Source organism: Petromyzon marinus, chromosome 1 (genome assembly GCF_048934315.1).
Source record: "Petromyzon marinus isolate PM22_M1 ecotype Great Lakes invasive population chromosome 1, UKy_Petmar_22M1.pri1.0, whole genome shotgun sequence".
Classification (NCBI taxonomy): Eukaryota; Metazoa; Chordata; class Hyperoartia; order Petromyzontiformes; family Petromyzontidae; genus Petromyzon; species Petromyzon marinus.
This window is the reverse complement of record NC_133667.1, coordinates 37274218-37396583: the sequence shown is the minus strand read 5'-3', so window position 1 is coordinate 37396583 and position 122366 is coordinate 37274218. Positions and strand designations below refer to the sequence as shown.

The 122366-nt window shown below is 53.0% G+C and overlaps 1 protein-coding gene and 1 long non-coding RNA gene across 4 annotated transcripts; one reads left to right on the top strand and one right to left on the bottom strand.

Annotated features, from left to right (window-relative positions):
* Positions 1-11494: 11494 nt before the first annotated feature.
* Positions 11495-29214, bottom strand: OTP (orthopedia homeobox). 2 transcript variants are annotated; one of them, XM_032952144.2, is made up of 3 exons: positions 28863-29214; positions 27878-28347; positions 11495-13075 (listed from the first exon to the last, which is right to left on the bottom strand). In XM_032952144.2, exons 1-3 carry the CDS (start codon positions 28924-28926, stop codon positions 12581-12583), a joined length of 1029 nt encoding a protein of 342 aa, XP_032808035.2. In that variant the 5' UTR covers positions 28927-29214; the 3' UTR covers positions 11495-12580. The 2 variants fall into 2 exon arrangements, with proteins under 2 accessions (XP_032808035.2, XP_032808044.2); XM_032952153.2 differs by having other exon boundaries at positions 27899-28347; positions 28863-29206.
* Positions 29215-29297: 83 nt separating this feature from the next.
* Positions 29298-93140, top strand: LOC142925090 (uncharacterized). Of its 2 annotated transcripts, XR_012942193.1 has the most exons (4): positions 29298-29566; positions 30545-30586; positions 92181-92462; positions 92885-93140. It is a non-coding gene; the product is annotated as an uncharacterized LOC142925090 (long non-coding RNA). The 2 variants fall into 2 exon arrangements; XR_012942192.1 differs by lacking the exons at positions 29298-29566; positions 30545-30586 and having other exon boundaries at positions 91360-92462.
* Positions 93141-122366: the final 29226 nt, after the last annotated feature.

Sequence of the window (122366 nt, the reverse complement as noted above, 5' to 3'; positions counted from 1 at the left end):
ACGGCAATAGGGAATGTGAAGCTGGTAAATGAGCGAAGACCTGAGGTCCAATTTGTTCTTTGCAACAGAGAGGAGATCCAGCAGGTAGTCTGCGGATTTTTTTGTAAGTATATCGTGAATAAATGAGATCTGGTGCACATGTCGTCGAACATTAAGAGATGTTTCAGTTTTTCAGTTTTTTCAGTTTCTTTCTTTTGGTATAGCCCTGTGAGCCATTCGGCTCTTGAATCGGGTGCAACCACAACAAACAAAAAAACACGAACAAGAAAAACATCTTAAAGTGACTATGTGACTGTGCAAACAGAAAATCCATGACAAAACAGCAAAATATTCTAGATTTAAAGCTTCCGTGACTGCAAGGATCCATACTCTTTGGTTCTATTCGGTAAAGTCACGTAGGTAAAAAATAAAACAACAAAAATCACGACGTTTCGGCCACAACACAAGCGGCCTTCATCAGGTGAAGGGAGCAGACTATCTCGAGGACAATGCTGGAGTGAAACACAGCCACGCTCAGACCGCGACATTTAAGCTGTGTGCGAGGAAACAAGGTGCCTTGACAAATGCATTAGCATAAAAATTAGCATTTGATTGGCCGACTTAGCATGATGAACGATGTAGAGGTGGTGTACATGCGGGTGAACATGCCGGTTGGCGAGGGGGGGAGGGGGAGTTTACCTATTGATGGTGTGAAAAGGGATTTTTTTAAGAGCTGCGACAGTTTGGGGTACCACTACTTGAAAAATATACTGTACCATTGAAAATTAGTTTAATGGTTGGTTCGATTTATAACATCTTTCCAATGGTTGCCTAATTTGAAACCATCTTCTTGGTTGAAATTGTGTCTGTGTTTGTAGATCTGAATTGCCTCGTGAACAAATCTCTGATAAAAACCCGTGGGTTTGCAAAGAACCTTGGTATCGGAGAAAATTATATAGTGATCACCCACAGCGTTGTAACAGTGATCAGCTAGGGCAGAAGAATTCGTTCTGCCGTGTATCAAATCTGATTTGTGCTCGCGAATTCGGTCAGAGACATGTCGCTTTGTCTCCCCGATATAGCAATCACCGCAGGTACAACTCAACTTGTAAACCCCGGGGTACTGTAAGTCAGGAATGACATCCTTCACGGATGGGATCAGATCACGAATTTTGTGTACTGTATTGAACCGGACCTGGATCTTGTGTTTGTTTAGAATTTTGGAAATCTTTTTAGTAACGCCTGCTATATATGGTAGTGTGATGGTTGTGACCGGAGTATCAAGTGGTTGTTTCTGTATGGAGGGAGAAACAGCTTGGCGGATGGTACGGTCAGAGTATCCATTCCTTTTGAGGGCCAGGTGTACATGTTTTAATTCACTGGTCAGGTGGTGTTGGTTCGAAATGCAAAGAGCCCTATGGTATAAAGTTTTGATGAGATAATTATTTTGGGCTGGGTGGTGGTGGGAATCAAGTTTCAAGTAGGAATCTGTGTGGGTGGGTTTCCTGTAGACAGAATGCCCCAATGAGCCATCAGGTCTCCTCTCAAACAGAACATCCAAGAATGGTAGCTTGCCATCTTTCTCCACTTCCATGGTGAATTTGATGGTGGGATATCTGGAATTGATGTGGTGTAGGAAAAGGTTCAGAGCTGGGAGGCCATGTGGCCAAATGACGAAAGTGTCATCCACATATCTCTTCCACAGGGAAGGTCTGAGGGTGGAAGTCTGGATGGCGTCTGATTCAAATTTCTCCATGAAAATATTGACTATCACTGGTGACAAGGGGGATCCCATGGGGGTACCCTCATTTTGTTTGTAGAAGGAGCCATTCCAAGTAAAGTAGGTATTGTTGAGGCAGTGCCTAACCAGTGCAGGTGTATCGGGGTCTAGTCCATGTTGGGCCGAATTATCAATTATTTCAATGGTATCAGGTACTGGGACCTTGGTGAACAAAGAGACCACATCGAAGCTGACAAGGATATCGTCAGGGGACAGTACAACGTCTTTGACCATAGAGACCAATTGGGCTGAGTTAAGTACTGCTGAGGCGGTCTTGCCAGTGAAAGGCAGCAAGGTATCTGACAGAAAACGGGCCAGTCTATAGGTAGGGGAGTTGATCGAGGATAAGATAGGTCGTAGTGGGGTGCCTTCTTTATGAATCTTGGGAAGACCATAGAATCTAGGGGGTCTTGCAGCAGAAGGTTTTAGGGAGGTACGTTTAGTTGGGTCGATTAGGGAGGTCGAACTTGTGATGATCTTGTTGGTTTTTTTCACTAGGCTATTGGTAGGGTCATTTTTAATTTTTGAGTAACTTCCATCGTTGAGCAGATTCTGGATTTTGTTGTTGTATGAATCTTTATCCATAATTACAGTAGCGTTGCCTTTATCGGCTGAGAGGATGACTATATCACTTCTGTTTTTTTTTAATTCAGAGCGTGCAAACAGAAAATCCATGAAAAAAAACAGCAAAATATTCCTGAAAAAAGCACCGTACACCAACTCTGTGTGGAAAAAATCCCAGTGGGATGCAAGTCAAACAACAACAAACAACAACCACGAGAAAACTTAGATTAAGGCCATCAGTCTAACTCGGTACTACAACAAAAACAAACATGTCCAAACCAAAAAAGTTTTCGAAATCACCTAAAATTAAAGCCATAATTGCAACGTAACAGTGATCATAGGGACTGTGACCAGATTTTTACAATAAACTACATAAATAACATGTAACACCAAATCCTAAAGCCATAACTGGCTCAGAAGCAATCACGTCATCCGGAGAGCGGCCAGCAGTAATCAGTATCGTGTCATCTGCAAAAAGATTTACCCTGGAATGATCCAGGTCAGTGCCCTTCATACTGAGGCAGTGGTCATGCCCAGTTTTACTTTGAGGTGGGCCCCTGGGCGCCGGTGGCCCAACCTCCTCGCCACTCCCAGCCGTGGAGACGGGGGTCAGGCTGTGTGAAGTTCCCTGACCCCTGCCAAGTCACCGTGTGGCCAGGAGAGGGCAACACAACAAGCGGGAGTAACTTGCTCGTTGCGCCGGTGTATATGCAGATCCTGCATGATGCCCTCTGGGTTGGCAGAGCTGCACAAAAGAACAACAAACCACGCGTTTACCTCTCTGCCCTGAAAAAGGGCCATTGCACGAAGCGTCGGATTTTATGTTTCCCTCTCGGGGCCGCTGTGAATGGTGCCCCCGCTGAGTTCTATTCGCGATTGGTAATCATCGGAGATGTGGCCAGGAGAGGGCAGCAGTGCTACACTTTACACAGCGATGTCACACTCCCATGAGACGCCGGGCGTTATTTGATCTCCATCTGCCATTTACAGCCCCCCGACCCAGCGGTGAATACTCCACATCCCTATGGCGGTAGTTGGTCCATCCATAGGACAATCACTGTTGATCTTCCACCACAATGGGGTAGTAATTTTATCGACGAAACTTTTATTTTACCAGGTAAAGCCCATTGAGCTATTTTCAGAGTCTACCTGCCCCCACGTGATGATAGCTCATCATCGAGTCGGCTGTATCAACACCACACGTGCGAATTTTGGGGAGGGGGAAAAAACCGGAGGACCCGGAGAACAATCCTCGCGACCACCACGGGGAGAGAGAGAAAACGCAGACTCCAAATATACAACAGGCATCGCCAAGGTCTGGAATCGAACCGACTAGGTCCTGCATAGCAGGCGATGGAGACAGCGGCGTCTCGCCACCGAGGCACCCCAAGGACTTAAGCTCGCTTCCTGCCGATTAGAGAGTTCGCCCGCAAATTGGAAGGTCAGCAAAATGTACAGCAAATGGGCCCACTAACCCATTTGTATGGACATTGGAGTGCTTTCTCCCTGATTCCGTGAGCTTCCTCCGGGTTCTCTGCGTTCTAATGTGATGGGCATGATTCTGAATTTTGTCAGATTTATTTTTGCTTCCTTGTAGTGCTCAGTTGTTATGCTACTCCATTGCTTTTAACATTTTTGTGAAACAAGTCCCTCTATAAACTAGATTCCTCAAAGCTACTGTCTTGCGTTATTACAGCTGTTAATAATAATGTTTTTGTGGTAAGATGTCGTAACCCTCCACCACCCGACACAACCAGTAAGGTTTGTCACGTAAACAAAACGTGCCAATTAGTTACGACCCAGGGTGCGTCAAGCGGATTGAGCCTGGATAGCGCTCGCATTGGCGATCCCATCGCTGATTGGTCGCCTCCCATGAGTGGGCGGGGCTTGTGTATCTCCATCGTCCAATGGACACCCGGCTCTGCCCTTGGCCGTAACCTTAACTTCACTCGGTACCGGACCGGGCCAGGACAACGCCTCCATTTATCCGCCAGGTGGCGGTGTCAGACCGAGAAGAAGCCTCAACAACATCACGAGCATCACGGCGACCATCCTCATCCCATCATCACGTCACCACCATCACGACTTTCATCACCATCATATCACTATTAGAGGCCGACCGAAACCAGACCGAAAGTTAAAGTTAAAGATTGACTTTCGGCCGAAACCGAAACTATGCCGAAAGAGGCCATTTGCCAACTTTTGGCGCCGAAACCGAAACCGAATTTCGGTCGGCCTCTAATCACCATCGCCACATCAACCTTATTACAATCACATCATCATCGCCAACGTTACGTCACCATTATCACCAATGTCATATCACCATCCTCACTTTCATCACGTAACCATCATTACATCATCACCACAATCATATCACTATAATCAGCAGCTCTGGTTTCATTGGGCACATATAGCAACATTCATGGTTAATTTTCTGAAAACATCTTAATACATAGAGGGGACCACAGATCTTGGGCAATTGTTAGTAGCGTCGTTCCCTTTCCGCTCGTTTGCAGTTCCTCCTCGGCGATCGTGAGAGATGTGATTTGCATTGAGGATGATGCCGTCGAGACCTCTACGCTCGGATTGTTAACACATTCCTGCGGAGGGAGCTGGTAGGGACGTTGTGTTGCTCGGTCAATGGCCAGGGTCAACGGCGGCACGTGGTGTATTCCGCAAATATGCCCGACTGTAAGGGCGGGCACAAGCCGGCGTGAGTAGGTTAAACGTTGAGTTTTATAAGGGCACCACGGGGTGACCAGCTCCTCCCCACCCAGCCCCACCTCTCCCCCCCACCCAGCCCCACCCTCCCCACCCAGCCCCTCTCCACCCTCCCCACCCAGTCCCTCCCCACCCTCCTCACCCAGCCCCCCCCCCACCCTCCCCTCCCCACCCTCCCCACCCATCCCCACCCTCCCCTCCCCACCCAGCCCCTCCCCACCCAGCCCCTCCCCACCCAGCCCCTCCCCACCCAGCCCCACCCCTCCCATTTTTGAATGCATGACGGACGGACACAATAATCCACTGTGGGCTGGTGGTGTAACTAGAGGTTATCGGTGTACTTTGTTCCCTGCATGCACGTACACACTCACACGACCAACGGATTTTGTAATTCTGACCCTGACTTCATGACCTCATTACCTCGTATCGCCGTGGTAATTGGATCATGTGTCTTGATCCTGAGAACCAGAGAGTGCTTTGTTGTTTCCTGGGTTGAGTGAATGGGTGCTCGCAGACCACGAGGGCTCGCTTTCATGTGTGTGCGCGTCTATGTAAGGCGTATAGTGTGTGGTATAGCGCGCATTGTGAATTCGGTGTGAAGTGTGTTAAATGTGAACAGAGTGGAGGGGTAACGTGCATTGTGTATGTGGTGTGTGTTTGGTGCGGTTGACAAAGAGCTTCATATATCATCGGATTCCTCTCGTGTAAATATTCAGATTCTGTGTAATATGTGTGTGCGGTGTGTGTGTGTGTGCGGTGTGTGTGTCCGGTGTGTGTGTGTGGGGTGTGTGTGTGCGTGTAAAATTGGGCGCGTGTGTGTAGTAGTAGGATCACTAGGCGACAACCGGTAAACCCGTAAGCGTTATTGTTACGGGTTCAAAAAGTGAGAAACCGGTAACCGTTCGCTGTGGATTGCCTAGGAATGATTGCGTCGCCGATTGCGTCGCGCGCGGCGGGCGTCCAAACGGCACGGCGCGTGCGGCTCGGGCTCGAGGCAGCGCAGCCCCCGCACGCCGCTCGCCTCCCCTGGAGAGAGCTCCAGAGGGTTGTAGGCGGGCGTGCCCACACTTTACCCCACCGCGCCATCATCATCATCATCATCCTTCTTCTTCTTCTGCTTGGTGTGAAATAGGCGGGCGGGCGCGGGGTTAAGAAACTCTCCCCATTGCTTCGACTGCCTGGCGGGAGAGCGACTCGAACCACGACCTCTGCATTGCGACTCCGGCGTGCAGCTGACATTCACACACTCCACTCTGGCAGCTCCCTTCGTCTCTCGGTTAATATGATGTGTGTTGCTCTTTACATATTCTTTGGGTATTTCGGTAAAGCCACGTAGATATAAAAAATAAGAAAAATATAATGTATATACGTGTGATAAACCGGTAACCCTTTTGTTTCATTGTGTTATCCGTTATTTAAACAATACGCGTATACTGTTTTAAAAGCCTCGTGTGTGTAGTGTTCTGTGTATTTTTCAGGAACGTGTGTCCGATGTGTGTGTCGAGGGGGCGCCTGTGTGACGTGGTGGTGTATCGCTGAGTGCGCTGCGCTCGGAACCAGGCGACCCGAGTTCGATTCCTGCTTACGACCAGTAAAACCAGTTGCAGTGAACATTTGAACCGGTGCTGGGCTTTCCCTAGGAGATCGACTCAGTCTTACAACGAGGACCTGGTGCACTGGGAGGCTAAGGCAGCCGGGCGTGGTGCTTGCCACCCAGCCCTTCGCCTGCCGTGACGGCCTTAATATATATTTGTCTTGTGCAAGGTGTGTGTGTGTGTAAGGTGTTTATGTAATGTTTGAGAGGTGTAATGCGCATGCGTGTGTTCATCATTATCATCATCATGAGCAGTATCATCTGCTGTCGTTTCTAGGGAGCGTAAGGGGGCGGAGAAGGGAAGGAGGAGGAGATAAAATCGCGGCAATAAAAACAATAAAAACAATGAACATGAAACACGGGGAGGGACCATCTGTCGGGGGCGAGGGAGACGGACGCCCCCACACCCCCACCACTTCCCTCCCTCAACCACCTCCCACCCAAGACCCCCACCACCTCCCACCCAAGACCCCCACCACCTCCCTCCCAATACCCACTCCACCACCTCCCTCCCTCCACCACCTCCCACCCAATATCCCCTCCACCACCTCCCACCAAATACCCCCACTTCCTCCCACCCAAGACCCCCACCACTTCCCACCCAACACCCCCACCACCTCCCACCCAAGACCCCCACCACCTCCCACCCAATACCCCCACCACTTTCCACCCAAGACCCCCACCACCTCCCACCCATTACCCCTACCACCTCCCTCCCTCCACCACCTCCCACCCAAGACCCCCACCACCTCCCACCCAAGACCCCCACCACCTCCCACCCAAGACCCCCACCACCTCCCACCCAATACCCCCACCACTTTCCACCCAAGACCCCTACCACCTCCCTCCCAAAACCCCCACCACCTCCCTCCCAAAACCCCCACCACCTCTCACCCAAGACCCCCACCACCTCCCACCCAAGACCCCCACCACCTCCCACCCAAGACCCCCACCACCTCCCACCCAATACCCCCACCACCTCCCACCCAAGACCCCCACCACCTCCCACCCAAGACCCCCACCACCTCCCACCCAATACCCCCACCACCTCCCACCCAAGACCCCCACCACCTCCCTCCCTCCACCACCTCCCACCCAAGACCCCCACCACCTCCCTCCCTCCCTCCACCACCTCCCACCCAATACCCCCACCACCTCCCACCCAAGACTCCCACCACCTCCCACCCAAGACCCCCACCACCTCCCTCCCTCCCTCCACCACCTCCCACCCAAAACCCCCACCACCTCCCACCCAAAACGCCCACCACCTCCCTCCCTCCCTCCCTCAACCACCTCCTCCCTCCCTCCACCACCTTCTCCCACCCAATACCCCCACCACCACCTTCCTCCCACTCAACAACTCCCCAGGACCCCACCCGCGTGCGTGAACTCGCGCAGCTCCCCCGTGAGTGATGATGCGGAGCCTCCGCGAGATCCTCCTGGCGATGCCCTCCCTATTGGAGGGTGATGCTGAATATGATGATGATTATTTATCTGTTGCATCATTATAATTGATTTATGATGATGATTTATTGCATCATAATTGATTGTATGATGATGATTGTTATTGCATCATAATTGATTGTATGATAATTATTATTTATTGCATCATTATAATTGATTGTATGATGATGATTGCATTATTATAATTCATTGTATGATGATTATTTATCTGTTGTATCATTATAATTGCTTGTATGATGATGATTTATTGCATCATAATTGATTGTATGATGATTATTATTTATTGCATAATTATAATTGATTGTATGCGATTATTATTTATTGCATCAATATAATTGATTAAATGATGATTATTTATTGCATCATTATAATTGCTTGTATGATGATTATTTATTGCATCATTATAATTGTTTGATCATGATGATTATTATTTATTACATCATAATTCATTGTATTATGATGCTTATTTACTGCATCATTATAATTGAATGTATTATGATGCTTATTCATTGAATCGTTATAATTCATTATATGATGACGATTGGCTTTATTGGATGATGATTGGAGAAATGAGGGTCAGGATAACGACCCCGGATCCTGGGAACAATCGAGGCCTCCACTCCCCCTGTAAACCCACGACATTTACACAAATGTGTTACTTAATAGACATAATCGACAATCTGCTTGACGAGCACGGTGATGTGCACAGAAACATACGCATGCACACGACGCACGAACAAACGCACACAACTGCAATACCGTGACAAGACTAGACACAACAGTGAATACACAATAAGCAGACACAACACACAATGAACACAGATTATGCACATAAAACTAGATGAGCACACAACCATGTAAAGAAACACAACTCACAGACATAATTCAGTATTGCACACGATAACATAACACGCACAAATAACAACACATGCCAAATCATAGTTTGGCAACCACATAGACAAAGATCCCCAGACAGCCTTAACAGACTGATATGTAAAGTGCTGTTAGCGAGTATCTATGAAGGCCGGTACGGCACACGAGGGGGTGGGTGGCCAGAATCACGCCCGACCGCCTTTGTCTTCCCAGTGTTGATGTTTACTCATTTGAGGTCGACGTCGGGACCGGCTCAGATAGTCGCCACTGGTGTTGGCCGTAAGCGGGAATCAAACTCGGGTCGCCGGATTCGTAGCGCAGCGCGCTCACCACTACACTGCCGTTCCCCACGTAAATAACCACACACACACTTATAAGCACGACACGTGTGTACATAGATATATAAACGATAATAACCAAAACTGTACGTTTGCACAAACACACGCATACACAATATACTGTACGCACATGTACACAAACACGCTGATAATGATCACTCACATAATCAGGGATATGCGTGCACATGAACCTACCATTAAATATGACAACACAAATTGTAAACACATCACGAAAAAAAGCAATGAGAAATATACACACAATAATAAACACTGTTGTACACAATGATACACACAGTAATATACACAATAATACACATTGCAATATACACAATGATACAGTAACATACACAATAATACACATAGCAATATACACAATGATACACACAGTGATATACACAATAATACACATAGTAATATACACAATGATACACACAGTAGCATACACAATAACACACATGGTAATATACACAATGATGCACACAGTAATATACAAAATAATTTTCAGTAATATACACAATGATACACACAGTAATATACACAATAATACACATGGCAATATACAAAATGATACACACAGTGATATACACAATAATACACATAGCAATATACACAATGATACACACAGTGATATACACAATAATACACATAGTAATATACACAATTATACACACAGTAGCATACACAATAACACACATGGTAATATACACAATGATGCACACAGTAATATACAAAATAATTTTCAGTAATATACACAATGATACACACAGTAATATACACAATAATACACATGGCAATATGCACAATGATACACACAGTGATATACACAATAATACACATAGTAATATACACAATGATACGCACAGTAACATACACAATAATACACATAGCAATATACACAATGATACACACAGTAATATACATAATAATACACATGGCAATATACACAATGATGCACACAGTAATATACAAAATAATTTTCAGTAATATACACAATGATACACACAGTAATATACACAATAATACACATAGCAATATACACAATGATACACACAGTAATATACACAATAATACACATAGCAATATGCACAATGCTGCACACAGTAATATACAAAATAATTTTCAGTAATATATACACAATGATACACACAGTAATATACACAATAATACACATAGCAATATACGCAATGATACACACAGTAACATACACAAGAATACACATGGCAATATACACAATGATGCACACAGTAATATACAAAATAAGTTTCAATAATATACACGATGATACACACAGTATTATGAACAATAATACACATAGCAATATACACAATGATACACACAGTAATATACACAATAATACACATAGCAATATGCACAATGATGCACACAGTAATATACAAAATAATGTTCAGTAACATACACAATGATACACACAGTAATATACACAATGATACACATAGTAATATACACTGATACAAACAGTAATATAGACATTGTATAGTTGTATGTTTTTCGCACACAGTGATAAACACAATAATAAACACAGTAATATACACAATTATAAACACAGTAATACACACAGTGATACGCACAATAACAATGCAGTAATACAATGATAAACACAGTAATGATATATTGATCGGGACACTGATGAGCGCGAAAGGAGTCACGGGTAACGTGTGTTCTGCAGACAAAAGCCATAGTGTGTCACTGTTGATGTGTCACTGTAGGTGTGACACTGTTGGTGTGACACTGTTGGTGTGTCACTGTTGGTGTGTCACTGTAGGTGTGACACTGTTGGTGTGTCACTGTTGGTGTGACACTGTTGGTGTGACACTGTAGGTGTGTCACTGTTGGTGTGTCACTGTTGGTGTGACACTGTAGGTGTGTCACTGTTTGTGTGTCACTGCAGGTGTGACACTGTTGGTGTGACACTGTTGGTGTGACACTGTTTGTGTGTCACTGTTGGTGTGACACTGTTGGTGTGACACTGTAGGTGTGTCACTGTTGGTGTGTCACTGTTTGTGTGACACTGTTGGTGTGACACTGTTGGTGTGTCACTGTTCGTGTGACACTGTTGGTGTGACACTGTAGGTGTGTCACTGTTGGTGTGACGCTGTTGGTGTGACACTATTGGTGTGACACTATTGGTGTGTCGCGGCGCGGAAGGACACAGACACGGACTCGTTCGGTCACTTTAATTCAAAGCGCGGCCCCGCGGCTCCGGGTACAAAACGAACAGCGGAGTCGCTAAATCAATCAACCAATTAACGCGTTCATTAACAAATCCCTTAATTGCCTCCTCGTTAGTAGACTCGCGGGTGGCGGGGGAGGAGGAGCCGTCGCGCGCCAATCGAGAGACCCCGCGTCGCCGCTGCGGGTCGCTCCGTGACCCCGCTCTCCCTCTCTCTCGGGGTCATATAGACTGTATATATATATACTGTAGGCCTATATACTGTAATTTCATACGGTCAAGCACGGGACGGTGAAAGAGCAAAACACGACACGGGATGGATACGGGGTACAGACACTCACGAACACGGGGCGGCGCGCAGCCGCGTATGTACAAAGGACGTTCCCCCGAGACCCCTGTAGACCCCACTGAGACCCCATCGGGACCTCACCGGGACCCCATAAAGACTCCACAGAGACTTCGTCGGGACCCCATAGAGATCTCACAGGGACCCCATAGAGATCTCACAGGGACCCCATAGAGATCTCACAGGGACATCATAGAGAGCCCACCGGGACCCCATCGGGACCCCATAGACACTCCATAGAGATCCCACAGAGACCTCGTCGGGACCCAGAAAAGACTCCACCGGGCCTCGACAGAGGCCCTACAGAGAGCACACCGGGACCCATAAAGACTCCACAGAACCCCCATGAAGACGCCATGGAGACCCATAGAGAAACCATCGAGACCCCACAGAGATCCCTGAAAGACTCCATCCATGGAGACGCCAAAGAGACCCCACATGTGCCAGGATCAGGCGCTCCCCTCGCTCCAGTGGCACGGAACCCACACGGGGTGCCGTCAATTGCGCAACGCGTGGTCCCGACCCGACCGGGCCCGATCAGAGCCGATTGGAGACAATCGGGGCCGAGCCGACCCAACTGGCTCTGAACCGGACGAGGTCGGACTCTTTCCTACCCGGCCCCAACCCGGTCCCCTGGGGTCCAGCACCGATCCCCCAATGCTCCCCCCCCCTCCCCCAGTTTCTTATCCCTTTCACCCCTTACCCCCCGTTCCCTATCTACCCCCCTATGCTAGGCGAAGCTCATGGAGACCGTGTGCTCCAGGGCCTTGCGGCGCAAGGAGGCGATGCTCGTGCCCCGCCACATGTCCCCCACTTCGGGAGACCCGCAGAGTTGCGGGGACCCCGTGGGGACCGTGCTCACTTGCGCGGGGCCCGACAGGGACGTGGACACCATGCCGGGAAACGTGGGCTGGTACAGGTGCGACTGCAGCCCGCCGCCGTTCGACAGCCCCATGTGATTGGGCCCCCCGCCCAGACTGCACTGTGAGAGGGATTGCCCCATTTGGGGCTGGCGGCCCAGAGACGGGGGCAGCGGCAGCGACGAGACCCCGGACATGGCGGCTCCCCAGCGCGCGTCCCCCGCGTGGAAGGAGCACAGCGAGTCGGCCATGGAGGGAGGGAACTGCGGGAGCCCCGCGGGCGGCAGGAGGGCCCCCGGGGTGCGGAACACGTTGGTGGTCTTCTTGCGCTTCTTCCACTTAGCGCGGCGGTTCTGGAACCAGACCTGCCCGGAGGGGGAGGGGAAGACGGGAGAAGGGATCAGCAACCAGTGGAGAGGGAATCACAGCAGGGATGGCATCGGCAGGTGAGGATCGGAGAGAGGGAATCATAGTCGCAGAGACTGGGCCCAGTGAAGAAATGAGAGAGGTAGCAATGAGCGAAGCAGGGAAAGAGGGGATGCCAGGACAGGATGTCCGGCACCAAGGGAAAGGCGACCAAGGGAGAGGGGATGCAGGCAAACAGGAGGAGCGAGCGTCAATCAGGGTGCGCGCGCGCACGCGCGCCCGAGGATCTGCGCGGTGGCGCGCGCATCGTTAATTAACAAAGGCGGGGGGGGCTCATTGACGTCGTGAGCGGCTGCGACGCGAGCCCTGTTAGCGAGCGCCTGTTAACGATGCACGCAGAGACTCGCGAACGCGAGGCATCGCATGCGCACACTCTCTCTCTCACAGGCGCGGAAAAAAATAATAAAGCCAAAGATCCCCCATTATAGACGGAGCGACTGCTATAGCAACTTCTGTTTGGGAATACCTATGAAGGCACGATGTACGAAAGAGTGGTGTGGCCAGAACCACACCCAGTCACCTTTGTCTCCCCAATGCAGATTTGTATACACCTTGTCAACGTAGGGGAGGCTCAGCACCGGTTTACATAGATATTTGCCGCTAATGTTGGTCGTGAGCGGTAATCGAACTCGGGTCTCGGGTTCGTAACGTGGTGTGCGAACCGCTACACTGCCGCTCAGCTTAATTACATATACATGCAAACGCAATTATACACGGGCACACGTACTTTTTACAGATACACACATATACGCACACATATCCCCACGCACAGATAGATTTACACAAACACACCTCGTGCGCCATGCCGGCCTTAATAGGTGCTCGCTAACATAACTGTCCCCAGCAGTCTACACACACGCCTTTTGTCACACACACGAGGAGTATATCCACAGGACAAGCGCCGTTTACTTCCTCCACAAAGTGGTACTCATTTTATCGACACGGAAGGAATGATAATGGGGTGAGTCAACTTTCCACCAGGATCTGAACTCGAAAACTTCCGATTGCGAGCCATCCGGGCCTTCATCATCTCTATCTCTTGGCGAGGGGTGGCGAGACGCGTGTTCATCATTGGAGGGACAGCGCTGGAGCGCCGCAACCAGAGTGCGTGGTGCATCTGAGGCAATTATTGAGGGTGGCCAGGGGGTCAAATTGATGAAATAATAAAGAGGCGCTCAAGAGCTCGGGTGGAGGAGCGCTTTTGCAAAACTGGATTTGATTTGAGAAGCAACATTTCGACCCGTGCTGAGACGCGTAGATCAGAGACGTGGGCTCGTACAGAGCGAAAACTGCACCAAGGCGGGAGAGTGCGCAAAGAGAGCGTAGATTTATACTGAGAGTGAGACAGAGAGAGAGAGAGGAACAGGGGGATCAGAGAACAGGCGCACACGATCGACATCACGTGGACTGTTCGGAGGTAAGCGAACTAAGAATGCCCGCCGTGAGACGGGTGAGACTGGTGAAGGAATGGCAGCCAAAGGAGGGAACGCGGCCCGAGGCCGGCTCAGTGACGACCACGAGCGGACGGTCACCGCTGCGGATATAAACTGAAAACTTTTTTATTTACCAGTTAAGGCCCACTGAGCGATATAGCTGTTTTTTCTGAAGAGACTTGGTCACAAATGATAGCTCAACGAAGTGGCTTATCGCGTGGATTTTTATAGGTGGAGAGAAAACCGGAGGCCCCGGATAAAAATCCACGCGATTGTCACATCGCAGGACCCTGGTGGACGGCGAGAGCATGGGGAGGAGGCCTTCATCCAGTAGTGGATCGATCAAAGTGATGACGACGATGATGATGATGCGCATAAAATGACAAAGATCCAACGAGAGCGGAGTAAGCGCAGCACAAAACGCGGAGTGGATCGTGTCACCCTCGCCGCCTTTTTAATCAGGGCCCGTTGATGTTACCCGTGGCGCAGTGCGCTAACCACTGCACCAGCGCGACCTAGTGCACACACTGACACTCGTACTGCAGCCTTGTGTACACACACAGCACGTGTTTAGAGGACGGCATTCATTTACTGAAGGTCCTTGTACACACACGCACACCTATATATGTATAGTGCAACAGTGCGTCGCGTGTATACTTACGCGTGTACACACTGAAAGACACACACGGCATGCACATCAACTACACATCATGGAATTTGTGAGGGTGCACACACGTGTGTGTGCACCCTCACAAATGCCGTGTGTGTCTTTCAGTGTGTGTGCACCCTCATATCGCCTTAACTGACTATTGGGGCAAGTGATGTTAGCGAGTCGCACCTATGAAGGCCGGCACGGCGCAGGAGGGGGTGGGTGGCCAGCACCACGCCCGGCCGCCTCTCTCTCCCGAGTGGTAATATATACACATTGCACCAGGTACTCATTTGAGGCTGAGTCGACCTAGGGGAGAGGCCCAGGAACGGTTCAGATTTCCGTCACTGGTGTTTGTGGCCGTGAGCGGGAATTGAACACCGGACGCCGGGTTTGTGGTGCACTGCGCAAACCGCTCTTGCCCCCACCACACACCTCAGGTACAGTACACGTATTCACAGACCCTTGCCAGTCAAACCAATCGGACTCTGCGCCATGATTGCTGGGGCCCAGATTCTAAAACAAAGATGTTTTATGCCAATTGTCTCGTTCATGCATACAGTGAACTATCTATTTCCATTAAATACTCATCAATTGACCAATAATATATTCAAATACAGAGGACCGCAGAGCTTCGGCAATTGCAGGTAGCGCCGGCTCCTTGCCGCGTGGCTGCTGCTGCCCTCCGGCTCTGTAGTTCCTCTGCGTCGTCCTCTCTACGAGAATGTCATCTCGCCTAGCGCTTCTAGAACACCTCTATGCTTTACACGAGTCGCGATGCAGGTCTCTGTGCGTATGTGTGAGATGTAAATAGCCTTACACGCGGTTATAAGTACTCACACGGACAGGTCAGACGATGAACACGCGTGCGTGTGTGTGCGCGCGTTTTGTGCGCTAGTGTAGCGGTTAGCGCGCTGCGCTATAAACCCGGCAACCCGAGTTCGATTCCCGCTAACGGCCAACACCAGTGACGATTATCTGAACCGGTCCTGAGCCTCTCCGAGGTCGACTCAAATAAGTACCTGGTGCGGTGTGTAAACATCACCACTGGGGAGACAAAGGCGGTCGGGCGTGGTGCTGGCCACCCACCCCCTCGTGTACCGTTCGGCCTTCATAGGTGCTCGCTAACAGCACTTGCTCCCACAGTCTGTTAAGGCTATACGGGGGATCTTTGTGTGTGTGCACGTGTGTGTGCACGTGTGTGTGCACGTGTGTGTGGCGCAGACGTCAACACATTCGCCGGGATCACCGCCCCGAGCACACGGGGACCACGCGCTGTCTGTGCACCACGGCCAACGCCGTGCGTCGTTCTCCACACAACAACCACCGACGGGAGGCACAGCTCCTCCACACGTGGCCTCCGCTCCAGCAACCAAGGTCTCCAACCACGGCCGCCCGGTCAACTTCCATTCAGTGGGTGGTCACTCCTTCTCTGCTTCTGCCTCTATGGTCAACTCCCTCTCTTTATTCTCGTCCTCGCTGACCCCCCCCCCTTTCCCTCCCCCGCCCAGATCTTCTCTGTCCATGGTTGAGCGCGTCCATCTGTCCTCGCGTTTTGTTATAGAAGTCAGCCCCCCCATCGCCCCCGTCCGCCCCACCCCGCCACTTCCCGTTTATCTGAACAACATAAACATCAAACTTGATTTGACGCTTTCGTGACTGCAGGAATTACTCTTTGTTTTTTTCGGTAATTGTTAAATCTTTGAAATAGCGTAATCAACCAGACCATGCGTTAATTGTGTTTTGACCGACCGTCTGTGTTGCTTTATATGGTTTCCAAATTTTGCTAAACCCTGTTTGATTTAGTGTGCTCCTCCGTCTATATATCTGCGGTTATGTGTTTCCTCTCTCTCTCTCTCTCTCTTAAATTTAGCTCTTCTGTACCTGATGATGATTGCTTGTGTTGCAATCGAAACATCGTACGCTATTATGTAATTTTATTATTTCTTATTTCTACGTGACTTTACCGAAAAAAACAAAGAGTAACATAAACACCAACAATAACATTCCTCCTCGTCTGTGCTCCCCAACCGCTAACAGAATAATATAAACTTGAGTCCCCTGTCTCTCTCCACGTACACGTGTTGCAGGTGTGTTTTGAATGTACGCATCCCATCAGCCACATTGGTTTGAATCAAGCACAACTTTGGACCGGTTTCGACATTCGAGTGTCTCATCAGCAGTCAGGCTCGCTTGCCTGCAGCACTGCTGGTGCACTGCCTTTGCGTGCAAGCGGCAGGTTCGCCTCGTGCGGAGAGCGTGCGGAGCAGAGCGAGCGCTCCACTGCGCTACGAACTCGGCGGCCCGTGTTCGATTCCCGCTCACGACCAATGACGGCGATTATTTTAACTGGTTTTGGTCCTCCTCGAGATCGATCCATCCTTAATAAATGAGTACCTGGTGCGGTGTGTAAACATCGTCACTGGGGAAACAAAGGCGGCCTGGCGTGGTGCTGGTCACACGACGCCCTCGTGTGCCGTGCCAGCCTTCATAGGTGCTATTCGCTAACAGCACTCGCTTCAACAGTCTGTTAAAGGTTACACATTGATATTTGTCTTTATATTACAGTGAGTGTGTGTTGTACAGAGTGTGTGTTGTACAGAGTGTGAGTGTACACGCGCATTCCACGCACCCCCCGGCTACTTGCTACCCCCGGCAGGGGCAGGCGGGTAGGGGAGTGGGGGTCCGTGGTGTGCTGAGTGTCGCGGGTCGCTCCGTGCCCGTGAATTCGCCGGGGTCGTTAATGAATTAATTGACGTGAAGCGCGGGCCGCGCACGCGCGCAGCGATCCGGGGTTCGAGGAGCGCGCGCGCACACGGGACCACAACGACAAAGATCCCCCGTGTAGCGTTTAACAGGTAGATGAGGAAAGTGCTGTTAGCGAGTAGCACCGATGAAGGCTGGCATGCGACACGACGGGGTGATGTGACCAACACCACGACCACCTTTGTCTTTCCAGCGCTGATGTTTACACACCGCTACCAGTGTCTCATTTAAGACCAAAACGACCGAGGGGAGGAGGCCCAGTTCCGGATAAAAAAAATCGCCACTGATTGGTCGTGAGCGAACTCGGCTCGCCAGGTTCGTAACGCAGCGCGCTAGCCTACTGCTACACATGCAAAACAAATACAAATCTCCCCCATATAGTATTAACCGACTAATGGGACAAGTGCTGTTAGCGAGCACCTATACGTGTACATCCCGTATGTACATACTATACATAATATTAATACATATGCACTATGTACGCATGCAGTGCACAGAACATGCCGACTGCGTGTGCGCATTCACGGCGTGTACACACCCACCCCACAGCCCACACGGGTACTCATAGTCACGTGTACTCACGGCCATATACACGTGGCTATTCTGCGTGGTGTGCCAAAGTAGTTTACACAGCACACACGCGCACGCACGTGTGTAATTATTACACGTGTGTAAATTACGCACGTGCCCAGGCGCCGACCATCAACATCATTATTCTCGTGGTGGTGGAGATGATGATTATTATGATGATGGAGGTAGTGGGGGTAATGGGAGTGAAGGGGATAATGATAGTGGTGGAAATTATGGTGGAGATGGTGACAGTGATGTAGATGATGATAAAGATAATGGTGGAGATGACAGTGGTGGGGATGATGGTGGAGATGATGATGGTAGTGGAGATGATGATGCTAGTGGAGATGATGATGATGGTGGTGGATATGATGATGATGGTGTGATGGTGGTGGCGGGGATGATTATGATGGTGGTAGTGAAGATGATGATGATGGTGGAAATGACAGTGGTGGTAGAGATGATGATTATGATGGTGTGATGGTGGTGGAGATGATGATGGTGGTGTGATGGTGGTGTGATGGTGGGGATGATGGTAGAGATGATGATGGTGGTGGAGATGATGATGATGATGGTGTGATGGTGGTGGCGAGGATGATGGTGATGATGGTGGTGGAGATGATGATGGTGGTGGTGGAGATGATGATGGTGGAGATGATGATGGTGGTGGCGGGGATGATTGTGATGGTGGTGGCGGGGATGATTGTGATGGTGGTGGCGGGGATGATTGTGATGATGGTGGTGGAGATGATGATGATGATGATGGTGTGATGGTGGTGGCGGGGATGATAATGATGATGGTGGTGGTGGAGATGATGGTGGTGGTGGAGATGATGATGATGGTACTTTTGTTTACGTTTTAAGGCGTCCGCACAATGACGCGAGATGAGAGCTCAGAGTGGACAGATTGGTGACAAAGCGCGCGTGCAGGGGTTTAATTGGCACATAATTGACAGTATTTCACTACAATAGCACATACTATATAGCGGAATGCACAGTATTAATAAACAAACAATGAAGACAAAGGCCCCCTGTATTGCGCACACGAGCTTTTGGGGAACGTGTTGTGAGCAAGTAGCACCTATGAAGGCCGGCACTACAAACGAGGCAGTGGGTGGCCAGCACCACGCCCCTTCGCTTTTGTCTCCCACAGCGCTGATGTTTACACACCGCACCATGGACTCATTTAACGCTCAGTCGACACAGGGGAGAGACAGCATCGCTTCAGATATTCGTAGCTCCACCACTCCCCAGACACACGTCGACTTGGCTGTATCGCGTGGAGTGATCACGCGATTGCGCAGGGCGCGTGTGTGTCCGTGGGGAGCGGTGGTGCAGCGGTTAGCTCACTGCGCTACGAACCGAGCGACAACCCGAGATCGTTTTCCCGCTAGCGGCCAAATTTAGTGACGAATACCTCAACCGGTCCTGGGCCCTCACCGAGGTCGATTCAGCCTCAACGGAGCACCTGGCGCGGTGTATAAATATCAGAATTAGGAAGACAAAGGCGGCCGAGCGTCGTGATGGCCACCGAGCCTCCTCGTGCGCAGTGTCGGCCTCTACGGCGGCTCCCTTACGGCATTTGTCCCAATAGTCCATAACACACTACACGGGGGATCTTTGCCTTTGTGTAATAGCGCATGCGTCCTTTGTGACGTCGCGACGCGAGCAGTTAACTGCAGTGTGTAAACTCTCCAGTGTGAGTGTGTAAACCCTCTAGTGTGAGTGTGTAAACCCTCCAGTGTGAGTGTGTAAACCCTCTAGTGTGAGTGTGTAAACCCTCTAGTGTGAGTGTGTAAACCCTCCAGTGTGAGTGTGTAAACCATCTCGTGTGAGTGTGTAAACCCTCCAGTGTGAGTGTGTAAACCCTCTCGTGTGAGTGTGTAAACCCTCCACTGTGAGTGTGTAAACCCTCCATTGTGAGTGTGTAAACCCTCTCGTGTGAGTGTGTAAACCCTCCAGTGTGAGTGTGTAACCCCTCTAGTGTGAGTGTGTAAACCCTCTAGTTAGAGTGTGTAAACTTTCCAGTGTGAGTGTGTAAACCCTCCATTGTGAGTGTGTAACCCCTCTAGTGTGAGCGTGTAAACCCTCTAGTGTGAGTGTGTAAACCCTCTAGTGTGAGTGTGTAAACCCTCCAGTGTGAGTGTGTAAACCATCTCGTGTGAGTGTGTAAACCCTCCAGTGTGAGTGTGTAAACCCTCTCGTGTGAGTGTGTAAACCCTCCACTGTGAGTGTGTAAACCCTCCATTGTGAGTGTGTAAACCCTCTCGTGTGAGTGTGTAAACCCTCCAGTGTGAGTGTGTAACCCCTCTAGTGTGAGTGTGTAAACCCTCTAGTTAGAGTGTGTAAACTTTCCAGTGTGAGTGTGTAAACCCTCCATTGTGAGTGTGTAACCCCTCTAGTGTGAGCGTGTAAACCCTCTAGTGTGAGTGTGTAAACCCTCCAGTGTGAGTGTGTAAACCCTCTAGTGTGAGTGTGTAAACCTCCAGTGTGAGTGTGTAAACCCTCCAGTGTGAGCGTGTAAACCCTCTAGTGTGAGTGTGTAAACCCTCCGTTGTGAGTGTGTAAACCCTCTAGTGTGAGTGTGTAAACCCTCTAGTGTGAGTGTGTAAACCCTCCATTGTGAGTGTGTAAACCCTCTAGTGTGAGTGTGTAAACCTCCAGTGTGAGTGTGTAAACCCTCCAGTGTGAGCGTGTAAACCCTCTAGTGTGAGTGTGTAAACCCTCCATTGTGAGTGTGTAAACCCTCTAGTGTGAGTGTGTAAACCTCCAGTGTGAGTGTGTAAACCCTCCAGTGTGAGCGTGTAAACCCTCTAGTGTGAGTGTGTAAACCCTCCATTGTGAGTGTGTAAACCCTCTAGTGTGCGTGTGTAAACCCTCTAGTGTGCGTGTGTAAACCCTCTAGTGTGAGTGTGTAAACCCTCTAGTGTGAGTGTGTAAACCCTCCAGTGTGAGTGTGTAGATCCTCCGTATGTATATAAATGATGACACACGTGTTTACACATATAGGTGAAAACACACGCGCACGTGTGTACGCGTGTGTTCATTGTAATTTAACACACGCGCGCGTACACATGAACACACACACACACACGTATTGTGTTTATATATTCGCACACCGGCACGCGAGTGCACTGGACCCCACACTCGTCACGAGCCGTGCGCCGTCGCGAACCGCGTCGCGCTTTTTTTCCCACGGCGAGGGGCCGAATTTGATTTTTGATCGACTTGGTGAAGATGGTGGTGGTGGTGGTATTGATGGTGGTGGTGTTGATGATATTCGTGATGATGTAGGTGTTGATGATGGTGGTCATGATCTTTGCGCCATCACCTCCATTGCGAGTTCAGAAACCGTGGTCGCGATGCGCGCGAGCTAACACACGAACACACTCGTGCACACGAACACACTCGTGCACAGGAACACACTCGTGCACACCCGTGCACACGAACACACTCGTACACACTCGTGCACACGAACACACCCGTGCACACTCGTGCACACGAACACACCCGTGCACAGGAACACACTCGTGCACACCCGTGCACACGAACACACTCGTGCACACGAACACACTCGTGCACACCCGTGCACACGAACACACTCGTGCACACGAACACACTCGTGCACACTCGTGCACACGAACACACTCGTGCACACCCGTGCACACGAACACACTCGTGCACACGAACACACTCGTGCACACTCGTGCACACGAACACACTCGTACACACTCGTGCACACGAACACACCCGTGCACACTCGTGCACACGAACACACCCGTGCACACGAACACACTCGTGCACACTCGAGCACACTCGTGCACACGAACACACTCGTGCACACTCGTGCACACGAACACCCCCGTCCACACGAACACACCCGTGCACACTCGTGCACACGAACACACTCGTGCACACGAACAACAACAACCGCCATTCGCCACTAAGTGGCGGTGACGTCACTACGACGCTTGTGCCAGGCCATGTGCACCTTGAGGCCACGTGGAGTGTCGAACGCCCGCTGGCAGGATGTCACGGGGCAGACCCAGATGCCACAGGTCGACTGACTGAGACGACTGGCTGATACACCATCTGTACCCCCTACTGCACCAACTTGCTGTGCTTTATCCACCCAGCGCTCCGCTCGTTGTTGTGAGCGTCGCTCCTCCGCCCTCCGTTGTTGTTGGAGGGCGACTGCCTCCAACTGCCCAGTAGCGTCCTTCACGAGCCTCCTCCACAGAGGCCGATCTTGACACCGCTGGTACCAGTCATCGACCAGTCCACTCAGCTCCACGTCCTCCTGTACCACATCACCCCATCTCTTCTCTAGCCCGTGCCGCGCCCGTTTAGCCTCCTCGATCCGGCCGAACAAAAGCTGTTTAGGCTACGAACACACTCATGCACACTCATAAAGACAAATATCCCCATTGTAGCCTTTAACAGAGTGTTGGGGAAAGCGATGTAAGCGCGCGGCACACGAGGGGGTTGGTGGCCAGCACCACACCCGACCGCCTTTGTCTTCCCAGTGACGATGCTTACACAGCGCACGAGGTAATCATATGAGGCTGAGTCAACCTAGGGGAGGCCCAGGACCGTTTCAAATAATCGTCATTCGTGTTGGCTATTAATGGGAATTGAACTCGGGTCGCCGCGTTCGGAGCGCAGGACGTGTGAGTCAACGGCGCTAACTGCTGCGCCTCCACTCCCCACAATACAAACATATATTGACGCGATCTAATCCAAAACAGCTTTATTATGGATAACACATCCTCATACACAAACACACACACAAACATACACACTCACATACACAAACACACTCACATATACACACACAACAAAAGACAAAGATCCCCCATATAGCCTTAACAGACTGTAGGGGCAAGTGCTGTTAGCGAGCACCTATGAAGGCCGGAACGGTACACGAGGGGGTGGGTGGCCAGCACCACGCCCGACCGCCTTTGTCTCCCTAGTGGCAATGTTTACACACCGCACCAGGTACTCATTTGAGGCTGAGTCGACCTAGGGGAGGCCCAGGACCGGTTCAGATAATCGTCACTGGTGTCGGCCGTGAGCGGGAATCGAACCCGCGTCGCCAGGTTCATATCGCAGCGCGCTAACCGCTACACTATCGCTCCCCACTACACACACACACAAACACACACATGCACACTCATATGTTCGTATACGGGTGCGTTCGTAACAAGCGGTTTGTTCGGACACGCGGTGTATTAGTTATCACACTGCGCGACGAACCCGGCAACCCGAGTTCGATTCCCGCTAACGACCAATAACAAAGACAGCGATTATTTTAACTGGTTATGAGCCTTCCAATAATTGCTACTGAGGAGACAAAGGTGGCCGAGTGTGTTGCCGGTCTTCGTTGTTTCTCGCAAATAGTACTTGCCCCAACCGTCTGTTAAGGATGTACGGGGAATATTTTCCTTTGTATTTTAGTAACATCGGAGTGAGCGAGCTATGCTCGCTCTCTTTCGGCTTCAGCGCCACACTCCGCGGGAGGCGAATTACTCGGTTCACCGATGCTGCTGGGCTTGCGTGTGAGATTGTTTAATGCTCAGCGGAGACTCGACAACGTTCGTGCCACGTTTCAGCCGTCTAGGCCATCCAGAACATCATCGCAGTTTTCATCACCCCAACGCACCGTCATCTATATTAACAACACGTGTACCATTATTATACACGAATAGTTTGTAACAGACTGTTGGAGCAAGTGCTGTTAGCGAGTAGCACCTTCAAAGACCGGCACACAACGAAGTTGATGGGTGGCTAGCACCACGCCCATTCGCCTTTGTCTCCCTCGTAGTAAAATCTACACACCGCACCAGGCACGCATTGGAGGCTGGGTCGACCTAGGGGAGGCCCAGGACCGGTTCGGTTAATCGTCACTGGTGTTGGTGCATGTGTAAAATGTTCGAGAAATAGGAGTGTATTTATGAGCGTGTACGTTCTACTACGGTGTATCGCATGGGAATATAACTCTGTATAATATAGAATCATCCGTGTTTGTTTTATGATGTGGTGAATATACATGGCGGCGACCTGGGGGAAGCCTTCATCCAACAGTGGATCGACCATGACTGATGAAAATGCACATATATCATGACTGATGAAAATGCACATCCGAACCTCTAAGGGCGCGTATGTAAGACATGGTAGGCGATGGCATAGGGCGTATACCATCTCATTTGTGTGTACACGATAGCGTGCACGTTATATGATAAGGGTGAGAGCGTGAGGCATCACCACCAGCACACACAGGTCGTGCGGGGCGAGGTACGGCGCATGTACACGCTTAAAAACCCCAAACACACACACTCGCAAACAAAGCACACAGATCCCATGTGGCCGACACAGACTGTTGGGGCAAGCGCTGTGAGCGAGCGCCTATTGATGGCGTGCACGCCGCTTCACGCGCTCAGCACTGAGAGAGACCCCGGGTGCAGAGGAGTCTCGTGCAGAGGCACCGAGCCTAGAGGCACCGAGTCCCGGATGCACGCATCCTCACCCCCTTCCTCGTTAACGCGAACCGGGTGCAAGAGTACATACATCCTGACATACCGGTACACACGTACACACATTCATACCCACATATAGTAATCGCAGTTACATATACATATTACATACATGCACACACATACACAAATATTATATAAAACGACAAAGATCCCCCGTATAGCCTTAACAGACTGTTGGGGCAAGTACTGTTCGCGAGCACCTATGAAGGTCGGTACGACACACGAGGGGGTAGCCACAACTACACATGGCCGATGATGTTGATGTTTACGCATCGCACCAGGTACTAATTTGAGTCTGAGTCGACCTAGGAGAGGCCCGGGACCGGTTCAGATAATCGTCACTGGTGTTGGTGGCCAGTACGATAATCTAACTTGGGTGGCTCCCGCTCCGCTCTACATATATACATACAACGACAAATACGCAAATGCATGCAAAGACAGAAACATGCACATATACACATATACAGTATACACATATATACGTATACTATGAACGTACGCATATGTGCACACATACACCAATACACATCAACTGGTAAACACAATAGGAAAATAAATAAACACTCACGCTCGCATATGTAGTCGTATATGTGTACGTGCGCACGCGCATGCAATCCACTGCTGTGTGAGGCCTCCCCACGCCGTGTTTGGTCATGGGGGTCATTTGACCCCGCACTGACGAGCGTAGTGGTCAGTGCGGGGCAGTAAAGGTGTGGGGCAGTGGTTTTGCGCACTGCGCTTTGAAGTCAGCTACCTCAGTTCCGATCCTGGCCACGGCTCACGTCAGTGGCGAGTGACATCTGAACCGGTTCTGGATCTCCCGATCTGGTCGCGCGCCGCGCCGGCCTTCGCGGGCACTACTCGTGACCAGCACTCATCCCAACAGTCTGTGCAGGCTACCCGGGGGAGCTTTGCCTCCGTGGGAGTGCGCGCGCAAGCGTACGTAGCAGTGGCACGCAACAACATCGACACCGCCAGCAGCGACAACACAGCCAACGGAAAACGACAACGCCGACTCTGAACATCGCGCGACAGCACCGACGACGCCGATGGAAACGGCGATGAGAGATATCGGCGACGCCACGAGACGCGCCCGGGCCCCTGTCGGATGGTCATGACCCACCCTCGTGACAATATCGATGATAATAATCATCACCATAGCATTAATAATTGTACAATGACGAATAAATGTTTATGTGGTGGTCCCCGGCACGCTGCGGGACCCACACCCGAGATGTGGGTCCCGGGTTTCACGCTGCGGGACTCACGCCGACAGTCCGCGGACTGCCGAGCAGCGCTGCGGCGATGATTGCCGCCACGGGGACTCGCTCAGACTTCGTGGACGTGGCGCAACTTTACACCCAACCTAGCATCACCATCAACACTACTATGATAGCCACCACCATCACCACCACTGGCATCATCACTTCCACCGCCATCATCACCACCAATACCACCATAATCACCATCATCACCAACACCACCATAAGCATCACCACCATCAGCATCATCGCTGCCAACCCGCTGTAGTTGTTATTGTTCACGGGATGGCTACTGTAACTGGGCAGCTATTGGGCTACTCTCGCTGTCGGGTTGCTGTGCCGCCGCGTGGTGTGTGACGCTATGTCCGACGTTTCGCTCCACGTGCCGGGAACTTCTGCGGGAATTGACGGTGCGGACGCAGCGGCAAACACCTTCCCGGTAGCGTAGAGTAGCTCTTGTTGTGGCAGCGAACCATTGTCAAATATAAGCAGTTTAACCACTGCCATAGCTAACCAGTTAACAATTGTTACATTTAACTATTATCATACTATTTAACTAATGTAATATCTAACCAGTGAACTATTGTTACAATTAACGATTCGTATCAGTAACTATTGCTATACTAGTTAACTATGGTCAGAGTTGCTATTTTTATGCTTTCGTTCTGATTAGCACTGCCGCTGTTTGTGTTATGAGTTCTGATTGTTCTGCCAGGATCGTCATCCGATGGCCGCTATGAATTAGAGTTACCAAGGCTATTATTATGGCTGTTGTTGTTGTCAACATTCTGATTGTCGCTCGTGTAACTCTCGAGTAGTTGTTGGTGTATTTATCGATCTAGGATCGCGACTTAAGCTGCCCACATTATGGGTCGCGAACGCAGCGCGCCGCGGTCGCGCTGGTGTCGCGCTCGTCTGCGATAAACTCAGAAACAGCGACACTCACCACCACGACAACGACACCCACCACCACAACGACAACAACAACCACAATAGCAATTACCACGATAACAACGACAATAACCACTACGACAACAACCACCACGATGACAGGGACCACGACAACAGGGTCGACAAGACGGTGATGAGTTCACGGTGGCGGAGTGCGACAGCGACGACGACGATGGCAGCAGCAAGGCGGCGCTAATGACAGCGACCGTAGCTCGGTGTCGATGATAATGACGCCGCACACGCGCACGTGTACACGCACGCACACGCGCACGTGAACACGCACGCACACGCGTACACGCACGCACGTGAACACACACGCACATCAGACTTGCACGCACACGTCAACAAACCACGCGCGATCACCCGCGCGTGTATACACCCGCGCGTGTACACGCCCGCGCGTGTACACACCCGCGCGTGTACACACCCGCGCGTGTACACACCCGCGCGTGTACACACCCGCGCGTGTACACACCCGCGCGCAATACGCACGCATCCAGATGACACCCTGCCGCATCTGTACACGCACCCCCGTATCCCCCACCCGCCCCGGCTCGCGCACACGTGCACACACCTGCACGCGCGCGGCACGCACCTGCACGCGCGACTCGGTGAGGCCGATGCGCAGCGCCAGCTCCTCGCGCATGAAGATGTCGGGGTAGTGCGTCTTGGCGAAGCTGCGCTCGAGCTCGTTGAGCTGCGCGGGCGTGAAGCGCGTGCGGTGCCGCTTCTGCTTCTGCGGCGCCACCCCCGCCTGCTTGCTGCTGTCCGGCTCCTTGAGAGCCGACAGCCCCGAGCCGCCTCCTCCTCCACCACCACCACCACCTCCTCCACCTCCTACTCCTCCACCTCCACCACCTCCTCCGCCGCCGCCGCCGCCGGGGCCCTGGTTCTGCATGTCGTCCCCTCCCAGCATCGTGACTCCGTCGGGGCCCCCGCACCCCCCCGAGACGCACGGGTGCTCGTTCCCGCTGCCCCCCACCCCGACCAGGCGACACTTGCTGGCCTCGGCGACTCGCAGCATCTCCGAGTGATCCTTGAGACCTGAACATACGAAAAGAAGGGGGGAGTGATGGGTGGGGGGGTCCGTGAGATGGGGGGGGGGTCTCCATTATTTGAGCCCCTTTTAGAGGGGTCCCTTTTAGCCAGGACGCCTTTACCGGAGTCTCCAATTCCAAGGATGCGCGTCCCAAAATATCTCTCACTCGGGACCCCTGTCTTCGGAGTTCCCCTTACCAGGATACAGACTAGCAGAGGTCCCCTTCCCGGGTCCCCTCGCTAGCGAAGAGACACGTGGTGCTGCTCGCACGCTAGCGCGTGTGAATGTAAACACGCCGCGCTAATGGAGATGAATGGAAACGGGAGTTCCGCTCGCCGCGCGCATCTCCGCGTGTCTCGGTGTCTCCGCGTGTCTCGATGTCTCCGCGTGTCTCAGTATGTCTCAGCGTGTCTCTCTCTAAGTCTCCAAGCGTGACTTGATTAGGTGCGTGTGTCTGCGCATCTCGGCGTTTGGAGGTTTGACTCGGCGTGTCGCTGCGTGTCTGGCCGCGGTGTCTCACCCTCGGCGGAGTACATGTTCCTCTGCACGAGTCGCGAGTCCAGCATGTCTGCGTGCGACAGCATCGCGAGGCTGCTGCCGCGCCGGGCGGCTCCCACCCCCCCTCCTCCTCCGCGCTCTCGCCCCTAATCTCCCCTGATCTCGTTTCACGCTCGTCTCCCGCCGCCCGCTCTGCTCGCTCTCGTCACACTGGTCGATGTCGTCGTTGTTTTTATCGTCGATGTCGTAGCTGTTAAAGTTGATGCCACGCGGCAGTGGCCGCGCGTCGCCGCCGGCCGATGAATATAACGGCGCGACGCCTAATGGGCCGGCCTTATGAGCCACCTAAATCAGGGCCGTCACGCAATCACAGCCAATGAGATCTGACGAGGTGAGGGCTACTGACTCCCCCCCCTCCCCTTGCACCCCTTCTCCCCCTCCTCCTCCCCTCCGAATTAGCGTCGCCTTGCCCCTCCCTCAGCCCCCCCCCCCGCGCCACGAGTGCGAGCGCGCGTTCGCGATGGCAGCGGCACTTAGCACGGGCACGCGCGGGGCCACGCGGGCTCGCTCACTCACTCAGCACCACGGGAGAGCGGGGGGGGGGAGAGGAACAAACATGAGCAGAGATGAGCGGAGATGAGCAGGAGATATAGCTTGTGGTAAAAGGAGATGATAGGTACCGCTTGGAAGATGAACGAAGCTCAACAGGGATGAACCGGGAGTGATGTGAGTGTGTAGCGTGACATGATGATGACGACTATGTTGGGACGTCGGATGATAATGTTGAGGTGTGAGATGATGACCATGATGTTGGTCCGTGACATGATGATGGTGAGATGATGGTAAGTTGTGAGATGATGGTGAAGCGGAGGATGATGGTGGCAGTGCAGCGTCAGATGATGGGTGAAGCTTGAGATGATGATGGTGGTGGCGCAGCGTGCGATGGTGGTGCAGTAACGAGAGATGATGATGATAATGATGGTGACGCAGCGTGCGATGGTGGTGGTGCAGTAGCGAGAGATGATGATGATGGGGATGATGATGGGGGTGATGATGATGATGATGGGGGTGCTGATGAAGCTGGATACGCTGCGCATTTTCGCGGCGCATAAATCGCGGTTAGGGGCTCCCATCTCTCTCCGAGTCCCGGGCCGCGCACACAGATCCGCGCTGCGCTCTCCCTCTGCTCAGTTTCCTCAACAACATCAACCACTCCCCCCCCCTCGAACCCCCCACCGGCCCCCCCAAATCGCACAAAACCAGACGCGAGGCCGGCGGATGAAAGTTCCCCCCCGTGTTTGTGGTGAATTTTGAGCGATGGCCGCTGCCGGTGGCGTAGTCGCGCTCCTCCCCGCGGCTCTGGAAGGTGGAGGCGGCGTTGCGGAGCTGCGTGGCTTCGCCTCTCATTGGATTCATCAGCCGCGAGGGCACCAGAGGGAACAGAGCCGCACGGGAGCGCGGCGTCTCCTCTCGTGTCTCCTCTCCCCGCGTCTCCTCTCCCAACGTCACCTCTCCTCGCTAATGTACCCCGATTCTCTCCGTTCCTCCTCTTCCCTACTCTCCCTGCTCCTCTCCCTGCGTCTTTTCTTTGTTGCCGTTCCTCTGCTCTTCCATCTCATCGCCCCGCGTCTCCCCGCGTGTCTCCGGGCTCCGTCGCGGGTCCACGTCCTGGGGTCTCCGCCTCGCGTCACTCCCCGCGCTCAGCACCCGCCTCGACTCCCCGCGCCTCCCTGCGTCTCCCCAGAGGTAGGGTGCTGCTGTGAAGAAACCCTTTCCAGCACCGCATGCCCCCCCTCCCTGTGCCCCCCTCTTTGTTTCCTTTTCTCTGATTCCCGTTCCTCCCCATCCCGTCCCGGGAGCGGCGCGCGTGCACGCGCGGCCCCGTGGAAGCACGGAGACGCGCGCTTGGCGAGTCTAAGGGACACGGGAGGGGGTCTGCACTCGCGCGAGTGAGTGAGAGTGAGTGAATGTGAGAGTGGGTGAGTGTGAGAGTTAGTGAGTGTGAGTGAGCGAGTGCATGCGTGAGTGTGATAAAGAGTGCGTGAGTGAGAATGAGTGAGTGTGAGAGTGAGTGCGTGCGAGGGTGAGTGTAAGTGCGAGAGTGAGTGTGAGTGCGAGAGTGAGTGAATATGAGAGTGAGTGAGTGTGAGAGTGAGTAAGTGCGAGCGTGAGTGTGAGAGTGAGTGCGAGCGTGAGTGCGAGTTTGAGTGAGTGTGAGAGTGAGTGAGTGTGAGTGCGAGAGTCAGTGAGTGTGAGTGCGTGAGTCAGTGAGTGTGAGTGCGTGAGTGAGTGTGAGAGTGAGTGCGAGGGTGAGTGTGAGAGTGAGTGCGAGAGTGAGTGAGTGTGAGAGTGAGTGAGTGAGTGTGAGTGCGAGAGTCAGTGAGTGTGAGTGCGTGAGTGAGTGTGAGTGAGCGTGAGTGCGAGAGTGTCCCCCAGAGCGCAGTACTGGTCACTCCACTCCCTCGTGCTGCATTCCGGTCTAAATAGGTGCTCGCTAACATTACTTGCCCGAAGTATGTTCGAGACTATATGGGTGGTCTTTAGCAGTGTATTTGTGTGAATGTGCGTGTATGATTGAGTGGTCGATTTGCGCACACGCGCGCGCACACGCATCACCACGATCAGCACTATCACTACTATCACCATCACCACCATTATCAGCACCAACACTACCATCACCACCATTATCATCACCATTATCACCATCAGCAACATCAGCACCAACATCACCATCATCATTATCATCATCGTCAACATCATCGACATCATCACCATCACCAGCATCACCACCATTATCACCATCCGCACCAACACTACCACCACAACCATTATCACCATCAGCGACATCAGCACCAACATCATCATTATCATCATCGTCAACATCATCGACATCACCAGCATCACCACGGCCCCCGCGCGCACCTGACCCGCGCTCCAGGCCTCGACTCACTCGTGCATGTACATATGTATATATGTACACGTGTGTGTGTGTACACACATGTCTACGTGTGTATGTATTAGCATATACATGTATGTGTATATATATACGGTGTACGTAGGTATGTTGAACTTATTTCGCACCGTTCGTAGTAAACTCAACCTCAAATTAGAACTCGGTGCGGTTATTAAATATCGCCGCTGCCCACCCGCCCCTCCGTATGTCCTAGCGGCCCACATGGTGCTCGCACTTGCCCCAACCGTCTTACGGCAAGACGGAGAGTCGTTGTATTTGCGCGCAATATTAAACGTCGATAGTGCAGCAGCATTACCCAGTGGAGGCTGAGAGTGACAGAGGAGGCCAGCGGTGTCGGAGTGACCCGGTTAGGGCCCGGGTGCGAACACGGGGACGGAGAGCGAGCGGGTCTCGCTCGCTTGCAGCTTTCCGTCGGCATTATCGTCACACTCCGCCGGCGGCAAATTACTCGGTTCACCGATGATGATGATGATCGTGTGAGTCAGGAATTTAATTGTACTGTACTCAAAATACTCGACTGCATTTGTGCAAAATGTCACCTCTCTCATTCCTAGAACTTACGTTAATCGTTATCATTCCACACACTACAGATGCGTGCATATGTACACGTGTGCGGTGTTGTACACGTATATTGCGTGTATACGTGTATATATGTTGTATATACGTGTGTTGTGTATACGTGTGATACGTGCAGTGTCTATGTGTGTACGCATGTCCCGTGTGTATCCGGGTGATGTGCGTGTATACACAGACTCTGGTATCGCTGTCACGCGCTCGAGTGATCTTGCACAATGAGTGATATATTGGTGCGAGTGCGCGCGTGTGTGTGGGCTACAGGGCGAGATGGGTGTTTTGTGTACACGTGTTGGTGTGTGCACAGCGTGGAAGGGTGCAATGCGTGTGCGCGTCCGTGTGTAGGAAGACGTGGTGTGTGTGTCGTGTGTGGATATACGTGCATGTATGTGTATGTGTGTGTCGTGTGTGGATATACGTGCATGTATGTGTGTATATCTATGACGTGCGTATATATGGCCCTAATAGGCGCTCGCTAAAAGTATTTATTCCAACAGTCTGTTAAGGGTATTCGAAGTTTATTTGTCTTTTGTCTCTGTGCGTGTGGACACCGGTGACGCAGTGGTTAGCGCATTGCGCTCCTAACCCGGGCCGGACCCGAGTTCGATTCCCTTTTAACAGCCAACATCGGTGGCGGATATCTGCACCGGTCCAGAACCCCTTCCCAAGGCCGACTCAGTCTTAAACGAGTACCTGGGTCGCGGTGTGTAAACAGCAGCATTGGGTAGACAAAGGCGGCCGGGCGTCGTGCTGGCCGCCGACTGAGCCCATGTCCCGTGTCGGCACAACTGTCTGTTAAAGGCTATACGGGGGATCTTTGTCTTTGTTCGATATATATGCGTCTGTGTGTCGGCATAAGTGTGTGTGTGTGCTCGCTCGCTGTGTCTGGGTAATGTGTATTTATGTGTGTGTGTGGTTCGCGGTTATGTGTGTGTGTGTCATGTGTATTTACGCGCCCGGCGCTCGCGTGTCTGTTTATGTTTGTGAGTGCGTGTGAGATGCTCCTGTGTGTGTGAGAGAGTATCGGGTGCATGGTATGTTTATGCCTTTGTGTGTAATGTGTAGTTATGTGTTGCTCTGTGTAAGAGTATTTATGTGTGTATTTACAGCCGCGTTTACACGCGTTATCACCAATGTGCAGTACACACGCACGCTGTGTATAGTCTACACCCACAAACACATTCAGTGGTGTGCATACGCCTATACACGGTGTGTGCATATTCACAACATTTGTATTTAGTATGCACATGCATCATAATTATATATTCGAGTGTATATATACAGCGCTTCACTGCTGCTAGACTTTGCTTAGAGTAGGGGTTATCGGCGTAAGGCACTGCTACTACCGCTAGAATAAACGTTTATGCATATGCCAATAGTAATCCTATAAATTGTCCTATATTTTATATATTCATATAAACATGTTTAAAACACTAAGCGCAAGATGGGCAGATGGAGCCAAGAAACACATTGATCGTTGTGTACAGTGTTTTATAGACATACACTAATCATTATATACATTATAGACGCACTCCACTAATTGTGTACGGTGCATGATACAGACACACAATCATTATGTATGGTGCATTATATAGACACAATATTTAAAATATGTAATGCGTGTGTCCACACAATCGGGCATATCGTGTATATTTAGTTGCGAAATAACAATGTTAATACTCTGCACAAATGATACAAAGATATACTGTCTATCGACACACACGGTTACTCTAGTGCCGTGTAGAGACGCGTAATGTGTGTATCGTGATACCATTGTGACATCACAGATTTACCATCGCGATATCACGTGCGCATTACCATTATTATTACAGGAGTTTAGATAATTAACATTGGTTTCGATATATTTTGCCCAATTGTATATTTAAGATAAAGATCCGCCCTTTAGCCTTTAACAGACTTTTGGGGCACGTGCTGTTAGCGAGTAGCACATACGAAGGCCGGCAAGGCACCACGAGGAAGTGTTTGGGTGGCCAGCACCACGCCCAACCGCCTTTGTCCTCCTCGTGTCGATGTTCACACACCGCACCTGGTACTCATTTTAGGCTGAGTGGACCTAGGGGAGGCCTAGAACCGGTTCAGATAATAATTGTCACTGGTGTTGGCCGTGAGCGGGAATCGAACTCGGGTGGCCGGGTTTGTAGTGGAGCGCGCTAACCACTACGGCACCGCTCCCCATAATTGTATAGACTGTATAGACAGACACACGATAGATGATGGATAGCGAGGGAGGCGCAGTGCTGGCGATGAGTGGGGGCTGAGTGAGTGGCATCACTCAGCCTGCAGTGGTGACGGTGCCGCTCCTCCTCCTCCGTGGTTGCAGGCGACGACGACTCGCGGGGTTCGTTACGGGCGGGTCGCGCCGGTGCCCGACGTCACCGGACGTTACCTCTAGGTGCCCGAGGTTACTCGAGGTTACCCTACGTTGCAGGAGGTACCAAACGTTACCAAACGTTTCTCTAAACTATACGAGGTTGCTCGAGGTTATATGAGGTCACCAATGTTACCTAGGGTTACCCCACATTAACCGATGTTACCCGATAGTTACTCGATGCTACTCGAGGGTTACTGGAGATTATCTGAGGTTACCATAGATGACCCGATGTTACCCCACTCCGCCCCTCGCTCCTCCTTCTCCTCCCCATCTTCACGAATCCCGCTGGAGTCAGCGTGGTGAAGTATGGTTACACATACTCTTTGGTTCTTTCGGTAAAGTCACGTAGTTATAAAATGTGGTTACACAGCCCCACGATAATCGACACTACGTGGGGAGGCCTTCTGCATTGAGCAGTGGATTTACATATGGCTGTAAATTGTTTTTGTTATTATTACTATTTTTGTGGTAAAATACCTTATAATTACCACAACCCTAACAATCACGACTAATACTACAACTAGAACCACAACTAATACAACCACGACTAATACCAAGACTATAACAACCACGACTGTAACAATGACTACAACTATAACAGCCAAGACTAATACCACAACTATAACAACCAAGACTAATGCCACAACTATAACAACCAAGACTAATACCACAACTATAACAGCCAAGACTAATATCACAACAATAACAGCCAAGACTAATACCACAACTATAACAACCAAGACTAATACCACAACTATAACAACCAAGACTAATACCGCAACTATAATAGCCAAGACTAATACCACAACTATAACAACCAAGACTAATACCACAACTATAACAACCAAGACTAATACCACAACTATAATAGCCAAGACTAATACCACAACTATAACAACCAAGACTAATACCACAACTATAACAGCCAAGACTAATACCACAACTATAACAACCAAGACTAATACCGCAACTATAATAGCCAAGACTAATACCACAACTATAACAACCAAGACTAATACCACAACTATAACAACCAAGACTAATACCACGACTATAACAACCAAGACTAATACCACAACTATAACAACCAAGACTAATACCACAACTATAATAGCCATGACTAATACCACAACTATAACAACCAAGACTAATACCACAACTATTACAGCCAAGACTAATACCACAACTATAATAGCCAAGACTAATACCACAACTATAACAGCCAAGACTAATACCACAACTAGAACAGCTAAGACTAATACCACAACTATAACAGCCAAGACTAATACCACAACTATAACAACCGTGACTAATACCACAACTATAACAGCCAAGACTACTACCACAACTTAAACAGCCAAGACTAATACCACAACTATAACACACAAGACTAATACCACAACTATAACAACCAAGACTAATACCGCAACTATAATAGTCAAGACTAATACCACAACTATAACAACCAAGACTAATACCACAACTATAACAACCAAGACTAATACCACAACTATAATAGCCAAGACTAATACCACAACTATAACAACCAAGACTAATACCACAACTATAACAGCCAAGACTAATATCACAACTATAACAGCCAAGACTAATACCACAACTATAACAACCAAAACTAATACCACAACTATTACAGCCAAGACTAATACCACAACTATAACAACCAAAACTAATACCACAATTATAACAACTAAGACTAAAACCACAACTATAACAGCCAAAACTAATACCAAAACTATAACAGCCAAGACTAATACCACAACTATAACAGCCAAGACTGATACCACAACTATAACAGCCAAGACTAATACCACAACTATAACAGCCAAGACTAATACCACAACTATAACAGCCAAGACTAATACCACAACTATAACAACCAAGACTAATACCACAACTATAACAGCCAAGACTAATGCCACAACTATAACAACCAAGACTAATACCACAACTATAACAACCAAGACTAATACCACAACTATAATAGCCAAGACTAATACCACAACTATAACAACCAAGACTAATACCACAACTATAACAGCCAAGACTAATACCACAACTATAACAACCAAGACTAATACCGCAACTATAATAGCCAAGACTAATACCACAACTATAACAACCAAGACTAATACCACAACTATAACAACCAAGACTAATACCACGACTATAACAACCAAGACTAATACCACAACTATAACAACCAAGACTAATACCACAACTATAATAGCCATGACTAATACCACAACTATAACAACCAAGACTAATACCACAACTATTACAGCCAAGACTAATACCACAACTATAATAGCCAAGACTAATACCACAACTATAACAGCCAAGACTAATACCACAACTAGAACAGCTAAGACTAATACCACAACTATAACAGCCAAGACTAATACCACAACTATAACAACCGTGACTAATACCACAACTATAACAGCCAAGACTACTACCACAACTTAAACAGCCAAGACTAATACCACAACTATAACACACAAGACTAATACCACAACTATAACAACCAAGACTAATACCGCAACTATAATAGCCAAGACTAATACCACAACTATAACAACCAAGACTAATACCACAACTATAACAACCAAGACTAATACCACAACTATAATAGCCAAGACTAATACCACAACTATAACAACCAAGACTAATACCACAACTATAACAGCCAAGACTAATATCACAACTATAACAGCCAAGACTAATACCACAACTATAACAACCAAAACTAATACCACAACTATTACAGCCAAGACTAATACCACAACTATAACAACCAAAACTAATACCACAATTATAACAACTAAGACTAAAACCACAACTATAACAGCCAAAACTAATACCAAAACTATAACAGCCAAGACAAATACCACAACTATAACAGCCAAGACTGATACCACAACTATAACAGCCAAGACTAATACCACAACTATAACAGCCAAGACTAATACCACAACTATAACAGCCAAGACTAATACCACAACTATAACAACCAAGACTAATACCACAACTATAACAGCCAAGACTAATGCCACAACTATAACAACCAAGACTAATACCACAACTATAACAACCAAGACTAATACCACAACTATAATAGCCAAGACTAATACCACAACTATAACAGCCAAGACTAATGCCACAACTATAACAACCAAGACTAATACCACAACTATAACAACCAAGACTAATACCACAGCTATAATAGCCAGGACTAATACCACAACTATAACAACCAAGACTAATACCACAACTATAACAGCCAAGACTAATACCACAACTATAACAACCAAGACTAATACCGCAACTATAATAGCCAAGACTAATACCACAACTATAATAGCCATGACTAATACCACAACTATAACAACCAAGACTAATACCACAACTATTACAGCCAAGACTAATACCACAACTATAATAGCCAAGACTAATACCACAACTATAACAGCCAAGACTAATACCACAACTAGAACAGCTAAGACTAATACCACAACTATAACAGCCAAGACTAATACCACAGCTATAAAAACCGTGACTAATACCACAACTATAACAGCCAAGACTACTACCACAACTTAAACAGCCAAGACTAATACCACAACTATAACACACAAGACTAATACCACAACTATAACAACCAAGACTAATACCGCAACTATAATAGCCAAGACTAATACCACAACTATAACAACCAAGACTAATACCACAACTATAACAACCAAGACTAATACCACAACTATGATAGCCAAGACTAATACCACAACTATAACAACCAAGACTAATACCACAACTATAACAGCCAAGACTAATATCACAACTATAACAGCCAAGACTAATACCACAACTATAACAACCAAGACTAATACCACAACTATAATAGCCATGACTAATACCACAACTATAACAACCAAGACTAATACCACAACTATTACAGCCAAGACTAATACCACAACTATAATAGCCAAGACTAATACCACAACTATAACAGCCAAGACTAATACCACAACTAGAACAGCTAAGACTAATACCACAACTATAACAGCCAAGACTAATACCACAACTATAACAACCGTGACTAATACCACAACTATAACAGCCAAGACTACTACCACAACTTAAACAGCCAAGACTAATACCACAACTATAACACACAAGACTAATACCACAACTATAACAACCAAGACTAATACCGCAACTATAATAGCCAAGACTAATACCACAACTATAACAACCAAGACTAATACCACAACTATAACAACCAAGACTAATACCACAACTATAATAGCCAAGACTAATACCACAACTATAACAACCAAGACTAATACCACAACTATAACAGCCAAGACTAATATCACAACTATAACAGCCAAGACTAATACCACAACTATAACAACCAAAACTAATACCACAACTATTACAGCCAAGACTAATACCACAACTATAACAACCAAAACTAATACCACAATTATAACAACTAAGACTAAAACCACAACTATAACAGCCAAAACTAATACCAAAACTATAACAGCCAAGACTAATACCACAACTATAACAGCCAAGACTGATACCACAACTATAACAGCCAAGACTAATACCACAACTATAACAGCCAAGACTAATACCACAACTATAACAGCCAAGACTAATACCACAACTATAACAACCAAGACTAATACCACAACTATAACAGCCAAGACTAATGCCACAACTATAACAACCAAGACTAATACCACAACTATAACAACCAAGACTAATACCACAACTATAATAGCCAAGACTAATACCACAACTATAACAGCCAAGACTAATGCCACAACTATAACAACCAAGACTAATACCACAACTATAACAACCAAGACTAATACCACAGCTATAATAGCCAAGACTAATACCACAACTATAACAACCAAGACTAATACCACAACTATAACAGCCAAGACTAATACCACAACTATAACAACCAAGACTAATACCGCAACTATAATAGCCAAGACTAATACCACAACTATAATAGCCATGACTAATACCACAACTATAACAACCAAGACTAATACCACAACTATTACAGCCAAGACTAATACCCCAACTATAATAGCCAAGACTAATACCACAACTATAACAGCCAAGACTAATACCACAACTAGAACAGCTAAGACTAATACCACAACTATAACAGCCAAGACTAATACCACAGCTATAAAAACCGTGACTAATACCACAACTATAACAGCCAAGACTACTACCACAACTTAAACAGCCAAGACTAATACCACAACTATAACACACAAGACTAATACCACAACTATAACAACCAAGACTAATACCGCAACTATAATAGCCAAGACTAATACCACAACTATAACAACCAAGACTAATACCACAACTATAACAACCAAGACTAATACCACAACTATGATAGCCAAGACTAATACCACAACTATAACAACCAAGACTAATACCACAACTATAACAGCCAAGACTAATATCACAACTATAACAGCCAAGACTAATACCACAACTATAACAACCAAAACTAATACCACAACTATAACAGCCAAGACTAATACCACAACTATAACAACCAAAACTAATACCACAACTATAACAGCCAAGACTAATACCACAACTAGAACAGCTAAGACTAATACCACAACTATAACAGCCAAGACTAATACCACAACTATAACAACCGTGACTAATACCACAACTATAACAGCCAAGACTACTACCACAACTTAAACAGCCAAGACTAATACCACAACTATAACACACAAGACTAATACCACAACTATAACAACCAAGACTAATACCGCAACTATAATAGCCAAGACTAATACCACAACTATAACAACCAAGACTAATACCACAACTATAACAACCAAGACTAATACCACAACTATGATAGCCAAGACTAATACCACAACTATAACAACCAAGACTAATACCACAACTATAACAGCCAAGACTAATATCACAACTATAACAGCCAAGACTAATACCACAACTATAACAACCAAAACTAATACCACAACTATTACAGCCAAGACTAATACCACAACTATAACAACCAAAACTAATACCACAACTATAACAACTAAGAATAAAACCACAACTATAACAGCCAAAACTAATACCAAAACTATAACAGCCAAGACTAATACCACAACTATAACAGCCAAGACTGATACCACAACTATAACAGCCAAGACTAATACCACAACTATAACAGCCAAGACTAATACCACAACTATAACAGCCAAGACTAATACCACAACTATAACAACCAAGACTAATACCACAACTATAACAGCCAAGACTAATGCCACAACTATAACAACCAAGACTAATACCACAACTATAACAACCAAGACTAATACCACAACTGTAACAGCCAAGACTAATTCCACAACTATAACAGCAAAGACTAATATGACAACTATAACAACCAAGACTAATACCACAACTATAACAACCAAGACTAATACCACAACTATAACATCTAAGACTAATACGACAACTATAACAACCAAGACTAATACCACAACTATAACAACCAAGACTAATACCACACCTATAACAGCCAAGACTAATACCACAACTATAACAGCCAAGACTAATACCACAACTATAACAGCCAAGACTAATACCACAACTATAACAGCCAAGACTAATACCACAACTATAACAGCCAAGACTAATACCACAAGTATAACAGCCAAGACTAATACCACAACTATAACACCAAAGACTAATACCACAACTATAACAGCCAAGAATAATACCACAACTATAACAACCAAGACTAATACCACAACTACAACAGCCAAGACTAATACCACAACTATAACAGCCAATACTAAGACAACTATAACAACCAATACTAATACCACAACTATAACAGCCAAGACTAATAACACAACTATAACATCCAAGACTAATACAACTATAACAACCAAGACTAATACCACAACTATAACAACCGCAACTAATACAACTATAACAACCAAGACTAATACCACAACTATAATAGCCAAGACTAATACCACAACTATAACAACCAAGACTAATACCACAACTATAACAGCCAAGACTAATACCACAACTATAACAGCCAAGACTAATACCACAACTATAACAGCCAAGACTAATACCACAACTATAACAGCCAAGACTAATACCACAACTATAACAGCCAAGACTAATACCACAACTATAACAACCAAGACTAATACCACAACCATAACAGCCAAGACTAATGCCACAACTATAACAACCAAGACTAATACCACAACTATAACAACCAAGACTAATACCACAACTGTAACAGCCAAGACTAATTCCACAACTATAACAGCCAAGACTAATACGACAACTATAACAACCAAGACTAATACCACAACTATAACAACCAAGACTAATACCACAACTATAACAGCCAAGAATAATACGACAACTATAACAACCAAGACTAATACCACAACTATAACAACCAAGACAAATACCACACCTATAAAAGCCAAGACTAATACGACAACTATAACAGCCAAGACTAATACCACAACTATAACAACCAAGACTAATACCACAACTATAACAACCAAGACTAATACCACAACTATAACAGCCAAGACTAATACTACAACTATAACAGCCAAGACTAATACCACAACTATAACAACCAAAACTAATACCACAACTATAACAGCAAAGACTAATACCACAACTATAACAGCCAAGACTAATACCACAGCTATAACAGCCAAGACTAATACCACAACTATAACAGCGAAGACTAATACCAGAACTATAACAACCAAGACTAATACCACAACTACAACAACCAAGACTAATACCACAACTATAACAGCCAAGACTAAGACCACAACTATAACAACCAAGACTAATACCACAACTATTACAGCCAAGACTAATACCACAACTATAACAACAAAGACTAATACCACAACTATAACAACCCAGACTAATACCACAACTATTACAGCCAAGACTAATACCACAACTTTAACAGCCAAGGCTAATACCACAACTATAACAGCCAAGACTAATACCACAACTATAACAACCAAGACTAATACCACAATAACAGCCAAGACTAATACCACAACTATAACAACCAAGACTAATACCACAACTATTACAGCCAAGACTAATACCACAACTATAACAACCAAAACTAATACCACAACTATGACAGCAAAGACTAATACCACAACTATAACAGCCAAGACTAATACCACAGCTATAACAGCCAAGACTAATGGCACAACTAAAACAGCGAAGACTAATACCACAACTATAACAACCAAGACTAATACCACAACTACAACAACCAAGACTAATACCACAACTATAACAGCCAAGACTAATACCACAACTATAACAACCAAGACTAATACCACAACTATAACAACCAAGACTAATACCACAACTATAACAACCACGACTAATACCACAACTATAACAACCCAGACTAATACCACAACTATAACAGCCAAGACTAATACCACAACTATAACAGCCAAGACTAATACCACAACTAAAATAACCAAGACTAATACCACAACTTTAACAACCCAGACTAATACCACAACTATAACAGCCAATACTAATACCAGAACTTAAACAGCCAAGACTAATACCACACCTAAAACAACCAAGACTAATACCACAACTTTAACAACCAAGACTAATACCACAACTATAACAACCAAGACTAATACCACAACTATAACAGCCAAGACTAATACCACAACTATTACAGCCAAGACTAATACCACAACTATAACAGCCAAGGCTAATACCACAACTATAACAGCCAAGACTAATACGACAACTATAACAACCAAGACTAATACCACAACTATAACAACCAAGACTAATACCACAACTATAACAACCAAGACTAATACCACAACTACAACAACCAAGACTAATACCACAACTATAACAGCCAAGACTAATACCACAACTATAACAACCAAGACTAATACCACAACTATAACCACCAAGACTAATACCACAACTATAACAACCACGACTAATACCACAACTATAACAGCCAATACTAATACCACAATTATTACAGCCAAGACTAATACCACAACTAAAACAACCAAGACTAATACCACAACTTTAACAACCCAGACTAATACCACAACTATAACAGCCAAGACTAATACCACAACTTAAACAGCCAAGACTAATACCACACCTAAAACAACCAAGACTAATACCACAACTTTAACAACCAAGACTAACACCACAACTATTACAGCCAAGACTAATACCACAACTATAACAGCCAAGGCTAATACCACAACTATAACAGCCAAGACTAATACGACAACTATAACAACCAAGACTAATACCACAACTATAACAACCAAGACTAATACCACAACTATAACAGCCAAGACTAATACCACAACTATAACAACCAAGACTAATACCACAACTATTACAGCCAAGACTAATACCACAACTATAACAACCAAAACTAATACCACAACTATAACAGCAAAGACTAATACCACAACTATAACAGCCAAGACTAATACCAGAGCTATAACAGCCAAGACTAATACCACAACTATAACAACCAAGACTAATACCACACCTACAACAACCAAGACTAATACCACAACTATAACAACCAAAACTAATACCACAACTATAACAGCAAAGACTAATACCACAACTATAACAGCCAAGACTAATACCACAGCTATAACAGCCAAGACTAATACCACAACTATAACAGCCAAGACTAATACCACAACTATAACAACCAAGACTAATACCACAACTAAAACAGCCAAGACTAATACCACAACTATAACAACCAAGACTAATACCACAACTACAACAACCAAGACTAATACCACAACTATAACAGCCAAGACTAATACCACAACTATAACAACCAAGACTAATACCACAACTAAAACAGCGAAGACTAATACCACAACTATAACAGCCAAGACTAATACCACAACTATAACAACCAAGACTAATACCACAACTATAACCACCAAGACTAATACCACAACTATAACAACCACGACTAATACCACAACTATAACAACCCAGACTAATACCACAACTATAACAGCCAAGACTAACACCACAACTATAACAGCCAAGACTAATACCACAACTAAAACAACCAAGACTAATACTACAACTTTAACAACCACGACTAATACCACAACTATAACAACCCAGACTAATACCACAACTATAACAGCCAAGACTAATACCACAACTATAACAGCCAAGACTAATAAGACAACTAAAACAACCAAGACTAATACTACAACTTTAACAACCAAGACTAATACCACAACTATAACAACCAAGACTAATACCACAACTATAACAACCAAGACTAATACCACAACTATAACAACCAAGACTAATACCACAACTATAACAGCCAAGACTAATACCACAACTATAACAGCCAAGACTAATACCACAACTATAGCAACCACGACTGTAGCAATGACTACTACCATAATAACCACAACAATAACGACAACAATGCACACCACAGCATCACATTCGTGAAGCAGAGCGACACGGAGGCCGCTGCTGCTCGTGGCGAGCGGGTGGTGGGGTCGCTGTGCGTGCGAGTTCGGCCCGCACTGCCGCGAGGTTTGGCACGCGTGGGCCTGTGTGGTGTGCCGTGCCGGCCTTCATCGATTCTACTCAGCAACAGCACTTGTCCCAACGGTCTGCTAAGGCTATTTGTTTTTGCATAGGGGGCGGTAGTGTAGCGGTTAGCGCGCTGTGCTACGAACCCCGATACCCGAGTTCGATTCCCACTCACGGCCAACACCAGTGACGCTCATCTGAACCGGTCCTGGGCCTCCCCTAGATCGACTTAGCCTCAAATGAGTGCTTGATTTTGCGCGTAAAAACATCGCCACTGGGGAGACAAATGCGGCCGGGTGTGGTGCCGGGCACCTACTCCCTCATGTGCCGTTCCGGCCTTCATAGGTACTCGATAACTGCACTTGCCTCAGTAGTCTGTTCAGGCTAAACGGGGGCTCTTTGTCTTTTTGCGTGCGCGCGCGTGTGAGTGTGTGCGCGCATGTGTGTGTGTGCGTGCATAATGCGTTACGAACGCGGCCACCAGAGTTCAATCCCCGCTCACGGCCAACACCAATGACAATTATTTCAACCGGTTCCGGGCCTCCCCTAGCTCGACTCAGCCCTAAACGAGTACAGTACCTGGTGCGATGTGTAAACATCATCACTAGGGATACAAAGGCGGCCGGACGTGGGGCTGGCCACCCACCCACTCGTGTACCGAGCCGTTCTTCATAGATGTTACTCACCAACAGCACTTGCCCCAACAGTCTGTTAAAGGTTACACGCGGCGGCGGATTTTTGTCGTTATTGTTGTTGTGCGTGCGATGTTCACTGCTCTCTAACAGCGCTTGTCTGCACGTATCGCGACCGCCAGGTCGCGTACACGCGCGTCATCTCTCTCCCCCTGTGTACACGCGCGTCATCTCTCTCCCTCTGTGTGTACACGCGCGTCATCTCCCTCCCCCTGTGTGTACACGCGCGTCTTCTCTCTCCCTCTGTGTACACGCGCGTCTTCTCTCTCTCCCTCTGTGTGTACACGCGCGTCATCTCGCTCCCTCTGTGTGTACACGCGCGTCTTCTCTCTCTCTGTGTGTACACGCGCGTCTTCTCTCTCCCTCTGTGTGTACACGCGCATCTTCTCTCTCTCTGTGTGTACACGCGCGTCTTCTCTCTCCCTCTGTGTGTACACGCGCGTCATCTCGCTCCCTCTGTGTGTACACGCGCGTCTTCTCTCTCTCTCTGTATACACGCGCGTCTTCTCTCTCCCTCTGTGTGTACACGCGCGTCTTCTCTCTCTGTGTACACGCGCGTCTTCTCGCTCCCTCTGTGTGTACATGCGCGTCTTCTCACTCCCTCTGTGTGTACACGCGCGTCTTCTCGCTCCCCATGTGTGTACACGCGCGTCATCTCTCTCCCTCTGTGTGTACACGCGCGTCTTCTCTCTCCCTCTGTGTGTACACGCGCGTCTTCTCTCTCCCTCTGTGTGTACACGCGCGTCTTCTCTCTCCCTCTGTGTGTACACGCGCGTCTTCTCTCTCCCTCTCTGTGTACACGCGCGTCTTCTCCCCCCCCCCTGTGTGTACACGCGCGTCATCTCGCTCCCTCTGTGTGTACACGCGCGTCATCTCTCTCCCTCTATGTGTACACGCGCGTCATCTCTCTCCCTCTGTGTGTACACGCGCGTCATCTCTCTCCCTCTGTGTGTACACGCGCGTCATCTCTCTCCCTCTGTGTGTACAGGCGCGTCTTCTCTCTCTCTCTGTGTACACGCGCGTCTTCTCTCTCCCTCTCTGTGTACACGCGCGTCTTCTCTCTCTCTCTGTGTACACGCGCGTCTTCTCTCTCTCTCTCTGTGTACACGCGCGTCTTCTCTCTCCCTCTCTGTGTACACGCGCGTCTTCTCTCTCTCTCTCTGTGTACACGCGCGTCATCTCTCTCCCTCTGTGTGTACACGCGCGTCTTCTCTCTCCCTCTATGTGTACACGCGCGTCTTCTCCCTCTCTGTGTACACGCGCGTCTTCTCTCTCCCTCTGTGTGTACACGGGCGTCTTCTCCCCCCCCCCCCCCTGTGTGTACACGCGCGTGCGTGCTGCTCTGAATGCGCGTGATTTGCTGCGTCTCCGTGTTCGTGCTAATTGGGCGATGGCAGCCGAGAGCCATCAGCTGGGCGGTTCATGCGCGCGGGTTCATGCGCACGTGCGCGTTCGTCGTGTGAGCCCAAGCCCCGCGCTGGGGTTTATTGGATGATTACAACCCCGTCTCAGCGTCATTGTTATTACTTGCGTAATTGTACTTGAGTAAAGTTATGCTTGTGTTTGAGTGTTTTTGAGTGCCGTGTGTTTCTGGAGGGCGTCAGTGAGCGCCGCGCCTGAAGGTATTTGGGAAATTGAGCGTCTGTGTTTCCAGGCGTTCATGTGCTCAGGTGTGTGGTCTTAACAAGTTCACTAAAGCAGGTGTTCAGGTGTTGACGAGTTGTTCATGTGTTCACAACATCGGGTGGGTCAACTGCGCGGTATTCACTCGCTCAGCGATTCATTCGACCCCTAGTGTGTTCACTCAGGTGCTTCTCACTTATGCCTACAACCACCAGTACCACTACCACCAGTACCACTACCACCACCACCAGTACCACCACCAGTACCACCACCACCAGTACCACCACCGCCACCAGTACCACCACCACTACCACCAGTACCAGTACTACCACCAGTAACAGTACCACCACCAGTACCACCACCACCAGTACCACCACCACCAGTACCACCACCAGTACCACCACCAGAACCACCAGTACCACCACCAGTACAAAGACAAATACCCCCGTGTAGCCTTAACAGACTGTAGGGGCAAGTGCTGTTAACGGGCACCTATTAAGACCGGCACGGCACACGAAGGGGGTGGGTGGGCAGCACCACGCCCGGCCGCCTTTGTCTCCCCAGTGGCGATGTTTACACACCGCACTAGGCTCTTTTATTTCAGACTGAGTCGACCTAGGGGTGCCCCAGCACCAGTTCAGATAATCGTCACTGGTGTTGGCCGTGAGCGGGAATCGGACTCGGGACGCTGGGTTCGCAGCGCAGCGCGCTAACCGCTACACTACCGCTCCCCACCACTATCCCCAGTACCAACACCATCACCACCACCACTATCCCCAGTACCACCACCACCACCACCACTATCTTCACTACCATCGCCACCACTATACCCAATGCTACTACCAGCACCACCACCAGCACCACTACTACCGCCACCAGCACTATGGCCAGAACCACGACCCACCAGCAGCAGCACCACCAGGGCGAGCGCGAGGAAATTGCTGTGGGTTTATGTCTGAAGTCTGCCCGAGTCCGATCACCCCCCCACCCCTCGCCCCCGCCAGCCCCCCACCACCCCACGCCAACCCCTCCCCCCCCCAACCACACAGCCCCCCGCGAATCCATAATAAATATGGAGATGGGGCAGAAGCGTCGCACGTGACAAATGGCCGTTCCGCCTCTTTGCTCTTCCTATTAAGTTATCATGGAATTGCGGCTCGCGGAGCCCGCGCTTAAACACATCACGCGGCGCCATCACCGCCATCACGGCGCCTCGCCCAATGCGGGGGCTGTCGCTCTCTGCGCCGTCTCCGCTGCCGCTGTTTGCGTTGCGCGAGGGCAGAGGCGGGATGAGCTGTCAGCGCCGCGCCGCGTGAGGGATGGGAGCCGCGGCCGCACCAATCACGCGGCCCGCTCCTCGTGCTGCTGCTGCTCCTGCACCCCTCAACACCATCAACACCATCACCACCATCGCTGCTGCTGCTCCTGCACCCCTCAACACCATCAACACCATCACCACCATCGCTGCTGCTGCTCCTGCACCCCTCAACACCATCAACACCATCACCACCATCGCTGCTGCTTCTCCTGCACCCCTCAACACCATCACCACCATCGCTGCTGCTGCTCCCCTCAACACCACCATCACCACCATCGCTGCTGCTGCTGCTGCTGCACGCTCGCCATGTCCTCACCACCATCAATGCTGCACCGCTCACCATTTGACACCGCTGATCCCCATTCACCGAGACTCACCCCCTAGAGTAACGTGTCACCTGGTACTCACCCCTAGAGTAACGTGTCACCTGGTACTCACCCCCTAGAGTAACGTGTCACCTGGTACTCACCCCCTAGAGTAACGTGTCACCTGGTACTCACCCCCTAGAGTAACGTGTCACCTGGTACTCACCCCCTAGAGTAACGTGTCACCTGGTACTCATCTCCTAGAGTAACGTGTCACCTGGTACTCACCCCCTAGAGTAACGTGTCACCTGGTACTCACCCCTAGAGTAACGTGTCACCTGGTACTCACCCCCTAGAGTAACGTGTCACCTGGTACTCACCCCCTAGAGTAACGTGTCACCTGGTACTCACCCCCTAGAGTAACGTGTCACCTGGTACTCACCCCCTAGAGTAACGCGTCACCTGGTACTCACCCCCTAGAGTAACGTGTCACCTGGTACTCACCCCCTAGAGTAACGCGTCACCTGGTACTCACCCCTAGAGTAACGCGTCACCTGGTACTCACCCCCTAGAGTAACGTGTCACCTGGTACTCACTCCCTAGAGTAACGTGTCACCTGGTACTCACCCCCTAGAGTAACGTGTCACCTGGTACTCACCCCCTAGAGTAACGTGTCACCTGGTACTCATCCCTAGAGTAACGTGTCACCTGGTACTCACCCCTAGAGTAACGTGTCACCTGGTACTCACCCCCTAGAGTAACGTGTCACCTGGTACTCATCTCCTAGAGTAACGTGTCACCTGGTACTCACCCCCTAGAGTAACGTGTCACCTGGTACTCACCCCTAGAGTAACGTGTCACCTGGTACTCACCCCCTAGAGTAACGTGTCACCTGGTACTCACCCCCTAGAGTAACGTGTCACCTGGTACTCACCCCCTAGAGTAACGTGTCACCTGGTACTCACCCCCTAGAGTAACGTGTCACCTGGTACTCACCCCTAGAGTAACGTGTCACCTGGTACTCACCCCCTAGAGTAACGTGTCACCTGGTACTCATCCCTAGAGTAACGTGTCACCTGGTACTCACCCCCTAGAGTAACGTGTCACCTGGTACTCACCCCCTAGAGTAACGTGTCACCTGGTACTCACCCCCTAGAGTGTTACCTGGTACTCACCCCTAGAGTAATGTGTCACCTGGTACTCACCCCTAGAGTAACGTGTTACCTGGCACTCACCCCCTAGAGTAACGTGTCACCTGGTACTCACCCCTAAAGTAACGTGTCACCTGGTACTCACCCCCTAGAGTAACCTGTCACCTGGTACTCACCCCTAGAGTAACGTGTCACCTGGTACTCACCCCCTATAGTAACGTGTCACCTGGTACTCACCCCCTAGAGTAACGTGTCACCTGGTACTCATCTCCTAGAGTAACGTGTCACCTGGTACTCACCCCTAGAGTAACGTGTCACCTGGTACTCACCCCCTAGAGTAACGTGTCACCTGGTACCAATCTCCTAGAGTAAAGTGTCACCTGGTACTCACCCCCTAGAGTAACGTGTCACCTGGTACTCACCCCCTAGAGTAACGTGTCACCTGGTACTCACCCCCTAGACTCCCTAGAGTAACGTGTCACCTGGTACCAATCTCCTAGAGTAAAGTGTCACCTGGTACTCACCCCCTAGAGTAACGTGTCACCTGGTACTCACCCCTAGAGTAACGTGTCACCTCAACTGGTGGCAGTGGCGAGAGTGAGGGGGCGGGGTGGGAGGGGGTTTGCTGGGGGGTGAGAAGGGGGGCCATGCCAAGAGCTTCACGTGAGTGAGGTGCAACCACGTGATGCCCCCCCCCCTCCCATGTCACCCCACCCCTCCTTCTCTCAAGGAAGCAGTGCCGTTTGGGCTCAACAGCAGAATGGGTCACAGTGGGAATCATTGACAGACTGGAGTTCGTCATGGGAATGTGGAATTTCCAGCATTGGCTCACAGCCGCCACCTCGATGATTAATCGGCGCTCGCTCGTTTGAATTGACGTATTGAACAGGTGTGTACGTGTGTGTGTAGTGCACACTTGTGTGTACGTCTGTGTGTAGTGCACACGTGTGTGTACGTCTGTGTGTAGTGCACACGTGTGTGTACGTCTGTGTGTAGTGCACACGTGTGTGTACGTCTGTGTGTAGTGCACACGTGTGTGTACGTGTGTGTGTAGTGCACACGTGTGTACGTCTGTGTGTAGTGCACACGTGTGTGTACGTCTGTGTGTACTGCACGCGTGTGTACGTCTGTGTGTAGTGCACACGTGTGTGTACACGTGCGTGCTTGTGTGTGTATGTGTGGAATCACACTTTCCCCAAGAGTCTATGAAGGCGATGTGGGGTATTTGTCTATTTGTGTACGTAAGTGCATACGTGTGTATGGACGGACTTGTAAGTGTACACGCGCATTCTAATGCAGCTCATCTCTGCTACACGTACACAATTTGAAAACGTGAACACAGACATGTGAGCACAAACATGTGTTCACGTGCACACAAACAAAGGTCCCCTGTATAGCCTTAACAGACTGTTGGAGGCAAGTGCTGTTAGCGAGCACCTATGAAAGCCGGCACAGCACAGGAGGGGTGGGTGGCCAAAACCATGTCCGGTCACTTTTGTTACCCCAGTGGCGATGTTTACACACCGCACCACGTACTCATTTGAGGCTGAGTCGACCTACGTGAGGCCCAGGACCGGTTCAAAGAATCATCACCGGCGTTGGTGACCGTCAGCAGAAATCGTACTCAGGTCACCAGGTTCGTTGTGCGCGTGAACACACACGAGTGAACACAAGCACACATGTGAGCTGACGCGTATAACTGTGAACAAGCACGCACGTACGCGTGAGCACGCATGCATGCGAACACGCACGTGTACGCGTGAACACGCACGCACGTGTACGCGTGAACACGCGCGAGGCGTGGCGCGCGGCGCGATCCCGCCAGGCATCTGGCGAGTATTAGCGCGTAAGCTTTCCTTAATCAAGCATTTTAATTACTTCCCAATCTAATTTGTGTAATGAAGTTTAACCCTAATGCGCCGTGAAGAGAATAATGAACACCTACATCGCAGCGCCACCACCACCACCGACACGGGGGGGCGTGGTCGGGTCAGACGGGGTGATGGGGTGATGGGAGAAATGGGTTAGACGCGGGTGATGGGAGCGATGTGGTTGATGGGAGTGATGGGGGTGATGGGAGTGATGGGTTAGACGGAGGTGATGGGAGCGTTGACCGTGATGAGAGTGAGGAAGTCGTGGGGGTGATGGGTGAGTTGAGAGGAATGGGGGAGAAACAGGTGATGGGGGAGTGTCGTGAGGGGACATTTGAGATGGTGGGGATGGTGATGGAGAGGATGTGCGTTGGAGGTGTATGGGGGACATGGGAGCGATGGGGGTGATGGTGCGTTGGAGGTGTATGGGGGAGATGGGAGCGATGGGGGTGATGGTGCGTTAGAGGTGTATGGGGGACATGGGAGCGATGGAGGTGATGGTGCGTTGGAGGTGTATGGGGGAGATGGGAGCGATGGGGGTGATGGTGCGTTAGAGGTGTATGGGGGAGATGGGAGCGATGGGGGTGATGGTGCGTTAGAGGTGTATGGGGGACATGGGAGCGATGGGGGTGATGGTGCGTTAGAGGTGTATGGGGGAGATGGGAGCGATGGGGGTGATGGTGCGTTGGAGATGTATGGGGGAGATGGGAGCGATGGGGGTGATGGTGCGTTAGAAGTGTATGGGGGACATGGGAGCGATGGAGGTGATGGTGCGTTAGAAGTGTATGGGGGAGATGGGAGCGATGGAGGTGATGGTGCGTTAGCAGTGTATGGGAGAGATGGGAGCGATGGACGTGATGGTGCGTTACAGGTGTATGGGGGACATGGGAGCGATGGAGGTGATGGTGCGTTACAGGTGTATGGGGGACATGGGAGCGATGGAGGTGATGGTGCGTTAGAGGTGTATGGGGGAGATGGGAGCGATGGGGGTGATGGTGCGTTGGAGATGTATGGGGGAGATGGGAGCGATGGGGGTGATGGTGCGTTAGAAGTGTATGGGGGACATGGGAGCGATGGAGGTGATGGTGCGTTAGAAGTGTATGGGGGAGATGGGAGCGATGGAGGTGATGGTGCGTTAGCAGTGTATGGGGGACATAGGAGCGATGGGGGTGATGGTGCGTTAGAGGTGTATGGGTGAGATGGGAGCGATGGAGGTGATGGTGCGTTAGAGGTGTATGGGGGAGATGGGAGCGATGGAGGTGATGGTGCGTTACAGGTGTATGGGGGACATGGGAGCGATGGAGGTGATGGTGCGTTACAGGTGTATGGGGGACATGGGAGCGATGGAGGTGATGGTGCGTTAGAGGTGTATGGGGGAGATGGGAGCGATGGGGGTGATGGTGCGTTACAGGTGTATGGGGGACATGGGAGCGATGGAGGTGATGGTGCGTTACAGGTGTATGGGGGACATGGGAGCGATGGGAGTGATGGTGCGTTACAGGTGTATGGGGGAGATGGGAGCGATGGATGTGATGGTGCATTAGAGGTGTATGGGGGACATGGGAGCGATGGGGGTGATGGTGTGTTACAGGTGTATGGGGGAGATGGGGTTGGGGTGGGTGGTAAAGAGAGGGACAATTGAGATGATGGTGCTGATGGGGAAAAGATGGGTGATGGGATAACGAGAGAGTACTGGGGTTGACAGGAGAGAGACAGGTGATGGGAGCGATGAGCGATGGTTTCGCATAAACCGCAGTAAAGTTTCCTCCTCACAACCCCAGATGGCGCCGCACACAATCCCTGCCTGAGTGAGGATGCGTGTGTGCGAGAGATTGTGAGTGAGGGTGTGTGTGTGTGCGAGAGAGAGTGTGTGTAAGTGAGAGTGTGTGTGAGTGAGAGTGTGTGCGAGAGAGAGTGTGAGTGAGGGTGAGTGTGTGTGCGAGAGAGAGTGTGTGTAAGTAAGTGAGAGTGTGTGTAAGTGGGGAGCGATAGTATAGCGGTTAGCGCGCTGTGCTATGAACCTGGCGACACGGGTTCGATTCCCGCTCACGGCCAACACCAGTGACTATTATCTGAACCGGTTCTGGGCTTCCCCTCGGTCGACTCAGCCTGAAATAAGTACCCGGTGTGGTGTTGTAAACATCGCCACTGGGGATACAAAGGCGGCCAGGCGTGATTTTGGCCACCCACCCCTTCGTGTGCCATTCCGGCCTTCATAGGTGTTCGTTAACAGCAGCACACCAAAAGTTTTTAGAATTATTCGTGAGTGAATGAGAGTCCATTGACAATGGGATCTCGCTGGAGCAAATGACCGGCGGAGGTCAAAGGACAAGGACCTTGCCTGCTCGACCTTGGGCCATCGAGCGATCCGCGTATCTGAGAAACACGTGGAGTTATGACATCACAACAGAGTCGTTGTCACTCATCGGACTGATACACACAAACACACAAATCACACATATACATACACACAAATCACACACTCACACACGTTCATACATACAAGCGCACCTGTACAAACCAACATTCTTACCAACAGACACATTACATATCCACACCCCTTTACATACTCACAAAGACAAAGATCCCCCGTACAGCCTTAACATACTGTTGGGACAAGTACTGTTAGCGAGCACCTATGAAGGCCGGCACAACACACGAGGGGGTGGGGTGCCAGCACCACGCCCAGCCGCCTTTGTCTCCACCATGGTGATGTTTGCACACCGTACTGATTTTGAGACTGAGTCGACCTAGTGGAGGCTCAGGACCGGTTCAGATAATTGTCACATGGTGTTTCCCGTGAGCTGGAATCGAACCCCGGTCGCCAGGTTCGTAGCTCAGCGCGCTAAACGCTACACTACCGCTCTCCACACACTCACACCCTTACACTCTCACACACACTGTCCCACATACTCTTACACACATACCGCTACACACACCCACACATGTCTCTCCACGCGCTCTCACACGACGCGCGTGCGTTCCTCTAACCCAGCACGCGCTGGAGTTGGGATTGGTGGATCACGCAGAGATCGGCGCGTGCACGCGGTATCGCCAGCGTGACGTTCCACGAGTAAGCCGGCAAATAGTGGAACAGGTTGCGGTCCTGTGTGCATAGCGGATCTCAGAGTGGTATCCCCTCGCGCGTGTGGTGGGGTTTCTCCGGTTTCCTGGCAAAGGGAGGAGAGTTCACCGGCATTGGCATGTCCTTGCAGCGGTGCACAAGGAGGTAGAGTACAACAACACGACGCTCAGCCATGCCCGCCTCTGCCATGTAGCAGCGCCATTGCGCGGAACGTCGCCTGCCGCAGACGTTTTCCTTTCTCGAACCACGCGGTGATGTCGCTGAGCGCGTTGCGTTCGTGCGATTGGCAAAACATCCCAGGGCAGGACGCCCCCTTCTCCCAGGGCGCTTGGGGCTCAGAGTCGCTGTTCACGCGAGGTGCCGCAACGCGCGGCCGAGGTTCACGCGTTCGCGTTGGACGAACCGCGCGGGACGAGTTGGCCCAGCAGCGGCAGCGGCAGCAGCGGCAGCCCCGTGGGCAATGGGGCGAGGGCTCCTCGGGGCGCGCTGGACTCAGCCTCAGTGAAGAGCCGCCAAACCCACAGCCGAGTCTCGAGACGCCTTGGTTCAACACAACACCAAAGACAAAATCTCTCCTTACTTACCATACTTTTGGGGCAAGTGGTGTTAACGAGCACCTATGAAGGCCGACACGGCACACGAGGGAGTGGGTGGCCATCACCACACCCGGCCGCCTTTGTCTCCCTAGTGGCGACGTTTTACACATCGCACCAGGTACTCAACTGAGGCTGAGTCGACACACACCTCATCTCACGCACACGAACGCACGCGCCGCCACTAGGAGAGACCCATGACCGGTTCAGGTAATCGTCACTGATGTGGGCCGTGAGCGGGAATCGAACTCGGGGCGACGGGTTGGTAGTGCAGCGCGCTAACCGCTACACTACCGCTCCCCACAACACCACCAACATTAACCCCACCACCACCACGTGCATCAGTGCACTTGGGCTAGCAGTCAGGTGAATCCACGCAAAGGCGGCCGTGAGGCTTCCACGGCTAAATGATGGGCACAGTGATTATTATAATAATATTGACCGTGATTGTTATTTTATTGTCACACACACCTATACACACCTACCTGCCCGCATACTTTTACACACAGGTGCCCACATATCTGTACACAAAGCTGCCCACGCATATCTGTACACAAAGCTGCCGACGTATACCTGTACGCTCACCTGAATGCACACCTGTCCACACATCTGTATGCTCACCTGGACGCACACCTGTCCACACATCTGTACACACACCTGTACGCACACCTGTCCACACACCTGTACGCACACCTGTACGCACACCTGTACGCACACCTGTCCACACACCTGTATGCTCACCTGGACGCACACCTGTCCACACATCTGTACACACACCTGTACGCACACCTGTCCACACACCTGTACGCACACCTGTACGCACACCTGTACGCACACCTGTCCACACACCTGTACGCACACCTTTACACACACCTGTACACACTCAAACACAACAATAACGTGCAGCGATATCCGGCTGCTGCTGCCGCGTTTGTGTTTTCATTTCCACGTGACCCCCCCTCGTCCCTTCCCACCCGCGACCTCCCCCCACCACAACACGTCTCCCGTCAAACGGAACGAGTCACACGCGCGCATCGCCATTCCCCGGCCGAGGATGGGACGCGTCTCGCCGCCGTGGCGAGGCGATGGATTATTTTAAAAGGATAATTTCTGTTTGACTCGACGCGCCCGATAATTCCGCGTCTATATTCACTCCGAGGTGAGGGTGGCGCCGCGGAAAATCGATCTCCCATCTCCAGAAACGCCAACTTAACAAATTACATTCCTAGGCGAGCCACGGCGGAGAGCGGGGGGCAGGGGGGTAGCGGGGGGGGGGCGCACAGGTAATAACGCTCCCGCGCCCCCATCTCATCTCCCACGGCTAACCTCCCCCTGTCTGCCCCCCCCCCTCTTCCTCTTCCTACCGTCCCTCTCGCCTCCTCGCGTCTACCTCCACCCACCCACCTCGCCTCCCTCCCCTCTCGGCTCCCCCGCACGCAAGCCGTGCGTTCCCGTCACGGCCGCCACTTAGGGCGCCGCCGCTAATGAGCTAATACCGCTGCCAGCGCAGGTCCCGCGCCGCGGCCCCCCGCATCTCCCCCGCCCCCCGCGCCGCGCCCCCCACGCCGCGCCGCCAAATGTCATTACTTAGCAGAGGCCTGCGGGGGGCGGAGATGAGCGCCGTGTGGATGGAGCAAGGGTGGGGGCTAGGGGGCAGCGAGTTCCTCCGATCGGCTCCCCACCCCGGCCCCCTCCTCACGACCCCCTCCCCCTTAGCCCCCCCCTTCTCGCTTCGCGCGCCCCCATGATTGATGGAGGGGACGTCGTTAATGAACGAGCGACGCCCATTAACGCGCGGGAGCTCTCGACGGCGGCGGCGCTGACAGAAGAGATGATTTTATCTCGCGGTGTTTATTTTGTTTCTGGAGATTCGCGCTGATTGAGAGAGATCGCGGCCGCGACGGCCTCGTGCCGGCTCACGACTCGCTCCGACGGGCGCGCCGGGGACGCGTCGTGTCTGTGTGTCTACGCGTGTCTGTAGGTCTACTGCCCGAGGCCTCTCGCCCGAATCGTCGATTGTGCGCGGAGCGCAGCAGAGACCTCGTGTCTCCCTCTCCTCTCATTCTCACTTCGACTCGCAGTCTCGACTCCCACCCGCGAGATTTCTGTTGTGCGGCTCTCACGCTCTCACTTTCTGACTTTCTCACTCTCTGACTTTCTCATTCTCTCATCCTCTCCCAACCTCGTGTTCCCCGCGTGTCCCTCTATCTCCCCCCGTGTAGGCACTCCGCGTGGGAACCCAGGGGTTGGTGGGCGGCGGGTGGATGGGGGCACTGTGACCGCTCATTAACGCCGCGCGTTAACGCGCACGTGACCCTACGCGCACGGGGAGCGGGGGGAGCATCCGGTGGTACCCCCCCCCATTCTCCAAACAATTACCCCGCACCCCCTCCTCCTCACCCCCCATTATTAAACATCATTTACCTTGAACCCCTAAGTCACCATCAATTCTGTACCACACGCACACTCTCCATCTCCACACTCCGCTATCCATTGCCACGGACTCCCTCTTCATCATCAATTACCACGCACCCCCCCGCACCTCGCCCGCCCGCCTTCACCATCAGTTATCATGACCCCCCCCCCCCCCACTATCAATTACCACCTCACAGCTCCCCAGCCCAAGCAGGGCCCTCCGTGTGATAGAGAGAGAGAGAGAGTCTGGAGAGCAGAATGTGGCTATCCTCGACAATAAATCATCACTCGTCATGGCATGAGTGGATGAGTCCGCGTCGGGCCGCGGCACGGAGTGAGTATGCCCTGGTCTCTGTTTATATACTCAGCCTCTAATGAGTACCTGTTGCGGTGTGTAAACATCAGTAATAGGGAGACAAAGGCTGCCAGGTTTGCCGCAGGCCACTCACCCCCGCGTGTTCCGTTCCGGCCTTCATTGGTGCTTGCTAACAGGACTTGCCCCAACAATCTGTGAAGGCTATACGAGGGATCTTTGTCTTGTCACTGTGCATGTCAAAGGGTGTCTGTCAACGTGTGTGCATGCAATTATGCGTGTAGGAGTGCGTGTGTGCGTAAGTGTACGCGTGTGTCCCTGTGTGTGTGAGCGGTGTGAGTGGGGAGCGGTGGCACGATGAATGGTTCGCGTCTTGCGCTACGAACCCGGAGACCTGAGTTCGATTTCCGGTCACGGCTAACATCAGTGGGGAGTGATATTCCTAGATAGGAGCAGGGTTCACGAGAATTGAAGTGAAACGTTCTAAGACAAAGACCCCTCGTGTATTCTTTATGGACTGGGGCGAGTGCTGTGACCGAGCGCCTAACTGTGAAGGACAGCACGGAACATGGGGCGGTGGGTGGCCATCACCATGCCCTGCCGCCTTTATCTCCCCAGTGCTGGTGTAACTAATTTAAGGCTGAGCCGACCTAGGGGGAGGCCCATGACCGGTGCAAATATTCGCCGCTCTTATTGGTCGTGAGCAGGAATCGAACTCCCATCGTGCTAACCACTGCGCCACCGCTCCCCCACACTGAAACGTTTGCCACTCTGCACCCACGCACCCCTCCCACCATTCATCGTGTCCGATGTTGATGGTGCTGCGCGCACCATCAGCACACGGTGTGTGTGTGACGTTGTACGAGGGTGTAGATAGTCTGCGTGTGCGCGGGTATGTGGTTGTGTGTGTGTGCTTGACTGTGTTGTGTGTGCGTGCAATTACGTACATGCCTATATATCGACTGAGCCTCAAACACGACTGTCTGGTACGATCTGTGAACATCGCCGCTAGGGATACAAAGGCGGCCGGGCGTGGTGCTGGCCACCCACCCACCTACCCCTCGTGAGCCGTTCTGGCCTTCATCGGTTCTACTCGCAAACAGCACTTGCCCCAACAGTTTGTTAAGGTTATACGGGGGATCTTTGTTATAGTGTTTATATATGTGTGTAATTCTATGCATGTGTCTGTTTGTATAAACATTTATATAATAATGTATGCATGTACGTATGTATGCGTGTGTATGTCTTTGTGTGTGCAAATATGTAGCATGTCCGGTGTGACTGTGTGTGTCTTTGTGTGTATGTGTGTAATTGTACGCGTTTGTGTGTGTATGTAATTGTGTGTGTTAAGGTATAGTCGATATATGTGTATATGTAAGTATTTGTGTAATATTGTGTGTAATTGTACGCATGTCGTGCGTGTTATTACGTGTGTATATGTAATTGTGTGTGTTATTGTGTGTGTATGTAATTGTGTGTTAAGGTATGGTCGATATATGTGTATATGTAAGTATTTGTCTAATGTTGTGTGTAAATGTACGCATGTCGTGTGTGTTATTACGTGTGTATGTAATTGTGTGTGGTATTACGTGTGTGTGTTATTACGTGTGTGTATGTAATTGTGTGTGATTGTATAAATGCGGGCGTGATGTTGGCCACCCGCCCACCCGTGCTTAGTGCCGGCCTTCGTTGGTGCTCGCTAACAGCACTTGCCCCAACAGTCTGTTAAAGGCTGTACGGGGGCTCTTTGTATTTGTCTGATGTGTGTGGTGTGTTAAGGTGTGTGTTGTGTGTGCATAATTGTGGGTGGCTGTCTTTGCGATTGTATATGTGTGACTGTGTGCGTAATTGTGGGTGGCTGTTTTTGTGATTGTGTATGTGTGGTTATGTATAATTGTACGTGTACTGTATAATTGGGTGCTCGCTAACAGCCCTTGCCCCAACAGTCTGTTCAAGTCTTTGTCTTCTGTGTGTGTATATAATTGTGTGTGTCTGTGTGATCGTGTGTGTGTGTGATTGTGTGTGTTTGATTGACTAATTGTGCGCGTGCCAGCGAGGGGGTGCATTGAGGGTCACGCACGCGCCGCGCGCGGCCGCCTTTGTTTCTCACCCCCCTCCCCGCCCCCCATCGTGCACGTGCGCGCGTCCTTTGTGTCCCGAGCGAATCCGCAGGGGGGTCGGGCCCTCGGGGTGGGGGGCCGGGGGAGGAGGCGCGGCAGGCGGGGGGGGTGTTTTGTTTCGATGGGGGAGGCGGATGATGGTTGAAATCGCGGTTACTGAGTTCGCTTTACTCTCCTCGACCGTTGTGATGGCTCCAACCCACTCACGTAACCCTATTAACCGCGGGTAAATATCGCAGCGATCCAACTAACATTTACCATTAGGGGAGAATTATCGCAGCACGTGGACTAATGAATGATGATGACTATTGCGAGAGATGCATATGATGATGATGATCATCATCATCATCACCACAGAAATAACCACTGTGATGGGTTAGGGAGGTCGCGCCGCATTCATTCACTCGCTCAATCATTCAGTAAATCACTCGGTCAATCATTCAGCCATTTGTACAAACATTCAATCGCTTAGTCAATGAATTCATCGTCATTCATTTCGTTTAAAGTCATTCGCTCAGCTCGCTGATCCCGGGACTAAGGAGACGATGCAGACAGATCCACACACAACACGCAGCAAGAGCCACATTGCACACAACAATATTACACACACAACAACAACAACGTTCCACACACAAAAATATCAGCGATCACGACACCGATAACAGCAGTCAAGCAACAATCAGACTTGCCGATCAACTTCCCGCACCGGCAATCGTGGTGAAGTATGGTAAAACAAATGTCCACGACTAAAACGGTGGCACGTGGAGGTCTTCAGCCAGCAGTGGGTCACCAAAGGGCGCCTATAACCATCATTGTAATTATGTAATTATCGACCACAACTCGCAGTGCTGTACCTGTGTGTGTGTGTGCGTCGGGTGGTGGGCAACGGGATGCCATATTTTCTGTCCGTCTGCTACAGCAAAGGTGTAGGGACTTCCAACAAGACCTACATCTCTGCTTTATTGACCTGGTCAAGGCCTATGATACCATCAGTAGGCCTGGGCTCTGGGTTATTCTTCGCGCTTTCGGAGTCCCTGACCCTCTGCTCACGATCATTAAGGACCTTCATGATGGTGAGCGGGCCCGGGTAAAACTTCGTGGCCAGGAGTCGGAGCCATTCCCTGTACACCTTGGGGTGCGACAGGGATGTCCTCTGGCTCCCACATTATTTAACATCTATTTCGACCACGTAGTTCGTGAAGCCTTCAATAGCGATACCGGAGGAATTTCTATCTGGTACAGATACAATGGGAGGCTGATCGATGTCAGGGTGCAGTCAAGGGATGGCTCCCTATTGCTCAACCGTGTTATATATGCCGATGATCTGGTAATTGCTGCTCACTCAGAGAAGGAGTTGGAGGCGCTGCTGCTGAACCTGGAGCTTGCCACTAAGAGGTGGGGCCTTACCATCAGCCCCTCCAAAACTAAGCACCTACCTGGGTATTTTGTACCATCGGAAACCCCATCCCTACAACTCCCAATTGGTGATGGGGCAGTTGTGGAGAGAGAGTTTCACATACCTGGGCAGTGTGCTCATGACCGGCTCCGGTTTGACAGCAGAGGTCTCACTCCGAATCAATCGAGCGGCATTATCTTTTCATCGGTTGCGGAACGCTGTGTGGAAGCACCCTGGTCTGTCGCTCCACACGAAGCTACGGATCTTCTCGGCCACAGTCATTCCCTCCCTTCTATACACTTGCGAAACGTGGACCCCTCTAATGGAACATCTTCGCCGGCTAGAAACATTTAGGCTGGCCTGCCTACGATTCATCCTGGGTTTGCTGGATTGTGTGAGGAGCTCACAAATCCTTGAAAGATCTGGACAAAGTCCCATCGGTGAGCTCCTCCGGCGGGGAAGGCTGCGTTGGCTGGGTCATGTTCCCCGCATGCCCAGCCACCGCATGCCTAAACAACTTTTGTTTGGCCGGATCGAGGGGGCTAAACGGGCGCGGCACGGGCTAGAGAAGAGATGGAGTGATGTGGTACAGGAGGATGTGGAGCTGAGTGGACTTGCTGGTAACTGGTACCATCGGTGTCAAGATCGGCCTCTGTGGAGGAGGCTCGTGAAGGACGCTATTGGGCAGTTGGAGGCAGTCGCCCTCCAACAACAACGGAGGGCGGAGGAGCGACGCTCACAACAACGAGCGGAGCGCCGGGTGGCTAAAGCACAGCAAGTTGGCACAGTAGGGGGGACAGGTGGTGCATCAGTCAGTCATCTCAGTCAGTCGACCCGTGGCACCTGCTGGGTCTGCCCCGTGACTTCCTGCCAGCGGGCGTTCGACACTTCACATGGCCTCAACGTGCACCTGACCTGGCACAAGCGTCGTGGTGACGTTAACGCCACTTAGTGGCGAATGGCGGTTGTTGTTGGGCAACGGTACTACAGTGGTTAGCACACTGCGCTTCGAACGCGGCGACTCGAGTTCGATTCCAGCTCACGATCAACAACACCAGTGACGGATATTTGAACCAGTCCTAGGTTTCCCGTAGGTCGACCCAGCTTCGAATGAGTACCTGATGCGGTGTATAGACATCAATACTGTGGAGACAAAGGTGACCGGGCATGGTATGGTGTTGGCTGCCCAACTACTTGTGTTCCGCGCCAGCCTTCATAGGTACCCGCGAAAGTCACTTTCCCCTACAATATGTTAAAGAATATACGGGGGGCCTTTGTCTTTGTGTCTGGTCTGCGTGATTGCAAATACATATATTTGTAATAGCCCACGTGCATATTATTTCGGCGTGTGTATTTGTATATGTGTGTATAGTTATATATATGATGGGCCTATGTATTTACGTATGTTCATATGATGCTCTGGAGTACATGTCTATGTATACATCACTGTATACCACAGGGTGGAGCAGTGGTGCAGTGGTTAGCACACTGGCGCTACGAAATCAGCGAGCTGGGCGACCTGGGTTCGATTCCAGGTCTCCGTTCACGTTAGCAGCGAGTGATATGCGAACCAGTCCTGAGCTTCCTCTACCCTAACGCGACTGAGCCTTAAACGATAAACTGGTACTGTGCATAAACATCAGTACTGGGAAGACAAAGGTGCTGGCTACACCGCTCTGCTACTTGTGTGATGATAACTCTCGATTCTGTTGGTTGGAGGCGACTCTGTCCCGAAACCCAGCATAATTTTGCAGGAATTACCCGAAATACAATTATATTTATTATTATTAACATTTACGGTTATACTGGTATTTCTCCAACATAATATTATAAAATGATGTTCGTACAAATTCCCCGCTGTGAATAGCAGCCGTGACGAGGGCGCGTCTGCCGGTCCGACTCGGGTTCTGCCACTCGCTACAGCTGTCCCATAGCTGTACACGTGGTGTTTGGCATTCTTTTGTATCTAGTTCGTTTAAATGCTGTGTGCACATGCATGAATAATATGGTCTGTCTAGTATATATTATATCTACGCACGTGTGTAATCATGGTGTACACGCGTGTATTATACACATATACACCATGCACTTCCGATTAGCACGTTTGGGTACGTATGGTGCGAAATAAGATCTACATACATACCGAGGCTATTTGTATATGTGATAGTTCTGTATATATAAACTCTACACATTCGTCAAAATATATAATAGCCGACGTTCCGAGCATTTGCCCTTCTTCTTCATAGCGCACAACCAGAGATGCCCAGAGAGAGATAGAGGGACGGGCGGATGATGAGAACTGCCAACTGGCACGATCCTTCCCGACATCACTGCTCACTGATGTCAGCCCTGGACGGGAATCGAACTTCAGAGAAATTCATAGCGTGGTGCGCTGACCACTGCGTCATTGGCCCGTCGCTCTTCACACACACACACACACGCGACCACACACTTACACGGAGATATATACAGTGAATGTGTACATGCACAAACATAGACATATACACAAACGAAACAATTTTATTTTACCAGGTAAAGCCCACTGAGCTATGAGCTCTTTTTGAGAGGCGACCTGCCCCCACGTGATGATAGCTCATCATCGAGGCGGCTGTATCACCAACCACACGAGGGAATTTGGAGGAGGGGGGCAAAACCGGAGGACCCGGAGAACAATCCTCGCGACCACCACGGAGAGAGAGAGAACACGCGGATTCCAAATATACAAGAGGCATCGTCAGGGTCCGGGATCGAACTCACGAGGTCCTGCATAGCAGGCGAAGGAGATGACATCTCCTCGCCACCGCGGCGCCCCCACAAGACACAAAGGTCCCCCGGCTAGGCACGCAGATCGCGTTGGCGAGCGCTGTCAGCGAGCACGTCGACACCGACACATCGTGTGCACATCGTGTTCGTGCACGGGCACACACGCACAGGCGCACGTCAGCTCGACCAACAGCGGACGCGCGCCAATAGGAATTATCATCATCATTATCATCATCCTTACTATTACAATTATCATCATTCATTGCCCATAGAATATGTTACGGCTCGCTGTGTAGGCTGGAGGTAGGCGCCACGTAGACTCGTATCCGAAGCCATAGCGAGAGGAATACTGGATGTGGTGTGCTGTGCGGCGTGTATACACAATCATTGCAATAGCAATTGAACACACATGGCAATGGTCCATGTGTGTGTATAACGTGTGTATACCACCCTCGCACACATGTTACACACATGATAACTAGTAACACGGTTGGCTACGTACGACGCGAAATGAATTCAACAAACATACAACATACACAAAGTATTAAAGACGCGTACATAACATGTAACACAGGAATATATTCTACACAAACATTGACACACGGGCTAAACCAACACTGTATTACACACGTAAGACAGAAAACGCAAAATACAAAGATACCAGATGACACACACAACACCAAAATAATATGCATACATCTTGTATATAATTACTCGACATATATCACACTCAAGCATGATATGTAATATAACACACATGCACGACATATAACACAGACATAACAGCACACGTGAATGTAACTCCATCAACAGCATCCATCAGCAGCAACGAAATATCCACTGCTGGATGAATGCCTCTTCGATCGGTCACGATCTCTCAATACGAACAATAAACCTCGTATCCAACACGTGACACAACACCATACACACCACCGCATGGCGTTATCATAGACACCTGCATTAGGAAGTGGGAAACAACACAATCGCGTGCGGCCTCGGATAGGAAACGAAAATAGAATATGGGCGACGTTTCGGGTTATGGCCCTTCTTCATAGCTGAGATTACGAACGAATGGACGTGCGTGTGTGTGTGTGTGGAATCCGCGTGTGATGACAGAGCCACGTGTTGGTGTTGCGTACTCGCTGTGCACTCCGTGACGTGCACGAGGGAGCACGCAGCCGGGTTGATCGCACAGCCCACTCCTCCCCCCGCCCCTCCGCCCACACCCCCACCCCCTGCCCCTCGTTAGCGGTAATTAATGAAGTGGAGGTGGGAGTGGAGGGGTGTTCCTCTCCCTCCCTCCCCTTCTCCTCCCGCGTCTCACGCCACACGGGGGCGCGCGCGCGCGCACGTGACACGGGTCGCGCGCGCGCGAGAACGGGGGGGTAAAACCCATCAGCGCCACGTGACTTGTGAGTGCCGAGAGCGATTTTTGGCTTGCAGGTAGTGTTGGTATCAGCGTGGGTGCAGCAGTTGAGTGCAGCAGTGAGTACATCTCTGAAGGTAGCTGTAAGCCTTCGTGCAGCAGTGAGGTACAGGTGTAGATGCATGTGTAGCAGTGAGTGCAGCAGTGAGTGTTCGTGTAACAGAGTGCAGGTGTCGGTGCTTGTGCAGCAGGAAGTGTAGCTGTGGGCGCGAGTGCAGAAGTGTGTGTACGACTGGATGAGTGACACACGTGCTGATGATGTTCCAGAAGGACCAGAACGCTGAATGTCCGTACGGACACGCGAGAGGAGTCGATGATTGCAATTGTCACTGGGAAATCCTAAAGCGAGAATGTTTTGGACGTGTTTACCCAAATCTCACAGCGCGGTGTCAGCCGAGAGTCTCACATTGTGACAAACACTCGCGCATACCAGCATCATCACCAGTGAACCGAGTAATTCGCCTCCTATGGAGTGTTACGCCAAAGCCCACAGAAAGCCGCTTGCGTACACAAGGCAGATAAACTGTTCGTAGGCGTATTCTCGACAGTGCAATGAAATCTTGCACACACATACAACAACAACCGCCATTCGCCACAAGTGGCGGTGACGTCACCACGACGATTGAGCCAGGCCATGTGCACCTTGAGGCCACACATACACACACATACACACATACACACACACACGTGCACGTGTGTAACGCGCCTACCCAAACACGCGTGCCACGTCTCTGCAGGACACGGGTCCTTGATCTCATATGTCATGGTCGTGTGGCGGGGGGGGATTGGGGGAGAGTGCTCACCTGGATAGGCGCACAGGTGAGGGGTGTGGTGGGAGGGGCTCCGGCATTTTCATGGAGGAGAGACACTTTGGAAGGAAGGAGGCGGGGGGCGCACTGCTGAGAGGGCATTCTCCCTTCGCACCCTCACCCGGCGAGACGCAGGGAGGAGCAAGGAGCCAGACGGAGCCAACAGGGAGTGAATGGGGAGCCGAGAGGGAGCACGGGGGAAGCCACCGAGAGTTGGGGAAGCCGCTCGGATTGACGTCCGAGTTGGATCCCGGATCCTGGCCTTACACCGTGCGGCCCCCACCTCCCTCCTCCCCCCTCCTCCCCCCGCCCCCCCCCGCTCGGCGCTAATTCCTCCCCATGTTCTTCGCTCGCGCTACAGCCCGACATTAATTGATCGTCAATTTATCTCTAATTTGGAGCGAGTCAGCCGGTAAATTGACCATTTTCTCTTGATTATTAGTGAAAAGTGTGCGCATACATTGACGCATTTTGATTATTTATCAATTACGGCAGAATTAGGTGGATGTATTTAATAAATCCACCCCTGATTGCCGTAATGGCATTTGCAAGCATTTCTATTGACAGCCGGGGCGAGCGCGACCAGCCCCGCCCCCCCGCGGCCCCCACTCCCCCGCAGCCCCGCCCCTCTCCCTACCCTGCACGCGCTGGCCAGGCCCCGGGGGGAGGGACTGAGGGGGCTGAGGGAGTGGGGGGTGGGTCCCACTCAGCCCCCACCCAGCCCCCACCCAGCCCCCACCCTCACATCGACACAGCCCCGAACACTTCCCCCCAACTCCGAACCGCGAACTCTGAGCCCTCGGTTGTTTCTTGTCCCGATCGCTGTTTGCTGCACCGCTGAACTGGGGTTTTGCTGCGGCCATTGTGGTGACGACCCAGGTCACACACTCTCGCCAGTGAGTCTCCCAGCCCGGGCTCTTTGAGTTATCGCCTGGTCAAACAAAGCGAACTCGTAAACTTGACACGCAGCACTCGAACCCAACACTGACCCTGGACCGTAACAGAATCCCGACACTGGTATTAGTTCTTTACCCTCATCCCTAACAGTGACACTAGCCCTAACCCAACACTAACCCCCACGTCAACACGAACTCTATCGTGAACCCCAAGCCCAGAGACAAAACCGAGCTCCCTGATCCCAACTCTGAACCTGACCCCCATAGTTACCCCAACCTCGACATTAACCCCAACCCTAGCACCTTAAACCCGACCCTACCTCTAACCCTACCACTGACCCTTACGCCTAACTCGAACCATCACAGATGCGACAAGAGGGAGGAGTTCCCAGTGATATAATCGTTTCGCTGGCGATGGGGATCTCGCCACACTCCCGCCCCCTCTGTGTGGCTCTGTGAGCCTCGGGCGCGCGAAGTGCGCGGCGCTCTGATTGAAACCGCGTCACCCGCTGGTGTTTTTGCGGTAATCGCTGCTGCAGCCGGCGTTGCTATAATTGGGTTAATAATGGAACAATTCAATTAGTGGGTGCGGGGGGGGTGAGCGGTTCCCAGGGTCGCGGCTAATCCTGCTCAGGAGCCTGGGGCTGTGGGGTGTTGGAAGGGGGGAGACACCTGGTCCAGGTAGCGGTCAAGGTCAGGGTCAAGATCTCCGCGACGCGATAGTGCGTGAATGACGCCAGGTGGCCCTTGAAGTCTTGACCCCAGGAGGTCACGAACCCCTGAAGTTGCAGACACTTCAAGGCCTGAGCACGTAGAGGTGACGACGCCTCAGGGTTCTAAACCCATGGAGTTTGTGAACCCCCAGAGTCAAACACACGAGAGGAGTCTCAACGAACCCCTTGTATCCGACCCCACGCGATGTGTACACCCCTGGCGATCTGGACCTCGTCCCCCCTCGTAGCTGGTGACTCCAGCAAGAATTCGGGGTAGGTGGCGGGGTGGGGTGCTTCATCTGGAGATGAGCTCTGGGCGGGGGTCTGTGATCGGGGCCCCCCTGTGCTCGCCCCGTGGGCCCCCGCGGGACGGAGCCGCTGTGTAATTAGGTGTGGCCGCGCCGTGTGTAATGGGATGGGAGCGGGAAATGGGGTGAGACACGGAGCGGCCCCGTCCCCGCCGCGAAGCCGGCTCCCCGCGCTGACGGACGCGATTGCTTCTGGCGTTTCATTATGTGGCGAGGAGGGGGAGCAGGGGGGAGCAGACGGGGGCGGGGGAGCGACTCCGAGGCTCCCAGACGGGAGCGCGCCTGAGTGTGGAGCGCGCGTGTGCGTGACTGAGGCAGAGCGAGCGGGGAGTGATTGGGAGTGTGAGTGGGAGGCGAGGGAGAGAGATATAAGGGGAGATGGGGGGAGAGGGAGCGAGTGTGTAATTGTGTGTGGGAGAGATAGTGTGAGTGTGTGTCGGAGTGTATGTATATGTGTGGGGAGCGGTAGCGTGGTGGTTAGAGCGCTGCACTACGAACCCAGCAAGCCGAGTTCGATTCCCACTTACGGCTAACACCGCGAACGATAATTATCTGCACCAGTCTTGAGCCTTCCCTAGGTCGACTTAGGCTCAAATGAGTACCTGGAGCAGTGTGTAAACATCGCCACTGGGCAGACAAAGAGGGTCTGGTGTGGTGCTGGCCCCCCACCCCTCGTGCTCGCTGACGGCCTTCATAGTTGCTCGCTCTACAGCACTTGGCCCAACAGTCTGCTAAGGCAATAGGGGGGATCTTTGTCTTTTCATGCGTCTGGTAATTAAGGTGGGGAGAGGTAGCGTAGTGGTTCTCGAGTTGGAATTACCGCTCACTGCCAACAGCCGTGATAGGTATCTCAACCAGGTCTGGAGCCTCCCTTGGTCGACTCAGGATTAAATTATATTTTTAAGTATATAGCAATATGTTCTGGAGCTAAATGAGTACCTGATACGGTGTTCTATGAACAATAGAACTGGGGAGACAAAGGCGGCCGGGCGTGGTGCTTAAGACACCGCGCCCTTAATATATGCTCGCAAACAACACTTGCTCCAACAATCTATGCAGACTAAACGGTGTTATTTGTTTTCGTGCGTGTATATACGCGTATGTGTGTGTTGTCGTGTGTGTATAAGTGTACGTCTGTGTAAAGGTGAGATGGGGGGGGGGGGGTGAGAGGGGGGCAAGGGGGAAGAGGCGTCACGTGCCGCGCATTCCCATCAACAAAAGAGGCGGCAGAGACAAAGCGCGCCAGGCGGGGAGGGGGGCGAGCACGCGGACTCCCCCAACCAGCACCTCCCCTTCCACGTTTACGATCACTGCCCTCCCCCCTCCAACCCAGGGGCGGGGGGGGGCACGCGAATATGACGTTAAGCTCCATCTAAATTATGAAATTAAAAGGGATCACCGCCCCCACAGCCCCCCTGACTCCTCCCCGCCCCCCCTCCCCCGTCCCGGGTTCAGGGTTGAGGGATCTCTCAGATGAACCCGGCTCGCGGTCGATCCCGGATCGATCCCAATCCGGCAGCGCGCGGCTTCTATCGACTCCTGGATGCGGGAGGAGTGGGGGGGGGGGGGGCAGCGGCAATTGTAGGGGGGCGGCAAGGGGAACGTAGGGGGTGGGTAGAGGGGTACGGGGTGGGGGGTACGGGGTGGGGGGGAGGTGGGGGGTGCGAGGGGCAGATTCTCTGGTCTCGCCGCATCCATCACCCGCATCTCAAATGCTCGGACCTCGAGTGAATGAAAGATTACTCGCCCTCGGTGGGGGGCATAGGAGCACCTCCCCCCCCGCCCACACTGATTCTGCTGAGGTATAACATCGCCCCCCACCTCCACTACCCATCAGCCACCCCCAATTGTATAGACCATGGGCTAGAACGGAAATGGGTAACGCCCCGAGTATCAGAACATTCGTGGTGACGAGCCATTGCATAGGGGGCGATCAGGGCGGGGAGTTTGCGATGAGAAGCCACTCAGCGCCACGTGGCAATGAGCGCCGCACGGCTCATTCACTGCTGCCGCGGCCACGGGGAAGCGAACGGTGCCTCTGCACGGCCACCACGGCCAGGCGGCACCGGCACAGGGAGCAAGACTCTCGCCTGGCAGCCTGCGCGCCCTCCTAGACGCCGGGACGCTCCTCCTTCCATCCCACGGGACTCGCGAGGTGGAAGATACAAATAAATAAATAACGATCCGCACTGGGCTCATGATGGACTAATAGGAGCCCCCACTCTCCCCCCCCCCATTTCCATATCTTGCTGCTCGTACAATAACAACAATGTTCACAATTCATAGCAGCAGTGGCAGTGGTGATCGTCTCGTGTCAGGGCTCGGCTTTGTCTCTCATCCGCCTTCGCGTCCTCACGGTGAGCGATGCGCGCCCAGAGATGTGCCCAGCGTGAGAGGGGAGAGGAGGAGGAGGTATTTAATATTATTGTACAGTACTTGCGTGCTCTTAACTTTGTTGATGTCCATTGACAATGGCGGCAACGATAACGCAGAGAACAGCAGCCGACATCATCATCATCAGCACCAGCATCAGCAGCATCATCGTCAGCGGTAGCACTGTCATCAGCACCATCACCTGCTAATGATGATAGCATGATCGTTATTATCATAATCAGCATCATTATCATCATCTTCAGCATTAGCATCATAATAAGCATCAGCATCATTGTCCTGAAAACCATCATCAATATCATGGATAATCATAATTTTTAAAAATAACATTATCATAACCAAAGAAATGGCACCACCACCACGGGTGCACAGTTAATGCAGCGGCTGTGAGCGCCCAGGGGGGGGGGGGGGGGGGGGAAGGGAGCACGGGGATGAGTGCCGCCTTTACCAACAAAGGCGGCGAGGATGGGGGACGGGGAGGGAGAGCTGGGGTCGGCGAGGGGGGTAATCACCTTGAGACAAACAAAGAAGGCACCGAGAGCGGAGGAGGAGGTGGGGGCCACGCTCGGTGTGGAGGAGGGGGCGGGGAGAGTGAGGTGGGATAAGATGGGGTCGGGAGCGAGGAATCCGGACCGGGCTCAGAGAGACAGGTGAGAGAGAGACAGGTAAGAGAGAGACAGATGAGAGAGACAGGTGAGGGAGAGAGACAGGTGAGAGAGAGACAGGTGAGAGAGAGGCAGGTGAGAGAGACAGGTGAGAGAGAGACAGGTGAGAGAAAGAGACAGGTGAGAGAAGGCGAGAGAGACAGGTGAGAGATAGGTGAGATAGAGACAGGTGAGAGACACAGGTGAGAGAGAGACAGGTGAGAGAGAGGTAGGAGAGAGACAGGTGAGAGAGAGACAGGTGAGAGAGAGACAGGTGAGCGAGAGAGGCAGGTGAGGGAGAGAGAGAGGCAGGTGAGACAGAGAGAGAGGCAGGTGAGACAGAGAGAGAGGCAGGTGAGAGAGAGACAGGTGAGAGAAGGTGAGAGAGAGAGACAGGTGAGAGACAGGTAAGTGAGAAAGACAGGTGAGAAAGAGACAGGTGAGGTGAGAAAAGGTGAGAGAGAGACAGGTGAGAGAGAGACAGGTGAGAGAGAGAGACAGGTGAGAGAGAGACAGGTGAGAGAGAGACAGGTGAGAGAGAGACAGGTGAGAGAGACAGGTGAGAGAGACAGGTGAGAGAGAGACAGGTGAGAGAGAGACAGGTGAGAGAGGCAGGTGAGAGAGAGAGAGGCAGGTGAGAGAGAGAGAGAGGCAGGTGAGACAGAGAGAGAGGCAGGTGAGACAGAGAGAGAGGCAGGTGAGGGAGAGAGAGAGGCAGGTGAGGGAGAGAGGCAGGTGAGGGAGAGGGAGAGACAGGTGTGTGTGTGTGCTCTGTACCTGTATCGCCTGCCCGAGCGCACAGAGCGCGCGCCACTGCAATGGATGCGTGGGGAGGGAAGAGAGAGTTCGCAGAGGTCATCAAAGATAGATGGAGAGAGAGGCAGTGTGATGGAGGGAGAGAGGGAAAGGAGGGAGATGCAAGGATATAGGGTCAGGGAAATAGAAGGGGGAGGGGGGAGAGGAGATGCTGATGGGAGATGAACGGAGGGAGAGAGAGATAGATACAGAGTGAGTGTCCAGGTGTCACGTGGTGGCTGTCGTGGCACGAGGACCCTTGTGAGAGGAGACCTCACAAAGGTAGGGGGCGGGGTGGGAGCAGGGGGGGGGGGGGTGCACCTGCATCATGGAGCCCCCCCCCCATCTCCACCCGGTCTCCTTTCACCCCTCTCCGCCTCTCCCACCTCATTAGGGGCCGAGTCGCGCACGCAGCAATGGCAAAGGTAAAGTGGGAAGACAAACACGGGGGGGGGGGGTGGGGGGCACTCTCCCTCCCCCACCCCGACTCTCCCCCGCACTTAACCCCCGACGAGAGCGCTTGATGCACCTGCAGGGGCTCTGAGAGCAGGGGGGGGGGGTATGGGGGCCGGGGGGGGGGGTAAATGGGGGATGGGAAAGGGGGACCCCGATGAGCGTTCATTAGCCGCTTGAGTGGTTGCCTTGGAGACGCCCATCAGCGAGCGGTGCGAGGTGCGCGCGATGTTTGTTGTTGTTATCTGTGTTTGTGAGTGTTATTGTGCGTGTTGTGCGCGCCGTCTTGTGTAGTGGTTTAGGGTGTGAGATGGCGTGGTGGTGTAGGGTGTGTGGTGGTGTAGGGTGTGAGGGTGTGTGGTGGTGTAGGGTGAGAGGGTGTGTGGTGGTGTAGGGTGTGAGGGTGTGTGGTGGTGTAGGGTGTGAGGGTTTGTGGTGGTGTAAATGGTGTAAGGTGTGTGGTGGTGTAGGGTGTGAGGGTGTGTGGTGGGGTAAATGGTGTAGGGTGTGTGGTGGTGTAGGGTGTTAGGGTGTGTGGTGGTGTAGGGTGTGAGGGTGTGTGGTGGTGTAGGGTGTGTGGTGGTGTAAGGTGTGAGGGTGTGTGGTGGTGTAGGGTGTGGTGGTGTAGGGTGTGAGGGTGTGTGGTGGTGTAGGGTGTGAGGGTGTGTGGTGGTGTAGGGTGTTAGGGTGTGTGGTGGTGTAGGGTGTGAGGGTGTGTGGTGGTGTAGGGTGTGTGGTGGTGTAAGGTGTGAGGGTGTGTGGTGGTGTAGGGTGTGGTGGTGTAGGGTGTGAGGGTGTGTGGTGGTGTAGGGTGTGAGGGTGTGTGGTGGTGTAGGGTGTGAAGGTGTGTGGTGGTGTAAATGGTGTTGGGTGTGTGATGGTGTAGGGTGTGAGGGTGTGTGGTGGTGTAGGATGTGGTGGTGTAGGGTGTGAGGGTGTGTGGTGGTGTAGGGTATGAGAGTGTGTGGTGGTGTAGGGTGTGAGGGTGTGTGGTGGTGTAGGGTGTGAGGGTGTGTGGTGGTGTGGGGTGTGAGGGTGTGTGGTGGTGTAGGGTGTGAGGGTGTGTGGTGGTGTAGGGTGTGGTGGTGTAGGGTGTGAGGGTGTGTGGTGGTGTAGGGTGTGAGGGTGTGTGGTGGTGTAAATGGTGTAAGGTGTGGTGGTGTAGGGTGTGAGGGTGTGTGGTGGTGTAGGGTGTGAGGGTGTGTGGTGGTGTAAATGGTGTAGGGTGTGAGGGTGTGTGGTGGTGTAGGATGTGAGGGAGTGTGGGTATCTCTCAGCCCCCCACATCACGCCACCTACCTCGTGGGCAAGGGCGGTCCCCAGCTCATCGATCCCCTCCGCCAGACGCGCGCCATTAATGAGGCGTTAATTGGCGAGGAGAACAAAGTAGAAAGTGAACCAATTAGGGGGGGCTGGGTCATTTCTTCTCAGGGTCACGTGTCACACCTACCATCCCCTACAAAGATCCCCGTGTAGCCTCTCACAGGCTGCTGGGGCAAGTGCTGCGGTCACTACCCCCAAACACCTCCACTGCCGATGTGTGACTCACAGCCCCAACGCATACCCACGACTCACACCTCACCCCGCACACCTTCCACTCCTCCCCCGCACTGCCGTCACCTGAAGCCCCGTCGCCCCCCCCCCTTCCTCTCCCACACCCCCCTCCGCTAGCACTCCTCACACCTCCTCGCCCCCTCGCACACCTCACCCCCCCCCTCGCCCTTCCCCCCGCCCCTCTCCCCCGCGCCCCTCTCCCCCGCGCCCGCGTCACCTTGCCCCGCGGCGCGGCTCCCCGCGTCCTTGCCGCGCCGCCACGATGGAGACATCATCGCGGTGGCGCCCGGGCGGGAGGAGGAGGAGGAGGAGGCGCCGCGTTATTTACGCCTCGTGACAAATACCGCGCCGCGTCGCGCCTCACTGCGCCCACTGATACCACTCATAGATCTCTCGCCTCGCCACGCGGGGCCCCCTCGCCACTCACCACGCGGGCCCCCACCACCACGCGCGAGCACGAGAGCCGCGCGCGCCTCACCCTTACACACTTCACCCTTACACACTTCACCCTTACACACTCACCCTTACACACTCGCACACCATTACACGCTCACGCACTCACCTTTACATACTCACCCACTCACCCTTACACACTCACACACCATTATACGCTCACGCACTCACCCTTACACAATCACCCTTACACACTCACACACCATTATACGCTCAGGCACTCACCCTCACACACTCACCCTTACACACTCACACACCATTATACGCTCACGCACTCACCTTTACACACTCACCCTTACACACTCACACACCATTATACGCTCACGCACTCACCCTTACACACTCACCCTTACACACTCACCCTTACACACTCACACACCATTACACGCTCAGGCACTCACCCTCACACACTCACCCTTACACACTCACACACCATTATACGCTCACGCACTCACCTTTACACACTCACCCACTCACCCTTACACACCATTATACGCCCACGCACTCACCTTTACACACTCACCCTTGCACACTCACACACCATTACACACGCACTCACCTTTACACACTTCACCCTTACACACTTCACCCTTACACACTCACACACCATTATACGCTCACGCACTCACCTTTACACACTTACCCTTACACACTCACATACCATTACACAATCACGCACTGACCTTTACACACTCACCCTTACACACTTCACCCTTACACACTCACATACCATTACACACTCACGCACTCACCTTTACACACTCACCCTTGCACACTCGTACACTCACCCTTACACACTCACACACCATTATACGCTCACGCACTCACCTTTACACACTCACCCTTACACACTTCACCCTTACACACCATCACACAATCACGCACTCACCTTTACACACTCACCCTTGCACACTCGCACACCTTTACACACTCACACACACTAAAGACAACAATACCCCGTAAAGCCTGAACAGACTTTCGCGGCAAGTGTTGTTAGCGAGCGCCTATGAAGGCCGGCACGTTACAAGAGGGGGTGGGTGACCAGGACCACACCCGATCGCATTTGTCTCCCCAGTGGCGATGTTTACACACCACATCAGATGCTCATTTGATGACGAGTCGACCTAGGGGGGGCTCAGGACCGGTTCAGATAATCGTCACTGGTGTTGACCGAGAGCGGGAATCGAAATCGGGTAGCTTGGTTCGTTGCACAGTGCGCTAACCGCTACACTACCTCTCCCCGTACAGACAAAAACACAACACGTACACACACGTACACACACACACACGTACACACACACACACGTACAAACGTACACACACACGTACACACACACGCACACACACACACACGTATACACACGTACACACACACACCTACACACACGTACACAACAACAACCAACCGCCATTCGCCACGAAGTGACGGTGAATTCACCACTGCACTTGTGCCAGACAAGGTGTACGTTGAGGCCACGCGAAGATTCGAGGGCTCTCTGACAGGAGGTTACGGGACAGACTCCAGGTGCCATTAGTTGACAGAGATGACTGGCAGATGCACCACCTGTGCTCCCCACTGTGCCAACTTGCTGCGTATTTGCCGCCCGGGGCTCCGCTCGTTGTGAGCGTCGGTCCTCTGCCCTCCGCTGTTGGAAGGCGACTCCCTCCAACTGGCCAGTAGCCTCGAGGCACTGCTCAATAGCGTCTCCTCCACAGAAGCCGATCTTGACAACGCTGCTACCAGTAATCAGCAAGTCCACTCAGCTACACATCATCCTGTACCACTTCAGTCCATCTCTTCTATAGCCTCCTCTATCCAACCAAACATTATCTGCTCGGGCAAACGGTGGCTGGGCATGCGAGCTACATGATCCAGCTAACGCAACCTCAACCACCGGAGGAGTTCCCTAACGAGACTGAGTCCATATCCTTCAAGAACCTGAGAGCTACAGGTCACAAGTCCTACACACGGGGCACAGCGTTCTCAGGTCACGCGGCTCAACGGGAGAGCGAGCGGCTCGCAACCGGGAATGTGCGGGTTCACATCCTGGTTCGGTGTCGACTCATCATCCCTCTGGGGCCGATACAATAGCGCCCCCACCATGGGAATGTGGAATTTAAAACCAGTGACTCAGGGCTGTAAACACAAGTTGAGCAATTCTCATTTGAGCAGGACATCACACACATACCTACACACGCCCCCAACACACTCAACACACCCTTTTGCATACATGCACATCCCTGCATACACATTCCTAAACACACCTCCCATTAGCACGGTTGGCTACGTACGGTGCGAAAGAAGTTTAATATACATACACACACGTCCCTACACACACATCCCGGCACGATCAACTGAACAGGCAAAGCAAAGGAGGGGGCTGGGGGGACAGTTCCCCCCTGGTGAGGTCAGCCCCTCCCTTTCACCCCACTGCCCCTCCCCCTTTTCAGACAGCTCCTGGTTAAGCGACGTTTAAAGTGAGGGGAGCGGGGGGCTCTGCGGGGCTCCTTGGTGGATCCAGGTGCTTGGGGGATGCCACGTGGCTGAAGGAGCAAGGGGCGGGTCAGGGGTCACCAGTGTGGGGGTCACGAGTCGTCAGGTGAAGCGTGCGGTGTCCCCCGCTACCCTCACCCGCTCACGACACCTTTCTTGTGGGGGTCGCATGTCACGGGAAGCGGCGCACATATCACGTGCTCACCTGCCCATACCTGAGGTACCCTTGTCCATTTGTCCCCCACCACATCTGGTGCTCACTCTCTCATCCCTGTGCTCACCTGTCCCTATCTCGCTGTCGCTCTCTCGCCCTGCACACACCGCGGCCACGCCTCGCCGTCCCCGGCCCCCTGCGGGGGGAGTCGAGGCGCGCGCCCGGCTCGCAGAGCTCCCTCCCGGTCGCGGCGCCTCCTCGCTTCACGCCACGCGTTTAGGTTTTATCAGCTAAATATTGTATGATTTCCCCCAATTTATTAGGATCATTTTGTATTAAAAAAAAGTATGGATTGTGCAAATTTGATAACAGGCACTCGGCACAACTCATTACTTACGTTGAATTAGGCGCCAATCAGTTTTCAATCCCGAGCCGAGCCCGGGCGCGCGCCGCGCGGCGCCTCGTGTCTGTCACAAATATTCCCAATTAGCGGCCGTAATTGCCGGACAGTTTCTGTAATTATGCCGTAACTGGATGGATTTGGCACCGTGAAGAAACTAATAGACCTAAATTTGATATTTTACATATTTGCATAATAGGGAAATTGGTAGAAAATTGAGTGCAGTCGCTTGTGAAGATCCCATGAATGTGATGAATCTAAAGCGGCCGAGCGGGTGCGCGGGGGCGGGGGTGGGGGCCCTGGAGGGAGGGGGGTGGGCGGGAGGACGGCGGGTGGCGCGGGGAGTGAGTGCCGAGTGGGGGGGGGTGATGGAGGGAGGGGAAGAGGGGAGGGGTGGGGGTCCCGGCGGAACCCCCTTGGCTCGGCGCGGCCGTCCCTATCCTGTTCCCCACCCCCCACCTCCATATCCCCTCGCCTCCTCCCTCCCTCCCGCCCCCTCCCTCCCCGCTCTCGCCGTGATTTTTCTCGCGGTAATGTGTGGCGCGGACAGCCTTACGGCTCCTCGGGGCGATGGGCCCGCAGCCTCATCAGAGGCGCGATAATTTCACCATTTCATGGAATATTACACCGTAACGATCATTATCCTATTTACATAGCCGTTTGGCCGAGCCCTTGAACTCTCCGCGTCCCCGACCAGGGCCATTTAGCGCTAATTTATGGGACGGCGGGAGAGGACGGCGGGGAAAGGGTGGCGGCAGGAGACGGGGCGAGGGTACGGGCGGCGAGGCGTGGAGGCGCACGTGCGGACACACAGACCGACGGACGGACAGGCAGAGAGGCGGACAAACAGGTGAACAGGCGGAGCAGCGGACAGGGAGGCGAGGCAGGCGAACAAAGACGCGGGGAGGCGTGGGCGCAGGGGGCGGACAGAGACAAGGCGGAGAGGGGGAGAGAGACAGAGACAGACGCGCACGGGGGGGGGGGAAAGAAACTCTTCACAGCCACTTCCGCTTCACGAGTCGCTCCTCCTCTTATTCTCCCACTCCTCCCGCATCCCCCTCCCCTCCTCCTTTCCCCGCTCCCCGGCGCTCGAGACTCCCGAACCATCCCGCGCTTCCTCCTCGCGCGACCGGGGCTGAGAGAGACGCAACCGGGCGGAGAGAGAGAGAGGAGGGAAAGCAGGCAGAGAGGAGCCGCGGAGAGTCCGAACAGGGGGAGCAGGGGGGAGCAGGGGGGAGCAGGGGAGAGCAGGGGTGAGTGGAGAGAGGCGGAGGGGGAGCAGAGGTGGGGGGGAGCGCTTTGGACTAGGCGCGGTCCCCGTGAGAGCGCGGCGCCGAGTGCGTGCGCCGCGCCGCGTGCACGGGGAGAGACACACAGAGAGAGAGAGGTGAGTGTATTTTACTTGGGCTGTTAATGGGAATAAACCACCCCGGTGGATGAGTGCAGATGGGTCTGATACAAATAGTCATTTTCCTATTTGCTGCCTCATTGAGCATGATGAATGATGGGAGTCAGGACGGAGGCATGATGAATGGAGGCCCGCGCGGCTGCATGGCCTATTGATTCGCCTTCTCTCTTCCAAACAGAAGGCAGCTGGCTGCTGCTCCCCCATTCCCTCCCCCCTCGCCCCCCCTCCCCCCCCGCCGCGCTCCTCCCCTGCCTAATGTCAGCGACGAGGACTCGCCACCTCGCGGAGGGAGGCGGGGGGTGCGGTGACCCCCTACGAAGGGCGCCCCCCAAGCAACTACTGCTGCTACTATTGTTGTTGTTATTGGCTAGCAAGCCCGCACTTTGCTGATGCGACCGTTACCGGCCCAGAGTTTTCTTGAGTCGAACTAATTTCCGCTGGGATAGTGCGCTCCCAGAAGGCCGTGTGGCCGACGTGCAAGGTGTCAGCAGGGCCACAGACGGGGGAACGAGGCTTATTGACGGCTGAGCGATTTACATAATCCTGGTGCATTGTGGATACCAAGCGAGCGAGTGTCACCGGGTTCGGCTCCGGGATTTGGTTTTCAGCGGTCGCCGTGAAATTTGCATGAGGCGCTCTCTCCTCATCTTCTCTCTCTCACTGCCCCCTCCCCATGCCCCAGGTCTCTCTCTCTTCTCAGCTCCCTCACTCCCCCCTCCCCAGCTTAATATCTTTCTGTTCTCTCTCTCTACCTTCTCTTCCCCACTACTTCCCCGCTCCATCTCTCCCCTCTCCTTTTTGCTCTCCCTTCCGCTCTTCCTCTTCTCCCCTCACTCTTTCCTCTCTCCAGAAGCACCCCTCCCCCAGGCCCCGCCCTCCTCTCGCCCCTCCTCCTGGGCAGGGGCCGCCTTCACTGCGCCTCTGGGTAACGAGGAGTTGGGCCACGACGCCTCCAAACAGTACACACGATAACGGGCAGCAGTATACATGTATAATGTCGTGCGACAAACACATACATGTAACACGGTTATACGCTTACACCGTCATCATCAACCATCATTGATCAACTGCTGGATGAAGGCGATTATGGATGAGCAGCACGTGAGCTACAGAGGCGAGCGCTCTTTGTGGACCGTATTGACAATGAACCCCAACCGGCTGTGACGTGGATCCGAGCCGTGGAGACTGCCAAAGGCACAACATGATCAGAGATATAGAGAGAGATGGAAGAGGAGAGCCAAAAAGAGCACACGAGAGAGACACCACACTGACTGTTGGAGTTCATCATTCACACTCATTCGCAAATGATCTCGAAATCAGCGTGCGGGTGCGGCCACTCAGAGCGGAGTGGGGGAATTTTTCCCACACCCCCCACGCCACCCACCCACCACTGCACAGCCCCCCTCCACCGTAAAAACGCCCCCACAACGACACACGTTCACACACACACCTGTACACACGCTGAGTTAATGGCTCCATCTCCTCGTTGAATGACCTCTCGGACGCGTGCCGTCCCTTGGCTGTCACTCCGATGCTGTAATTATTATTATTGACCAATAAAGAGAGATGTCTCATTTACCCGCACGGCGATGTGAGCGAGCTCCTATTAAGAGCCACACGCGCGCACGTGCGCAGAGTATTTGGACAAGTGATGCCGAGGAGCTCCTAGTAAGGGACACTCACAAGCACGTACGCTGATGCCCTGCTCATCCCGCGAGGGGCGGGGCTGGGGCTGCAGGGGTGGGGTGAGGGGCACGGCTCTTTATGAGTGATGGTGTCAATTACTGATGAGCGACTACGTCAATTAAGGAGGTCAATTGATGACGTCATTTAACGCAGCGTCGCACCCGGGGAAAGACAAACGCGATCAGGAGCCGGGACCGCCCATCCCTGCGTGAGCCAGCAACCCCCACCCCTTCCCCCCTCGGGGTCAGGGGTCACGGACCCCGCAGTGAAAGCAACGCAAGGAGGTGGGGCGAATAACATACCCACACTCCCCCTCCCCCCGCCCCCTAATTAATCACGGGAGGGGAGAGCGGTAATTGGCGTGGCCCTAATCACTCCGCCTCCCAGGGGCTCACTCGCCACGAGCTGAGGGGATAGGGTTAGGGATCAGGTTATGGGATTATTGTTAAGGGGCTAGAGGTTAGGTTAAGGACACGTTTATGGTTCGGGATTATGTTAAGTGTACGGTTTTAGGGTTAGAGGTTTATGGCTTAGGTTATGGGTATGGTTTTAGGGTTTGGGGGATTGGGCTATGGGGCCACGTTGGTTTGGGTGATGCTGTTGGTGATGCTGCTGCTGCGATCGTTGTTGATGGAAACCGGAAGAGGAGATTCTTCACCAATCCACGCGCCGTCCAATCCTCCCCGAGTCCGAGATGAGCGGAGTAGTGGGGCGAGCGGAGACCGGAACTCATAACCAACGGAGAGGGGGGGGGGCAATAACATCTAGGCAATTCACATTCACTAACATTGACTCACGTGAGCCTGACTTCAGTGATGACGATGATGAGACACTGAATATCGAGACCGGTCCAGAGTTGTTGTTGTAAAGGACCATTGCTGCTGGAATTATGCCACTCCCAGAGGGCCGGGGGGCTGATGGAGAGACAGAAGTGGGGGGAACGAGGCGAATATTCCCATCGTGGAGGTGGCGTGAGAGCGATGGGCACCACGTTACGAATCTTGCTGCGGCTCGCAGAGACAGACGAAGGCACGTCTAGGATTCTCCAGGTTCATTCGGGAAGACATTTTTTCCTGTGGGCCGGCGATGGAAATTCCACGTTATCATGCAAGTGCGAGTTTATCCACGTACCAGCAGCGTATTGACATTCTAAAAAGCGGTAGTCCTTTTGTCAACCTCGAAAGTGTGACGGGATGAGTTGATCTCCGACGGTTCTGTGCTCGCAACGTTCGGAGAGCAGAGGGGAATTCAGTCGCGAAAAAACGACAACAACCACCACAACACGAGCCACACCAAACACAATAACATTGTTAATTATGTGTACATGCGCATCACTGCCAGGTGTACGTTGTCATCTTAGTCCAGTCTAGTACTAAGATTAGTACTGCCGAACATTGGGATCAGTACAGTACTGCCAAGTACTGAGATTAATACTCCTAATTACTGAGATCAATACTCCTGAGTACTGAGATTAATACTCCTGATTACTGAGATTAGTACTCCTGATCACTGAGATTAGTACTCCTGATTACTGAGATTAATACTCCTGAGAAGTGAGATTAATACTCCTAATTACTGAGATTAGTACTCCTGAGTACTGAGATTAATACGCCTGATTACTGAGATTAGTACTCCTGATTACTGAGATTAGTACTCCTGAGTACTGAGATTGATACTCCTGAGTACTGAGATTAGTACTTCTGATCACTGAGATTAATACTCCTGAGTACTGAGATTAATACTCCTGATTACTGAGATTAGTACTCCTGATTACTGAGATTAGTATTCCTGAGTACTGAGATTAATATTCCTGATTACTGAGATTAATACTCATGATTACTGAGTTTAGTACTCCTGATTACTGAGATTAGTACTCCTGAGTACTGAGATTAATATTCCTGATTACTGAGATTAATACTCATGATTACTGAGATTAGTACTCCTGATTACTGAGATTAGTACTCCTGAGTACTGAGATTAATACTCCTGAGTACTGAGATTAATACTCCTGATTACTGAGATTAGTACTCCTGAGTACTGAGATTAGTACTCCTGATTACTGAGATTAATACTCCTGAGTACTGAGATTAATACTCCTGATTACTGAGATTAGTACTCCTGATTACTGAGATTAGTATTCCTGAGTACTGAGATTAATACCCCTGATTACTGAGATTAATACTCCTGATTACTGAGATTAGTACTCCTGATTACTGAGATTAGTATTCCTGAGTACTGAGATGAATACTCCTGATTACTGAGATTAGTACTCCTGATTACTGAGATTAATACTCCTGATTACTGAGATTAATACTCCTGAGTACTGAGATTAATACTCCTGATTACTGAGATTAGTACTCCTGATTACTGAGATTAGTACTCCTGAGTACTGAGATTAATATTCCTGAGATTAATACTCCTGATTATTGAGATGAATACTCCTGATTACTGAGATTAGTACTTCTGATTACTGAGATTAGTTCTCCTGATTACTGAGATTAGTACTCCTGATTACTGAGATTAATACTCCTGAGAACTGAGATTAATACTCCTAATTACCGAGATTAATACTCCTGAGTACTGAGATTAATACTCCTGATTACTGAGATTAGTACTTCTGATTACTGAGATTAGTACTCCTGAGTACTGAGATTAATACTCCTGATTACTGAGATTAGTACTTCTGATTACTGAGATTAGTACTCCTGAGTATTGAGATTAATACTCCTGATTACTGAGATTAGTACTTCTGATTACTGAGATTAGTACTGCTGATTACTGAGATTAGTACGCCTGAGTACTGAGATTAATACTCCTGAGTACTGAGATTAGTACTGCCGAGTACTGAGATTAGTACTGCTGAGTAGATAAATGCGGTTCATAATAATTTAAACAAACACGATTATAATTACAGATGTTTCAATCATCATCACCGTGGTAATTATCAATAGATATACATCCTGCACTTACATAATTGATGCCGCAGTGCGGTTACAATCGTGTTTGAGTATCGCTCGCGGCGGTTGTGTGGTGAGTGCGATTTGAATTCGCGGTGAGCTGGTGGCTGTGGCTGCGGTGATCTCACATGATCAGCTCATCACACTTTTTGCTTGATCGGTCATCGGTCATGAATAATCGGTCACGAATAATCGGTCATTGATAATCGGTCATTAATAATCGGTCATGAATAATCGGTCATTAATAATCGGTCATGAATAATCGGTCATTGATAATCGGTCATGAATAATCGGTCATTGATAGTCGGCCATGACTAATCGGTCATGAATAATCGGTCATTGATAATCGGTCATGAATAATCGGTCATGAATAATCGGTCATTGATAATCGGTCATTATTAGTGGTGAGTCGCCAGTAATCTCGGATATTAATGAGTTAATATAATTATGTTAAATTATTCAATGCGTTTCTGATCATGAATATTAATCAGTCAATTAATTACTCGAAAAAATGTCTAATACCTACGACTATAATCAGCGTTAATGAGCAGTGATGGGCTAGGATAACAGTGAATAACGATAGGAATATGCGATAATGGCTCACTCACATCACCACGCATATTAATGAGCGCTAATCACTGATAATCAGCATTCACCGTTCAGCCAATGAGGGGGCGGGGGGCGGGGCTGCGCTTCAACTCTCAAAACTTCTTCTTATGCCGAGAGAGGAGGAGGGGGAGAGGGGGGAGGGAGCGGAAAGGAGAGGAGTGCGAGGAAGCGGGATCCGCAGGGGGTCCCGCGGGCTTAGGGGGGCGTGAGTGAGGGGGGTACCGGGCTGCCCCCCCCACCAACCTCCCCCCCCCCTGCCAGCCCCCCCCCCCTCCCCCCATTAATGGGCCCAGACGCCGCGGCTCCGGGCGCCGCGCCTCCTCTAATCAAAAAGTGTATTTGGTGCGCGCGCGGGTCCCACGAGAAATCTCCTGCCAGAAATTGGAATAATTTATTGGCCAACAAGTTTTGGTTGACAGTTAGTCCGGGGCTATTTATCTCCGTAATAGAGCTGGGCTGCGGAGCGCCCCAAATTGGCTGAATTAAACGGTTTTGATGGGAAAACGAATCGGGCAGCCGCGTCCAGCGCGCGGCCTCCCGAGGAGGCCCCGCAAACAAACAACCCGCGAGAGCGCGGAGGAGAGAGCGAGGAGGAGGAGAGTGGCAGGAGAGCGTAAGGGGAGAGTGTAAGGGGAGAGTGTAAGGGGAGAGTGAGTGCAGGGAGCGAAGGAGGGAGAGTGCACCGCCCGACTGCTGCTACTGCCCTCCCGACGGCGCACAGCAGAGGGGTGCTGGGGGGTGTCACGTGCGCGCGGGACGCGAGGCGGGGAAGGGACAGGACTCTCGCATCAAACACAAGACAAAGATCCCTCGTGTAGCCTCCACGGACCGCTGGGGCAAGTGCTGTCAGTGCGCACCTATAAAGGCCGGGACGGCGCACGAGGAAGTGGGTGGCCAACACCACATTCGGCCGCCTTTGTCTCCCCAGTGGCGATGCTTACACCGCACCGGGTATTCATTTAAGGCTGGGTCGACTTAAGGAAGGCTCAGGACAGGTTCAAATATTCCTCACGCACTCGTTTATAGATGGGAGATATACACAAGACACACAACAGCAGCCACGAAGTGTCGGTGACGTCGCCTTGGCGCTTGAGCCAGGCTCGGTGCACGTTTGGGGCCACGCAGAGCCAGGTGCTATGGGCTGGCGTTTGCCGCTAGATTATAGACGAGTCACATGATCAAAAATAGAGGCGCCCTTGCACACCTGCACAGTGGAAGATCAGCGGGCTGTTGTTATTCGTGTTGCTCCTGTAAAGGGTGCAAACTTGTATCAGATAATGAAGCTGCGATGTGGCGGTAGCTGTCTGAATCTTTAACGGTCTGAATCGTCCGAACGTTCACACACGGGTGGAGCGGCTCCATCCGGCGGCTGCGAGCGTGAGTTTGCGATGCATGGCGACAACAGCAAGCAGCCCGAGCGGTTGCGGTTTCAGCTGCAGGCAGGGTCGCGCGTGTAAGAGGAGTTCACCGGATCCCACCAGACACGGGGACCGTCCGAGTTAAACTTTGCCCCCAAAAAGTTCCCTTCGAGTGGAGACACCCGACCAGGGAGAGAGAGCGCGCAGGGGAGGCGGCATTCGCGACGTTTTCCGGCTCTCCGAGCCAGAAGGATTCTTGGCCCAATGCGGCCCCTCCATCTGTTCCATCCGTCCATCTATTTGTGTCTTGAATCCAAGTTTTGTATTTCGTCAGCCACCCCTCTGGCCTATCTCTCTGTATGCATGTACTGTGAAGAAGGGCCAAATGCCCGAAACGTCACATGTTATATACGTACTCTTTGGTTCTTTCGGTAAAGTCACGTAGGTATAAAATAAAATAAATCACGACGTTTCGGGCGCAACACAAGCGTCCGTCATCATTCTGATGATGGATGCCTGCAGTCACGAATGTTTCAAATCAAGATGTTATATACGTTCTCTTGTTAAGGCCACGCACGGTGGTATTGACCATATAGTAAACCACAATGGACCATATGGTGACCCACTGTGGACAATATAGTGAACCACTCTATGGACTATATTGCTCAGTGGGGTTCACTCGTCCGCACGGGCCCACGGTCCTCAGAGGTGTCAGCGGCAGAGCAGCCGCTCGTCGGCTGCTCTGCCGCTGTGCAGTTGCGCAGCGGCGTCGCCATCCTGATCACGTGATACGCTTGTTACCTATTCGGGTGAAAGTGTCACGCAAAAGTCGCTGCGCAAATGTAGCGCCGATTTTCACTTAACCAAAGACAAAGATCCCCCGTATAGCCTTCTGCAGACTGTTGGGGCAAGTGCTGTTAGCGAGTAACACCTATGAATGCCGGCACGGAACACGAGGGGGTGGGTGGCCATTCGAGGCTGAGTCGACATAGAGGAGGCCCAGGTCTGGTTCAGAAAATAGTCGCTGGGGTTGGTGGCCGTGAGCGGGAATCAAACTCGGTTCGTGGCGCAGCGGCCTAACCGCTACATTACCGCTCCCCACACTGAAACAGCATCAATGACAACCCCCGCTCATGCTGCATCGTTACAGAAACGAAAAAGTTGGCGACGTTTCGGGCGATGGCCCTTCAGCGAAACTAAGATAATTTCGCTAACACCCTGGCCAACGAAAGCATTCAATCATTATATTATTCCTTCATCCAGCCATGGATTGATCATGGCTAATGATGACGATGATATATGTATTCACGCACAAAACACATGTGGATACATACACACAGACTACGTATACACAAAGACAAAGATCCTCCGCATAGCCTTGAACAGACTGCTTGGACAAGTGCTATTTATGTGTACATATATACGTGCACAAACACACACATACTTACAAATGGATATATAATACTGTAGCTACACACAAAGATATATAAATATAGGTACACACATCTGTATACATACACGCACATACATACCCACATGCACACAGAGGTATACACAAACGAGCACATACATTGTACACAACTACACGTGCACGATGCACAATGCATATACATATTCCAGCGCTGTCCTCCAGACAGTCTCGTCCCTTCACCTGATGAAGGCCGCTTGTGTTGTGGCCGAAACGTCGTGATTTTTTTGTTATATTATTTTTTACCTACGTAACTTTACCCAATAGAACCAAAGAGCATATACACATGCACAAATATATATATGTAGTCTACGTATACAGAGTGCATACAATCATAAACATACACAGATATACACACGTTACGTAAATAAATGATACACATACAGATCCACATATACATCAATACAAAGATCACCCATAACAGACTGTAGGGGCAAGTGCTGTTAGCGAGCACCTATGGAGACCGGCACGGCACACGAAGGGCGTGGGTGGCCAGCAACACGCCCGGCCGCCTTTGTCTCCCAAGTGGGAGACTGCACCAGGTACCTATCGTAGATTTAGGGCTGAGTCTACCTCGGGTGACACCCAGGACACGTTCAGATATTCATCACCGATGTTGGCTGTGAATTGAACTCGGGTCGCCGGGTTCGTAGCGCAGTGCGCTGACCACTGCACAACCGCTTCCTCACACACACAGGCACACACAGGCACACACACACAGGCCCACACACACGGGCACACACACAGGCACACACACACAGGCACACACACACAGGCCCACACACACGGGCACACACACAGGCACACACACACACAGGCACACACACACAGGCACACACACACACAGGCCCACATACAGACACACACAGGCACACACACACACAAGCACACACAGGCACACACACACAGGCACACACACAGGCCCACACACACACACTCACGAACTCACATCGCCCGCAAGGCTGAGTGTTTATGGTGCGAGCTGAAGCAACATTAACACAATTTATGTTCTTCCACGTGCATGCATAATCGCTCTCACCGCGATGTGTCTGTGTGTGTCTGTGTGTGTCTATGTGTCTGTGTGTGTCTGTGTCTGTATGTCTTCGTGCCTGTGTGCCTGTGTGTATGTGTGTGTGCCTGTGTGTCTGTGTGTGTCTGTGTGTCTGTGTGTGTCTGTGTGTGCCTGTGTGTGTGTCTGTGTGTGTGCCTGTGTGTGTGTCTGTGTGTGTCTGTGTGTGCCTGTGTGTGTGTCTGTGTGTGTGCCTGTGTGTGTGTCTGTGTCTGTGTGTATGTGTGTCTGTGTGTGTGCCTGTGTGTCTGTGTGTGTGCCTGTGTGTCTGTGTGTGTGCCTGTGTGTCTGTGTGTGTGCCTGTGTGTCTGTGTGTGTGTCTGTGTGTGTGCCTGTGTCTGTGTGTGTCTGTGTGTGCCTGTGTGTGTGTCTGTGTGTCTGTGTGTGTGTGTGCCTGTGTGTGTGTCTGTGTGTGTGCCTGTGTGTGTGTCTGTGTGTCTGTATGTGTGCCTGTGTCTGTGTGTGTGCCTGTGTGTCTGTGTGCCTGTGTGTGTGGCTGTGTGTGTGTGTGGCTGTGTGTGTGTGTGTGCCTGTGTGCAACCTTGAGATATCCATGCGAAGAATCGCCGTTGCACGTATATCCTGTTGTTGATCGATACTGTTGTTGATGTATACTGTCGGTATTGTCGCTCTATATAATAGTGAACTGTTAGACCGCGGCGGCGCGCAGAGGCGACGACATTCGCTCGAGCGGCGGCAATCGCCCCGGAGAGCGCCGAGGGCTCTCCAGCAGCCAGGCCGCTCGTCCCGAGGCTTCATTTAAACAGCCAGCCCTGCTGCCACACACACACACACACAGACAAAGATCCCCCTGTAGCCCTAACAGAATCTAGGGCAAGTGCTGCTAGTGAGCATCTGTGGATGCCGGCACGGTACACGAGGGGGTGGGTGGCCAGCACTACGCCCGACCGCCTTTGTCTCCCCAGTGGTGATCTCTACACAGCGTAATATGGGAGGCCCATGACCCATTCAGATATTCGCTGTCACTGATGTTGACCGTGTGCGGGAATCGAACTCTGGTCACCGAGTTCGTACAGCACAGTGCGTTAACCACTGCGCCACCGCTGTCCATATTTAGACGCACACACACACATATATATAAACTATATCTCAGTGTTTACTGAGATCTGTTTATTTAAATCTGGAATTCATCGGTGGTCACCGACACGCTCCGGGCGAGGTAGAGACGCGGAGCGTGTCGGTGACCACCGCACGCTCAGCTACGCCACTCTCAGCTACACCACGCTCAGCTACTCCACTCTCAGCTACACCACGCTCAGCTACACCACTCTCAGCTACACCACTCTCAGCTACACCACTCCCAGCTACACCACTCTCAGCTACACCACGCTCAGCTACACCACTCTCAGCTACACCACTCTCAGCTACTCCACTCTCAGCTACTCCACTCTCAGCTCCTCCACTCTCAGCTACACCACGCTCAGCTACACCACGCTCAGCTACACCACTCTCAGCTACGCCACTCTCAGCTACACCACGCTCAGCTACTCCACTCTCAGCTACACCACGCTCAGCTACACCACTCTCAGCTACACCACGCTAAGCTACACCACTCTCAGCTACATCACTCTCAGCTACACCACTCTCAGCTACTCCACTCTCAGCTACATCACTCTCAGCTACACCACTCTCAGCTACACTACTCTCAGCTACTCCACTCTCAGCTACACTACGCTCAGCTACACCACTCTCAGCTCCTCCACTCTCAGCTACACCACTCTCAGCTACTCCACTCTCAGCTACACCACTCTCAGCTACTCCACTCTCAGCTACACCACTCTCAGCTACACCACGCTCAGCTACTCCACTCTCAGCTACACCACTCTCATCTACACCACGCTCAGCTACTCCACTCTCAGCTACACTACTCTCAGCTACACCACTCTCAGCTACACCACGCTCAGCTACACCACTCTCAGCTACACGACTCTCAGCTACACCACGCTCAGCTACTCCACTCTCAGCTACACCACTCTCAGCTACACCACTCTCAGCTACTCCACTCTCAGCTACACCACTCTCAGCTACACCACTCTCAGCTACACTCTCAGCTACACCTTGCTCAGCTACACCACTCTCAGCTACACCACTCTCAGCTACACCACTCTCAGCTACACCACTCTCAGCTACACCGCGCTCAGCCACTCCACTCTCAGCTACACCACGCTCAGCTACTCCACTCTCGTCACAAACGCGCGGTGTCTGCAGCGTCAGTAGCCAATGAGCGGCTAGCGATGATGTTAGGGCGGCCATTGTGCCAGGCTAGATGCACTTCGATACACATTTCCATAAGCACATAGACACACGTGCCATGAGTCGACAGAGTGTCTCCGTCTCGTATTCAGCAGCGCCGCTCTGAGGTTCTTCTGGGTTCTTCGGGTTCCTCCTCCCACGCGAATTGGCCACAGCAAGCACTTCTGCATACCATCGCTATACATCCCAAAGTAGCAGGATCCTCTCCTGGATAAATAATCATTGGTGTGCAGTACAAACAGCCACACGCCTATGGCTAGAACAGCGCTCAACTATCCGGAACGCCGTTCCCTTAATTAGTTTGACATCCTGCAATATTAATTGTATAAACCTGTGTCTGTGGTGTATAACTTGTAAATATAATTATCGTTATATAATGTAAAAAAACCAGTTGATTATTATCATCAATAGGCGTACCCATGTACATTGTCATCTAGTGGTAGTAATCAACGCCGACAAAACCCGATTCCGAATCAGCCTCGCATAGTTGGGGGCGACATCGAGTGAGGAATGACATCCCACCATTAACTCTGTTGGTGATGACTGCTGCTGCTGCTGTTGTTGTGATCACGTGGCCCGTGCCAATTTACCCGCGGGAGTGCTCGATCCAGGTCCTCGTGTGCATTCGGGGGGGAAGGAGGGAGGTGAATGGCGCGTGACCGAGGGTGGAATTCCAGAGGAACGGGGAGTGGGCGAATCACGTCGAGTCTTCTTGCAGATGCCGGACGGACGGAGAATTGTTCATGGCGAGGTCGTGAGCGTGGGAGCGCCTCCGAGTTGGTACCAGAAGCGACGAGAGCAGCAGGAAGAGGAGGGGGAGGTTGAGGCGATTGAGGAGAAGCGTTCCTGCCATCACACAAACTGCTGATCATGAGGCGCCGGGCCTGGGAGTGGAGATGGTGCTGATGGTGATGGCCGAGCATTATCACGGAGCCGTTGGTGTTCATCCGAGAGGAGATGGAGCGATGGCATCAGTTTGTGCAACGTTATCTCTGAAACGGTACCTTGTAGCGAGGTATCTGTCTTTGTGTGTGTGGCTACGAATCACTCCGTGTGTCCGTGCCTGTGTCCGTGCCTGTGTGTGTCTGTCTCTAGACAAAGAGCGGGGAGCGGTAGTGTAGCGGTTAGCGTGCTGCGCTACGAACCTGACGACCCGGTGTTCGATTCCCGCTCACGGCCAACAACCATGACGATTATCTGAATCGGTCCTGGGCCTCCCCTAGGTCGACTCAGCCTCAAATTAATACCTGGTGCGGTGTGTAAACATCGCCACTGGGGAGAAAGGCGGTCGGTCGTGGTGCTGGCCACCGACCCCCTCGTGTACCATTCCAGCCTTCATAGGTGCCCGCTAACAGCACTTGCCCCTACAGTCTGTTAAGGCTATACGGGGGTCTTTGTCTTTTTCTTTTTGTCTGTTTCTAGACTCGACTCAGCCTCAAATGAAACAAAGGAGGCCGAGCGTGGTGCTGGCCACCCACCTCATCGTGTGCCGTGCCGGCCTCCATAGGTGCTCGCTCCCAGTACTTGCCCCAATAGTCTGTTGAAGGCTATGCGGGGGATCTTTGCCTTCGTCTCTGCACCCGGTGGCGCGTCGAGTCGGCGCCTCCTCCATGGTCTTGCGCAGAAGCAGCAGCAGCCGCCGGATGAACAAGAAATAAAAACGCGGCACTTTCTGTCACTGAGTGGAAATTCCAGTTTGATTTATGCTTAACCAGGTGAAGTGTTTACACAGTGCGTGTGCGAGCGTGGACATTTGCGTGTACGCGTGTACACGTGTTGGCGTGTGTTCGCGTGCGTGTGGGGGAATGGCAGTGGGGAGCGGTGGCGCAGTGGTTAGCGCACTGCGCTACGAACCCATCGACCCAATATCAGTGGCGAGTTATATGAACCTCTAGGTCGACTTACCCTCATATGTGTACCTGGTTACGGTGTGTAAACATCAGCACTGGGGAGACAAAGGCGGTCGGGCGTGGTGTTAAACACCACCCCCTCGTGTGCGTGCCGGCCTTCATAGTTGGCCACTAGCAGCGCTTGGCCCCAAATGCTTTGTGCGAACACGAGTGTGTACTTCTGTATCGATGTGGCATACGTGTAGAGCACTCCTGTTGACGTGCGTGCATCTACAATGACATCACGTTGCTGTGTGTAACATGCATATGCACACATTTGCTGTGTGTAACATGCATGTGTACAACATGTGCTGTGTGTAACGTGCATGTCTACAGTATGTGCTGTGTGTAGCATGCATGTTGTGTATATGTGCTGCGTGGTTGATTGCCGTGTGGGTCGGGGGTACATTTGTGGGGGAGGGGGGCGGTAACTGATGCACCTCGCAGCCCCCCTCCCCCTGTTACGGGTTCAACCCGACCCTTGGAACCGTGGAGGAGCGGGGTGCGGGGTGGGTTGTGCAGGGAGCTCAGCCCCCTCCCCGCCTCTCAACACCCCACTCCCTTGTGCCCCCCAAAACCCTGGCTTCCCTCCCTCCCCGCTCCCTGCCCGGAGCTGTCTCGGCTGATGGATTACGCGAGGCTCCAGCGCCGAGCTCGCGGGCACGCGGACAATTCACACATAGCGGAGGGCGTACATGCTCACCACTCACTCGCCACTCACTCACCACTCACACATCACCCACCCATTCACCACCCACTGACTATCCACTCACCACACACACCATTCGCTCACCACTCGCTCACCACCCACTTACCACTCACCCATTCACCACCCACTGACCACCCCTCAACACTCACCACCCATTCACTCACCAAACACAGATCTTGCGGCACAAGAAGCACTGTCTACCTCCCGTCTCCCTCCCGTCTCCCCATCTTGCTCTCCCCTCGCCTCACCGTCTACTCGCTCTCCCTTTTCTATCTCACACCGCTCTCTCCCACTCTCCCGCGGCTCTCCAATATCTCCTCCCTCACTCTCACTACCCCCTTCCTTCCTCATTTCTCTATTCCTCTCGGCGCTCTCTCCCTTCCCTCTGCCCCCACTCTCCGACTCTCCATTCTCCCACTCTCCCTCTCTCTCTTCCACCCTCGCTTCCTCCGCGCTGTCATGCCCCCCCCTCCACCCGCTCGTGTTGGAGGCGCCATGAATATGCGGGAACACACGCGCAGGCGCAGCGCCGGGCGCGCGCGCCCCGCGGGAGCGCCGGGCATGCTAATCAGTATGCATCAGCAATTAGCGCCTTGATTAGCTGGCAGATTGATTGGGAGCGCGCGCGCCTCAAGGACGGCCCGCGAGCCCGCGAGCCCGGGATCGATGCCGCCGCTGTGTGCACTCGCGCGGGGGGGGGGGGGGCAAAGGGGTGGAGGTGGGGGGGAGGGTGGAGAAGGTGTTGAGGGGAGGGGGGGGAGGAGGAAGGCGGAGGAGGAAGGCGGAGGGGGGGGGCAGCTCCTCGCACACCTGGGTGTGAAAGGAGGGGGTCGGGGTCACCTCCTCTTGCCGATTTTTGCGGCGCTGATTCTTCGCCGCCGTGATCGCGGCGCACTGTTGGGGGGTGGCGAGGGGGGGGAGAAGGCGGGGGGAGGTGTCGCGCGCGCCGCGTGGCGGATGCGTTGGGATGATGCTCACCTGTTGAGGCGCGGCGCGCGCGCGTCTAATTGGATGATTTATGGAGCCGCGTGCACGCGCCTGCTGATGAAGCGCGCGCTTTGCCGCCTCCAGACCCCCACCCCCTCTACACAGCCCCCACTTCCACAGCGCCCCCCCCACTCTCAACCCCCTCCCCCCACCACGTCGGTCGCGCGCGCGGCACGACTCCACGTGCATGCGCGTGCACGCGCGCGGACTTCGTTCGGGCGCGCGCGTCGGTAATTATTTAAGAGACTTTAAAAGCAAAAATAAATAATAACCCTCGCAACGCGAGCGCGTGAGCGAGCGGAGTGGCGCGGGGGAGGAGGTGGAGAACGAGGTGAGAGACGAGGAGGGAGGAGGCTGCAGCAGCGGTTAAACAACGGGGACAGGAGACGCTCAAGGCCACTAGATCCCGCACCCCCCACCCCCCAACTACCCCCCCCTTTCTTCCACCGCACCCCCCCCTCCCTTTCCCCTCCCCCCGGGTCACCTTGGCTCCGGGTGCCGCGCGTCTCCGTGAAGCGGGAACCCGCGTCTCATCTCGGCTCCGACGTGGAGAGGGGAGGGGCGGGGGAGAGGCGGGGGAGAGGCGGGGGAGGGGCGGGGGAGGGGCGGGGGAGGGGCGGAGGAGGGGAGGAGGAGTGAGGATCAGCGGCTGCAAACCTCGACAAAAAGAGACCACGACGAGCCCCCCCACCCCGCCCCTCCCCCCATCCCCGCCGCGTTCTCTGCGCGTGCACGTTTCAGCAGCTCTGCACGCGCCGTCAGCGCTCTCCCCTCCCTCTCTCTCATCTCCCCTCCCTCTCACTCTCTACTCTCTCCTTCGCTCCCCCACCCCTTTGACTCGTGTCCCTCTCTAATCCATTCTCTCCCTCACTTAACCTTCCTTTCTCTCGCCACTGTCTCCATCTCTCACGCTCACTCCCTTCTCTCCTTCCATCTCCTCTCCTCCATGCCCACCACCCCGCCTCCCTCCCCATCTCCATGTCTCTCTCCATCTCTCAATCCCTCATAGCACACTCTCTTTCCCTCCTCCTGTCTCTACTCCTTCATCGCCCTTCTTACGCCTCTCCTCCTCGTTCACTCTTCTCACCCTCCCAGCATCTGTCACTCTCTCTCTCTGTCTCCCATCTCCCTCCCTTACTCGACCTCCATCCCCTCTGTCCACTCTCCTATCTCTCTTCCACCTCTCACTCCCTCCATCTCCTCCGGATAATGTACGCTACAACTCCATCTCCCATCGATAGCGCTCTCTCACGATCTCTCTCACTCTCCCTCCCATCTCTCTCCGTCTTAACATCTCTCTCCATCTCTCTCGCACTCCCCATCTCCCCTCTCCCCACCTCCCTCTCTCTGGAACTTGCCGGCCGCGTGCGAGGAGGGTTCGTTCGGGCGGGCGGTGGCGGCGAGCGCCGCGTGCGGAATGCGCTCCCTCTATGCAGGGAAAACTATTACTCGGGAGCGGCATTGGTGACCGTAATTGGGAAATAACTGCCGAGATTGACTCCGCCGCGGAGCGCGAGGGGAGCAAATGAAAAGTGCATTAGAAGCCAATCAAGAGCGACGTGGCGCCCCCCCTCCACCCCTCCCCCTTCCCCCCCTCCCCCTTCCACCCCTCCCCGCACCCCTCCGCAGAGAGCGGGTCACGCAGGGAGCCCACGGAATAAGAAGACAAATTAGCGAGCGGCGGCGCCGAGTGCGAGAGCCTTTGACATCCCCTTAAATAAAGTTAAATGGACTAAAAGCCTGCGCCCCCCTCGCCCCCTCCCCCTAGCCCCCCACGGCGGTGGCGCTGCCTGCCCCGGCTTTGTGGTGAGAGCTCTGGGAGAGTGGGGGGAGTAGGGGGCGACTGGGTGGGTGTTCGTCTGTGAGATGTGGGGATGAGATTGTGTTTGTGTGTGTGGGAGGGCGTTTGTGTGCGTGCGTGTTTGTGTGATTCAGAGTGTATTTATGTGGATGTGTGTATTGTGAGAAGCGGAAGTGTAATGGTTCACGTACTCCGTATGATCAATAATATTTTAATCGGTCCTGAAACTCCCTTAGGTCGACTCGGCCTCAAATGAGTACCTGGTGCGGTATGTAAAACATGAGCACCGGGGAGACAAAGGCGGCCCGCCTTAGTGCTGGTCACATTACCCCATTCGGTTCCGTACCGACCTTCATAGGCGCTCGCTAACAGCACTTGCCCTGACAGTCTGTTAAAGGCTATAGGGGGATCTTTGTCTGTGTGTGAGCGTTTGTGTGTGCGCGATTGAGTGTATTTGATTGTCACCTTATATTTTGATGTGATCGCGTGCGATGATGACGATAATGATGAAGACAATGATGACGAGGATGATGATTGAATGTTAACAATTACTTCTGATGATGACATCAATGATGCAATGCATCACTCATCATGATCGCGATCATCGATCCCCCGCCACAACGAGACTCTTCATCCTCCTAGCTCCCCTCCCTCCTTCCAATCCTCACCTCCACTTCCGAGTCCTTCCTGACTCCGCTTGGCCCGTGCGGTTCGACTCTGGTGGCTGCCCTGATTAATATTGCGGTTGTGGTGTTAACCATGATGATAAAAAATAATATTTCCACGCGCCGTCTGCTTAACTCACAGTGGACGTTAAATATCCCGCGACCTAATTGGCAAGAGTAGGCCGATGTGTGCCGGAGTCATGGTCCACATTTGCCAAATGTAAACAAAATCACCGCAAATCACTCGATTTGGATTACGCAGCGGCAGCAAACATCGCCCCCCTGCTGTGAGAACGTGGCAGGACCCCTCCTGGAGAACAGGCAGGAGACTCAGGGAGTCTTTCCTGGGTAAATCAGTCATGAAGAGGGTCATAATTGATGTTAGTGTCGACGCCTCAGGGATTGTGTGATGACGATGATTGTACAATTAGGATGATTATGATGATTGCACGATGAGGGTGATGATGATTACGAGGGGCACACGGAGCGATACTCATCATCTAAGCCTCATCCCCTCCCCGGCTCCCCGTAATTTACCATCGTCGTGATTATTATTGTCATCACACAACACACCATCACAATACATGATTACATCGCAAATCATTGCACCATGTTATACATTAGATTAACATCGTCATCTTCACCCGCAAACCATGATCGCACTATGTTCAAAACGCCACCTCATCACACATCAACACCTCATCACATCAACATCGTCACGTACCATCATCACTCCGCTACTCGTGATGCAATCATCCGCCTCACTAACCACCATCACCATATACAACATCATCATACACATCTTTATCATACATATGATCATCACCATACACACCATCATCACCATACACACCATCATCACCATACACACCATTATCACCACCATACACACAATCATCACCACACACACCATCACCACCATACACACCATCACCATACACACCATCATCACCATACACATCATCATCATACACACCATCATCACCATACACACCATCATCACCATACACACCATCACCATACACATCATCATCATACACAACATCATCACCATACACACCACCATCACCATACACACCATTATCGCCATACACACCATCATCACCACACGCACCATCATCACCATACACACCATCATCACCATACACAGCATCATCACCATACACACCATCATCACCATACACACCATCATCACCATACACACCATCATCACCATGCACACCATCATCACCATACACACCATCATCACCATACACACCATCATCACCATACACACCATCACCATTCACACCATCATCACCATACACACCATCACCATACACATCACCATACACACCATCATCACCATACACACCATCATCACCATACACACCATCATCACCATACACACCATCATCACCATACACACCATCATCACCATACACACCATCATCACCATCATCACCATACACACCATCATCACTATACACACCATCATCACCATACACACCATCATCACCATACACACCATCATCACCATACACACCATCATCACCATACACACCATCATCACTATACACACCATCATCACCATACACACCATCATCACTATACACACCATCATCACCATACACACCATAACCATTCTCACCATCATCACCATACACCATCACCATACACATCACCATACACACCATCATCACCAATACACACCATCATCACCATACACACCATCATCACCATACACACCATCATCACCATACACACCATCATCACCATACACACCATCATCACCATACACACCATCATCACCATCATCACCATACACACCATCATCACCATACACACCATCATCACCATACACACCATCATCACTATACACACCATCATCACCATACACACCATCATCACTATACACACCATCATCACCATACACACCATCACCATTCTCACCATCATCACCATACACACCATCACCATACACATCACCATACACACCATCATCACCAATACACACCATCATCACCATACACACCATCATCACCATACACACCATCATCACCATACACACCATCATCACTATACACACCATCACCGTTCACACCATCAAACATCCAGGAACACCGCGTAGGCTTCGTTCTGCCCTCGTGCTCACACCGTGCCCTGGGGGTGTGGGCAGGAAGGCGGGGTGGGAGTGTGGGCTGGGTTGGGTGGGTTGGGTGGGGGGCTGGATGGGCTGGGTGGGGTGGGGTTGGGGGCTGGATGGGGTGGGTGGGCTGGGTGGGGTGGGTGGGGGGTGTCCGCGCCGCTAATTGATTGGCACGCGCGTTCGCGTGGATGCGATTAACGGAGGGGGCGGCGGGAGGAGGAGGAGGTGGGGGGGTCCTCGCCCGAGGCGACGGCGCGAGGATTTAAACGACTTCGCCGGAACAACAACAACAGCAGCAGCGGCAGCGGCACCAGCCCCGGGGTGAGTAGCACACACGCCTACAAAGACAAAGATCCCCGGACAGCCTCCTCGCTCTTGGGCAAGTGCTGCTGTGAAGGCCGGGACGACACGTGAGGAGGTGGTGTGGTCAGGGCAACGCTCGGCCGCCTTTGTTTCCCAAAAGGCGATGTTTACACTTCGCACCGAGCACTCATTTGAGACTGAGTCTAACTAGGCCCGGCGAATGCCCAGAACTGGTTCAGATCCTCGTCACTGGTGTTGGTCGTGAGTGGGAATCAAACTCTTGTTGCCGGAGGTGTCGTGAGCGGGCTAACCACTGCACTACCGCTCCCCTTACCACTCCCCACATACACAAAGACGAGATCCCCCGCATAGCCTGAACAGACTGTTGGGGCGCGGGCTGTTAGCGAGCACCTATTAAGGCCAGTAAAGTCAGGGATCGGGGGGAGGGGAAGAGCTGTGAGAGATGTTGTGAGCAAGAGCGTTCCAGACGGGAACAGGGGAGAAGGGTGGAAGAGTTCAGGGGGAGAGACGGGGAGGGAGCGACAGTGGAAGGGGGTTGATGGGCGAGACGCCCCCCGCTGCGCGGACAAGGGGATCGGCAGGTGGCACGGGGGGGGGGGCTATGGGTGGTGTGAGTTTGGGGGGGGGGGCGCGTTAATCGCTGATTTAGACTCCGCGCGGTGCCGCGGGCGCCTCCTGATTGATTTAAATTCTCCATGCACCCCGCCCCCCGAGCCCCCCCTCTACCCCAGGGGTGGAGAGCGGGGACTGGGGGTGCGGGGAGGAGGAGGCGGCCCCGGGTTAAACGCGGCTGTCGGCGATCCTGGGCCTAAGGGCAGAGTTTGACACGGGGACATTGAGACACGGGGACATTGAGACACGGAGACATTTTTCCGTAGCCTCTGGTGTATTGCAGGTCTTGCGTCTTGTCTCGCCATGTGACTAAATAAAGGACACGGCCTCACATCCACAAAGAGAGGCGGTGTGTGTCTACGTAGAAGGGTCATTCACAGGGAGACCTGGGATCGTGAATGCGTGTACACTCCCCACCACACACGCAGGAACTAACCACCCACCACTTCAACACCACATCAACATCCCACCACATCAACACATTAACCCACGTCATCACTTCAACATCCCACCACATCAACACATTAACCCACATCATCACTTCAACATCCCACCACATCAACACATTAACCCACATCATCACTTCAACATCCCACCACATCAACACATTAACCCGCATTATGCACACCGTAACAAGACAGCCAGATGCACCCCGCTGTGCAGACAGCACACGCGCTCACAGCCGTCACACACACTGCACACACATACACGTCATCTCACACACCACATTCTCTCTCAAACTGTTGGGGCAAGTGCTGTTATCTGTGAGCGAGCACCGACACGAGATGGGGTGGGTAGCCAACACCGCATTAACACACACGTACACACACTCCCGATCACATACCCTACCATTACCAATGCACCCCTAACACTCACACACGCACACTCACGCACAGCCCGTCTCACGCACATCCCGTCTCACGCACACACAAAAGACAAAAGACACCCATATAGCCTTTAACAGACTGTGAGGGCAAGTGCTGTTAGGGAGCACCTATGAAGGCCGGCGCGACACACGAGGGGGTGTGTAGCCAAAACCACGCCCGGCCGTCCTTGTCTCCCCAGTTGCGATGTTTACACGCCGCACCAGGTACTCATTTGAGGCTGAGTCGACGCACACCTCGTCTCACGCACACACGCACGCACGCGCCGCCACTCTGGCGCTCTGATTAAATATTGATTCTGCGCCGCGCAGAGCCCGGCCGGGATTAACCCAAGCAGAATCATTCGCACATTATTAACTGTCGCGTTAGGGCTGCCCTGCCTGCCCCCTCCCCCCTCCAACCCCTCCCTCCTCCTCCTCTCTCACTTAGAGCCCCGCGCTCACCACTGACAATTCGAACCGCCCCCCCCTTTCTATTCACTCGAGCAGACACCCCTCCCCTCTTCTTCTTTAACCGCCCACGTCAACCATCCCCCCCCCACCGTAACCCCCGATACCTCACTCCCTACACCCCCTCCCCTCGGCTCCGGTTTTTTTAATGAAGCGAGCGTCACAAAAGGGAGAGCGCGGAGCGCAGAGGGACGAGGGGAGTGTGGGGGGGGAGAGACGACTCCGAGAAGAGACGCAGACAAAGCGGCGGTGATTTAGCGCGGGGGGCGGGACGGCGCGCGCCGCTTCCCGAGGCAATTAAGCCCCCCCCCCACCGCCTCCCCCCCCCCCCTGTGGGGGCCGCGCGTGCGTGAATGCGCGTGCGCGTCATCAGAGCGGACACGGGGTAATTACAGGAACTGTCCCCCCGCGCCGCCGCCAGCAGCCACCCGCTCCCCCCGCACTGCCACTCCATCTCAGCCCCCTCCCTGCCGCAGCACGCGGGGCCCCGCGCGCCCTGGGGACCCCATCCACAGCGGGACCCGTTTAACCGCTAAGCGAGGTCTGCGGGGGCGCGCGTCGTGCGTGCGTCTCACAAAGCGACCCCGCGCGCCCCCCCCCTGCCTAATCCGCCCAGGTCATTACCGCGCTAATTGGCGGCCACTTGACGACGTGGCGCGAGACAAAGACGGCCGTGAGCCCCCACGGAGGCCCGCGGATGACGGAGACGCGGACGCTCCGTGCAGAGTCTGCCCGCCCTCCCCCGCCCTCCCCCGCCCTCCCCTCTCTATCCCAAGCACGGCTACCCAGCTACCCGTACTCCCCATAACCCCCCCAATCCCCGGCTAACGTGCCCCGCTACCACCACCACCGCATCTCCTCACGCCGACTCGCGGCGGCTGGAGGAGCGAGCGGCCCCGCAGTAAATCAGCGCGCGCTCTGCGCTCCGCGCCCCAAATGCGCGATGATTGGAGCCTTTAATGCACTCCCCACTCCCCGCGTCCCCCCCCCCCCGCGCGATAGAGATGGATGGGGGCCCAAGGCGGCGCGGCGCTGAAGGCTTCATTTACAGCCCCCCCCCACGCCGCCTCCTCCTCCTCCCCCGCCCCCCCGCGCCGCCTAACCGCGTGTTTACGCGGCGCCACTCGCCTCCGCCTTTATGGCCGCGTAAATAACGCGGCCGGAGCAGCGCGCATTGATCACAGCCGTGGCGGCGGCGCGCACGCGCGACCCGGGGTGGGGGCGGGGAGCGAGGGGCAGAGGGGAGGGAGAGGGGGGTGTGTGGGGGTTGTGGGGGTCGCGGGGATCAGAAAGGATCCCGGCTGTAGGGGTCGCGTGCGTTTGATCCGCCCCCCACCCCTCACCTCCACCTGCCTCCCCACACCCCGCCCACGCTGCTGCCCTTGGTTACGGGGTTACCTGCTCACCTCGTTACCTCGCTGTTGCACGGGTAACCCGTTACCTGCCATGGTTACCTGGATACTCGGATGTGCTCGGCCACGTGGTTTCAATTGCGGCCACCCCCTCCCTCCCATCTCAATGACCACCCCCTCCTCTAAGCCCCCCACTCAAGCCCCCTCCTCCTAAGCCCCCCACTCAAGCCACCCTCCCCAACCCCCCGTAGCGTAGACCCGCGCGGCTTTAATTTGTTGTTTTTCACCAAAAACACGAGACGGAGATGAGAAGAGTCCCGCAGAGCGAGGTGATCACTCATCCCTCGTCTTCCTCCTCCTCAATGGTCATCCTCATTACTATTACTGTTAGCATCATCGTCCTCTCCATCATCACCATCGTCATTGTAACATCTTCCACCTCCTCACCATTCTCTTCCTAAAATCCTCATCATCCGCATCTTGCCTTAATACGAATCAAAATGCTTCTCAAATCCTCGTCATCATCACCATAAGAACATCAGCGCCCTCCTCTGCGTCATCATAATCATCATCATCACTCTCCTCCTCATATCAAGACTGGGGGAACCTCTCAATGAAAAAGTGAAGAGGTCACCCCTCCCCCACACCACCACACCTACACACCTCCACACCTCCACCATCACACCCCCACACCTACACTCCTCCACACCCCACACCACCACAACTACACACCACCACACCTACACACCTCCACCATCACACCCCCACACCTCCACTCCTCCACACCACCACACCTACCCACCCCCACACCACCACACCTACCCACCCCCACACCACCACATCACCACTCCTCCACACCTCCACCATCACACCACCACACCTACCCACCCCAACACCACCACATCACCACTCCTCCACACCTCCACCATCACACCCCCACACACCTCCACCATCACACCACCACACCTACACCCCTCCACACCACCACACCTACACACCCCACACCACCACACCTATACCATCACACCCCCACACACCTCCACCATCACACCCCCACACCACCACACCTACACCTCCACACCCCACACCCCCACACCTCCACCACCATACCCCCACACCTACACACCTCCACCATCACACCCCCACATCACCACACCTACACCTCCACACCCCACACCCCACACCCCCACACCTCCACCACCACACCCCCACACCTACACACCTCCACCATCACACCCCCACACCACCACACCTCCACTCCTCCACACCCCCACACTCGACCGCCGAGGCCCGTTCCCTCCATCTCATCTCCACCACCATCTGGCTGCAGCTCTTCCCCTTGTTACGCAGTTCAGTTGACGTGTTCTTCAAGAGTCGCTCCCTCGGTCTCATCTCCGCCGCCATCTGTGGCCTCGCGTCGTCTCCTCGCGCCGCGGTCAACGCCGCCTTCCAGGGTGCTCCCAGAATCCCATCACCGCCGCCATCTGCCTTCCAAGTCTTCCCCGCGGTCGCGACCCCTTCGTGCCACCGCAGTGCCAATCACTCCGGGCCCCTCTCGACCGTGACTGTTGGGACTCAGCGAGGAGAGCTGCGTTAGCAACACAGTGCGCTTGGTGTAGATGTTGTTGCGTGCTCCTGCAGTCTACATCACCAAAGGGTTGGGATCAGGGGGGCTCGGTTGGGAGAAGAGGTGGGGGGGTCAGGCGCTATCATGCTGCTCACTACCATCTCTCCCTCTTTGCTCCATCCCTGCTCCCGCATCTCCCTCTCTGCTCCCTCCCCTCGCTCCCTCCTCGCTCGAGTTGCTTCCATCTCCGCGGCGCGTGAGCGGGCGTCAGGTGTCGGGAGCAAGAGATGAGAGGAGAAGGGGGAGGCGGGGGGGGGGTGGTAGGGCTGTCGGGAGGGAATCTGAAGGAGAGCTGTAAGGGGGAGCAGGAAGGGGAGCTCTGAGAGGTAGGGGTGGGAGCGGAGGTGGCGCAGCGCCGCGTGGAGGCTGGCGACTTCCACGTCCGGGGCACACCGCCCCGACAATGGAGCCTGGAGCCGCGGAGAACTCCCTTCACCCTTCCCCCTCTCTCGCCCACTCTCCCCCCATCTTAATCTGCTCTCCGTTATCTCTCTCATGAAGAAAGTGAAAATCATTACGAACATTTGTACACAATCATCATCGTCAGCATTACCATCGCCAACATCGTTATCGTCAGTATCGTTGTTATCGTCTCGAGTTCTGCTACCTTTCGCCACCGATCCAGGTTCACGGTTCGACTCCCACTGTCGGAAATCCCCCCCCCTCCCAACCCTTGGGGGTCGAACTCTCAACTCTTGTCAATCGCGCCACTGCCTCGGCGAAGTAGCCTGTGGTGTGGGAGGGGATTAATCACCGCCGCCAGATGTAATCCCATTAGCGCGCCGCCCTCCCCTCCTCCTCGCAGCGTGAACCGCGGGGGCGGGGCCCCCCAGGGAGGGGCGCACACGGGGCCCCTCCAGCCCCTCCCCCCTCGCCACCCGGCACGGAATCCCTCCCCCCTCCATCCTTCATCAATCACCCTCATTGCGTGAGCCCCCCCATCCCCCCACCGCGCTGTCCTAACGGGAAACATCGACCCCCCCCCAGGCGAGGTTCGGAGCGTGGGGGTAGAGAGGGGAGTTAGGGGTTATGGCCAGGGTTCATGTTAGGGGTCAGGATAAGGGGATGGTTTAGGGGTTAGGGCTTTAAGTTACAGTTATATTTAGAGGCTAGGACTAGGAGTTAGGTTTAGGGGTCAGTGCTAGGGGTGAGAGTTAGGGGTTAGAGTTAAGGGCTAGGTTTAGGGGTCAGGGTTAGGAGTTAGGGTTATGGGGTTAGGGTTATGGGTGAGAGTTAGGTTTAAGGATTAGGTTTCGGAGTTCAGGGCTCGAGTTGGGGCTTGCCGTGGCAGGCCAACGTAAATGTTCCCGCAGGCGCGTGGGCGAGATGATGGCGCTGGCGTGCTCTCACCTGTGCTTAAATAAAGGACAATTAAGTTAATTGACGGCTGAGGGTCATTAGCGCGCGCGCTTCCATTCACGCGCCTCTGTGTTTACACGTGTGGAGTGCACGCGCGTGTACGTGCACGCGCGTGTGAGTGCGCGCGCCCGTAGATGGGTGCGCGCGTGTGTGTTTGGGGCGCGGTAGTGTAGTGGTGAGCGCTCTGCGCTACGAACCCGGCCACCAGAATTCGATTCCCGCCCATGTTCACCAGCACCAGTGACGAAAATTCGAACCGGTTCTGGGCCTCGCCTGACCCTGGTGTGGTATAAAAAGATTTGCTCTAGGGATACAAAGGTGGCCGGGCGTGGGGCTGGCCACCCACCCCCTCGTGTGCCGTTCCGGCTATCAGAGGTATTCGCTAACGGCACTTGCCCCAACGGTCTTTTAAGGCTATACGGGGGTCTTGCATTTGCATATATACGCGTCTTTGTGTGTGCATATATACGTTTCGTATATATGCACAATGTATATTGTGTATACTGTTATGCATGTGTATGTATTGTGGTGTGTGATCATTATTTAGTTCGTCATGATGTAGAAGAGTGTGTGTGTGCGGATTGTCGTGGATGATTAATGTGGCTGTGTACATGCCACGTGTGACACGTGGTACATGAGGAGCGGGGAGTCGTTCGCCTTCCATCGGCTGTAGCGTCACACTCTGCCGGAGGCGATTTACTCGGTTCACGGATTGACGAGTCTCGCGTTGCTCTCGTTCGAAACTCTCTCAGCGTTTGACAAACAGATCACGGGAACGTGGTCGAGACGCATTCAACGCCGCTCACTATCTCGCGGCTGTTTGTGTATCGAGCACGCCTTGTGTACAGCGCGCCTGTGTGTCTGTGTCTGCGTATTATTTGTGTCGCTTGTATTCTCCACCACAACGACGCTAGAGATGATGATGATTATTATTATTATTATAATTTTGTGTCGTGCATTGCAAAGAGGTGGGTTGGAAGTCAAACTCATGGGTCACACGGAGCGTGTGAACGTCCGCGCAGCTCAAAAGCATCGGTGCAAGCGAGCCTCGTCAGCATCGGTGCTGATGAGACACTGATTGTCGAACGCGGTCCCGAGTTATCTCCTGTTGAGCCAATGTCGCAGACAAGATCCAGCAACTCGCGGACGGAGGCCGGGTGGCTGACGGGATGCGTGAAGCGACGCATCACAAGTTCGCCCTTGCGGTTTGCGCCCTGAACGCGGTGCAGCTGCGCCCCCTGCTGGCGGTCACGAGTCGCGCATGGGTCTCGGGGTGGATGGGGGTTGTTGTCGATGTTGTTGTTGACGTGTTTACGTCGCATTAGTCGGGGCGTGGATGTGGTTCGAGTGGTCGACTCATCATCGAGAGAGCATGAGTTCGAGTCCCGCTCGCAGACCTCCCTCGGGGCCTCGCGCTGAGTGGGCGAGGCGGCGTCTCCGTATGGGGAGCGGTGGCGCAGTGGTTAGCGCACCGGGATGCGGACCTGGTGGCGAATGGATTTTAGAACCGTTTCTGGACCTCCCCTGGGTCGACTCAGCCTTAAATGAGTATCTAATGCGGCATAGGGGAGACAACAGTCTGATCAAGGCTACACGGGGATCTTTGTGTTTGCGTGTGTGTGCTCGCATGCCTCTCACGTATGTATTCACATCTCTCCACTACAACTCTATCTCTGTGCTTAGGCGAAGATGGCGGTGTACAGAACGAGAAAAAAGATGCTGGAAGGTGACACTGACGGCTTCTCTGTGCTTCCAGTGTTCAGGGGCTTACTTAAGGCGCGGCTTCGGCTGGAGCACGCATACCACACACATATCGGTGATGTGCGCGTCTTTTTCGAACGCTGGGGAGCCGGAAAAGCCCTCTGTACTAGCGTGGACGGCACCCTCATGTTCACCTTCTGAAGTGCTCGCTCGTCACCGTGGCGTGCGCGATGACCACCACCACCACGTGACTTATCTTTCATGTTGTGCACGGTGCTTTTTAGCGCCACAGCGCGTGGATTTGTAACGTTTATTTTCATTTGTTTGCTGGTGACTTTGTATTTCATATCGAAATCGCCTCCAGTGCTTTTGCTGCTGGCGGTAATAAAAGTTGTTTAAAAGTCTCCTCCAACTCGCCATTCCAATTTCTCCCTCTCCTCGCTCCCACCGCTCCCTCTCCGCGCTCCTCTCCCCGCTCTCCGCTCCTCGCTCGCCCCTCGCTCTGCGCTCCGCCCCCCACTCTCCCCGCTCTCTCCGCTCCACTCTTTTTCCTCTCTAGTCTCTCGGCTTTCTCTTCTCACTCTCTCTCCGCGCTCCTCTTTCCCCGCGCTTTTGCGTTCTCGATCTCTCTCTCCCCCACCGCTCTCTCCGCTCTCCTATTTCCTCTCCCGTTACTCCGCTCTCTCCCCACTCTCTGTCTCCGCGCTCCGCTCGCCTCGCCGCCTTTATTAGTTTAATCTAAATGCAGAGAAGGTCAAGATCGGGAAACGGTGAAGCCCCCCCCCACCCCCGTGCGCCTGATTTACATTTCCCTGCCGCACCTGACTTGAGGCCAGCGCCCCGAGCGCGGCCCCATTACTCGATGGAAATGCGACCGCTGCCAAGTGGCCGCGCGGTCCGCTCTGCGAGCTCATATTAAGGCCACGGGGAAGTGTGTGTGGTGGGGGGGGGCTTGGTGTAACATGGCCACCCAGAGGATGGTGGGGGCGGAAGGGGAAAACGGGAAATGTTACTACCCGGGGCCCCACGCAAAAGAGGGCCTCCATAGGGGGGCCGTGTCGGTTGGAGTCGGTGCTCACTCCCACGGGGGCCCTTCGCCCCGGGGCACAAGGACTCGATTGGGATCACGCACGGGGGCAGGGGCAACAGCAGCAACATCGCGCCCCTACTGCTGCAGGACCCTCCTGGACGAGAGTCTTGGGACTCGGCGATGCTTTCTGGAGTAAACCCGCGGAGAAGGGAAGATGGCAGTCGCTTCTCTGCTTGCGCGTGATGATGATGGCAGCAGCAGCGATTTGGTTCAGGAGTCAGATGCCAATGTCGAGGTCTTCTCGCCACGACGAGAGGGCTTCAGGAGAGAGAGAGAGTTCGTGTCGCTTTGCTGTTCATCCTCCTCCTCTGTTAAAGGAGCACAGACCACAGTGGGTTTACTGTGCGGTCCAGAGTTTGAGTAGCATGACCACAGTTGCACGAGTGTGGCTGTGTCTTTAATTTTCTATTAATGCAGGATATGTGATTCATCACCGGCATGTTGGTGTTCTGTGGTCGAGACCAACGACGCGCCGCGCGACCTCACGCCCACTGCGGAGATGGAGCCATGGTGGCGAGATGTTAACTCCCTCGCCCGGTGTACGGGAAGTCGTGGATTCGATCCCGACCCTGACGCCTGTATATTTGTAGTTTGCATGTTCTCTCCGTGCTCGCGTATATTTTTCTTGGGGTCCTCTGGTTTTCCACTCCACATTCAGAATCAAAATGACGCGTTTAGAGTATTTGGCTGCTATAAATTTCCACGTAAGTTGAGCTATCATTTGCGGCCAGGTCGCTTCTGAAAAACACATTTTATAGCTCAATGGACCTTACCTGGTAAAATAAAAAAAAGAGTTTAGTTTGGATAGTTTTATGATGCGGTGAGATCGGCCGTGAGAGATGGCGACGGCTTGGGGAATCGACGGCCTTCGTCGGAGTGCACCGAGAGCATCAGCAGGCGGCGAGTGTTGAGTTTACCAGCGCGCCTTGTGCCAGCTGTGTCAGGGCGACCTGCGGCTCGCGCGAGCAGTGATGCGATGGAGGCACTGGTGCTCCTCTCCCGTTTACAGCCCCGAGCCAGTGCTGGAAATTCCGCATTCCTATGGCGGGAGCGAGTCTTTTCCATAGGTCAACAGCTATTGACGTCCCCCGAAAAGCGCCACTGAATTTATAGACCCCGGAGGGTTAATGATGGGCTGAGTCAACCCCGAAGGGCCAGGGTTTGACCTCGCGACCTTGCCTCTTTGCGAGCCGCTTGCTCTTTTTCACGGAACCACGTGGCCTGTTCACCCACCACGTGGCCGGTTCACCCACCACGTGGCCGGTTCACCCACCACGTGGCCGGTTCACCCACCACGTGGACGGTTCACCCACCACGTGGCCGGTTCACCCACCACGTGGCCGGTTCACCCACCACGTGGCCGGTTCACCCACCACGTGGCCTGTTCACCCACCACGTGGCCGGTTCACCCACCACGTGGCCGGTTCACCCACCACGTGGACGGTTCACCCACCACGTGGACGGTTCACCCACCACGTGGCCGGTTCACCCACCACGTGGCCGGTTCACCCACCACGTGGCCGGTTCACCCACCACGTGGCCGGTTCACCCACCGCGGCACTGAGAGAGCGAGGAGAGTGCGCGCACTTTGGGCGGTTAATGAAGGCGGTCCGGAATCACGATGAGTGCGTGGAGAGTGAGATCCGGTGGGAGCGTTTTGGGAAACTGAGCGCCTGGTGAGAGGCGCTCCCCGATCCGTGCGGAGCTCCCGCGAGCTGCCAGGCGGGTCTGGAATCAAGGCGGCCACTACGACAGAGATCGATCTCTCCGAAGGCCTTTCCCCAGCCGTAGCCATCTCTCACGGTCCTGCGAGGCAACGATCCGACTCGCTCCTTGCGCACGAGCCGAACTCGTCGCTCCATCTCCACGGCGGGCGGGATGTCTCCTGCGGACGCGATTCCCTCACTCGGCTGCCACTCCGCCCCTAGTCTCGACCACCACCGACCGCCACCCTCCCGTGTGGTGAGGTGCGCGTCCTGCCCAACACCCACCCACCTCTTCCAAGAGTCATCGCGATGATGATTATGTCTCTAACCGGCGGGTGTTCTCTAATCCACGTCATCCCTACAGTCATCATCGCTGAGAAGCACAGCTCACGCTGCGCTTCTCAGCGTCCCGCTCAGCTCTACACCCCCTGGGTCGAGTTCGTGCATCGCGACTCTCGTCCCGTGGCAACAGCAGGTCGCATCATTTGAGGTTGAGTCGACCTAGGGGAAGCCCAAGACTGGTTCAGATAATCGTCACTGTTGTTGGCCGTGAGCGGGAATCGAACTCGGGTGGCCGGGTTCGTAGCACAGCGCGCTAACCACTTCCCGTCGCTCTATCGCGCTACATACACACGGCGATAAACACAACATCGCACTAACGCGATTCAACACGCACATTACACGTGTGTAAACACATTAACACACACACACACGTGTACACACACACGCTGGTGTATAAACACTCACTCACACACGCGCACACACAAAACACATTAACATACACAGTAACACACAAACGAATAAACACACAAACACATTAATACACATAACTACGCCCAGACAAGGGCACGCACACATAAACACGCACGCGCACACACAATCCCATAAACACACACGCGCGCACACGCATTTCACAAACACATTCGCACATAAATACAGAAGACACACGAACTCACAAATACATCCCGCCCGCCGCCCCGCCCCTCGCCGCTAATCACCTGAGTAAATCACCTGAGTAAATCACCTGCGCGCGCCACGGGGTCATTAACGATCCGACAGACGGAGCAAGCAGCCCCGGGGCGCGCACACCCCGCGCGCACACCCAGCGCACACACCCCGCGCGCACACCCCGCAGCACACCCCGCAGCACACCCCGAAGCACACCTAGGAGCACACGGGGCACCCATCGCACCGCGCACAGCCTGAAGCCGCACGCTCGGGGGGACCCCGCGCAGGTGGGACCCCGCGCAGGTGGGACCCCGCGCAGGTGGGACCCCGCGCAGGTGGGACCCCGCGCAGGTGGGACCCCGCGCAGGTGGGACCCCGCGCAGGTGGGACCCCGCGCAGGTGGGACCCCGCGCAGGTGGGACCCCGCGCAGGTGGGACCCCGCGCAGGTGGGACCCCGCGCAGGTGGGACCCGCGCAGGTGGGACCCCGCGCAGGTGGGACCCCGCGCAGGTGGGACCCCGCGCAGGTGGGACCCCGCGCAGGTGGGACCCCGCGCAGGTGGGACCCCGCGCAGGTGGGACCCCGCGCAGGTGGGACCCCGCGCAGGTGGGACCCCGCGCAGGTGGGACCCCGCACACCCCTAGCAGCGCCCATCACAAGATGGAGCGGGAGCACTGACGCTCGGCGAGGATCACTGCGGATGCACGGGGTGACGAGAGACCATTTACGGCCTCTTCGTGACGATGATGACTGTAGGGATGACGAGGGCCTCATCACGTGAACTCCACGTGCAGGAGGGGAGGCCGTGGTCATGTTTTCAATCGCGGCCGCGGTGACACGCGAGGAGTGTCGAGGTGAGTGAGGGTTGAGGTCTGGTTCCTGTCAGGTGCGCGAGGTCCCGTGGACGCTGCACGGATCTCGGTATTTAGCGCGGGACCAAAGGTCCGTGGCGGTGTGCGGTACGAGGTGTGTGTGGTGGTGTGTGTGGTGGTGTGTGTGGTGGTGTGCGGTACGAGGAGTGTGTGGCGGTGTGCGGTACGAGGTGTGTGTGGTGGTGTGCGGTACGAGGTGTGTGTGGTGGTGTGTGTGGCGGTGTGCAGTACGAGGTGTGTGTGGTGGTGTGTGTGGTGGTGTGTGTGGTGGTGTGTGTGGTAGTGTGCGGTACGAGGAGTGTGTGGCGGTGTGCGGTATGAGGTGTGTGTGGTGGTGTGCGGTACGAGGTGTGTGTGGTGGTGTGTGTGGCGGTGTGCGGTACGAGGTGTGTGTGGTGGTGTGTGTGGTGGTGTGCGGTACGAGGTGTGTGTGGTGGTGTGTGTGGTGGTGTGTGTGGTGGTGTGTGTGGTAGTGTGCGGTACGAGGTGTGTGTGGTGGTGTGTGTGGCGGTGTGCGGTACGAGGCGTGTGTGGTGGTATGTGTGGTGGTGTGCGTGGTGGGGTGCGGTAGGCGGTGTGTGTGTGGTGGTGTGCGTGGTGGTGTGCGGTAGGCGGCTGTGCGCGCGGTATTTGTTTAAGCGCATAAACTCGCGCGTCCCTCCGCCTCCTCGTCCCCGCGCGACACGGCCCGCGATCCATCGCGGTTAGCCGTCGCTGCCGCCGCTGCCGCTGCTGATGCTCTCAGTATTTAAAACCCGCGGCCATGCATTATTAAAGGCAGCGGCGGCGAGGAGAGGAAGGGGGGGGGGGCTCTATGAGTGTGGGAGCCGGGGGGAGGGGGCCCGGGGGGGGGAGGGGCCCCTCCATTAGCGTGATGTAGCTGCTGTCACGCGCACGATCACGCGCACTCATCCCGTCAGGGCGCGCGCGCCTCGCGATTTACAACCCCCCACCGCCCCCCCAACCCGCCCCCCCCCCGACTCACACACTTACCGCTTACTACCCGGTTACACCGATAAACGTGCGCGAGTTACACACGCACACACTTGTACATGCATACACTCACACATGCATGCATTATGTAAATACGAATATCCCCGTACAGCCGTAACAGACTGTTGGGGAAAGTGATGTTAGCGAGCACCTATGACGGCCAACACGGCACACGAGGGGGTGGTGTGACCAGCCAGCACCACGCCATGTCGCCTTTGTCTCACCAGTGGTGATGTTGGCACCCCGCACCAGGTACTCACTCATTCACTCGTCACTGATGTTGGCCGTGAATGAGAATCAAACTCGGGTCGCCGGGTTGGTAGCGCATTGCATTAATCACTGCGCCACCACTCTGCACAAAGCACAGACACACACACAGACACACACTGACGTACACGCACTCACTCGCAAATCAGCAGCCCCGGGACCCCCCATGCGCCCCTGCCCCCTCCAACTTCCTCTCGGGCGCGAGCACAAATATTCATCCCGGCACACCACCTCATGAGGATATATTCGCTCTCGCTCCCATATTTATGCACGCGCCGGAACTAATGCGCGCAGCCTCATGAATATACACACCCATCCCTCGCACACACACTCGCACACACACTCGAAGACAAAGATCTCTCGTGCAGTTATAACAGACTGTTGGGGCAAGTGCTGTTCGCGAGTATCACCTATGAAGGCAGGCACGGCACACGAGGGGTGGATGGCCAACACCACGCCCGGCCGCCTTTGTCGTCCCAAGTGCTAATGCTTACATACAGCATCAGGTGCTTGATTGCGTTTGAGTCGACCTAGGGGAGGATCGGTTCTGATATATCTTACACTTCGCAATGGTTAGCGTAATGTGATAACAATTGCGCCACTGTTCCCCCACATATTCACACTTACATCCTTCTATGTCCTTCTCCCTGTCTCTCTCGCTGCCCCTCTCCCGGTCTCCTCCGGAGTCTCTGGGTAGGGTCAGGCTTGTGGCGAGGTTCAGGTCATCGTGCACAGTTTGTCGCGGAACTCTGTGCTGTGTACGCAGTCAACGCGTCTCCAGCAGTCTCTCTGGCTCATCCCCATTGGCAACCCCGATCCACTCTTGGAAACTCGACATTGCTATAACCTTACCATAATTGTTCGTGATCAAGAATACTGTGGTGGAGCGGTGGCGCAGCGGTTGGCGCGCTGCGCTATGAACCCGGTGGCCATCCGAATTAGACTCCCAGCCACGGCTAACATCAGTGGCAACTGATATCCGAACCGGTCTTGCGTGTTGCTCACCACGTCGCCGTCGTGGTGAAGTATGTTCAAAGAACCCCCATGGCCGACACGGCGAGGGGGGTCTCCATTCAGCAGTGGATTGGCTAAAGACTGCACCATGGACTGATGGGGGAACCACGTGGTCAGCGTGCAATGATGGGGAAGGTCCATCGCGGCGATGTCAGCGAGGCGCCACAGGTGCGCACCCTGGCATCACGTGATGCAGGGGAGCTCGGGGGGTCTAAAGACGTAAGGGGGTGGGGGGGTCGATACCCCTCCAGCCCCTCCCTTCGATCTCGTCCCTCCCCCACTGTCACCCTCGCTCAGAGCTGTGCGTTAATTACAGCGTGGAGCCAATTAATGATCAGTTCCTCTCTCATCGCTCCTAAGGCACCCTATACCATCACTCCTCACATCACTCCCATCGCTCCTAACCACACCTCACCTCGCTCTCTGACCACTGCTAACCAATAGTGGTTGTGTTATGGATAGACTTGCTCCCACCATAGGAACATGGAATTTCATCACTGGCTCCGCAGGACTGTAAACAGGAGACGACCACCGACTCAATGCTCGTTTGAGAAGCAGGGAATCACTTGGGCGCCCTAGGCCTGGGTTCAAACCCAGGGCCTGCGCCTGTGCGCACGCGAAGTCGGTCCGGGCCCTTGCTCCGCCGGCATGAATTCGTTCTCACTCCGAGGCGCCGCGCTCGCAGATGGCGCAGTGGTGTTGTACCTAATGACTCTTTATATAATTTGTTTGTGCCATTACTGTAATAAATGTGATCATTCTGGCCAATTTGTTGTTGTTATACGTGTGTAATTATATATATAGATCTCGCTCCCGCTCCTGCGCCGGCTCGCCCGGGTCTGCGGCGCGGCACGCATCTTCCTCCTCCTTGGCCCCAACCTCCTGGCCAGAGGCGCATCCTCCAGGCGTGGTGCGGCTCGCATCCTGAGCTGACAAAGACCGCATGTGAGAGAGTCGACTCAGCCGTGGCTCGGCTCAGGCTCGGCTTATGGGAAAATTATGAGCGTGGCTGGGACCATGGCTCAGAGCCAGCTCAAGGTAAACGTGATGGCTGCGAGCCGTGGCTCTCTTGAGTCGTAGCCTGAGCCGAGCCGTGACTAAGAACATCCAAGGCCCAGGTCTCATATCGTGAGTGAAGTGTGTTTAGTTTGTTTGTCCTTCCCATGCACCTCCGTACGGTGCGAAAGAGGTTTAACATACATCTTGCCCCCCTCTCCCCGTCTCCATCTCACCCTTTCCCCTTCTCCTTTAAGAGTCCATCCATCTCCCCGTCTCTCCATCTCATCCTCCCCGACTCCTCCCGTCTCCCCATTTTCCCATCTCCCCGTCTATCCCAGGATGGAGGCTCACTCGAGTGGCTGCCCGATTCTTATCCGCGCGCCCTCCCGCGTGGAGGAGTCGGCCACGTCCCCCTCCCTCCACGAGCCGGGTCCTCTCGAGGCTCCTTCCGCCAGAGCAGCGCCTCTGCCCCTCCACCTGCCTCGTGCTCCCCGCGCAGAGCTTCTCGCCGAGGGACCCCGCTCTGCGCGCAGCTCGGAGCACAGAGCGGGGCCGATTTGTCGCAGGTGGGAGCGATGTCTAACCCCGACTGCTCCCCGCCTCTGCACATGCGGCCGATGGGGGGCCTTGTCGAGTAGCCAAGGGGGCCCACGAAGGGGATACGAATGGAGGGAACATAGCACATCACTTGCTTGATTCACCTCTCCTAAAGTTGTAAATAAGGGGGGGGGGGGTCGACTGCACCCCCCTTCCTCCACTTTCCATATCCCCACGCCCTTCCCTGCCGTCTATCCCATTCAACGATCCCATCCTCCCACCCCCTCTACCAGCTGCCCCATCCCCTCTGAACAGCCCCTGGGTCCTACTGCCCTCTTGCCGCGCGCGTTCTCGCCCGGGTGGTTGACGTCGCTGCTGGCGCGGAGCGCTGCTCCCGCTCGTCCCGCAGGTTGCTCGCTCAGGCTGCGTGGATGTTGCTGAACGCGGATCCCAGGTCTCCCTCACGGTCTCAATTTGTTTTCGCTGCACCCCCCCCCCCCCGCCACCATCTTTCTGATCCCCCAATCATCTCCCTGGTCCCCTCTCCCTTCTCTACAATCCCCTGCACTTAACTCTTGTCCCCTCTACGCTCTAGCTGATCCCCTCACTATGATCCCTCCCCTAATCAGGTCCCTCCCCACGATCCCGTTTCTCATTTATTCTATCCCTTCTCTCATGTCCCCTCTCTCCAATCCCCTGTCTGATACCCCCTGTCTCCTATCCCCTCTCTCAAGTTCCCTGCCCGCTGTCTCCTATCTCCTGTCTGCTCCTATCCCTCGTGCCCGGGCCCCTGTCCCCACCAGGACCCCACTAATCGCCCATAATCCTGGGATCGCATCTGCAGGCGCAGCGCGGCCCGAACCACTTGGCGACCCCGGTAATGAATTGAATATTTTTATAAAGAGATTCGCGAGTGGCGAGGACGAATGTGAAATATTCATGAGCATTAAAATGGGATCACATTCCGCAGGGCGGCAAAGCGTAAAGGCCTCATTCCACCGCTCATCAGAGCCCCCCCCCCCCCCACACTCATCTCGGGCACCTCCCGTGGGGGGAAAGGGAGGGCATGCGCGGAGAAATAGTTTAACGCGCTTCCCCCATCTCTCCTCGTCTCTCCATCTCCCCGTCTTCCCCTCTCCCCTTCTCTCTATCTCCCCGTCTTCACCGTCTCCTCGTCTCTACATCTCCCCCTCTCGTTCCCCCTGTTTCCATGTGATGGTGATAATAGTGGTGGTGATTTTAATAATGTTATGTATTGCTTCAGGAGAGCCACATTGAGTCCTAGGGCTTTTTTCAGGAAGTTCCTGATGAGAGTGTTGATTATTATTCACGTGATAGGAAACCGGAGCACCCGCAAAAACCCAAGTGGAAACGCTCTATCCCAGTACAGATGGCGATTAGTCCACGTGCCTTCTCCTGGCGAGCCAGGAATACAGGCCGCGTCCTTAGTCACCACCGCCCCGTGATGATGGTGGTGGCTGTGGCGGTGGTGATGATTGTGGTGGTGGTACCAACACGTGGAGTGTGCATGCGACTCTAGAGTTTGCTCATAGTCCTATGCTCGCACCCCTACGCTCACACCCCTTCGCTCGCATCCGCACACAATGACAAAGGCAAAGTTCCACCGTGTAGCGGGTGGCCAACACCACTCCTGGCCGCCTTTGTCTCCCCAGTGGTGATGTTGTTTACACACCACACTAGGTTCTCATTTAAGGCTGAGTCGACCTCGGGTAGGCCCAAGACCAGTTTAAAATATCCGCCAGCCACTGCACCACCGCTCACACGTGCCCATGCGTCTACCTATACAGCTATACACACCTCCATGAAGCTACGCACAGCTATACGAAGACAAAGATCCCCGTATAGCCTTAAAAGGTCGTTGGGGCAAGTGTTGTAAGCGAGCACTTATGAAGGCCTGCAAGGCACACGAGGGGGTGGGTGTCCAGCACCACGCCCGGCCACCTTTGTGTCCCCAGTGGCGATGTTTACACATCGCACCAGGTACTCATTTGAGGTCAAGTCGACCAACACACACCTCTAGACGCACCTTTGCCTGACCCCACCACCAACCCCATCCTCGCCGTCACCCGGCCCTGCGTCACGCGCCCCGTAATTAAATGATAAAAGTGAGTGAGGCGCCGCGCCTGATTGTGCAAATGAAGTGTAAACCCACTTAGCGAGGCAAGTGGCTCCAGATTAATTTCGTGGAGATTTAGGCGGCTTTAAATGAAAGCTGTTGTGTTTTATGACGGGGCTCGAGTGGGGGGGAGGGGGGGTTAAAGCCTGCCGCCCCCCCCCCGTCGCCCCCCACCCTTTCCGCCCTCATTAACCCCTCCCCGCGGCCGGGTCCCATCGCCACTTTGAAGCTGGGAGGAGTATGGGGTGAGAGAGGAGGAGGGGAGGGGGTGGTGGGGGCCGCGGTAATTAATGAAACATCACCGTGGGCGTGGTCAGAGGCGGGGCCCTGATCATTATCGTGGGGGGCAGACCACGCCCCCCCCTCCTCCCCCCCGAGATGAAGGAGCGATATTAATAATGTAATGGTCACAGCGGCACTCAGGATCCCGCAGCCTGCTCCATGGCATTACGCGGGGAGCATGGGAGTCAAGATAGCCCCCTACCTGCACCCCTACTTGAACCCTACCGAGAGCCTTACCTGAGCCCTACCTTTACCCCAACCTGTGCCCCTACCTGTGCCCCTACCTGTGCCCCAACCTGTACCCCTACCTGTACTCCTATCTATACTCCTACCTGAACCATACCTGTACCCCTACCTACCACATCTCTCTGCCTGTCCCCTGAGTGAATTGCACGCCCCTCCACCCGCATCCTGTCGTCCGCCTGCGTTTCCCCTCCGTCCTCCTGCCTGACGTTCCTTGCCCGCCACCCCCCCCCCCCCTCGCAGTAATAGGAATTATGAATGAATTTGCCAGCGTTGTCAATCCACTACTGGATGAAGATCTCCCTGCGCCATGTCGGTCATTGTAGTTGTTTGCCCATATACTTCATCAAATTTAAAGGGGGAAGTGGTGGCTCCATTAACGATACAGATGTCACTGATGTTGGACGTGACCGAGAATCGAACTTTGGACGTAGTGCAGTGCGCTAACCGCTTCGCAAACTGCTCTACGACCACAACTTACCCTCCAAAATCCCTTCCCTCCCTTCCCCCTCCCGGCTCATTTCCGCTCCCTCCGCCCACCCCCAGTCCCGATTCCTCGCTTTAATCGGCGGAACGGGAGCGACGCGTGGGGAGACGTGGCGAGGAGATCCCGTTAATCCGTCACGTGACGTCAATCAGGAGATACCGAGAGGCCCCGCAATGAGCGGGGGGGGGGGGGGGGGATTCGCGCCCCCGCGCCCCCACCTCTCGCTGACCGTCTGCCTAAACTGGACGGTAAAGACCCAGTGACGTTGCTTGCATGCGGGTGCCATCGTGGCCAGGTCCAGTGGAGGCAGTCCCTGGTGGAGGGGTCCCAATTGGAATGAATCCCTAGAGGAGTGATGTGTGCCAGGGTAACATATCGCTCGTGCCGGTGGGGTGGGCGGTGGGGGGGTGGAATTGGGGTCCATCGTGAGAAAGAGGTCGCCAGTAGGAGACCGTTACTTTCGTGGTTCATGGGAGGTTGGGGTGGCACGGGTTGGTGGCAGGTGGGATGTATTTGATGGTTGAAAGCGTGGTGAGGTGATTGGGGGGCTACCTCTACCCAATCCCTGAACGAGGTGGAGTGTTGGATTGGATCGTGTGGGGAAGGGAGGGGGTGGGCATTGGGGGGCGAGAGAGGCAGGATTCGGGGGGGCGGGAGGGAATGGGGGGTAAGGGGGGGGGGGTAGTGTGGGCAGGGGTCTCAATCGGCATGCGAGGCACGCGCCCCCGGCACCCCGCAGCCCCCCCCCTCCCCAGCCCAGCACAGATGAGAATGATTTTTCCATCACGACTCGCGGAGACATGGCGAGCCCCGCCCCCCACCGTTAGCGCTAACGAGGGGACGAGGGGAGCCCCCCCCCCCACCTGCCCCCCCCTCCCCCACTCCCATCAGCGCGCGCCGCACGATCCGCTCAGGCAAATTGTTCACGTGTGGAATGAAATCAAGAGAGAAAATGTAAAAACGAGAGACAAGAAATGAAAAGTTTGAGACCTCAATAAAAAATATCTCTATATCCATTCAGCAGCAGAGCCTCCCCCTCCCGCCAGCCCAGACCCCCGCCCCTCGCGCCCCCTTCCGCCCGCCGCTGTAGCGTTTCCCCCATCGGGTTTTCACGGAGCCGCCTCGGCACGTGTAATTCCATGTTTTTATGGCGAGGGCGAGTCTAATCCACAGGGCAACCGCGATTCGCTGAGCTCCTCGACAAATAGTTCTCACCAGCGACTCACTGCTCGCGTTGGTTGTGATGAGAAATTGTTCGGCAGCTAACCCGCGTTGAGTGAGCTACAGCGATAATAATTACAACGCCTGACAATTCTCGTTGGTTTTGTCGGGTGGCTGAGGGCCTTACGACACACATTTGGGCAGATCGTTCCGTGGTCTACCCCAAAAATCCCATTGCGATTATCGCAATAACAGATTACAGGAGCTAACTCTATCATTCTTAGACATGGCCATGATTATTATACTCAGCCTCACTGAGTACTCAATACTTTTTCGGGAGGGTCCTGCCAGGGTTTACGCAGTCGGGGGGCGATGTTACATTCATGGGGTGGGCAATGCCAGTTACGCGGGTTGTTGTGTTATTATTCAGCTTTATTGTGCTGTCTGTACATTGTGTTGTTGGTTGTGCTCTGCCTTTCCCCAGCACGGGTTGAGATTAATTGAAAGGTTGTTTTTTTCCCACTGCAGTTTACTCAACATAATTGCAGCCACACGCATTAGCAATCCTTGCCACCGTAACCATCTCCCACGACAGATGCCGCGTGTAACGCGCTCGACTGTCAGACACAGCGAGTTTACTCTTGCGTGTGATGGTGGCAGAAATGTGCCCAAGAAGTCAATGTCGATGTCTGCTCACCACGACCAGCGGGAGCTTCAGTAGAGAGAGTTCGTGCAGGTTTGCTGTTCCTCCTCCTCCTCCATTGAAGGAGCGCAGACTAAAGTGGTTTACTGTGTGGTCTTCAGTTTTGGTTGCATGGCCACAATGACTTTGTCTCGTCTTAAATGTATCTCTCTACGTTGCTCTACGGATCCCTTTGGATGTCTATGTGTCTCTAGCATTTCTATGGGTCTTTTTGTATCTCTATAAGTCTATGAGTTTACTATATGGTCGATAGCTTGGGTTGCATGGCCACAATCGTAATAACACAATGGGTAATTACATTGAATTCTGAAATGGTGAGGTATATAATCTTATTGCTGTCAATTACTCCGGAAATAATTTTGCAAAGCACTGATTTTATAGATAACAGCTATATAATTATAGCTTCAATTATTATTGAGTGTGTTATGTCAAACAACATTCATCAGGAAATAAAATACTTGAGGTGAATTAAATGAGTACCGATAATCAGGATATTTTGACAAACGGACGATACGATAATCGTGGATGTTGGATCGCACGGAAGGTTCTGTCAGCCAGGACCCTTGCCGCACCGCGGCCACCCTGGCACGGAGTCACGGGGCCACGTGGGCCAGCGAGGCACGGGGGCCACGTGGGCCAGCGAGGCACGGGGGCCACGTGGGCCAGCGAGTCACGGGGGCCACGTGGGCCAGCGAGTCACGGGGGCCACGTGGGCCAGCGAGTCACGGGGGCCACGTGGGCCAGCGAGGCACGGGGTCCACGTGGGTTTCACCGAGAGCGCGGCGCGGGCTGGCGAAGGCACGGGAGGGAGTTTGTGGCGTACGATTCTTTGTCTCCGCTGTCTACCCTTTTCTCTGTGTCTCTCTCTGTCTCACTGTCTTCCCTATCGAACCGTTATCCGTGTCTCCGTCGTCCCGTTATCTCCGTGTCTGTCTCCCCGCGCCTCTCTCCCTGTGTATAATTCTCCCTGCCTCTGTC

Excerpts from the sequence above, each read along its gene's own strand:
- OTP (XM_032952144.2), bottom strand. The coding sequence starts at position 28,926 with ATGCTGTCGCACGCAGACATGCTGGACTCGCGACTCGTGCAGAGGAAC. Across the intron at positions 28,348-28,862 it reads GAACATGTACTCCGCCGAGG|GTCTCAAGGATCACTCGGAG; the intron begins GTGAGACACCGC and ends TCGTATGTTCAG. Across the intron at positions 13,076-27,877 it reads TGCGTGCCGCGCGCGTGCAG|GTCTGGTTCCAGAACCGCCG; the intron begins GTGTGTGCACGT and ends CCCTCCGGGCAG.